The sequence below is a fragment of the Melospiza georgiana genome, chromosome 4, assembly GCF_028018845.1.
Source record: "Melospiza georgiana isolate bMelGeo1 chromosome 4, bMelGeo1.pri, whole genome shotgun sequence".
NCBI lineage: Eukaryota > Metazoa > Chordata > Aves > Passeriformes > Passerellidae > Melospiza > Melospiza georgiana.
In genome coordinates, this window is record NC_080433.1 from 65,451,487 (window position 1) to 65,573,382 (window position 121,896).

The 121,896-nt window shown below is 42.3% G+C and overlaps 2 protein-coding genes across 6 annotated transcripts; one reads left to right on the forward strand and one right to left on the reverse strand.

Moving 5' to 3' along the window:
* Positions 1-29,276: 29,276 nt before the first annotated feature.
* Positions 29,277-102,508, reverse strand: GRAMD4 (GRAM domain containing 4). 2 transcript variants are annotated; one of them, XM_058023201.1, is made up of 19 exons: positions 102,395-102,508; positions 78,427-78,637; positions 69,537-69,657; positions 56,095-56,215; positions 48,575-48,636; positions 46,517-46,649; positions 45,991-46,016; positions 44,090-44,181; positions 42,424-42,515; positions 41,460-41,508; positions 40,555-40,626; positions 39,185-39,228; positions 38,977-39,086; positions 37,626-37,780; positions 33,503-33,650; positions 32,954-33,047; positions 31,847-31,931; positions 30,078-30,146; positions 29,277-29,520 (listed from the first exon to the last, which is right to left on the reverse strand). In XM_058023201.1, the coding sequence occupies exons 1-19, from the start codon at positions 102,421-102,423 to the stop codon at positions 29,419-29,421; spliced, it is 1,815 nt and encodes a 604-aa protein (XP_057879184.1). In that variant the 5' UTR covers positions 102,424-102,508; the 3' UTR covers positions 29,277-29,418. The 2 variants fall into 2 exon arrangements, with proteins under 2 accessions (XP_057879184.1, XP_057879183.1); XM_058023200.1 differs by lacking the exon at positions 102,395-102,508 and adding an exon at positions 101,337-101,603.
* LOC131082945 (histone H2B 5-like) lies at positions 102,205-121,647 on the forward strand. 4 transcript variants are annotated; one of them, XM_058023204.1, is made up of 3 exons: positions 102,876-102,969; positions 104,778-104,937; positions 117,094-121,647. In XM_058023204.1, exon 3 carries the CDS (start codon positions 117,126-117,128, stop codon positions 117,504-117,506), a length of 381 nt encoding a protein of 126 aa, XP_057879187.1. In that variant the 5' UTR covers positions 102,876-102,969; positions 104,778-104,937; positions 117,094-117,125; the 3' UTR covers positions 117,507-121,647. The 4 variants fall into 4 exon arrangements, with proteins under 4 accessions (XP_057879189.1, XP_057879187.1, XP_057879185.1 ...); XM_058023206.1 differs by lacking the exons at positions 102,876-102,969; positions 104,778-104,937 and adding an exon at positions 102,205-102,286; XM_058023202.1 differs by lacking the exon at positions 104,778-104,937 and having other exon boundaries at positions 102,886-102,969.
* The last annotated feature ends 249 nt before the right edge of the window (positions 121,648-121,896 follow it).

A 121,896-nucleotide genomic window follows, 5' to 3' on the forward strand; every position in this document is an offset into this window, starting at 1 on the left:
ACATCATCCCTCATTTATGCCTGAAGGCACAAAATCCAGGTTGTCCTGGTGCATGGTCAGTGGCAGGTACCCAACTCACCAGCCACTCACTCCAAGCTGGAGCTGTGCTCAGGTTAATTCTCCTGACAAGTCTTAACTGTAATTTAAGTTCCCTACCAATTTAAGCTGAGCAATCTGTACTTCAGATCTCCTGAGCATTAATAAAACAGTTATGAGAAATTTCTGGATAAAAGGTTAAGCCCATAAAAATATGCAACTCCTTTACAAAAATAACTCCATCAGGTTTTCAGAGACTGAGGAGACAAAGGCACTAATTTCTGCATTTGAAATAACTTTGGGACTGTCACTTGTAGAGGTCACTGGAGTAGCCACACTTTGTGAATTGGCTGCCCTAAACTTTCCAAAAGCTGTCACTGCCCACTGGCTCTGCAGCAGTGTCAGTGCAGAACTTTCTATCTGACAGCCAAGGAAGCAGCTTGAGAGAACAGGAGACATTCCTGGCCCCCTCTTGGGGGATGTTCAGGACAGGACCTTCTCCCAGCAGGAGTGTCCCAGCTGGACAGGCCACGCTCAGCACCTGGGGATGGCCTGTGCAGAGCCACAAGGACAATCCCTCCGTTTCCACTGACCACTGCAGTGCCACCAATGGCACTGGGAGGTCCTTCAGGCCACATGAGGCATCTGAACCACTCCTGATGTCTTCTGCCAGCTGGGATGGCCCAGTTTATATCCCCTGTGACTGGGGGACCCCTGGGGCTGGCTCAGACACAGCCACCTGGCATTGCAGACAGTCTCAGTAGGGCAGAAGGAAGCTGTTCTTGTCTCTCTCCCCTCTCAGTGGGGAGAACCAAGGCTGCCAGTGTTATGGGGTGAACCCAATTAAACACAGTTAAAATATTCCACAGCCATTTAAGGGTAACTTTGTTATTACTGGCTCCCTTTTGGGTTGAGATTGTGAAAAGTTGATGTGTTAGCTGCACAGCAGATATACAAACCCAGGGGAGTCTGGAGACAACTTTGAAATTCTATTAAAACCTAGATCTTTTGCTTTAAAATACTATGAAAAATGTTTATGTAGTTCCTCAGGAGCTCAGAAATAATTTTAAAATAAATCAGCTTAAAATAAACCAAATAATTCCTTGTTATACGTGATACCATATTCATCCTCACATAAGCAGCTTTTCTCACTAAGCATTAGCCTGTATTTGTGTAGCAATTTTAGAAAGCCTGGCTTCTTTCTGTCTATCAGCCTTTAAAGCCTTTTCCACTGCAGTATTTGCTGGACAGTCAGGTAAATGCAAGGCAAGCATCCTTCTAGCTCATTACTGCTGATTACCCTGCCCTGGCTTGGCTTTTTTCTCTTTTTTCTCAGCTTGCTCTGCAGGTTTGGCCTTTTCTGGGAACTGCCATCATTCTACACAGCAGCACAGCAAAGGGAAGTTGCTTTAAAATGTTTTCTTTTGTGGGGGGAAAGGATGCTGTGCAGTGCTGCTCACAGTATGTGATACTCCAGAGGCACCTCTGGGTTGGCCTCAAAAGTGTAGAAAGGGTCTGTACTTAAAAGCATGCAAATTTACATCAAAATCTGTGCTGCTAAGGGTGCTGACAACCACTGCAACAAAACCCAGCATGGGGGGCTTCCTGCCTGTTTTACTCTTGGTCACATACTAAACCCCCTCTAAGCTCCAAGTGGTTTGTTTTAATTTTGATTTGACAGTTTGAGCAGTAGAGTGCTCCAAGCATAAGCATATACTGTGGGAGTAGAAGGGGCAATAATAGTACTTATCCTTTATGTACAGGCTTTTCATCTGCAGGTTTCAAAATCCTCTCCAAAAGGACATTACTGTCACTCTCTGTGTTCTCCTAAGAGGAGAAGGGACATGACCAAGTTCCCCAGTATGTCCCACCAGCCTCCCACAGCTGCCAGCTCTGTGCTGTCCTCCCCACCACTTGTTCTGGTGTGCTTGACCTCCACTGGGTTCCTCCTCATCACCTTCCTCCCCCAGGTGCCTACCAGAAAGGGATGGGAGAGGATGGGAGCAAACTCTCTGTGTTTGCTGGATGGTGCAGGTCAGGGGCTCTCTGCAGGCAAAGCATCATCCCAGCTTCTCAAGGTGGGCTGCCTGCAAAGCTGTTCCTCTCTCCTGCTGGTAAAAAAGGAAACAGTCAATTAGTGCAGTGTTGATAAAACACACCTCCAGGTTTGTTTGCCTTTTCTTATAAATGCATAATATGCATACTCAAAAGTAAGTCACAGGGGAAATAAATCCAGTTGCTTTTTTCTATATGGAGAGCAAGAAATACTCTCAGAACCCTCTTGCATTCATCCCTTCAGCAACTACATAAACTTGTGGGGTGTTGAAGCACTGCCAGGAGAGGGGCAGAGTATTGCAGTGAGTTTTGTACTGCCAGCAGCTCTTCCACACAGACAGATTCCTTAAAGGTGTTTCGAGGCAGTGAAAGGCTGGAGAGCTGATGCTTAAAAACATTTTAAGGTGAGCTGTGGTACTGAATAAGCAAGGAGCAGTGGGGAGCCCCTGGCAGCTGCAGCAGAATCTGGGCCTGTTCTTTACTGGACAAAACTGCATCTTCTGTGTTTGTCCTCGTGAGCTGAACAACACCAGCATTTCCATGGAGATGGAGGCATTGCGTATTGTTGGAGAAAGGATGTGAATTTTAAACAGAAATATGATAGATCTCCAAATGCTGCTCATGAGGCAAGGCACTGTTTTTATGCTAAAGAAGTATGTTTTGCAGCCCCCTGCCATGGGCATGGAGGGCTGACACTGTTAACTCCTTCAGTTCCAAACCCAATAGGCACCAGGACAGTGAAGAGTCTGTCACAGCTTAAAATCTGTTCAGAGATAGCAAAGTCCTTGTCTGTCTGAGCACTCAGCCCCACTTTTCCCATGATACACCATTTCCATGCCAGAGTGGCAGAAAGGGCTCCCCCTGCAACAAATGAGGAAACTTCAGTACTCTGGGGGAATGAGAGTCTAGGCTCAGCATCCTGAGGGATAAAACCACCAGCTTTTGGATTTGCAGAAGAATTTAATATGAATTAACCAAAAACCCCAAAAAACATACTCAACATATTCAAAATATTCTATGTCAGCTTTCCATTAACTGCCAGAAAACACAAGGGAAACATTATTCAAGCCAAACAAGTACTAGGGGCTCACATTTTTTCATTGTACATCTTCTTGTGACTTGACACTTAACTTAAACTGTGCTTGAAACCAGGAGAAAGCAGAGAAAGACCCATGAAGGTGACTTGGAAAGTGGTTTCACTTCTAGCTGAAGAAGCTCTCCTCACATAAAGGCCCTTTAAGCTTGCTTAGGAATGGGCAACCTCAGAAAATATGAAAAACAAGGTGCATTGTGCACCTGCAGAAAAAGTCTTGGCCACCACTGTGGAGGTGCAGCCTTGCAAAAGCCCTCACAGGAATGGGAGTGGAGCAGTCAGCCAGGAAAGTAATGGGAGGGATGCTTGGGAGACACACATGGAGGTGGCCAGCGCTACAGAAATCAGACAGAAGGCACCTGAGAGAAGCCAGATGGGAGCAGATGTGTTTGCTAACCCTGTGACAAGGAATTTAGCATGGTGGGAGGCAGGGAGAATCTCAGCTCCCAGATTCTCTGCTTCCCCAGGGCTCTGGCTGGGGAAAGGACCCTGTGCTGCCAGCGTCCTCCAGACCCACAGTTCTGCTGTCACACGGGACAGAGGGGTCCCCAAGGAACAGGCACTGCCATGAGCAGCAGCACCAGGAAAGACTACAGAGTCTGTCATTTATATGCAAAGAGCTGAATGCCTTGTGAATGTCATTATGAAATTACTTTAATTTATTTAGGATCAGAGATGGAGGGAGTGGAATGGGGAAGTAGGAACATAACCCCATGTGCTGCATTTCTGTCTATGGTAAGTAAAGAAACTCTACCCCAGCAATCTTCAGGGCTCAGCATCCTTTCATCTTGTCAGAGAGGCATGCCTGAAGCACTGACAGCCTTTCCTGAGCCCCAGGCCACAGCAGCTTTCCCAATCCACTCCTCAGGATGCCCAGCTGCATGGGTCTGTCCCCGTTTCCCCTGTCTGGATGCAGATGGAAAATCTCACTCCATTAATTGCATGGGGGTAGGTCAAATTCTTGTCTTTCATTGCTCTTCAGATGCTACATAAAAAGAAGCATTTTACATAATCTTGGTTAGACAAATGGCCCACTGAAGGCAATATTCATTAAAATTCCATATACATAAGAATCATTAAAACACAGAGCTGGCTTGTCCACACACACAATTTTTCTAGTGTTAAATCATGCAATTTTAGCACTTAATGATGTTAGGAAAAAAAAGTTAATATGGCCACAAACCACCAAAAAAACTACCACAGGCCTGAAATTCACAGTAAAACTATAGTTTGTTTGCTGGGTTAGGGTTTTTTGTGGGTTTTTTTTTTCAATCAACCCACAACGTCTGGAAACCACAGGCTGAAAATTTCTTATCATTGCTGTAAATAAAAACACTGTGTGGGAGAGAGAAAGTAGAAAACACCAGGCTGCTATTTGGCGTGAGACTTTTGGGAGAACAGGGATAAACCTGGCACAGGGCTGGGGGAACCTCCCTGGTCAAGCAGTGAGCCTTGTCCATTTCAGCAGGCATGTAACAGCCTTCATAAACTGACCTGGATCCACCTTAAAGTTATTAGGGTAAATGCATTTCCTCCAAGAGGACACTATGGTTCTTGTTCTTCTAATAGACTGGGACACTTCTGGTAATTTCCACCTTATGTTTATTAAAGACCAGTTTATAGCCCACATCTAAGCTTCCCTTCAGCTCAAATATCTCTGAGGACCTTTCCCTGAATATTGGATATATTCTCTCTCTTTCCATGTTTTCCTAGGCTAAACACAGCTGCCTCTGGAATGGCATCTTTCCCTTTCCACAGACATCCAAAACAATGGCTGGGGTTTGCAGCGTCCCTGCTGGACACTGCTGATCAGACCTGCATGTTTGCTGTCCAGAGGATGGGGATGGAATTGAAGGTGGTCTAGATGGTCAATCTTAAAAATGCAAAAGTAGCCTTGTGGCTTGAGGGTCTTTGATGCTGGAGGAAGACAATGATTTACCATCCAATTATATTGGCAAAAATAGTTAATTTCCCTGGTGATGTTCTCAAACACAGCCAAGGGAAAGCTTAAGAAGGACATCCAGCTTTGTGGCTGTGGCAGGATGGGCTGAAAGCACAGCTCTCTACCACCACTCATGGCTGTGGGCTCTCCCATCTCATGCCTCCCAGGCTGCTGATTAGCTTGGCCTTCGTGTGGGTGCATCCTTATACTCCATCCAAGTGAGATTTGGATGTGACAAAAGGATTCAACATAATGCAAGTTTCAGAGCAAGTGACAGGAGTACTAAACTCTAAGCAGAGCATAAACATACAAGGTTAGCATGATCAAAATGAAATTACCTTCTCCTTATTGTTTCTTTATAGACCACATATTGACCAGGAAAGTGAACTGCTTTCTGCAGCATGTCCAATTGACTTTGGGAAACTTCCTTAAATCAAATTGGAAATGTTTTGCGATTTCTCAAGAGAATAAATGAGAAATAAATAGCAAAACAGCATTTTGCTGAAGTGTCTAGTCACCAGTCATCATTAGATCTGACAGACAGAACAAGATGTTTGGAAAACTTATTGAATAGGGTCTGTTATCTTGCTATGTATCAAGGCTTTTATCGGACATATCTATGGTATTCTTTATATAAAAAGAACTCTGTTGCATTTGCAACAAAAATATGTTTATCCTAAGGACCTTGTTGTCTACAATGTTTTGTTGTTTCTGAGCCCTATACAATTTATTTCATGGCAATACAGCTCTCTGTTTTAATATTGCTGTGAAAAATCAGGAACGTTGCTGTTTATCTGGTGAAGGGCAGACAAAAATCTGCTCTTATTTACACTTGAATAAATCTAAAACAAGTGTTGACTTAAGCTGCTAATCTAGATACCCACTGCTGTACCAGAGGAGAAACTCCTCCACTGAATGCTCATTTTTTTCAATAATGGCTGTCCCTGCATGGCTGAGCCCAGGGTCCTGATGGATAATGTACAGAGATTTTGAAAAAGTCCTTTTTCTCCATCCTAGATCTTCAGCCTTTCTCTGACCCTGACTCCAGCCTTCCTCTGCTATGTTAGAGACTCAGAAACTTCAGAAACCTTTTCCCTGGACAGGAGCTCACAGGCCATGACCAAGGCACTTAAGCTCTTCTGGATTAATTATACTGAGCTCTTGGCATGCTCAAAGCTTTTCCAGACTTCAAATCATTCTTGCAGTATTTCAGTGTATCCTCTCCAATTTATCAGCATATTTTTTTAAACTGGGGCTCCAAGAAGTGGACAGTTTGTTCCAGTAAAGCTCTTGCTAATGCCTCAGAGTGGTAATTTCCCTTCCCACTTCTCATGAGTATTTCCTTCCCATGCAGCCATGGATTACTTTAGCACTTTAACCACTTGGCTAGCCTGGGAGCCCATCAGCAGCCAGCCATCCACAGTGAAAACACTTCCTGGCCACTGCTTGCTAAAATACAGCCCTAATCCTGTCATTGGTACCTGCATAAAATATTCCAGCTGTGCAGTTCCATCTCCAGCAACTCAGCCCACTGTTAAAATGTGTGTTACCCAAGGGAGCCTGAGCTGCTGTGACAATGGAGAGCTCTGGAGGGCTGCCCTTTGTCACTCTCCCCCACACAAACCTTCTGCAGTCAAGTCCACGGGGTGTATTTGCACCCTGGCTGCAGAGAATGATGAGAGCAGGACCATGAGCAGCACCTTGTGAAATCCCAGTGAGCACCTCCCCTGGGACACTGCTCTCAGATATAATTACCTTCTGAGGTCTGTTCATCAGCTGATTTCTGGGCCTTTTGGTAGGGATTTGTAATGCTTTATGTACAGAAATGCTGGCTTTTTTCAGCAGAATGTTATCCATTATCAAATGAAATGTCTTGCAGTGTCAAGCTTGGCAATGCTGTTTGCTTTTATCAGTCAAATGCATCTCAAAGAAAAGGCAATATCAAGTTCAACAGAAATACTGCTCTGTGCTCATTTGCCTATACATACAAAAAAAGCAATCAATCTGAAAAACCTTGGCAAATAAGGTCAAAAGAAAATATATTCAGTTATTTAAATTTTCAAAGAAAAATCTCTTGTTCATCCAGTTTGCAATGTACCTGAAAACAGAAAGGTTTTTTCTCCTTCCTGATATTCAGCAACTCCTATAAAGTCTGAGACAGCCAATTTCACTCTCAAGCCATTTAAAGCAGATGGATTGTAGCCATGCACAAAACTCTCTAATGAATAAGTAAAACTACAGTTACTTATTATATTATATAATAGTCATTTGTAAAGAACTGATCATTGAAGCAGCTGAAGTTTTCAGCTTCTCCCTGCCTTGCTTTATTTAATTGCCTTTGTCTGCCTGGGTTTTGCTGGGCATTTACTGCCATCCAGTGCTTCTCTGAGATATGACTCCACCATCCACTATTGAGAGCTAACACAAAGCAAGAGTATTTGGCTCTTAAGGCACTCACTGACCTCATTTGGAGAAGTGCTACAGGTATTTTACAGCAATGAGCCATGGCTGTGCTGCAGCAGTGCCTGAAATGCTGTACCTGACTGTGCTGGCAGCTTCATCCTGGTGGGACTGGGCTGCCAAGCCCTGCAGTCACACCCTGCCTGCCCCACATCCAAGGGGGCTGATTTGAGCTCCTGTTCCACAGCTGTCAAAGAGAAAATGTTTCATGATAAGAAATGTAAATAAAGGTTTGCTGTGTTTTTAAGATATTCATCTTCCATGATTTTTTTTTAATTCGCCGCATACAATTTGCTTTTGTGTTTTGTAGTCTGCAAGTACTCAGTGTTCACTGCTTCTGCTTGCCTGAGAGATAAAGCTCCATACTTGAAAAGCATTCATCTTACTGGTTTGCTGGTTTTTTGGGTTTTTTTGTTTTGGTTTTGTTTTATTTTTTGGACCAAACCCACACTTCATAAGAGCTGCTCATGTTTATGAAATGTGTAAGAAGGTTAAAAGAGTAAAGATTTTAATTATACAATATCTATTTTTTTCATATTTTCGTGAAATGTTGAAAGACATTCATAATGAACAATCCATGAAGCAAAACACCCAATGCTACTACAATATTATACTGCTTTTAATAAGACAGAATGTCTTAATTCCACAAGGAATAAACTGTGCCAGGCTTTGGAAAGGCCAAAACAATTACTTCAGATCTCATGGGGAGAGAGAGAGAGAAAGGACAGACCAAGTTCAACAAGTTTAGGGTAGTGAGGGAGGGAGTCAGACTCAACCTTGATCCTGACCAAGTTACTCAGACCATGGTTTGGAAGCTCTGTGCACACTTGTTTTGGTTGGTTAAGAGATACCTAAATAGTTTTATGTATCCAGCCATTGTATTTGTACCTGCTAGTGGCACTTCCCTTGCTGCAATAAGATAATGCATCGTGCTAAAAATGTACTTAGGATGAAATGTGTGTTTGTTTATTTAAACTGATTTCTGTTTTGCTTTGTATGGTGATTTAAGAAAGCCAAATTTGTAGTCTACAAATTAACCACTATTTTTATTGTGAGAGATCAAACACTGGAAAGACTGCCCTGAGGGGCTCTAGGGTGTCCACCCTTGGCTGACTGGACGTGGTCCTGAGCACCTTGCTGAGACTGGCCCTATTCTGAGCAGAGCATGGACTAGATGGTCTTCTGAGACGCTTCCAGCTTCAGCAAGTTGGTTTTGTGTGGTACAATGCATAGCTTTGTCCTGAAACAAAATGTTAGATAGACACAGGAAAAAGTTGTACACAACAATAAAATTATAACCAAACACTTTAATTATGGTCATGAGCTAACCACCTTTCACTTTCCAGTAAGATAATGAATCTCTAATGACACAGAAACTCATAATAGCATTCATAAATATCACACAAATAGATTTCCTACATATAAAAATGTTCAAGCACATGCTTAAGTATTGGAATAAGCCTACTGTGATCAGTACTCAGGTTTAGACTAAGCATGTGTTAGATGAACACACAAACTTTACATCTTTTAACACATTCATTGCTCTGGTATCTGTATTCCAGACCACAGAGCTGGGTAGTAAAGGGCAAAAGGAAAGTTATATGTACTAGAAGTTGATGTGTGTCCAGGTGAGATAGAAGTGAACTGGGAAAATGAGAGCCCAAAAAAGGAAAAAGCTGACCCAGAAAACACTTTGAGATACAACCATAATTTCCCCATGTAAAACTTCTAGCACAAGCAGCTGAGCTGCTCCACATATCCCAGCTGAGTTTGGCCTCAGAATGGAAACATAGGAAATTTTTTTCTTTTACAGCTGTGTTTAACCAGGAAAGTTGGCATATGGAAAGCCTCTCAGCTATGCTGATCCAGTTTTCCTGATCACCTTTCCTTGCCTGGCACAGCAGCCCAGTGGTCACCCCATCCCCAGGAGCACAGGTCTCAGGAGGCACCAAAGCCTTCATCTCCCCTTTCCATAAATCCCCCCTACATGTACACATCCATCCCCCAACTTTCCCCTTCTCCTTGAGTAGAATCAAAAAGCCTCCACAAAGCTCAATGGCACAATAGGAAAAGAGGTGGTGGGTTTAAACTAGAGGAGGATAGATTTAAACTACAAATAATGAAGAAATGTTCTATGATGAGAGTGGTGAAGCACTGGTACAGGTTTCCCAGAGGGGTGGTGGGAAGATATCATCCCTGGAGATACTCTAGGCCATGTTGGATGGGGCTCTGAGCAACTTGATCTAGTTGCAGGTGTCATTGCAGGAAGGTTGGACTAGATGGTATTTAAAGATCCCTTCCAGCCCAAATTAGTCCATGAATCTGTGATTCTCTGATGGGAACACTCAGATCACCACACACACCTGAGCAGAGATGCTGTGCTGCACCTGAATGTTCTTTCCTGAACTGCTGCCCCACTGCAGAAGGAGGCTATAAGGAACTGCTCAGTGCAGTGTTTCAGTATTGGATTTTGTGCTGCTGTGTTACATTTTATTTTAAGATAATAGTAACTAAAAATCTTTGCCTCAATTTATCTCTGAGATTTAATTTCAACTGAACTTTACAAAAATTATTTTCCTCTTTATCATTGTTTTTAATTCTGTGTTTCTTATATAGCTATGATTTGAAGAGGTTTAATTGGACTCACTTGGCTTTATAATAGATTCCAAATCCAAATACTTTTATACCCTTCAGATGCCTACACAGTGATGGCATGGAAATGCTGATCTAATGGATCAAAACTAAACCTGTCCCACAGACTCCCACCCTAATCTAAAGGCAAACACCAAAAATAATAAAAAAATTCAGCCAGGATTTTGCTGAAAATCTGTATAGGAGACTTGAACCCTGGGGGTGTGGGGGGATAGAGTGTAAGAAAATAAAGACAGTGCAGAAGGCAGTCTCACACCTGAGGAGTTGCAGCTGTACCAATCACCAAAGATTAGGAACAGGCTGCCCTTAATAGGCCACAGCTGTGCCCAGTAAGGATGAGGGATATAAAAGAGTGGGTTAGCTGGGTGAGGAGAGAGTTGGTTGGCTGTGCTGTGGAGAAGAAGGAGTCAGTGCTGTGGGGAGATGCCCATGGGAAATCACCAAGAAGGTACGGAACTTTTGGAAAAAGATAGTAACATGGGGGAGCAAACTGTCTTTTTTAATCTTTACTGGGAAACAAAACAACTTATTATTGAAGCTTTTATAATTACCTATTATGCCTTTAAAAAAATCTCAGACCCCAAGAAATTGTTTGAGTTTTGTGGTGCATAAGTATAGGAGTGAGTGTTGTTTGTTGGTCTCACTTTTTTAAAAGGAAAGTTAGTCTGATCCTATGGCTGGACCCACCAGCAGCTTTACCACCCATGTGAGCCCCTGTATATCAAAATAATGCTCTTAATTTTAGCCTGGCCACAGCTAAATGGGAGTGCTGAGATCCAAATAAGCTGTGATATTGCTTTACCCGTGGCTCTAAATGAAAAACTGCTAGTTTTAAAGTTTATTTTAAAGTCTTTATCTATTTTAAAACTTGTAACATACAGAATGCTGAAAGCATAACAAAACACAAAAAAAAAAAACAGGTTGGCTTTTGAAGTGTTGAAGGAATGGGTCTGTTTTCTCCAACAAGTGTCTTAAAATTGGTAACAGATGCTACTTTGCCCTTGTTGTCAGTGATAATTTTACAAGATCATTTCATCCTCCATTTCCTCAAAGTTTCATCTGACTAGGTGCCTGCATTGCCAGTGTCTCAGCTCCCTATTTCACCACGCCTTAGTCTGTTACTCATATTCTGAGGTTTGTCACAGTGTGTCACCTACCTGTTTTTATGCTTTACCCTTGACCTTCCAAACCTCCTGACCTGAAAATATTTAAAGGCTACAAGGCCATCCCATCAACATCCCTCCTGCGCTGCAAGGCTCAGTTTCTTCAGGAGAGCCTCATGACATTCAAAGTTTAATTTCTCTTTGGTTTATGATTTCTTCATGCTTTTAGAAACTCTGTGAATCATGTGAATGCCTCTCCTCACATTTTTAATTTTGTTTCTGGATCTGAAATGAGCATAAATATGTGATGGATGCTCCAGAGCCTTGGCAGACCTGAGCACTAAAACAAGTGAAGGAAAGGGAAAGAAAACTTGATTTGAGTTTAGCTGTGAAGAACATTTGCCTGATTGCACCCAGAAATCTCTTTAGTCATTTCACAGTGCCTGATTTGGCAGAAATCTCAGCAAACCTAAGACATCAATTGGGTCCTGTCTAATTTGAGAGCAATCTGGGAGTCAACACAGTTCTAAAGACAACACGGCACAGGTAAATGCACCACATAGAATGTGGTGGGGTGTTTGACTCTCAGTTTTCAAGATGGGAATTTGGTGCCATTACAAAAACGTTTGCAATGCTCCAGCAGGAGCTTTCTATCAAAAGAAGGCTTTGATTCAGCATTGCTGTGGGTAAATGATGGATGTAGTTACACCAAAGAGAGGATCCTCAGGCTCCCAGGCCTTCATGTGCTCCCAGGAGGCTGATGAGAATCCATAAGAAGCTGGGTTGAGAGAAAACAAAGTAGGTTGCTGTCTAATTGGCATTTCTTCCCCAGGATTTTTGTCTGTGAGTTAGCTAAGCCTGAAGATTAGTGTTACAGGGGAAAATGGGCACAAAGAGAATCTAAACTCATGGCCCCAAGGACTGCAGCTTCAGGAACGGGTATGAGATGTAGACTGCAGCTTGAAACCAAAACATCAAGATTGTTTCAAATGACATGGTGTTTTTGAACACTTTGTTCAGATTTTTATGTGTGCTCATCTGAATATTCCAACCTGCATCAGGCCAAGCAACAAATGTTGAAGAACTCATGTCCCCCCTGGGATATAAAACCTAATATGTACTTGGCAGTAGAAAACAAACAATCTGCGGTAGCTTAGAGGCTTAATTAAAGGGCAGCTATACCTGTGGCAAAAACTAGCAAACATTGAATTTTCAATGGTTTCTGTGAGCAATTCAAAGGAAAAAGAAACAACCAAAATTCAAACCTACTTGACAGTGTAAAGAGAAAAGTAATTCTGAAGAGCAGGTGGGCTTTGGGAACACAACCTTTACTGATGGAATCCTTGGAGATAAACACAACTTAGACAAGTGCTTAAGTGATGCACAGGATAGAAGAAGTTACCTTAACAAGATGTATTTTATAGAGCTGTGTGTTTTTACTACCAGCTTGCAACTAAGAACTCATGAAAAAGAGAAGTGCTTCTGAAATGGTGGAAACAAAATGTATTGCCACCTCTGGGTAGAACAGCCAAGGGATCTGAGGCAGTCCCTCAGCTCCTGCTGAGCAGGGATGCAGCTGAACACCACGTGGGAAATGCAGTGAAGCCCAGCAGAGATCACAGTGGCGGGGTTTTAAAGAAATTACACTAAAAGCTGCAGAGTTTAAGCTTCTTTTAAAGGAACATTTGCTGTGAACCTTTGAAGAAAGACCCTCGCTTGCTCTAAGCCTGGCTCACAAGTGAAATGAAAGCTGTCCTTGCAGTGCTATTCAGCTGTCCTCAATGCACTTTCCAGCAAGAAGCCATTAATAGCCTCCAACAGGAGAGCAGATGAACAGGAAACTGTTTCTGTGAAACTCTCCTCCTTGCTGCTGCTCTACAACACACTCTAAGGCTCATTCCATTTGTGTGAGTGGTTTCTAAACAGCCCACTTATTTAAAACTCCATTTTTGCTGGGCTAAATTTCCCTCCTATAAAGAGAGCTAGGGTGACATTTATGGTAGCGCCACAGCCAGAGACCCCTGCAAGTACAGAGCTCCTTCCTGCTGCATTCTGGCTCCACAGATGCATTACCGGGGAGAAAATGCAATAGCAAATCCTTTCAGTCTTGTTCATCTGTTAGTCAAACAGAGAGGGAAGCTGGTTAATTTGGTAACAGGAAGTCTTTCCTCACTGAAACATCACAGGCAATAAATAACCATTCAGTGGGTTTTTGTTTGTTCTCTTCATTGCTCTGTGACTCTGACAAAAGATAATCTATCTGGCATTACATTTAAATGAAGAAAAACACATATATATTCATTAATACAGAAATCATATGGGGAAAACTGAAGATATTTGCAAAGAAAGGTTGTAATGGAAAATAAAACACACACAATTTATAACTGACTTTAATCCTTTTTCCCCTTTCTTTTGGACAAGCTCATTACAGAAGGAGAACTGAATTTCTGCAGTAGCTGCCTTTGCTCACAGGCCTCTGATGAGCAATCAGCCCTGTGCACTGAAGCATGAACCCTATATGTGTACAGAAATTCATAGTTCAACAAATTCCCCAGATCAACTTGGAGATGGAATAACAACAGAATTAGATGTGTTATTAGAGATAGTGACCCAACACCTTCATTTTTCTCCTTTCATTTACCTTTCCATTTGCCTGCATCCAAAATGACAAGCTGAGTCTGCCTTCACTCAGTCCCTTCTGTGATGAATTGTTTGATGAAACAATTTCTGCAGGCCAAAAATATTATAGTTTTCTTTTTAATTTTGATGTTGATTTTCTTGTGTTGCTATTCACATGGAAGCCACAATGGATGGAGGAGATAAAGGAAAATGTCACATTGTGCAGGCTTGGAATTAAAATAAAGTTCTTGCATCACAGTTTTTTTCATGGAGCAAAATGCATTTCTTCTACTTTTCTAAGAGGGATTACTCAGTGAGTTCATCTTTGTCAGTAAAAGCAGCAACAAGTTTGGAGTGGAATAGGTTCAACAATTTTGGTATCTCTTGTTGTCTACAAAGTAAACTTGTTATCTAAATGTACTCCCTCCACATGAGCCTGCCACTGTGCCCCTGGCTATGGCAATTTCCAAATGGCAGCTCCAGAGCCTCTGTGGTGCCTGAGCCACTGCAATGGGCATCTTCATGACACCAACAATTTGGTTCATGGAGATGCCCATTGCAATCTGGTTTTGGGAGCCATAATCCTGATACCTCTGGCTCATCAGGGTCATCAGCAGCCTGCTGCAGTAGGCAGATACTGATATAAAATTATAAGGATATAATAAAGGTTCAGCATTTTTTGGGTACCTTTGCTCACCTTCGTCAAACCAAGTATTATATAAAAATAATACACGTACTCTATTATATGTGTATATGTATACAATAAGGAAAGGGTGGCAGTCTCAATTTTGGATTTACTTCAAGCACCTCTCATACAGAGGGTGGACCAAGGAGCAAGTGTTGCACTATCAAAGCATGGCTGGGCCTTGATGACACCAGTGTTTTTCAGAAACATGCTGCCCAGCTCCCAGCTTCTCAGAGCCTGTTTTTTGGAGAGGGACTTCTCCCCACACATCACATGCTGCCACAGGCTGTCAGCACTGTTTGTGAATCAACAAGTAACACAGTTACCCCCAGGTAAAGGGAAGAAGGTCACACAAAAATATCATAAAATCAATACCTCACTTTTTCTAAATTTAATTTAAGTTTATTTTACAATTCATTGTAGCTGGAATCGGTGGCAGCCAGGTGCTGAGACAAGAGTATTTCCTGTTGTGCCTCCTGCCATGGAAAGGCTGCTGTAAGCACCAGCCTCTTGTCTCTGAAATTGGAGTTCCATCACTTGTTGAGTCACTCAGGATATAACAAGTTCTACATTTCCAGAAGTGAAAAAGAATTTGGCCTTGAACAGCAGGTGATATTTTTGTATTTCAGCTTAAACTCTTTTCTTAACAAGGAAAGGAGAAGCTTTTAATTTTCTGGGAGCCTTATAAAAATAGTCACAGTAACTTTACTTTGATAACTCCTGTCTGTCATATCTGGGACTTCAGACTCCTCTTGCCTCATACAAGTGCTAAACCAAAGGAGCATCAGCGACACCAGCAGCACAGAGTCTGCCATTTCACCTATTTAATTATTCTATCTGAGCTCTTCCCCTCCTCTGCCAGCTGGCCAATATTTTTAAGATTTTCAGTCACTAAAATATCTTTTAGAGCGTATTTCATTAAGTGGGAGAATTTGGAGTCATACCCTTGACGTGTGACTTTAATGAGGACAAATATTTGATGACCCAGTGTGCAAGGGGGTGGCACTGCAGGGTAACCCTATCCCTGGATCGCACCTTGCCACTGGCCAAGGGGTGATGTCTGTCACCTGCCTCTGTCAACTGTGCCTCTCTGGCATGGCATCCAGGGTCCTCTGTCTCCACACAAGACCTGCCAGCTGGGTGGCAGCATGACTGCCTCTGAGGACCTGAGAACCCAAAAAGTTTGGGAACCAAGTTAACTTTGGATTTTCCTTCCCTGGTACCACCTCAGCAGGACCAGATCCCTCACAGAGCACAATTCTGATGTGACACCTGTGCTGGAGGATGCCCCTGAAGGTATTTTAATTAGTTCAGGCTAGCTTATTCTGCCATAGTGGTTCACAAAGGCCCCACAGCTTCATCATCTCAGAGCTCTGAGCTGGTGTCTTTGATAGCAGCTTGCATCAGATCTGTTTGCCATTAAATCATTAGCAGCCCATAAAAAATGAAAATAAATCAGGCTACTATTCCCCAGACTTTGGTCATTTCCTAATCTCATGGAACACATGAAAATAGCTATGCTAATGATATTGTTATGAATTTGGTTTTCTTGCTCATCATTACAATCTTAAAGTGGCTTAAATGGACTAGTAATCACCATAGCAACAAAGCAGCACTCAGGGGGACTACTATCAAGAGAATTTGATGTCTTAAAAGGGTATGTGGGGTTTTTTTACATCTTTTCAATGAAATCTGGAGGTTTTTTCTGACTTTGAACCAGATAACAGACCTGAAACAACCAGGAAGAAAATATGCACATTCTCATAATAGCACTGAATATCCCCAAATCTACACTTGTTATTTATTGATGCAAAGTTTAGGGGCCATGAATAGGGAAGCAAGTAGGAATTAGTCCACCAGGAAGGATTTAAGCATGTGTTGGGATAAAAAATGCATTCCAGTTGCAAAAAGACAGTGTTGTACCTGGGGAAGCAAATAACTGAGGTCTGCAGGAAGATCACAGTGTCTTGCTGTGCCTCAGCCTTCAGAGAGTTTTTTATAATAACCTTTCCTGCTTCTACCTCCTCCTTCCATTGCTAAACATTCAAAGACTCTTAAAATTACTTGTCACAGTATACAGCACAGTCTAACATGGTTACTTCAGTTGTTCCTTAGATACTGACAGCAACAGCTAATTATATTAGAGATGAGATATAATTTTTTTTTTAATGTTTGCTACTGCCTGGCTAAAAATGTTTAGATCAATAATGACATTATCTGTTGTCTCTTTCCTATCTTTGCCCATTTTCTGGAAGATATGATGTGTTACAGGAAAAAGCAAATTGAATCAGAGTTATAACAAAATTATTACTGTATTTTTTAAAAATATTGACTCAGATCTGCATATATGTCTGACAAACTATAGGAATTAAATACCAATATTGCCGGATGGAGCGTGCCTGGGCTCGTCTGGGCCTTGCTGCTTGACCAGAGACGGCCACTGTGGTGTTTCAGCTCAGAGCCACCTTTGGCTGGCTGGCTGCTGCAGCTGGGTGCTGGGGACAAGTGCAGGCATGCAGGAGCTCAGGTTTACCTCTGGCAGAAAGGATTCAAGGCGAGGTGAAGGAAAAGGAGTCGGGTTCTGCTGGAGGGTTTTGATCCAGAGCTTTATTCCTGGCACACAGGCCTCTGAATCCAGCAACAGCTCCAACAGAACTCCTGAACCCCGTGGTTGCTGTGTCTTTTAACCTTGGGGACAGGGGGAGGGAAGGGGTAGGGATCCCACCAGCCAGGTAAGGTGGGGGAGTCTCAGGGGACAAATGGCTCCTGGATGGCCCAATGTCCCCAGGGCTGAGAGGCATCTTGTGAACTTCGCCAATCACAGATGGCCTTGCTGGCCTACAGAGACTGACGGACAGCAGTCAGCAGGGGCAGGGGAGGGGAAGGGAGAGGTTATTGGCACACCTGGGGAAAGAACCGGGATGGCTGAGACAGGCTACTACATCACACTGCAACAAACCCTCTCAGTAAAAGCCCCTTCTGCGAAAATCAACCCACCGGCAGCTGAGGCTGGAGTGCTGGAATGTTCCATGCACCCTAAACCAGTGCATGGCAGCAGGACTGGATACAGGAAGGAAGCCAGAGGCCAGTTTCTGCTTGAGGAGATATTTACCCTTACCTTGTTTTGCTCTTCCTCCCCAGAATGCCTGACATCAGTAACCGGGCAATGTAGACAGCAGGTACAGGCAATACAGCTGCCTGTGTGCAGGCCTCATTTAGCAGCCTTAGGGAACAGGGTTTGCCATGCACAGCTCCCTCCAGCCCTGTAAAACCCAGTGGTGTCTGCTCAGGAGGGGCTGCCCCTTGGTGTGTCACAGAGCTCAGGAGCCACATCCTGCCAGCCAGAGCACCAGGGGTGCCCTGTGGGGCTCAGAGCCCAGGAGGGAGCTGTGGGTGAGGGAGGCTGGGAAGCAGTGGGGAGCTACCCCCAGCCACGCTGGCCAGCCCCTGGGGCAACAGAACTTGCACTCTTGAGGGTAAAGACATTTTCCAAGCTATTTTCCACCTGTTCTCCTTGTTGGAGCCTAAGGAACCAGCACATATCCAGCAGGAGCTGAAGCCTCTCCATCCCTCTCCTGCCTACATCTGCCAGACTCCTGTGTTTGGGGGTTGTGGGATAACATTCACTTCAGCCTTTAGTCTCCACCTTGGTACAAAACCTTTCCAGTATTGCAGAGCACTTGGATTAACAACATTGCTTCTTGTGACGGTGTTCACAGGGGTCCAAGGAAGAGGGAAGAGATGAGGATCTGACTCCATGTTTCAGAAGGCTTGATTTATTATTTTATGATATATATTATATTAAAACTATACTAAAAAAATAGAAGAAAGGATTTCATCAGAAGGCTAGCTAAGAATAGAAAAAGAAAGAACGATAACAAAAGCTTGTGTCTCGGATTGTCCAAGCCAGCTGACTGTGATTGGCCCTTAATTAGAAACAACCACATGAGTCCAATCACAGATGCACCTGTTGCATTCCACAGAAGCAGATAACCATTGTTAACATTTTGTTCTTGAGGCCTCTCAGCTTCTCAGGAGGAAAAATCCTAAGGAAAGGATTTTTCATAAAATATCATGGCTACAGCTTCTCTTCTTGGAATGGGCAGAGTTTTCTTCTTATAAAGGACTTAGGTGCCTGCCAAAACTTGCATCTCAATGCCACTGCAATCACTGGGCACAGGGACCTTCTCCAAGACCTGCACAGTCATCTGTAGCCAGATACTATTTTCACCTCATTGCTGATGTGCAAGTCGAACCTGCCAAGGAGATCTAAAGCAGCACACCGAACTCCAAGTTCCTTCCCTTCATTTTTAAATACTTGCAGAGGGAACCAGCCCAGGGCTCAGGGAGGATGTAGGCTGTCTTCAGCTATGAGCTGAATGGTCTCCACCAGGAGAGCTCACAAGAGAACACATTGTTAAAAATCCCACCCCAGAGGCCTCAGAGGTGCCCAGGTGAGCAATATTGTGGGTGATGGAGACCTCCAGCTTCAGCAGAGTGCAATCCTTGCGCCCCATGGGAATGAGCAGCTCTTCCCCATTCTGTGCCCAGAACATGTCACCCCACAGCTCAGCAGGCTCTGCATGTTGCCCACCACAGCAGACAACAGTGCCTCTGCTTATTAAAAACACAAAATTAGACAGACCACGATGTTGCTTTTACTGAAGAGAGCATCAAAACCAACATCTGATAAGTATGCTTCATTTCTCACAGGGGCTTCCCTTCAAATTGGTTAGAAACCTCATTCAGCAGCTGTATGTCACGAAAAAACTAGCAAAGGAAAAGGACGTTTAAATTACCTCAACCACATCAATATTAAGAGCAAATGGAGATCAAGGGTCCCCTGAGCCCAGACTGGCTTGGCATAGAAATCCCCCTGGCTCTGACAGCCACATTTCGGATCTGGAGGCTTAAGCCCCAAAAGGAGAGCCGGGGTAGTTCCTCCACTTCAGGAGCTATACAAACCAGTATGAAACCAGACAGAAAATTGATCTAATAGAAGAGGATAAAAGACATAGGACAGGGGAGACACTCCTCATAATGGTGTCCCTCTCTCTTCACCATGCCTGCTCTCAGGATTTTGACACAAGGAGAGTCTTCTCCTGTCAGGTGCTCAAGTCTTTGTTCATTGACTCATCCACCCCTGAGCAACCTGATGCAATCACCAAAATAACACTCCTGAAAGCAGGAGAAAAGTGTCTCTCATTAGGGCTTTCTTGGCAGTAACAAAGAAACCCAACACCATAACTCCTAAAAACAAGAACAAAAACTTAAAAAAAGCTGAAACCTGGCATCTATATTTTGGAAATATATTCCCCACCAAAAATGTTAGCAGCAAGGAAGATTAAAATACAGTGTTATAAAGTATTTCAGTCATAGAATAACATAAATAGCTTATAAAGTGTGATGTGTTTCCATGTGGGGCTAACAGATCAGGTTCCCAGGGCTGTCACAGGAACCCCTCAGCCTCAGCAGCACTGAGAGAAAAGCCAACCCAACATTCCCCACCCTGCTCTGGTGCTGGTGGGCTCCACAGCTCGGGCAGCTCATGCTTGCAAAAAGCAAGGGGACAAAATCATAAAGACAGAGATAAATACAGCAGATGCTGGGATCTCTGCAAGAATGCAGATCTGGGGGTGTTTAAATGCAAGGTAGAATTCTTTACAGGCTGAGGATATGGGGAGTAACAGGAGCAGGACATCCCCCATCTAATGTAAGTTAGTCCTATCTCGGTTTTAAAAATAGCAAGTGTTAGCAACTGTGTACACCTGCAAAATATTTATATTCAGGCATTTGTGGACTGGGATCTGGGAAGCCTGAGCTTTCTCCCAGTAGCCGCTGCTGCTGCTACAACCCACAGCACGTCTTACAACTTAAAGATGAGATTTTTTGCAAAGATACAGGATAGCATCAGGTTTTTTACATGGCTTAACAACCCAGTCCTGTATCTACCTGCATTTTATACCACTTCAGCAGTGCCACCACCCACCAAGCGACACAGTGGCACTCAGCCCCTGTGGGAGTGTGATGTGGCAGGAGGCAGCTTTGGGAGCTGCAGTGGGAAAGGATGGGCTGGTGGGCAGCAGGAGCAGGCTGGGTGGGGTTAAAGGTCTGGAAAAAAGAGGGCTAAGCTTTGCCAGTCTTCATGTGAATGTATCTGCTGTGCACAGAGAGGTTTTTTCAGTGCACACAGCTACATGTCCACAGGCATATGCAGAAAGAAGGTAAAACTGAAGAGTAACATGGGCTAAAAATGTAAATTAAATCAAAACCTTTTTAAATTTAAATTTAACATTGTCCAAGGTCCTTATTCATGGTTTTTAGAATGAAAACATGCCACACATCAGACAACATGCCCTCTGCTTCTTCTGCATGGAGGCTGTGAACAGCCATCCCCTCCTTGCTCCTGCTTCCAAGAGGGATGAGTCTAACCCAGCACAGCCCCTGAGACAACATGCTCAAACAAAAAAGCCCACGACCTCTCCTGGCTGTATTTCCTGCCTCCTCTCTACCCATCCCTGCTCTTATTGCAATGACCCCAAAAATTTGATGAGCAACAGCCACCCCTACACCTGGGTTTTTTTTTGTTTTTGCCAGCCCTATTTGAAGTTTTGAGGGAAGGAGCTGGGCAAAAGTCGGTGCTTGAAGGAAGTGGATTTAGCAGATTAAACACACCTCTAACAACAGCATTCCAACTTTTTAAATATTTGCACAATCAAATGCAGATTGCACACATGGACATTTTAGCTCAGTTTCTTTGCATTATCCTTTATTACTATATGCTTAGGATTAGCCCTTAACATTTATCCAAGTTATATTCAAAAGTTACCTCTGAAATCTGATGGACATTGCAAACCTGACAAGGGGAACACAGAGGTATTTGTATGTCAGATCCCTTATGGCCACCAAGACCATTTCTGGGCTGCAGATCCAGGGCAGCCTGTAACACCTCCTGTGCTTTCTGGAAAGGTGGATAATGCACTGCTCTTCTCACTGCTCTCATCCTGTGCTGGGCTCCTGCCCTTTCAGGAAGGTTTGGTGAGCCCCAGAATTGGCATAAGATAGGAAGCAGGAGGCAGGGAGCTCAGTTTGGCATGAAACCATAGGCATCTTAAAATGTTTGCTTGAGCAGAGCTCAGGTTTTTCAAGGTGTTTACCCAGCTGGACATGGAGCCTGGCACTCCTGTAGAAGCAAGTGTTGACAGGTTCCTGTCATCTCCCAGCCAGGAGATGCACAGTAAGTCTTCACTAAGCTGTCCACATTGTCAGGAATATAAAACAATAAAATTTCTCATAGAAATAAATCTTAATAGAAATAAAAAGTAGAAATAAATCTTAAGCAGGAGTTAATAAAGCAGCAAGTTTAAGATGTTTGCTGAGGTTTAGAGTATTTTGTGTTTATTTTCCCGAGAAGTCCCCAAATACAAATGGGATTTGCCACCTTGCATGATGACCATAATGGTCATATTTGAAAATGTTTGTATTACAGCAATGCAGTAAAGCTAGATTTTTAATATAGACATTCTTTATACACTCTTTGGCATATTTAAATGAAGAGTCTCAACATATTTATACAGCCTTGAAGACAGTATCTCCCCTTTTTCCAGAAGCCTTCCTGAACCCTGCTCAGCCACAGATGGTGTGAGGAGCACCCATAGTCATCACAAGTCCAGTTTTGGACTCAAAGCTGCCTCTCCCTCACATCCCATCTGTCTTCCCCTCACCATCTCAGCCCTGCATCACACAGGTGAAGTTCAGGGCTTAGCTGCGCTTTGCTTTCCTTGGAAAGTGCCCAGAGCCACTCATCTTGCAGAAGGATTTGAGCACAGACCCAGCTGCCCCCACTCCATGAGCTGTGCATCAGGGCTGCTATTTTGGTCAGTCACAGGGGTCAACACCCCAAGAGAGCAATGTGAAGTTCCCTCCATGAGCAGGAAAAGGGCTTTTTAAGGCATCTCCCCTGCCAGGAGAGTGCTGGGAGTAATGATGACATCCTGTGCAGCTTTGGAAACTTCTAGAGCATGTCCACTAACCAACACCAACACACTTCCTGCAGGCATCCCAAATGCAGGGCATGGCAAGAAAAACACATCTGAAACACAGGAAAGCCTTGCATTATGAGAGTAAAGAAAGGTAAATATAACATTCACACTCCATGAGAAATGTCCAATGGAGGCTGCTGTAAGCTCACACTCCAGGACCCATCAAGTTTTTTTCCCAAATAACATCTAGATAACATCTAGAAGATTTAATCCTTTTTACTTTTTTTTTTTTTTTTTTTCTTTTAAGGGCTTCTTTTCACCCCAAATACTTCTTGTATAGATCCCCTTTCTACAAATACATAACTTGCATGATGTTTTTAAGGATTGTTAAATTCAGAATCAACTCATGGCTCTTATTCCTGCTGTGTGCCTGGTTAGTATTTGTGACTGGCCAAAGACATTTCTGGGCAGGGGCAACATTTTTTCATGAAGCAAAACCAACACTGAATACAGTTGCTTTGTTCACAGACTTTATACCAGGAATCCTTCCCAAATACTCATCTGACATCTAAACAACCTAGGGAGAGAGGATTTGCAGAATTTCTTACTGACTTAGCCACAATGGGTTAAAGCCTCACACCCTGTGCTCAAAAGATTGGCATGGAGATGCCTCAGCAAGTAGCTTAGGCTCAAACATTCCTTCCCAAACACCATTTTACAGCAGGCAAAATCATCTATATCTACATTTGCTCCTCTGCAGATACATGTTTTGCTCAACCAATGCTTGTCCCTGTAAAACTGGCTTTTTCAAGAAGAGATTGTTTGCTTTAAAGAACTCACTCCACAAGTTAAAGAAGCATCTTCTTTCCCAGTCATGTAGATGATCAGGAGCAAAGACACGACAAATTAGCTTGAGGAAATGGAAGCCACTGAGTAATCCAAACCAGCAGATATAGCAATTTAGCTCCAATTTATACAAAATGGAAGATCTAAGAGGTGAAGGCAGCTTTAGTGAACTTGTGGCATGCTCACTGGGACATGGTCCATCAGTGTCTCTAAATAATCAGAACTGAAATAACAGTTATTTTTGTGAGAGGAAGAAAACTGGAACAATGCTGAAGGAGAAAAACAAAGGTCAGAGGAACCAGTGGAAAAGTTCTCAATTCAAAACTGTCACAGAAAAGGAGAAATTTGGGAAATTTAGGAATGAAAAAAGAGCAACTTTTATCAATATCTGGTGTGGAATAGGGAAGGATAGTGAAAAAGGAAAGCTGAAGGAAATCATTATCCATATGCAACTATATGTCACAGAAATTGGCAAAGATGGACGGAACTTCAGTAGAGAATACAAAAGCAGAAATTTTGGCTAATGCACATCTCAACTAGGCTTTGCAGCTTTCAAGGTAAAGTGCCAGCTATTTAAAGACAGAAAAAGGTATTTATCTATCCCTCATCTCTCTGCTTCCCAGTCAAAGCCAACTTGACTAAATACAGCATCAGTTCAAGCTAAATCTAGTATTAAAGACATGCTCATAACTACATCCTTCAGGCACTGCAATACGCCCACCTAACTTCTGGAGCATCCACAAATCAGTGAGGACACTGCTGCAAGGGACTTATCCCTTTGCAATATCCCAACCTCTCTAAGACAAAAAAATCAACTTTTTACATCTTCTGTATTTCTCATGTTTGAAATAAAAATATTCAAAAGTCTAAGATGAGCCAATAATTAATGCACTAAACACTTAGCCTAACCTAAAACTAAGGAGAGCAATTTAGTGAATCCAAGGATTCAGCAGAAGAACTCAGACTTAACTTGAAAATTACTTAAAAGTAACAGCAAAAAACCCCTCAGCTTCTCCAAACTGAAAGCTGAAACTACCCTTTATCATTACTCCAGGGCTGCCCAGGGCATGCCTTGCTCAGGTGCACTGAGTCACCGTGTGTGGGTGACACTGCAGAGTGTGGCTGGAAAGCCTTTCTGCAGCAGGAGCTGGAGTTACAGGGACAGCAGGTGAACAGCTCATTCAGCTCCATTCTGTCTTCCTTGGGCTGCTGCAGTGACCTTGGTACGACAAGCACTGTTTTCACACAGACCAAGTCCCCTCACTCATACCATGGTGTCTACAGCCGAAACCAGACTGCCAGGCTCCACACTTTGCTTCCACAAAGCCTCAGGCAGGTGGGATTGAATCCAGCCTTTGTGAGTACTGCTGCAGGTGCAACTCACCTTGTACAAACACTTAACAAAGAACACATTAAACCAGTACAAGAGGAAAGTTAAGCATTCTGTGAACAACTTAAGTATTGTCAGAACACTTAAAATACCAGCCCAAAACACCATTATACCACCAGCTGCATTGCTGCCACCAGGAGAAAACTAAACATTGAAATAAGGAGAGCAGCACACATTCACGAGTGCAGGATCCATCTCAGACTGATCTATTTCAGCTGAGCCAAACACTTGGAGCATTGTAGAGGCAAACAAATGGGCAGGGTGGCTGCTGTGAGCAGGGAGCTGAGGTGACACAGAGGCTGCAGAGCTGCTGCTGCTGAGCACCCTCCCGCACACCCCTGGGATGGAAAGGGTTTGTCCCTACCTCCAGTGCCCACCTGCAGCACAGTGGCGTGGAGCTCTGGCTGACAGGAGCTTGAACTCCTCCCAGCACTCTTGTGTCGTCCATGCCCTCCTGCAGTGGCATCACAGAAATCACTGCTTGCTATTCCATTCATTAAATTAACCATGTAACTACAAAGGGACTGATGTACTCACAGAAAATACTATCATACACACCAAAATATACATACGCTCTCCAATAAAGTAACAGAATTATTTTGAATAAAATTCCAGTTCCTTGGGCTTCAAAAGCAATGACACCCACCCGCCTCCCCCCAGAGATGGCTGTGAATCTGCAAAAAGCACTAATTTACTTTGTTCCAAGAAATCAGGTGTAGTTTTGATAGATAAATAACTGAAGTCTGCAAGAAGCATTAGCACAAAGCATTTTTAGGTTTATTTAAATAAAAATTATAATTTATACAAGACTTCTTAAACAAACAAGATTTTCTTAAAAAATGTACAGGGCAAATAATTTCATTATTTCAATTATTCATACAGTATAAGTCTTCTGTCGAACAAAAGTTACACTGATAATGAATTATTTACAATTTCAAAATATAGACTCAAACTTCAGACATAAAAATTTTAACATCCATTATATTTCAATGATTAGTAGAAATTAAACATCTGCCAAAATGTACAGAGTTCAATAAAAACTACCAATGTTTTCAAACAGGTTTAAGTAGCCAAAAATCAGGTACATCCTTTCATCTCTTCACAGTCGGGTAAAATTCCTTTTCTCTTTGTCTGCAGAATGAGGGTAGAGTTTTGCTGCTGGCATCCTGTGTGATGTTGCTACTAATAAATAGCTTGTTTCATTCAATCTTGCCTCAAAAAAGCTACAGTGCACAGAAAGGCATGATTTCATATTTCAGCTTGTTTCTCTTTTGAATTTAAATGGTCAGTGATAAAGAATTAGTCAGTTTTCATCTCCCTTTTTTATTGTCTTTAAAAGGGACTCAAACTAACCAATGAACTTCCAAAGAAGTTAAATCCAATTACACGTGAATGATCCAGACATCCACAGACACGAACAGAATTGCAAATATAAACAGCAGTCAGACAGACAGCATGACAAGAACATCACTTTCAGCTATTTAAAGCACTTTACATTAAGTGTTCCGACCCAGCCCGTTTCTGAAGGGCACCAGGCTGCACTGCAGAACCAAGCGGGAAGATTGGAATTTGAGGCGGGAGCTGCAGTGTGGTCACACAAGCCCAGGATACATTCACTCACTGCCCATCCCCTGCTGCCCTCCAGAGGGTGCAGCAGGAGAGAAAAGCCTCAGTGAACACCCAAAGGTCACCTCCAGTCTCTGAAACCAGGGACACCCCGGGAGGAGCAGCTGTGCAGCAGGGAAACCGGATAACCCAATGTAAAGTGAAATTTGCAAAGTATGTACACACATGTCTGTCAATTATATTACAGCTCTATTAAAAAAAAAAAAAAAACAAACAAAGAAATCCAGTCTGTTTTCTCTACACTAGAACCAATGTTGCATTGCAGTTTGCACTAGGTTTGCTGCTTTAAGGATTGCTAACTTTTAAGTTCACACTGTTAAAGCGTGGATTCATTCCAAACATCAGCACATCAGAGTTTATAAGACATTTCTAATTTCTTCACTCAGAAAATAAATTTTAAGAGCGTATTGTACACATGAGGCATTTCAGTCTGGGAAAAGGATAATGCTATCTTTTCTCCCTCTGGGAAGCCTAGGTGTGGTTCATTGTCCTGGCACCAGCAGTGTAGATCCTACAGCTCCTCCAGGAACCAGAATCTAGGAGAACCCTGGACACGAGGGTCACCAGTGAAGGGTGGAGGGGGAGGAGGTAATAAGTGCAAGTCAACTGATTTCCTACTGAAACTGCTGTTATGATCAGAGTGAAGGTATAAATTACACTTGAAAAATGATACAAAAATAAGAAAAAGAGCATGCTCTCTGTAAAAAATATAGTTTTCTGTTTCTTCAAAAAAAAAAAAAGGATAACCTTAAAACACATCCAAGGGATTTTCTTCTTAAGACAGAATGAATGAATCTGATTAAGATTTATATAACATTAAGCTATTTTAATGCCTATTTTTTAGCTGCACTTGCTATTCAAGGAAGATTCTAGAAAGAAAAGCCAAATTATAATATGTAGCAATTACAAAAAAGATATTAACTGATTTTAAAGTAGTTTTGATGAGAAAGATTTAAGATCAATAATTTTTTCTTAAACACAACCTAAATGTGTAAAGTTATGAAACCATAAACTGTCAAGCTACATCCACTTTAAATGGTGGCAAAATGGATTTCCCACCAGTTCACTTGTATTTGAAGTTTCCAGGCCCTGAGTTACAGCATACCAAAGGTGGTCTTAGAAATGCACCCATTTTTCAGGTCATGTACAGACATGTTCCAGTGCTACTCTAAAGTGAGAACTTGAAAACTGCATTTTAACCATTACAGTGGCTTCTCCCCCATTCCTGCTTACATTTCCACCCAGGGCATACCCCATCAGTGTTTCACTTTACAATACTCAAACAAATTACGATATTCAACACAATTGCTTCATATAAAATTTCTATTAAGTTCTCATATCCTACCTTTTCATGGCCAGACTAAAATAAGGTTTGTAGAGTTTGACCTCCACCTTCTTCATTACTCTTGTACTTATTGACAGACTTCAAGTTAAAACTGTGCTAAGAGTTAAACACCCTTTGGTGTTTGCTAACCCTCTCCCTCCTTCATTTTACCCCTTTCCTTACAAAGAAAGGAAATTCCTGTTTAAAAAAAAAAAAAAAGAGAAAAAATCCATGAAATTAAGTCTCATTTTACATAAGAATTCACATCTCCATTGCTTTTTTTTAGGGCCATTTATATAATGTCTGGAGACATCTATACTACTCAACTCAAAAGACATAGCAAAGGAAAAGACACTCAGGAAGGCTTGGCATAACTCCTACTGTGCTTTCATGAAAATGCAAATAAAACTCTAAACCTCTCAGATGGGTGCTATTATATAGAGTATAAAAGCTCTCTAATATTAAAGACAAAGGTCAACATGTGCTTTGCTGCTAGACAGGCCTGAGAGAGTTTAGAGGAGTGCAGCCTTCCTGTTTTACCTGGCAGTTGGGTTTAATTGTTATTAAAATTTAGTTCTGCAAGGGGGAAGACAGAAGCACACCAACGCTCCTCAAATTATGCTTTGAGAGAACTGGTGCTTTCAGTTGCTATATTATAGCATAATTTTATCACAAGGTAACTCAAGAAAAGAGCCAAATTAAAAAAGATCACATCTGAGTTTAGTTTAATCGTTCCCACCTCAACACAAAAAGCCTTCAAGTCTTTAATGCATTACATACAAACGCCTTGTACATGCAACATGTACAACAGCTGAGCCCTTCTAGGACAAGTACCTATAGAAATATATTTATAAGATGCCTAACATTTTAGGAACAACATTTTGGTGCCCTCTTTTATAAAAAGTATCTGCCTGCCTTCCATCCTCTTGCTTTGGTTAATGAGGAAAGGAAGATATAATTACAAACTTTCTCCTCCAATTTACTGTACATGTAATTTAAACATCTCTATGCAGGAAAAATTGAAGTTAACCAAACCAGTAAAACATCCTTCTGCAATGCAAAAATTAGCAAGGAGGAGTTACTTTAAATGCAGTTGTCCATATGGAAATACCAAGAAGCTAATACTTCCTTTGTGTTGCCATCAGTTTCAATAAAGGACCCAATTAAAAACTCCAAGCTGAAGAAGGTGACTTCAGGCTGCTGCAGTCATCATTCTCACATCTCAGGGAAAAACAACTAAGATAAAGGGACAAATGAATCCCTAGCGACATCAGTGGAGATAAAGGGATCAAACTGTTATATAGTCAGGTCTCCAAGCATCTTCCCAGCTTTTAATGTCAGTAAATAAACATTAAAAGTGCTTAATGTGCAAGGCTAATAGTGATGATAGCACTTTCACTGTTTTCATTTGGTTTTTTTGTCTTTTTTTACAAAAACCTTAAAAACAAACATGAAGGCATATATAAAATACACTTGGTTTATGTAACAGATAGAATATAAACCACCAGACAAGAAAAATTATTGCAAAGTAGATGAGGATGTTCATTTTTTCACTACCAAGTCATACAAGAAGGAAGTTTCCTTTAGTTCTTCCAAGATAAGACACTAGCTTTCAGTGCTGGATGATGCAGATGTGATTTTCATGTATTGGCTGAAAATTGCCTCAAAAGCCTCATCTCTGTGTACCATGGCACCAAACACCAAAGGCTAAATGACAGAAAAAAACACATCATGTCAGTCCACAAAGAAAAATAATTTCCTCTAGGTATATTTTTGTCAAGTCACTAGGAACAGATCAATTGTGGTAGAAATGCATTGATAAAGACTAAATAATCCTTTTGTCTATCAAATCCTTGACCACATGACATATTTTCTAATATTTTTCATTTCCTTAAAAACTTCATCTGAGGGCCAGGCTCTCCCACCTCAAAGCCTCCTTCCCCCCCATGGATGCTCTCAAGCCAACAGCTTTTTGTTTCAGACTGCATAGCAGACTGCATGCACCTGATGGAGGGTGCTGGGGAAAAGCTTTCTGAAGTGTTAGAGTAAAACACTCCAGATGCACTAGACCAAGCTGAATATTTAATACATCAAAATTCTGAAGACAAAAACACTTAATAATAGACAAGTGAATTTTTTAAAAAGAAAAAAAAACCAGCCACTGGCATAAGGGGGAAGAAAGAGCCTTTATGCTTGTGCTAACCAGAGGAGGAAAAGAAGGTAAGAAATCCAATACAGCAATACAGATACAGCCAGCTACTTACTTTCTGTGTAGATGGTGTTGATACAGCAATACCCATCCCTGATCCCGGGAGAACAGAGAGCACTTTATACTAAAAAAAGCAAAAAAAAAAAAAGCCACACACAAAGACATAAGACACCTTCTGTACTGAACAACTGCAAAATATGCTGCAGAGGTTACACAATCCATCACTGGCCTGTCCTCCCAACCATGACTAAGAGATCTCCAGTAAAAGCAGGATGAGGCCAGCTGCCATTCTCTGGAGCCCCATTCTCCTGGCCTTGCTGGGAACAGCCTCACTGGACAGCCAGGACCCTCCTCTCCCCTTGCTCCCAGGAGCTGCTGGCAGCATTCCCAGCCCCCCTGGGAGCATCAGTCCTGCCCGGCCCAGCGGGGAACGCCGGCAGGGCACACGTGAGAGGGGCCTGAGAGCATCACCCACAGCCTCCCCTGCAGGGGAGGGACATCCACCCACTCCTTGCAGCAACAGCAAGCAGACCAGAAAAGGCTTGTTTCAAAATTAGATAGAAAACAGGGTACCCCAGAGTCACAGCATCATTAAGGTTGAAAAAGAGCTCCCACCTTTGAACATCACCATGTCACCTAAACCATAGCACCCAGTGGCACACATGGATTGCTTGCTTGTTTTTTACAAAGTCCATAAAGATAAGAAGGAATACAGTTTGCTGAATTCAGAAGTATTCACAGGGAGAAAGTGACATTCAAGTCAGACCCAGGTTTCCCACCTCCAAATAAAACCACAGTACTTTTTTATGCTTGACTGCATGATCCCTGTCTCATTAAAAACACTACACAGATGCAAAAGAAACTTTATGGCAGTAAAGGCCTATTGAACAACAAAGTAAGTTGAAGCATAATGTTTGAAAGCCATTAATATGAATTATTAATTCCAGTAGGAATGTTCAATTTGAGCATAAGCTGTCTGCTTTACAGACATGTCAAAGAAATAGAAGGAATTAATTTGAAAATCTGGAGGTACTTATGCAGTAATAGACACCAGGCTGAGGTGCTTCTTTGCTCAACGTGATTTAATCTGTTGTACGGATGCAGCAGAAAGCAAGGGTGTCTGTGTTCAAGATAGGGTGAAGTTCAGAAAGGGTAACAAAAAGTGATGTTAAAGGCCACAGAGAGTGGTGCAAGGCACCAGTGAAGCCATTAGTAACCACAGGCTGATAAATCTCAACCAGAGAAAGGACAACACTGCCCTTGCTATGCTTCCAACCTTCCACTTCTTGCCTCTGTTACTGATGGGTCCCAACTAGATGAAATTCCAGCCCATCACAGTCTGGCTATTCTGATGATCTAAAAATTTAGATCATTATTTATCAATTTATTCTAATGATCTACATTTCTCCACTGACAACAATCCTGCCTCCCTCTAATGCATCTACTTTTAAGGTGGTGCATCTATCAATATCCACACTCAAACTGAAGTTAATAATACACAATTCCTGTTACCAATAGATCTTCTTAAGGCCTACACAGCTCTGGTCAACAATGGAGTTTGTAAGCAATATAACTTAAATTTTAAAAAAATTTGGGAGTGTAAGCGTTTAGTAAATTAGTTTGTCTTCATGCTTAGAGCAAGTTTGCTTGTGCTGAGTCTGAAAAAGCAGTTCTGTGAAACATTCATAAACAAAGGATTACATTTCACTTATACAAACTATCAGTGGCGTGCTTTTCCAAAATAACAAAAGCACAAATGCAAAACATGACTAGCTGAACAGAAAACCAGTTTTCTCCCCTATTTCCAACACCAACCAGACATACCTTCTGGATATCTGTTATGTCCGACAGCTTTATAACTTTATTTCTTTTTGATGAGCCAGATTTTGAGCTTTCAAAGCACAAGTAACTGAAAACAAGAAAAGAAAGTGTTCATTTTAATAGAGTGTTTTAAAATAAATTTCTCAAATATCTTCTTGTCTCTTCTGAAGTTTGAAATCTCACAAGTTAAAATAACTTTCAAAATAAAAAAAAGACGTTCAGTTAAGTTATGGCTTCTAATTTAGCACAAACATTTATAAATTCTAGCAGCTGGCTGGTGTGTCTGAAAGCCCAGAACATACAGTATGCATACACACAAGAATTCTTGTATTTATATCACTGCACCGAATGGTTAAACCTGACAAGCATTTTAAAGACACACAAGGGACATATATCCTTAAACAGTTGAAATACCAAATGTCAAAAGGCTTATATGTCTTTCACCATCCTGAAAGAAGATTAATGAGAAACACTATGTTAGTTTCATGTTATTGTGCTGCAGACAAAAGCTCAGATTTCTAAACACTGGAGAGCAGCTTCCATCACTAGGTGACACTGCATACAGATGAGCTTTACTTCCTTTCATTACCCTCCAAAGGAATTTCAGTGCACGACCCAAACAGTAATGACCATAGCTATTCAGTCCTGGGAGGCTGGGAGGTAAGCAAGGAAATTTTAAAAAACAACCACTCACCCATAAAAATTTGAATCTAAGGCTTATTTTTCGGTTTCCTTTTTTGTTGCTGTTATTTCAAGGAACCTACACATTCAGCTTGCTTGAAAAAAAGCCCAAACTAAGAATATTTGTCAAATAGCTGTTGATCACAATTTTCAATGTTCACTTAGGTTTTAGGTTTCTATTCTAATATCTATACAGTTAGTATGTTATCCACATCAAGAGCTGCAGCTTCTAACAGCTGTCTGTACAGAGCTACTTTGCATTCCTATAAAAGCCTTTCCAAGGCAAAATCTCATCTGCTAAGCACAGCCACACACCAGGCTCAGCTCTCCCTCTCCTATGATACTGCCTTGATGTTGCAAAGCCCCTTGAAATGGCATTTTTGTTTCAAAACATTATTAAAGGATCCTTTTTTTAATTCAAACACTCACTTTTCTGTGACATAGAGAACTCCATTCCTGATGTAGTCTGTGGGCATCTTCCGATCTCTGTTGATCAAGCAACAGCGCCAGCCATTTTCACACACTGAAAAAGGCATAACAAGAAATCTGACTTTAAGAAAATGAGACTGGCACTATCCCCAAGTCTCCTTATACAATAGAAAACACTGAATATTAAACTTTACATACTTAAAAGTGCTTAGAAAGAAAGGCCTAAGTCTTGTGTTCTAGACACCATAACATCTGTTTTAACACTTATTTTGAAAAAAAAAAAGAAAATAAAACCACCCACACAATTATTCCCTTTAACTTGATTACTGGATTTGCATAACCATAAAAGGAACACCAGGCTGTGCACTCTTTCCAAGAGCTGCAAGGGTATGGAATGAAAGAGACCACCTCCATTCATCCTAATTTAAAGCAAGACCTTTAAATCAAAAGCTTACACCTACACAATGCACAGAAAAGGAATTCAACTTTAAATTATCCTTGGCTTTTTACAAAATATTCTACTAATGTAGCCTTCCTGTGGCATCATACCTGGCAAAGGACGTTCATTCTCTGGCAGGTTAAAAACTTCATGGAAATTTCCTCTCTTGGTGGAATGAAAACGACTTGTGTCTTCATCTTTGCTTATTCCAGTGGGGGCACTTGAGCCCACATAACTCCTGGCAGTTGCTGTTTGAAGCTGCAGGAAAAGAAACATGATTCCAAAATCTGAGCAGCAACATTTAAGCTACACTCTCAAAAATAATTTAGCTAGCTACTCTTTCTAAAAAAAAAAATTAAAAATCTATAATGCAACAATTTTCACTAACTACTTCCATAAATTAACTTCAGACTAGTGCACTATGCTGCTGCTAGAGCACAAGCCTCTAATATGCTACCTGAACATAACCTTTCAAAGTGCTGCCCTTTGATGGACACACTTTGCTGGGGTGAAGCACATGGTGCTAAATGCACCTATCTTAAAATATAATTTTTCTACAGTAAAGGCTATGTCTCATTAGATACAGTTAGGTCACTGCAAACAGCTCCAATGATTGTAACTACTGGGATTACTAAGAGACAATATATTATCAGTACTTGGCTTGCTTTCAAGAGATAAACAAAGTATTACTGCACAAAAGAAGTTAGAAAGAAAAAAGAGAGGAAAAAAAGCCACACAGAACTGAGTGAGCTCATTATGAATAGAAATGCTGGAAATGAAAGGAAGTTTTCCACACTATGATCCATACCTTTTCATGCCCTGACAGCTAGCAGGAAAAGAAACAAACAACACAAATGTGACAGTGACAAAAGAAAAAAAGTGAAATCTATTTAACAGTATAATACACAGAATAAAACATGATCTGAGCGGCACTGCAAGACTTTGCTCACAAACCAAGAGACTACACACAATGAATGCAATTAAAAAAGAGTTACGAGTGATTAGAGCACACCAGTTCAATTTATTCAGGTTGCATTGGAAGCAGTGATCTTTTCTGTGCTTTGAAGTTGCACTGAATTTTGAGAGTGTTGACACATAAAACAAAATCTGAATGGTTGCTGGCATCCTTGGGAAGGAAAAAATGTACCATGGAGCTCCTAAAACCATACCTGAGTAAAATCTGCTTCTAACAGAGATTGAAAGTCACTGGGGACTGCTCTGGCAACAAGCCCTGCTTCTGGAAGGAGAGCAGGCAGGTTCTTTTGGACAGCTCTTCCATTCTCATCTTGGTGGGGCAGCACATGATTGCAGAGCTGGCACGAGTAGCTCTGCTCTGAGCCCTCCCATGCTCATGCAGTTAAACAAGTGGCAAACTGACAGCATGCCAGCCCAGGACTGAGCTCTGCTTCTGCACAGCCCCAGAGCTGCTGAGGGCCAGGCAGCCTTCAGCTGCTCTCTGTTACTCTGCACTAAACTGGCAGCACTCAACCCCTCACAGGATTTACACACTAAGGAAAGAAATCCAAAGCAAATGAAAACCTGTGAACTGCAATTGCTAACTAGAAATCAGACTGACAAAAGAGGCACAGCAGAGGGCATTTGCCCTCTTACCTGCTTAAAGGTACCTTTTTAGGGTACCTGTAATACAATGATGCCTCTGGGGAAAAAAGTGAAGTTAACATGGAAAGCAAATGGCTGACGGTAACTAAGATAATTTCTGAGGTGCTGACTCCCTGGAACCAAGAAAAATAAAAGCTTCTTCAACAATCTGTGTGCAACTAAAGATGAAAGAATTCTCTGAAGGCCTTCTTAGACAAGCTATTTGGCTGCACATGCACACAACCAGGTGAAGCACCATGGCCCAAAATATAAAAATTATCAAAGCAAGAGATCTAATGTTCTTTGTGCTGGAATAAGAACTATTTCTGCTCTCTGCTACACTGCTTCCTACCCACCTGCTATATAAAGAGATTTAAAAAATGAGAGTTTAAACTTCAGTACCATTACCATTACATCTGGTGGCTGAAAATATGAGTAGTTCTGCCCTTTCTAGTCCCAGCTAACACATGCAAATGTTTCCTCTTACCACTCAGGCTTGAGACAACCAATGGCCAATTACTAAGAGAAAATAATTTCCTTAAGCCTTAAAGCTAACTGTAAGTGATTGGATTTGTAATGCTGGGAGAGTCCTGATTGTCTAAAATATCACCAACAATCTGGAGGTATTCCTTTTCACTTGATCTGCCATCAGCTTTTGACATACAACCTTTACCCATCAGATACTGCTGTCAGGACTGCTCTCTAAGGACACAAGGTCAGAGTGGGACACAGGCAATTAATATTGCATTGTGTCTAAGTTTACTCTGCCTTGTACACTGTTGAATAATAAGAAGCCAAAGCAAATGCACACATGCTGGCACTACATGTTTTGGGCTCTGCCTTTCCTATGAAAAAAAAAATTAAAACTCTCTTTGGTTTTTACCTTTTAGTACAAAAATCTATTTTTCATACTATGAGGTTTGCAGAAATCTCTCAAGGGGTAAGAAAGTTTCTCTAAAATTACTGAGATGAAGTTCATGTTTTCAAAGGCATTTGGAAGCAGGTAATGCAGTCCTGCACATCCTTTCCAGGAAGAGGAGCCAAGGCCACTGAGCCAGACCTGGTAGTACAAAACCCCTGTCTCTACATGTAAAACTAAAACCACTAAGAATAGCCAAAAGGAATCATTATTCTCTAAGTTTATGGACTCAAGTTCAACAATTCAGAATCCTTCCACCTATGAGGCAGATTAGAGAGACTCAGCAATATGATGTCACAACTACCACAGTATGTAAAAGATAACCTGAAAGAGTGAGCTTTTAAGATAATTTTCTGCAAGTAAGAGAAATTCAGGCCATGGATGGCTTCATCCAAGTGCTTATTTACCCCTCTCATCCCTTGGAAAACAGGAACAGGAGACTCACTTTCTGTGAGAAACTGTCCTTGTCCACTTCCTTCTGAAATATTCAATTGTGCTGCAGTTATTTTACCATCCTATGCTCCACCATCCCCCAAGCCCCAGATTTCCTCTTAACAACTAAGGGTTAATTTCTTATTCCTTTTACTCTCCAGTTGTACACCCAGGCTGAATTACTGCTCAGTACTGTGCATTTCAGACAGTACTCAGAAACTCCACGAATGCAATTAGATACTGTGCTAAGAAGCATTAAGCAAATGCTAAAAGGGCATTAGACTCAAGGTTTAATACAACTATTTTAATTTTTAAACTAACAAACATTGACAAATCCAGGGATATGGAAAACCCTGACTCAGTTACCATGTCAGGCCCCAAAAGAATTTACCAAGATGCACAAAGCACAATACTTAGTGATTTAACTATGACATTTTTAAAAAAAGAAAATGTACTTCTGGAGTATGACATGAAGTCATTTGTCACCACTATGCAAAAAGGTCACTTAATACAAATAACCATGAGACATCATGTCTCATATGTAAACTACCTTACTACCTTTGTAAGTGATTATCCCATTAGAAAGCTAATATACTTTTAAAAAGGTAGTAAACTACCTTAATACCTCTATAAGTGATTATACTTACAATGGTAGTAAACTAATAATTTAAAACTATAAATAAATACACTACTATACTACTATAAAATAATAAAAACTAATTTCTAAATTAGAAAGCTAATATACTTTTAAAAAGGTAGTAAACTACCTTACTACCTTTGTAAGTGATTATCCCATTAGAAAGCCAATATACTATAATATTGCATATTATACTCAGGCCTTTATCTATTTTTTAACTGCACTTCATTTTGAATAAGTATGTAAATTTCCACTGAAAAGGGATGTCTAAGAATAGAGAAACTGGATACAAAAATACTGTACTTGACAACAGTATTACACACAATGTAGATTAAAAAAATTGGTATGAATATGGATGGTGTTCTATTTGTGTGTTCAGCTTCATGATTCACAGTATCTCCATACATACATACACATTTTTGATAATTGATTCCTTTCATACAAGAAACAGAATTCATACAAAAACTGTACATCTTGAAAATAATAAAAAAAAAAAACGGATATTACAATCAACTAACATTGATTGTAAGAATTTAATTAACCTTCTCTTTAATGTGCTCTAGTCACTGGAGAAAAGGAAAAGGGAGAAAGGGATCTGATTTTCAGAGGCTGAGAACACAGGGACAAAAAGATTCATTGCCCTTACCCGTCTCGACACTGTAGCATTAGATCTTTCTTTGAGCTGAGGATCTGTCAGGAGGCTTATCCAGATGATGTAAGGAGTGTCATACTTATCTCTTAGTCTGGGGCATCGTTTGAAGATAAAATCAATAAGGAAAAACTTGACTCCAGCATAGAGTCCTGAAAAAAAGGTCACTTCAGTTTGAATGCTGAAGAGGCATTAAGAACATCACTGTTTTGATCCTATTTTCAAAAGTTCACAAATGAAACAGAATTCTGTATATTTAGTCACAGTGTTAAAACCATTCTCCTAGGTTTACTATTTTGTTATTCTTCTTGCAACACCAGAAAACTATTTTTCTTTCCTTCCCATCCCCAGTTCCTTTAAATATTTACATAGCTACTATTATGCAGAAGAACATTTGAATAATTCAAACATATCTTCCTTATTACTAGAAGCATTCTGAAAACAGTATATACTACCAAAGCAAAAAACACACCAGAGCATTCAACTATGCAGCTCCTGCAAGAATTTTAATGGCAACAGAGGGCTCTCATGTACTACATAAACCTCTATCTTCCAGTCCCAACTCTTATCTTATACAAGTTATTTCTTTGCATTCTGCCATTCAATCTGGGCTTAAAATACTCTCTCAAAACTTTACTGAGTGCAGTTCAGATCTCCTAAGAGTCAAACAATTATTCTTCATGCATCTACATTTAATTGCTGCGTCAAGCAAACCTACATTTATGTTCAAGCTAACTAAATGTAATACTAATTTGATTACATCATTAGTTTAATGAGAAAAAATTAGAATTCTTAGTTCACAGTACAGGGCTTCATACCATAGCAAGGAGTCTCATGGTGTAGTGAGAACCCTTTTCTCCATTCCCAGCTGAGACTGAGTATCTGTAACAGACCCACTGTAGTCTGTTCATTTTGTCCAGCCCATCCTCCAAGTTTTACCAGTAATTCCACTAATACTTTTATTTTTTTCCTACATTGTCACTTTCATGCCTCCTGTGCCATGCCACGTATTTCATCTACGAGGATGAAGAAGCAAAAAACCCTCAACATACAGGATTTTCCAGAAGCCTTGGAGCTGACAGTCTGAGAAGTTCTGCTAACAGCTCATCATAGACTTCTCCTCTTCAAGAAGCAAAAGCATTATCCAGTCTTTTCCTATTATACACTGAGATGGTTTTCAAAATGGTCATGACAAATGATGCCAAGCACAATGAAAATACTTTAGAACACTGCATGATTTATTAATGTAGGTTTTCTCTCTTAAACTCTAAAATTCTCCCTCTAAAGATCATGTAAGCTTTGACCATTAAGTCTGGACTGTAAGAGGTGAATTATTTATTGTGTTTACCCAATGCAAGCCCAAGAATCCTGTAGGGCAAAAAGCAGGATGCAATAAAAGCTGCCCATAGAGCAATGTAGAGCTTCTGTGTTATTTCTGGCTGGACCCACATGAACAAGCTGAAAACAAAAAAGAAGCAAAATTTTATTACCAGTGTTACAGATATTGATCAAGTCTTGTTTTAAAAGGGAAGAAAATCTCACATCAGATAACTTACTTTTTAAATTTCTCCAGTATGTCTGCCATCTTGCCAAAAAGGTTCTGCACAAGAAGCAAGAAAATTAAAACTAAGTCCTGCATTGTTTTGGGGGTTTTTGTCCACATAATGAAAACAAACAGCTTTCTGACTGTGTTGGTAAGCAATTCCCAGAAGTGGCTTTTTTTAAACTAATTTTTAGCCATTTATGTACTTCACAACTTAGTAAATACAGAACAGAATAGCAATACATGATGACTTCCATCTCGTTTAACCTAGTTCTGTAACTTTTGTTTGATCCTTACAAGTGAAGAAACTATTTGATCCCACTGTCATGACTGGAAAGCTCTTACATTATTGCAAATATTTTAAATTAAGCTGTCAATCTAAGAGTAAAGAGCTTCTGTTAGTATGTAACAGAACTGAAGGTCTCTTCAGACATTCTGAGTACTGAAATTTCAGGAAGTGGTAAAAATGAATTCATCAAAAGGACTATTAGCTTCTTGGAAACACACCATTATCAGTTTTTATAATAAACCATTGGAGACAGCAGATTTCAACTAATTCCAACACATGGGGAGGCAACTGACCCCTGCTCAGGACTCAGGCCATACTCTCTGACCAATCCTTACAGTCAGAGCACCTGAAAATTTCACCTTCCCAATAAATTTCCGAAGTTGTTCATATGAACACAGGCACCAGCCCAGCAGGAGGGAGGAGCTGAGCAGCCACAGTCAGCAGGGAAGGTTCAATCCCTTCTGACAGCAGCACAGCACCCAGCAGGGCACAAGGCTGCAGCTCAGCTGCATGCTGCAGCCACTCAGCTGCCACCTCAGCCAGCTCCGGGGGCTGGGACAAAACTTCCCTTCAGCCTCACCAGCAGATTGCAAGGCTTGGAGAGGGTGGAGCTTTTTAAAACATGCTGTTTTAGAGATGAAGTGCAAACTGCTGAATTAACACAGCCAAACAGATCACAGCCTTCAGTTAAATATTAAAGGAACAGAGTCTCCTACATCAGTTTTATAACTAGCAGATTTGTGATATGGATCCACGCTCCAGTACATTTTGAAGATTCACCACCCAATCCACATTATCAGAAGCTTCTATGATACATAAGGTACAAAACTGTGAGAAGTTGCTTCTGTTCCCCTCCAGAGCTTGCTCAGAGCTGCAGTCAGGGAACCACAACCCATCCTCTAGAGCATCAAGCCATTTCAGAAACTCCAGGAATCTTACTGAGATCTCCACTGCTCACAGGTAAAGTTCCCTTTGCAGGAGAAGTATTTCCTCTTTAAGCATTGGTTTTCACATGCTGCCTAACAACCTCCTTTGACCACCTGGAGCATGAACCCCCTTGTTCCCAAGGAGGCAGCCAGAGAGCAGCACAGTACCTGAGCCTTCTGAGCCACATCCAGAACAAGCTGGAACTTCTCAGACACAGTCAGGTCCTCTTTTGGGGGCTCCTTAAGCAAGAAAGAGACAATCCAAGAAAGAGACAATTGATTTGCAACTCAGATAAAAGGTATTTTTACAGAACAAGGTGACTCCTCAACATTCTCAGCAATACTCATCTCACTTTTTATTGTCTCTACATTTACCATTTTCCTCCTTTGTTTCAGAGCCATTTTTTATGTCTTTCAGTGCTGGTTATTGTTAGTTTTCAATGCTTTGGGAGGCTCAGGGGAGACTTTATCCTTATCTACAACTATCTGAACGGAGGTTGTAATGAGGTGTGGGGTCAGTCTTCACTGCCAGGTAACAAGTGACAGACCAAGAGGAAATGGCCTCAAACTTTGCTAGGGGAGATGTAGATTGGCTATTCAGAAAAATTTGTTCATTAGAAGGGTTGCCAAGCCTTGAAACAGGCTGCCCAGGGAAGTGGAATCACTATCCCTGGAAGTATTACAGTGACACTTAGATCTGTCACTCAGGGACGTGTACCCAGACCCAGTGACGGGGCTGGCAATGCTGAGTTAACAGATGGACTTGATGTTCTTAAAGAAAACAGAATGCAAGACTTCTTGAAGACCCCACAGGACCTAATTTGGCCCAAGCTGACAAATTAAAATTCATTTCAGAAATGTGTTTTAAGTTTGGAATATTTTAGGGTGAAGCATGTGAACCCAAAAGTGCTGTTACTAAAGACTTTTAAATTACAAGAGAAAGAAAAAAAATGTAGTGTCTTCACTTGCAGCTTGCTCTTCCTTCCTTTCCAGCTACCCACACAAACACAGAGAAAGGTTTAAAGGTGCAATTTTTTCTGCAGGCATACAGGTGAAGTTGATCAAAGACCTACCATCTGTTCAGAAACTTCAGGCACAATGCTCCACTGTATCCTCCAACCCCTAGGAATGATGGAAATAGTTAGAGAGCAAGAACTCCATCCATCAACACCGCTTGTTTGTAAAAGGTTAAAAAGCAGTTTTCTGCAATAAGCACTTACGGCTTAAAAGCAAACAATATAATCCCCAAATTAACAAAGAACCCACAATATAACAGAAGCACAAGTGGCCAACAACAGCCAGCTTTAAAAACATTAGCTAAGTAGATACTAAACAGAATCACTACTTGTGGGTTTTACAACAAAACTTAATGGTGTGCATGGAGTAAAGGATTAGGAATATTTTCTCTTATTTTCTCATGCAAAGAAAATTACATCAACTTGTTCAGAAGCCTATTTGCTACCAGCAATTTCCAGGGAATACAATGTCAAACAAAATATCAATTAAGAAGTCAGAAAAGTAGTTTACAACATGAACATTAAGGTAATCTACACCATTTTAAGGTGCATTTAAAAAAAACAAACACCCAGACTTAATTTTTAGAAGAGATTGACTTTACAACTGGAAGATACTTTGGATAAAGTATTTCAAGAGCTATGGAAAAAGGCAAAACTGCCATTTTAGGCCTAGGTGAACATTCTCTGCTGGGAAAACCAGCAAGCTTCAGTATTGAAGGTGATGTTCTTCAAGTACTCTAAACATCACAGAATTAGAAATATTAGAATTTCAGTGTGCTGAGGGATTTCTCTGAGAGCATGCAACATTGTTTATGATAATCCAAGCCACAGGATACAAAGATAATTCCCAATAATAGTAAAAGATTATAGAAACTGAGCAATGACCCTTAGGGTATTTGGGTTTGATTTCCCTGTGTTATATGTAAGAAAAGGTAGCAGTTTATAACTCAGTGCAAGGATAATAAAACATCTTTTGAACAAAGCATTACTTAAGAGAGTAAGCTAGTATTTATGCAAATACCTGGCTATGAGGTAATTTAGGGATAACCTCAAAATTGCTAAAAATAAGAACATAGGAATGGCCCAGCCATGCCATACAGCATTGATGTAAATCTGCAGATTAAGAAGAAAAAACAAACAAAGAGAGATGTGGATTACAAACTGGGGTACAGTGAGTTACATGAAATACCACTTCCCACTGTGCTCTTGGGCTCAGAACCATGCAATTCATATTAAAAAAAATTAATACATTTTAGCCACTCTGTGATTGACAATGGCCCCACACTAAGGAATGCAAAACCAAAACTAAGAATGAACCAGATCTCCAGAGATGACACTTCACTAGTTCTCAGCTGCCTCAGAGATAGTACTGAGTATTTTCAACGCTACAATTACTTGATGGGCTAGCAGGGAAAAAAAAAAGAAAAGGAAAAAAAAAAAAAAAAAAAAAAGGTAAACCCTCAAGTCTGTGAATCTGCTACATGACCATGATATGGCCAGCAATGGCACAGAAGCCATGGTACAGAAGTGGAGTTACAGCAACTAGCCCCATACTGGGCAACAGGATAAACTCTCACTCTATTATTTCAGGTCCATTAAATCAAAAATTTTTACCAAGATGAAAAAGATTGCAGGAAAACAGGTTTTATTTTATGTAAAAAGTACAAATACAAAAAGCTTCAAAAGGTATTCTGTACCCAGCTTCTGAAAACAGAGACTACAGTCTCTGTGAGAGACCCTAGGGTTTTTACTGATAACCACAAAGTGAAACCTTGCTCTGGCTCCCAGGTACCAGAGCTTTCAAAAAAAAAAAAAAAAAAAACCAGCTCAAGTTTCTTCTTTCAGTTTTTATCTGAAATATGGGCTTACCAGGTGAGGCAAGAGAAAAACCAGCAGATATGGAGAAGGGACAGACAGAGGGCACTGGGAGGGAAGTCTCCTCCTCAATATTCATTCAGCTGTGCCATACAAAATAGCAGAAGGTCCATAACTTACAGGGAGTTACTATTTAACAAAAAGGTGTGTGATATTTTCACCACACAACTATTGCCAATTCCTTTGACAGAAATTAATTTCATATACACTATGACGAAAAGAATTTAGATCATTTCATTAACAATAGGAGGAAGGAAAACAAATCCAAACTCCACTAGATACTTATGTTTCTTTGCAGCATCCAAACCTCATAAGAGAAATGCTTGAACTTAGCTCACAGACCTGATGTTTGCACATTGATTCTTAATGAAATCAAGGCATTTTGCCTTTCCTCAGTATGATCCTATCAAATGGCAAAGAGCCCTGATGGGGACAATAGTTCCTCACCAAATGTAACCACTATCAGCATTTCAGTCCTAGACAAAAAGAAACTTTGCAGAGGCTGAAGTAATCATTGAATTACCAGGTCTGGGAGACTGGAAACAAGAAAGGCATGAACAACACCCAGACAGTTCTAAGTTATTTTAACAATTACAAAACTATGCTACAGGAGACCCAGGAAAACACAATTTAACTGGTTTTATATATAACAAACTGACCACTACTGTTATTTTGTGTCAAATGAAATTACATTTTTGATTTGACTTGAACTGTAGCACAACCCCTACTCAGATATGGCAGTTTCTAAGAATTTCAGCAAATAATGTATTTTTTCAAGTTCTTACTACTCCTGGAAGAGTAGGATAACTTACAATAAAGGCAATAGCAGAAGTGTAGATAGAATACCAGTCTAATAAGGCAGAAAGATTCTTCAAAAAATTTGTAACAGGTTTGGCACCTCTCTCTAAATGGAAGTTGAGAAAAAACGCAGTATTAGAATTAGCTGGGAGTGGTTAAATCACTTTTAAATTACAAACAATCAAATTAGAAAACTACAGGAATATTCATGACATGTAATGATAAAAAGGCTTATCCAAATGAAAAAAAAATTAAACCCACCAATGTAACTGAACAAATAAAGAATGCATTTCCAAAAAACGAAGTGTTATCCAAGACAAATATTACATCTCAACTCTTAAGTATAAACAAAGGAAAAAAAATCAACATCATTTATAAGGGTACCCTGATGCTAAAAGCAGCTTGTTCTCAGCCATGGTCACACCACCCCAAAGACCACTGTAAAGGTCAGTTTGTCTCACTGTAAAAAAATCTACATTAACCTGACTGAATTACAAGCCACCAAGGAACAACCCAGAATCACAGAATCATTTAGGTGGGAAAAGACCTTTTTGGTCATCACTGTATTTGACCATTAACCCAGCACTGCCAAATCCACCACTCAACCATGCCTCTACATGATTTTCTCTGCAGAGCCTTCCCACCCACCACTCCTGTCCAGGTTGGTGTCACTGCAAACTGACAGGGAGCACTCCATGCTGCTGGCCAGATCATTGATAAAGATACTGAACAGGACAGACCCCAGTACTGAGCCCTGGGGAGCACCACTTGTGACCAGGTGGGTGTAGCTCCATCCCCACCACTCTCTGGGCCTGCCCATCAGCCAGTTTTCTACCCAGCAAAGCGTACACCTGCCCAAGCCATGATCAGCCACTTCCTTCAGGGAATGCTGTGGGAAACAGCACCAAAGGCTTTACTGCAGCCAGGCAGACAACACCCAGAGCCCTTCCCTCCCCTGCTGCTGCTCCACCAGCTAGATTAAAGCCAGGCTGGATCTCCTGGCTGTGTCTCTGCAGGACTCTACCCATGGCTAGCCCTTTGCTGCTTGCCCTTCCTAAGCCAGGCAACCCAGCAGATGACTCCCTGACGCCAGTGTGCCACCCTGCAGGCTCTGCTCTGGCCATCACTGCACGGGAGACTGCCCCGCGTGGGAGAGGCCCACACACAGGCACACCCAGCCAGCAAGAGCAAGGGCAGCTCTTCCTCTGCTCCCTAAAACCCTCTAATCCTTTTCACTACTTGGCAAACCAGCTAGGGAACACAAGGAAACAGGAGAGGGCTGCTGCAAGGCCACCAAAGGTGCCTGTTGGACCACACCAGTTTTGCCTTTCGTGAGAAGAATGATGATACCTCCTGCACAGAGAGCCTCAGAAGCTCTCACTCTTGCAGTAGAACTCACAACTTGCCAAGCCTTTCTTCAAGAGAGCCTCTGACTTGCTGTCCCGGTTTGTTTGGCTTGAGACTGAGCAATCCCAAACACACTTCTTATGTGAAGTAATTAAGCAACTAGCACTGCATTTCCTTAAGCATCAGCAGCACAACCCAAGCAGCAGATGAAGAAGTGGATGGGCACACCCAAGGCACTGCAAGAGCTCATGGACTCAAGTGCTGCTTCCACTGCTCTGCTGCAGCTGCCTACACCAAGCCCATAAAGAAGATTAAGACTTGAAAGACTGGAAATCACTGGTGACAATAACAGTCTGGAGAGCTCTGAGTCAGCCTCCCTGGACAACAGGAATCTAGATTTTGTGGCTAACGTAGTGGAAGTTAGGAACCACCCAAAATTTGACTTTAATACTGTTTTTTAAAAGGCATTCTGAAGGCAATGCATGTACACCACTGACAACAAATCAAAAGTATTCTCCCAGATGAAACCAGAATAAACACAACAAATAAAATACTGCTAAGCACTTACTTAATCTTCTCATATTTTCAGTCAACCTGAAAAATAATAGATAAAAGCAATTTGTTAAAGAGACAACTAGTGAACACTTGTGTACATTTGATCCTTGAAACACTCTTCATACTTCTAAACTATAAGCCTTTATTCTGGCGTTTATTCTTGCCTATTCTTTATTATTTCTTGTTACAAAATGTGTTTCTACTAATACAGTCTACCTTGCATCAGACTGAAAACTGAAGTTTAAAAGCCCTCCAGCCTAACTAAGCCTTTGTTCACTGTTTCTGGGAGGCAAATGACAAAACCTGGTAAATAATACAAATCTTATTTTAATTTACACAGCAGATAAACTTAAAATCTCATGTTTTGTCCAAAGTAGTCAAAAAACTTTTGACGTAATTCTGTACTTTTGGTGTCATTATTTGTTATTGAAACAATTGCTGAAACCATACAAAAGGCTGGTTAAAAAGAAAAAAAAAGTGAGAAGAAAAGTAACTTGTAAAGGCACCAAGAATTTCTCAAAATGACATTAGGGATTTACCTTCTAGCACTAAGTGGCTCTTCTGTTTCCACTGTATTCTCTTCTGGCTGAAATCTGAAGTCCTCAATATACTCCCCAAATTTATCACAAAACCACTTATGGAGTCTTGAGGAGACTGTGTGAGAGCTCTTATCTATAAAAAAGAAGCACTAAGTATCAGGATAGTGCTAGAAGACACCTTTATCCAATGCCAGCCATTCCCACACACAGTGTTTGTTGGGAAGCACACTTTGCTCAGCTCCCCCATCCTTCACCAACACTCTTTGTGGAAACTTGCAATTTACTTGTGCCACTGCACAGGAACCCAGCTGCATTAAATTGGTAAAATAAAACTAAAAGTGATTCCTGCATTGCTCTTTGGACAGCACATGGAAGCATCTTATCACCCAAAGTACAAAGAGTAAAACATCCTAACAAACAGTAATTTTTAGCAAACACAGTAAAAACATTTTCTGGTTAAGAGACTTCTGTAAATGAAAGACTGATGTAAATCTCAGTGCTCCCTGTTGTGCTGAAGGGTCACCTTGAGAAAAGCAAGTGCAAAGCAAATCACTCCTGAGCAGAGAGCTGGAGAACACCCTGCAGCCACAGGGATCTGACAGGAAAGGGAGGTGGAAACATAAGCAAGATTCTGCTAGAGCCATTTTTACTTCCACTTTCCAACCACTGATAGTTCACAAAGATTGTGTGTGTGTGCCTTTATAGAGCAATACAAAAAACCCACCGAGTTTCTTTTTTTCTAAAGTCAGCCTTCAGAAATTATGCTGCATATACCACTTTCTATATATGGAATATTCAGTCATATTATTACCTGGGAAGTCTTACACAACAAAATAATGAAGTGATGCACACTTTCTGTATGTCAGTTTCAGGGGAAAAATAACATAATAAAGGGGTACATGGTAATAAAATCAGGCTAAAAGCCTTAAGGCACTGCAAGTGAGAACAAAACAATCACCTATAACACACAAAATTGTGGTCTAGAAGGAACAGACAGACTACTTGGAAACACAGCTCAATACAGCAATGTCACCAAGAGGATACTGGTCATAATTACTCCATGACCAAATTTAGTACAGAATTCCATTAAATTAATGTATGATTAAACAGAGACATGGGAGATTCATCAGCCAATTGCAACAGCCAAAAAGATGCATTTAAGCTCATGAGAAAAAGTCACTGGTGCTCAGAAAATAGAATCAAAAGTCACTGGTGCTCAGAAAATAGAATCAAACCATTTATTAATGATTGACAATGAAATATAGAAAAACAAGGAATCTAGTGACTGTTTACAGCTGGGACAACCCTTCTATTTGAGAATAAAAATATGAAGTAGCTTCCCACATGCTAATACTTCAGAAAATACTGAGAAAGAGATTTTGACAAGAGGGAAAAAATGTCAGGTTGTAGCTCTCAAAACAAAAAGCACTGACACTATGGAAGTACAGGAGGGGAAATTTCAGATTTAGTCCAAAGATTTAAAAGCCTAAATCTCAATCACAAGCTGTAGGAAGGGAAGTAAAAGTGTACTGAAAGATTAAGAATTTGACTGTTGCCTTAGTTGTTTCAGACATCAGTAGTACATTATTGAATTCATAATTAGCATCAGCTTGAGAAATGTATATGGCAGTGTAGGTGTCCAACAAATTAATAACTCTTATCTTACTCCTTCACTAGAATGTCTCTTCTTTTAGATAAAGGAAGTAGTAATATGATTAGTGGCATAACAGACCTTCTGCAATTGAGAACAAAACAGAACATTTTTTCTACGTATTACACCTGTTTTCTGCTAAGTCAAGGATCAGCAAGGCATGCCAGAATGGTGAAGTGAGCCAATAGCTTTCATTACATACCTAAAGGCTTTACAATACACAATAAATTCCTTGCTCATGTATGCTAAGTTAACTACAAAAAGTAAATGCAGAATCACATACAGAGAGAGAAGTTGCTTGAATTGTCATTTATAAAAAGCTTCTTCAGAAGCAAGATTTGATTTTCTAAGGATCTTAAAAAAATCCAACTGAACTAAAGTGCTGTTAGAGATCTGACCAAGCTCACCTGTTCCATTGGCCTGTGCCTGTGGCTTTGCAGGTTGCTGAGCTGCAGGCACCTCTTCTGCCCTACAAAGAAAACAGAAACAATGTGAAATGTTAAAGAGGGAGAATTTATTCCCTTTTAGGTAAAAGAAACACCAGAATCTCCACGATTTCCATAGCTGAGATTATACAATCATGAAAACCCAGCTTACACCCTTTCACAAGACTCAAAATATTCACTGCACTTCAGATCCTGGGAAATGCCACCCACTGTGAGGTGGGGTTTAGCCATTGCTGTCACCAACAGCTCCAATTCACCTTACAACTGCTCAACAATGTAGTATTAAATTTCTTGCATTATTTATGCCTTTGTGTGGTATATGCATTGCAATGCCTGCCAGGAAAATTCTTCAGAGCCACGACTCTTCCCACAGCAATAAATTAAAAGGGATTCTATATCACAAGTTGATAACCACAGCAGCAGAACAAAACCACAATTTAAGACACAAATCTTGAATCCTGCCACTGCTACTAGGGTCAAACAACTCCACAAGAGGAACAGGTGTTAGGAATGATTTAAAATGTTATGTTGTAAGCTCTCAAAATACACAGATCACAACCAATTTGAAAAATAACTTGAGAAATCAAAATAGCCCGAAAAACTGCAACAAATATGTTCTAAAAATATACATCAAGAAGCTGGCATCATTGGTCTCACCTTTCAAAATGACTCAAGAATATTCCCATCCATTAAAAGTGAACAGATTTTTTAAAACACAAATGCTTTTAGCATTCTGTACATGTGCAAGGCTTCAAGTTACATTTGTACACAGCCTCCAACTGCCAACCTGTGTTGAGAATACTTCAGGCTTCAGTCCCAAAGTCTTCATTCATCCATGCAGATAGCATACAGAAAGATTTTTCTATGGAAGCAAGAGCTTTGACAACATAACACCAGCCACAGCAAGCTTTGACAGGGAGTTGTATGATTGGAAAGATTACTTCTTGAAATAAAAGTGTCAGTTGTGCAATTTCATGATCACTCATTTATCAGGCAATGTAAGCATTTTCAAATGTTCCTTTAATCTTTTGCTCCTCAGAAAGAGAAACAAGTGAAACATGGTCAGGAAATGAAGAGCAAGAGGAGGGATCCCACTGCACTGGGCAGATTGCAGCAATACAGATGGACACACAGTCCTCTCTCCTGCTGTTCCTCTAGAAAGGATGTTAGGAAAAGATGTCACTATTGCCTGCACATGGAAAAGGTCATTACTGCTGCTCAACATGACCATACATCAATGAACATGATGGAGAAACTGCAGAACTTGTTACATCCCTTCCTTCCTAAGTATTCCCAATCCTTAATGAGTTTCCACATCCTTGTTAATTTCTAAAAAGAACATTTAGAAATAGTTTACTGATTTATGAATTACAGTTCGACATTTATTGGTGTTAATGAGCTAAAATCAATGGTTTTTGCTTTGAAAGACACTTGCTTTCATGATTCATCAGGACTTTTCCCCATGGCTTCTGTATTTGCAGCAGAAAGACTTTTGAAAGTCACCTGAAATGTCATCAGTTTATTTTCCTTAGCTAAACTTTAACTTTGGTTCCTGTGCCATTTTACCCCAGTTTCTATATAAGTCACAGGTTCCTCATCTAAAAAATCCTCCTATCCTTGCTTCTTCTCCCATACCCTTGCATCTCCTCCATTACCAGCTCTCAAAAGACAGACAGAAATAAACATGATCAAATTTGCACCAACTCTTATGCAGTGGTATCTTGTTTTCCTCCACCAGCCACACATCAGATGGTTACACCACATATTGAGCGTTTCAGCTGAAATCTGTCATTTGGGCTGTGTTTCACTGGAGCTGAAGCCACATTTAGGTGGAAAGGAGATGGTCATTAACAAGCCATTCCAGCTGTGTGGAGGCACTGGCTGGGGCGGTGTCACACCAGAACTCCCGGGACAGAGCCAAGATGAGATCCCAGCACTGTCAGCTGTCAGAGTCTCCAGGCTGGGTCTTCCTTTGACATGCTGGGATGTACTTTCAAAAGCAGCACAGCATCATTACTCCCCATGTTTCTTGGGCAAAAAAATCAAGAAAATCTCACCAAGAAGTAGCTCTGTACAGCAGCCTTACTGGGCTCCATCAGGAGCACATGACAGTTGGCTTTGGCCCTTCTTGGTGCTTTTGCTTCATTTCTCTGGCAATGTCTTACTTGCCATCTGCCTGTTACTTCTTCCCCATGAAGAACCTGACCTTTACAGTCATCAGGTTAATGACAGCTCATTACTGCACCTGCGAATCAGGTTATAATTAGCCACTTCAGACAGATCTGTGACAGGAAGCTCAGAATTCATTGTTTGGGCTTGCACACCTACTGGGAAGTTCAATTGTAAAATCAGGTCATGTTGAACCATGCAGTTCATCAAGACCACTGACAGAGGGAAGAAATTATCTTTCCAGGTTTCTGAACCACTCTTCATGCCAGAGATAATTTAGAGGACTGAAAAACATAAACAGTCCCCAGAACAACAGTGTGTTCCTATGTGGGCTTCCCAACAGCAGCCTGAACCTACAAAAACAAGCTGCATTAATTCCTCTTGGACACACTTTCCACCCAGAAAAAGGGTGTAACACCAACACATCCCCAACATGAAGCTAGGTCATCTTTATGCAACTAGAGATTGCAGCCATTTAAAGCACAGCTGTTTGAAACAGATAAGAGCAACCTCAGACAGTGGAGGAGACAAACACAAACTGTCTTTTTTGTTTATTTTAATATACTGAGGTCAGGGAAGCATCAATATTAATGAATATTAGAGCTGTGCATGACCAGGTCACATGTACCTCTGAAAAGCAACTAGCACACTCTGATGCAGTGTCCATTCAGTGCTGCCCCTCAGAACAGCACCCAAGTGTTATTTAATTATTTAGCTGCAAGCATAACACAAAAGTTAAGGGAACCTTGACACTGAAGACTATTTCCCTAAAATAAACATTTTTGTTTATGCATATGAGGCCCTGAATACAGCTGCAAGTTGAGATGTCTGTGAATCAACAGACTCCCCCAAAAAACTGGATGCAGAACCAGAATTGTTGGACACAAGAGGTGCAGTCCCTGCCATGATGTTCTCAGACATATTCAAAGCATATTCCCACAGGCTAACTCCAAGTTCACAAGCAACCTATCACCAGTTTTTCAATCACTGTTGCAAAAGACACTCAAGGCTGTTAATACTCTTCCTAATGCTCAAACCTGAATATGTGTGTACTTCCATCAAAAGCACGTTCCAACCTCATACATGCAAAACTAAGCAGATATTTTCTGAGCCTAGTTTAAAAATACCTTTCAGGTACGCATGGCTTCTTACCCTGAAGAGCTGTTAAAAAACCAAGTGATATAATTTTCATGTTTTCCATCTCCTTCGCATTAAAACACACCAAACATTTCAGAAGCCCTTGCTATTCTCATCTACAATGAAGGAATAGTGATTTATGCAGAAGCATTGTCTATTTGGTCCTTGTAAAAATAGTTCACAATGGTACTAATAACAAGGTGTGCTGCATAAGTCACAAGCTGCTGCTAAATGGTGTTGCAAAACTTTTTTATTTTTCTTTTCTGCGTGACTGTAGCTCACAATTTGCAAAATATGTCACTTACAGCTCACACTAACTATTCCAGATTATTTATGCATCATTCTGCTCACATGTCATAAGCTTCAGCTGCCATACCAAATGCTGGGATGTTCTGAACTGTATCTGTGGAAAACTTCAGCTGAGGCCACTGTATTTCTGAATAATCAGATACGCAAACAATAAACACCAATACAAAATAAAGCACCAAAAGTCCTCTTCTTCCACTCTACTCTCTTCCCTGTGCACAACTGTGGCCTCCAAAAAGGAAGCCCATGTTCTTCACTAGAAAAAAAAAATTAGATTTTGAACTTGCTTTCTCCTTGCCAAACTTTTTGTATCATGTTTTATATTGATACATGTATTATCTGCCTCACAAATACTTTCAAATACTGCAACTTTTAAAATAATTTCTTTCTTATACCACAGCACAGTTTGATTTTCATTAGCATCAGTTTACTTCTGCAAACAGAAAGAACAGTACCTGCAAACCCCAGCCCTCAATTAAGTACCACAAAGCTGCTCCCTCTCCTACCAGGGGACACATGAATCTCTATTTTAAAACTGCTAACAATAATCTTAGAAGCAGGGTGAATTTGACATAACCAGACAGAACTTGAGGCAGTTCCTTTGCTTAATAAAATTAAATTTCCATCAGGCCATATTTATTTATTAATAAATATTACTTTGCTTAACCAAATTAAATTTCCATCAGCCCATATTTAATTTCCAATTAAATATGGGCTATTACATATTTGACTATGTAAGCCAACATTTCCCCTATAGTCCTAATAAAAGTATTTTTAAATGTCCACAATGAGATGCAAAATATAGTAAGCAGTGAAGAATTTCACAAAATAAGCACAAGTTAAGCAAAAATTATGGACAAACAAATTGTTCTCCTCCTGGGTAGAAACCAAAAAAATTTCAGAGTCTTATTTTGTTGTCACCTTATGCATCCTGCCTGCCACAAAGAGGCTGAAATAGTAGTAAGAGCAGTTAGAGAAGCACTTCAGTAGAGAGGATAATTGGCTGAATGTAATCCCCAAGTGCAATACCCAAGCTGACAAGACTAATGCAATCCTTAGGGTATCTAAATAGCACTCAGGGAGCCATGTCATCCTCCTTAATTTAGCAATCTCACTCCTGCTAGAGGTTTGCTGCTGTTCACAACCCAACAAGGCACAGATGTTGACACAAATACTGATAAACAAAGACTGTCCATCTCTTCTCTGTAAAGCCTGTGCTGATAAGCTGCAGTGGGCCAGGTACGACTCTGAGTCAGCCTTATTATTGTGAAACAGAGTGGGATGATGAGTACCATTGTGAAGAAGAAGAGAGCTCCTCATCCTCCCCCAGGACTCACAGCCATGAGGAGATCCCTGTCCCCTTCTCTGTGCATGACCTGGAGTGCAGGCACAGCCCTTGGGACAAAGCTGGGCCAGATCTACAGACAAGCATATGGAATTTGCATCTCAAGCAACTTCTTCAAGGCAGCAAGTCACAGGTGAGAAATTATCCTTTCCTGAAGCATCAGTTTCACCTACCAAGAGCAGGGAACAGGGCTCAGTGCTCTGTACAGCTGTCACTGTGCCAGCTGATACTCTCAGCACACAACAAGCTCAAACTTCTCCTCCTCAGCTGTCCACTCTAACAGGCAGTGCCAGTCCAGACACACAGCCAGACCAGCACAGGCAATAAAAATGCACTCTCACATCCCAGCTGTAAGAGCAACTTTAAAATGTCACTCAGAAAAAGTCCAGATGAGAGCAGTCTGAGCCACCTTCCCACTGCACAGTTGTGGTGCTGGGTGGGAACCAGACTCCTCACAAGGACCTTGGAGAGCCCCTTCTAAGCTGACTTGGCAGCACAGGTCAAAGACTTCACATAGACCAACCCTGCACAAAACCAGTGATTTTGGAAAACCATCACTGTGAAATATTACCTGAAAAAATCCCACTGTAGTAGGTACTGAGAATAGAGGGAAGGCCTAATCTATCTTTTATCTAAAGCCTTGGTGCACCAACACTCTGAATACTGTTCAAACTCTTAAAACAGTTAAAGAATGGCAACTGAATTGATGAAGGGGATGGAGTACTCTTAAAGAGACTGGAAAAGCTGGAACTCTTTAGTCTGGAGACAATGTAAGAGAAGAAAGGACTCATTAAGGATGGCAAATAAACTGAATGCTGAACAGTAATTCACCATTTCTTACAATTTTGTAACTATGGGGTGCTTCTTGAAACCCCTATAAAGTCTGTTAAAAAGGAAAGCAAATAAAATGCTTCGTTAAGATGTAAGAGGGGACTTCTGCAATGCATTGTCTCCACAGTTTCCAGAAGAAGATAGCTCCAGCAATTAATAGTGTTAAATAAATTCATGGATAACAAGTCTGCCAAGAGAGACTGAAGTGAAAGACAGCAATGTACCTTCTGACAGCCTTAAATAAAGGGTATGTGTATGCTTACAATGAGTGGCTGGGGGAACAGGGGCTGTTTAGCCAGGAGAAAAGGAAGCTCAGGGGAGATCTCACTGCTGGCTACAGCTGCCTGAAAGGAGATTGTAGCTAGGTGGGGGTCAGCCTCTTCTCCCAGGTAACAGGCTATAGGAGAAGAAGAAATTACATCAAGTTGCACCAGGGAGTTTTAGACTTGGTATTAGGAAAAATTCCTTCACCAAAAGGGTTCTCAAGCACTGGAACAGGCTACCAAGGGATGTGGTTGAGTCAGGGTCCCTGGGGGTATTTAAGAGACATGTAGATGTGGCTCTGGACTGCATGGTTTAGTGGTGGCCCCAGCAGTGCTGGGTTAATGGCTGGACTTGATGGTCCTAAAGGTCTTTTCCAAACTAAATAATTCTATGATTCCATGGGAGCAGGAGGCAGACAACAGAAAGAAAGCAGGCCCACATGTTTCCTATAAATAGCTCCCACTTCCATTGCTGCCAGTGGATGTGGACTGGCCTGAGAGGGAAGGTATTTTTACACCTGAGTACAGAATGAAGTGGGAGGCTGGGAAGAATTTGCATGGCACTGGGAAATTGCATATCCAAGCAAAACATTTTGCCTGTCTGCTCTTGCTTGTCACCTCTAAGTAAGTGTCAGTGCTTAGCATGTGATCACCAACTCAGCCTGCACTGTGTCCTGTGACAGCACTGGGTGGTGAGACAGAGATCCTGCTCTCAGCCCAGGAATCTCAGCTCCTGCTGGGCAAGGTACAACAGGCAGCTACACACACAAGGGGTCTAAACAACCAGCCACAAGCAGCTGCTGTGGTCTGAAGATCTGTGTAGCTAAGCAGAGTAAGGAGAGACTACATCAAATGTGATACTTTGCATCATCAAAATGGATGTCCTTGAAATGGGCATGAAAGAACCTGAAAGGACCTAGAAGCATAGGGAGTGCTTCCATCTGTCACTGCAGTGGCCAGAAAAGCTCAAATTCCAGTTACTCACATGCTTTTAGGGCTTTGCTGTGGTGCTGGGACATCCTTGCTGCTGCTAGATTAAGAGTAACAAGGATTGGGCAGTCTGGAGAAGACACAGGTTTTGAGAAGGATAAGCATTTGCAATGGCATGGCAAAGGCTCTGGCATTCAGTGGCTCCAGGAAGGCAAGATCCCAGAGGGAGAGCATCAGAAGAGGTGAAATGAAAAATATCTCAACTAGAAAGTGTCATGGCACTTCTACAGCTACAGCAGCACTTATGGCCAAGTAACTTGTATGTACGTGGATGTTAATGATGTCATTTTACAGGACAACTTAGACAGCTGCTCTCTCTGTGACCAGTAATTTATTTTAAGAGCACCTGGGCTGGAAACATATGTTTTTACCAGCACTTCCCAGAGACAGACAGAGATCTCAAGTGGCTTTGAGCTCTACAGTGAAGATGTTTCTCTTACCTTGCTTTAAGTACTTCATTGACTCTTTGTTCTAGCTCTAATCTCCTCTGCCGCTCCTTTTCTAGCTCCTGCCTTAATGTTTCAGCGTTTGTTTCTTCTCTCAGCTTCCTGAGCTCCTCCTCTGTTAATTAAAGAAGAAGATAAAGATTTAGTTACCCTGAAGTATTTCTATACAAAATTTTAAAATCTAATTATGACAGATTCAGTGTGGGGGATTTTTTTAGCTGTGCTATACCACATATGTTCACCAGAAAAAAAAAAAAAACAACAAGTATTCAAGGGCTAGACAGACTTCATAAAAAGCACACAGCTGTATCAGGTACAAAATGTTTCATTACAATTGTTAAGCAAGGAGAAAAATAGCTCCAAAGTTTTCTTTTCAAGATGCAAAATAAGCCCTTGGTACAAGCTATCTTTACTTAAACATGACTTACTCTTCATTCCCCAAAGAAATAATCAGCAGGAAAGGCTGCCTATTGCTAAATGCAGTGATCATAACAACAACAAAAAAAGTATCTGTTTTCTTCCCTCATGTCTGTGGGTGGAAAAACACAAAACCATAAACTCAAAAGAAGTTATATGATGCCATATAAACCCATGCCTATCAGTTCCTGGCACTAGGTCAGAGGGTGCCTCTATGAGCCTCAGCACCTTATAATTGTAAGAAAGGGTTGTGAAACAAGAAACTAAGTTAAAATTTTTACACTTTTCCAAGGTTTTTGGGAAAATGTAAAAACTACTAACTTCCATGTAATAATTATATATATATAAATATACTCACATATTTACTTATACAAACACATACACACTCCCACAACATTTTTCACAAGAAGTTAGTATCAAGTATGTATAAGGCTTCTTTGTGGCTAATTAGCCTTGCTTTTTGTCACTGGCAGTGTCCTTGCTCATGACCTTATTTTACTCTAGAGCTAAAATGGGGTCACTATTACTGACAGCTTTTCCCAGCTAGGCATACACGAGACATGGCCAAAATAAGATTGGTAATCTCTCTCTTTTTTTTTTCCTTTTTCTTTTTAAACCAAAATTTACTTTACACTTTTTCTCTGGTATGATTTTTAAGCTCAATTACAACAATCAGTAGCAGAACAGCAGGTGTATTTCAAGTTTACACCAAACTAGAACAGAAACTACTTTCTACTTCCACTACCATTAGAAGCACAATGGGTTCAGGCTTTTTACATTGTTTTACAAGACTGGAACGCCATTTTATACCCTCCAGAGGGTTGTTACACAATGCCTTTTGTTTCTTCTCACATACTGCCTTCTAAATCTTTCATAGTCAGAGGATTTTGGTATGTGAGCCTCACTGACTCCAACCACCATGGTTCTTGAGAAGGTCTGAAGCCATAGTGCACATGTCCAGAGGAACTGATGCGCTCTCCATGCCCTGCAGCAAGCCCTGTGCAGGGTGTCCAACCTCTCCATCTGCTGATTGTCCTGCAGCAGAGCAGGAGCCTCAGAGCACAGAATTAGGAGAGATGGGAAGAAGACACATGAATCAAGGGGACAACACTATGGCTTCCACAGTAAGGCAACAACTGAGCTCCACCAAAAAGAAAGGAGCGCTGTTACCATCTCCCACTGAGAGATGGTGACCCTGGGAAGAAGAGCTGGAGCACAGAAACCACCACGTTATCCCCCAGAACTGAAACTGAGAACCCCCAAGGGTGGGGCAGGGCAGTGTCACTGGGGCAGAAGGTATTGTCTCCCCTGTCAGTAAATGGAAATGTCACTGGGGCAGAAGGTATTGTCTCTCTTGTCAATAAATGGAAATGTCACTGGGGCAGAAGGTATTGTCTCTCTTGTCAGTAAATGGAAATGTCACTGGGGCAGAAGGTATTGTCTCTCTTGTCAATAAATGGAAATGTCACTGGGGCAGAAGGTATTGTCTCCCCTGTCAATAAATGGAAATGGTATTGTCTCCCCTGTCAATAAATGGACAGATATGGATATAAGGGCAGACTTCTACATGGGGCTGTTGCTAATGACGCATCCACAAGGAATTTTAAATCCAACAAGAAAACTGAATTTGTAATTAATTTACCCAACTTTCAAGGGCTTGTTCCAGAACAAGAGCCTGCACACAGCTGAGGGGAAACATCTGTTGCACTTCAAATGCACTGGAGCTTGTGCAATATCATGAAGATATCACAGAAAGTTCCAAAGCTTGATAGAGACACTATCTTCTCAAGACCATTAAAGGGAAAAAAATTCTTCATTACGCATTTTTAGTTTGATTAAAGAGGAAGTGACTATGCATTTTGTGTACATAAAAAAACCACACACATTATAAATTAACTTCAATGTCCTTGAAAGTCAGATTTTCCAGCTTCCTTAATTCCAGCTGTTCTGACTGTGCTACATCTTGTACCAAAACAAAACCTCCAGAAATTGTATCTCTTGTCCTCCAAAGAGGACAAGCAGTGCCAAATATTCTTTATGGAAAGAGGCAGAGTTAAAGGGTGCACAGTGAAAGAGGCAGAACTCCTGTAAAACAAACAAAAGAAAATACAACATCCAATCCTTAAGGACTGTCATAGCTTCACATTTCAGAGCATTTCCTAACTTTCTCATACATGACTGCAATTCAAATCCACCTCATCAAGCCCTTAAAGCAGTACTTGTTGCTACTTTGGCAGCAGCGTGGTCTGGCACTGTAAAACCTTCGTGTTCAGTTAGTTAAATACTCCTGAGTCTGCTAAGCAACAGGAGCCACAGAGAGGGGAAGGGGGGGGAAGTTCTTCCTTGCTCTGTCCCCTGAAATAATCTACCATTTGGCCAAGCTGAACTGCACTTTTAAAGCAAATTTCTCTGTCCCTGAAGAGCCCTCCTGCAGAATGATGGAAGCTGGCTACAAAGAGCAGAGGTCACAGACCCCTGAGAAGAATACATAAGAATATTTCACCATGGTACCTATCCACTGAGTTTTGTAGATGAATACCCTCCATGATGCTGAGAATGGAGAGCTCCTTGGATTTCATCTTCAGTCAGCCAAATTTCAAACATCCTCTCCCCTCTGCACACACAAAAATGATAAAACATGAAACATCACGCTTCAAGGTTCCAGATTAATCAGTTTCCATAATTTCCTGCCCAGGCACATCCATCATGGCTCACTATCTCATCCAGGGCAAGAAACATTAAAATATTGCTGGGGGCTCAGTGCATGTCTTAGCTGGACACCCAGGTGAAGTGAGCAGCCATGAAGGTGACCTGGCTGGAGGGGGGAATTACTAAAAGAATAAAGTGTCTGCTGAAATACTGACAGAGAAAATGCTGCTATGCCTGGGAACTGGACCTGGGAACCAGAAGTATTGCTGAGAAGTGCAGCTGGCCTCTCTGAAATGCACAGCTTGGTACCCAGAAACCTGAGACACCCTGAGATACCATTGGGAAGCACAAAAACGAGGAAACACAACAGCCACTTATCATCTGAAAAGGTGAAAAGTAGCTCAAAAACAGGGAAAGCATCCTGGGGTAGTAAGACTTGGTAATTGCCATTGGCAATTACCTGCAGGAAAAAGAAACCAGTCTAGAAAAATAACTGGCATGAGAGAACAGAAAACATCATGTGTTGGCTGTTCTGGGTGAAATATAGAAATTAACAGCATCTATTGGCTGCTGAAGTGGTAATGTCCTACACTTCCTTATTTCTGTCTAATATGACTTAAATTTTTATCCAAAACAAAACTTCTCTCTCCAAGAATTTTGCATACTGCACAGACTTTTCCTTTCCTAAACAGGATGAACCCTTCACACAAACTTTCTAAGAGATCTTGAACCCTCACCCAGGACAGTTTCCTCCAACATCTGGGAAGGTCTGGCCCATTCTGACATCTGTCCAATAAGCTGGATACTGGTAATAATATAAACATTTGTAAATGTGCACATAAATAATCCATCATAATTCCATTTTCTGTGGTTTTACTGGAAAGCTTCATTAGTGAGAAGTTTGCAGTAGCCTGTAACAGTATACACATATTTGGTTGCTGCCATACTATTGATTGTTCCCAGGAATTTGTAATAGCTCAATATATATTTCTATAAATATATACACACACATATATATATTTGAGTTATAAATCATACATATAGTTGCTAGCCATGATTTTTGTCACAATATGTAATAAAGTAGAGAATTTAGAGTAAAAATCCTCCATGCCCTAGAAGCCTATGAAGTCAGTAATAACCTCTAAATACCTACACATTGGGTAACTCTAGGTTTTGATAGCAAGTGTGAGTCTGAAAAAAATGCTTTAGAAGCTCTCTAGCAAAGTCAACTCGTGTAGAAAAGCAGAACAATATCTGGATGCTACTGCTCTTTTAAAATGAGCTATAAAAGTCTGTCAGACAAGGCAACATTGGTGTTTCAATGACAGTAATCACTACACTTCTTATTGCACTGCAAACCCTAGGAGAATTGACCCCATAGTGAACACCATCATCAGTGATGTATCTCACAGGTTACCAAAAAAACTTACCCATTTCAGTTTTTCTACAGCATTTTATCCTCTATGAAATGTAATGGAAGTGTTGGAACTGAACTCTTAGGGTTTGACAACTGAAATTGAAAGACTTAGCATTTCAAAAAGCTTAGCTGATACCATGAAACTGCTACAAGACAGCAGCACCCAGTGTTTTGTTGCATCATCTTACAGCATCAGCCACTACAGCAAATGAAAAATTTCAGTTTGCTCCTCAGAATGCTCACCTGTAAGAAACGTTCTGATAAAAAGCACTTTAACACCCAAGTGTTTAGTATTCAGTATTTAGTTCTGGTGAGACTGAACAGAATGTGAGTAGTGTTTAGAAAAGAAGGATGGTACATCAGGCTAGCAAGGCGTGGCAGAATGTTGGATTTCTAAATCAAAACTGCTTGTGCAGTAAAGCGGATGTTTCCCCTAATCCCAGGATTGGAGGTAGATTAGGGAGCCTCCTCGTAGCTGTTTTATATAATACCATTTATTCCCAGACCTACAGGTATGCTGCAAAATCCCCCTCTGGGACAAAGTGACCAAAAATTTATTTCAGAGCAGAGCTAGAGACTGCCAATCACTGTTTCTAGCTACCTGAATTCAGTCTAGTGTTAGATCTAAGGAATTTAATCTGAGTTAAAAACTAGAAACAGCAAAAAGCATGTGTGGAACCCTGTTATATTTACATGGGGAAACACCAGTACTTAACAGGACAAAAATAACCCTTCTACATCTATGTTAATCATGGTAAATCTCCTTACAACCCTTTGAACATTGCTAGGGTTCATGCGTGTTATTTAATTGTTACTAAACACATTAAATCCCAACCACACACTTTCAATCTGGATCTCACCAGTTGTGCTGATGGAGCTAGACACTGGGAGCTGTCCCCAGGGCAGGCAGCTTCCACCCTTGCCAGACTCCCAAATCCTACAGAAAGCTAAGATGTTAACTTTGTCCCAAGGTAAACCCACTATATGACACTACTAACAAAAGGTCAGGAGTCTGAAAGCATCAGATATTTTTATCATCATAGACACTGAAGAGATTTTAGTCGTCACCATTAAAACCAGCAGCAAATGGCAGTGCTGTGAAAGCATGGAACAGCTCCATCACTTATGATAAAGCAAGGACAAACACAGAATATTGTCTGACCAACAAGCAGTGATGGACGAAGAACCTGCAATGGAATTCCCTGTATTTTCCTGCTTACACTTGCTCTGGAATTTACATACTCCTCTGAAGACATGGTCACAGTTCATAGCTGTAACTAGATAGAGCTTAACTGCGCATTATTTGTTCCTGTGCTTCTTCTAATCCATGATTCTCCTTCTCCAGGGCATATGTTTTTTCCATCAGTGACTTGAGCACCATGGAGACTGCCAAAGAACTTATCATAAATCTACCCAAAAGATTTCAGATAAAACATTACCTTTTGATCCCAGACACTGTGAGATATTCTACTTCTCTGCATGCCAAATGCTTGGCAAAGTGCTTACTAAAGCCATCACTCTAGCAGCTCCACTTCATTAATTCTCCTTTCTTCCTTGAGTCACCTCTTAAGGTCATGTCATCTTTCATGCTTGGATTTCTACACTTCACTTGGGAATCCCAAAACTCACTGCTTAGGAGGATTACTCTAAGGATTTTATGAAGAAGAACCTAAAAATATCCTTTGTCAAAATGGATACCAGTATTCTTGTTGTCCATAGCTCTTCCAGAGCTGAACAATAACTGGTTTGGAAGAACGCCTCTTTTTTGTTTGGTTTTTTTTTTGCATTTTTGAACACCTTGATTTGTCAATTTAATGGCTTTCCCTTGTGGTCAGGCCTCTTGCTTGTTTGCATGAATCTTTCATAGAGCAAAAAAAGATTTTCTAATAGGAATATTGGTGTCATAAAAAGCCAAAAGGCAGACAGAATCATTAAACATTAAGTATCTTTACTTAGTGCATATCCTTCCCTCCTCTCTGCCCATTTTATACAGGCATTTGGTAGAGTGGAGAAGTGAAATGCATAAATATAAACCCCACATTTTCAATATCACCTTTCTCCAGCTAAGTCTGCATGCATCAAAACAAAGAAGTGACCTGTCATATTTTCAGAGCCAGTCATGCCAATTTCCCTTTAAAAACTTTAACACAGCTTTGGCAGTTAAACAAAAGTTTTTTGCTTTGTTTTGTTTCCATCATTCCTTTGTGCTTCCCTTTGCTCTTCCAAAGACAGAGCTCCTGCCCCAGTACTCAGACTAAGCAGAGCTTTAGAGGACCAGATTTTGAGCCTCTTTGCATGTGCCTACAGGCCAGGGAGCAGTGTGCTCACAGGACTCCTGCTCTGCTGATAAGAAACAAGCCAACTCTGATCCAGAGACAGGGGAGGGAAGGGACAGTCTGAACCAGCATCCTCCCTCAGACAGTTAATATTCACTGGCACTCTTCTCCTCACCTGAGCAGCAGGAGTTTCATACAGAGCGATCTCTTTAATGTGATGAGGAAGATGGATTTACAAAACACATCATATTTTATAAAGTCTTCTTCCTCTGTGCAAGCTGTTCCAGCCTCCTCTCTCACCATTCCTGTCATGTCCTACTTGGAGTGGGTGAGGTTAGAAATAACTAAGATGCCATTGCTAAGGTTTGTACAAAATCATGATGCTGACTACCAATTAGTAACTTTACATTTAGTGCTTTCAGTGGAGCTTTTTTCATGTTGTAATAGACACAGACCTGGATCATTTCCCCTTCATTAGGGAAGGATTTTAAATTACACTTCCTGAAAACATAGCTTACTGATACAGACCCCCTTCTCAAAACATCAAGTGGAAAGTTTTCTATTGCTAGATACACTTAAAAGTTCAGCTTAAAAGCAATGAAAAATACTGCTCCTCTATGAATTTTCAGAAATTTCAGAGAATAAAAATGCCAGAAGTGTTGCAAAACCCACCTAAAATAAACAGAGCTGCAAAAATGTTGTCATTACTGCAGGAATGGTTTTCACTCTGTGGTTTTGGCAGAAGTGAAACAGTCTATAAATGTTGAAATAACGTCTGGCTTAGGAATAGCAGCAGGCTCTTCCAAGGCTTTTGTGTTACTAAGCTGAGCAGGGAAATGCAGGTTCCACATGGGGCTCCCAAAATCTCTGTCCCAGTTACACACAAGGGAGAGGCACAACAGTGCTGACCTTGCCCTGCCTGGGTTATCACACCATCTCTGCAATTAACGAAGCCAAGCTGGGCACCCAAAAAAAGGCAGAAATAGGCACAGCCCACACACATAACACAGTGTGTAGGTGGGATCTGCTCAAGGCTCCACAGCAGCTCCAACAATACATCCCTCTGAGCGCCGTGCTGCATTTTCTGTGGTCCATCAGCCTCATGAAAGGCAGTGTGACAATACAGGACCCTGCAGCATTTGGGCATCTTCACGTACAGCACCATCCCCTCCATCACCACGTGCATCCTTTGTGCAGTGACATGGGCAGACTGCACAAACCAGGCTCAGACCAATGATCAGCCTGCTGCTGGACTGGCACGGAGTCACATCCTGTCCCTCTGCCCTGGTCTCAGGAACCTCATGCTCTGGGAAGCCAAGCAGAGAGTGAGCAAAAGCCCAATCTGCCTCTTCTACCAGTCAGAGCAGAGTCCCTGAAGATGAGAAATGGAGATCTGAGTGCTCATTAGTCTGTATTGAGGCCTCCTGACCCTCAAACAACTGATCACAACTGCCTCTTCCAACAGCATTTCCAGGAAAATGAAGTCAGAGTTTTGGAGGGTTGTTTGTTTGTTTTTTGGGTTTTTTTTGCCCAGGAAAGCTAGAAATGAACTCAACATAATATTGAGTATGAGAACTCAATGTACACATTGAGTATCTTTGGGTATAAGCAAAACCTTTCCTACATCTCTTAAGAAACTTTCTGTAGTTTTTGAGAAGTCTCCCAATCAGAAGTCAGACCTAGAAAAACTTTAAATTTGTTAGGAAGCGAATGAGAGCAGCTCTAGTAAAGAGACAGCACTATAGCACAGCCTGGACTCATATATTTTTACTGTGTCACCTCTGGGTGCCCAGGATAAACATTAAAGATTTCCCAAAAGTCACCACAGGCAAACCAGTCTTCATCAGAGGAACTCTACCATCTCAAAAGAGACATGTAAATCTCCCAGGGATACATTCTTAGTGCTAAGGAGTCCAGGATTTTAAACTGAAAGAAAGGAAGTTTAGAGGAAGGACTAAAGGATGTGAGAAACCCAGGGTAAGCTCCAGTACCACAGCACCCTCAGCACTCACCAGCACACTTTATTTCACAGCCCTGGTGCAGCATCAGGATCACCTGGCCAAGGGCTGACCATGTAGCAAGGAATGGCCATTATGGCCCACAGCTGGGATTTGTGTCTCTCAGATAAACACCGAGCTGCTTATTCTCTTGCCAGGGTCTCCACCTGCTATGTAAACCAGCTCAAATCAGCTCTAGATTCTGCTTCAAGATTTCTGAACCTCAGGTTCAGACTACAGGCTGCTATATCAGTAAGAAAACAGCAAAACCAATGCAGTGAACCTATTCTTCTGCCCCTCTCTAGCTCTGCTACTGCAGCTGGTGTGACCCTCATATCAGGAGAAATTAAACAGAAGGTGTCCTGACACAGTTGGTAACTGGACTCTGGCCCAGCTTCACTGCACAAAATGACTGGGACTGTTTGAGGAGGTATTAGCATTTCTGCACACAACTGGACTTTCCAGCACAGGTCTTTTGCTGGTCAGCCCACACTTGGCCTCTGAGGTTTAACACTTTCTAACGTGCCAGTTCTGCCTGGGAATCATGTATGGTTTTCTAGAGCTCTATTTCCTTGAGGTCAGTATTCTTCTAGGTTGTTCTTAGAAAGAAGCATCAGGTCATTTATATCAGAAAGTGAAGTGTGAACCAGAGAAAATACTGTGGAGTTAGTCACATAAGTGGTTCAAAAAGGCACAAGGATGAACAGTGTGCCAGAGCAGAAATTTCAATGGGAAAGCAACATAATTCCAACTTCTTTTGTCATGTGGTATAAACATCATGACTGAGACCACTGATTTGGTGACACCTTAAAGTCTCCTGCCACAGACTGCTGTGTGGTGTGGAATGCACAAACCCTTGTGGGAGAGGATTCTATTTCCTTCTAGTACTCCTCATCCTCATGTGAGGTTCCTTTGATTTACCAGCTCATGACTAACCCTCTTCTCTAAGAGTCATCAGGTTTATTCACTCTCAGCTGGTGCTACCAACTCCTCTTTCCTGAGCTGCTGAATTCCACATTGCAAAAGGCCTGAACACCCTTGAATTAGAATTAGCTAATACTTCATGTAAACCACAGGATGCATGTGTGCTTACAAAGCACCTTGTGGCACCAGGACAAGAGCACTGATATCTCCAAAACTGCCCTCTATAAGCAGGCACAGGACATAACAGGAAGCAAGGTGTTTGCCTCAAACAAAAAAGATGCAAAAGCAGAAAGATTGTTTTGTTGGTTGTTTTGTCTTTCAAATGCAACAACAGCAGGTACAATTTTATTTTTTGTTAAGATACTAGGTTTTGAACTGGAAACACTAAAATCACTACTAATCTTAGCATATCAATCTAACTGCCCTGGGTCAGTAGTTGCCTTCCAAAACTGAGCCCTTAACTAGCCCAAGGCAGTGTTCACTTGTATTAAAAACTAGGTTATAATAACAGGAAGTCCTTTAGAAATAAATGATTCTGATTGTCCCAGCTCCAAGAAAAGCTTTTTCCAACCACATGCACTGGAAACTCCAGCAGACTAAGCCCTTTGCACTCTTCATTCAGCTGCTGTTCCAAGATTTCTTCTGAAGGAACCCACACCAGTACCACAAACTCAACAGGCACATTTTCAGCATTCCTATAATAAGGCTCAGAATGAGCCATTAGATCAAGAGATTAGGACCATTCCCACACAGACAGGAAAAGCAACTTTAGCCCCTTTAGCTGGGAGAATCAGATGATCCCTGCCCCTTGCTTAAGACATTATCCAAGATCCCCTTCTCTGCATGCCTCACCCTCCTGTCAATCCACAGCTTAAATCCCTTGCATTTCCAGACACATTTCATTTGCATTTACAGCTCTGCACATGCTAAGCAATTCCTCTCCATCTTCACATCTCTGGGTGTTTAGATTACCTCTTTGCTAAAGAAGACATTCATCTGGCATCTCAAATGTAGATATTTTCCTTAGAGACAACAGCTTCTCTCCATACCTACTTGCTCTGGATATCCCCAACAGCTCATAGAGGCCACAGTGAGGTTTGGGATGTGTTTCACTGAATGTGCTACTCAGCCAAAATGCACCCACTGCTGCTGCCTACTAACAGTTGAATGGAGTTTAGAGAAAAACTTTAGCACCTCAAATTACAGACCCACACTGACCTGCACCTGTGTAATGTATGTGTACATCATACATGAGATAGAGCTGAAAGGAAATTTCTCCTCCTTGAACCTCCTGCCTGATGACATCAATACAAATAAAAGTCAGAATCAAGCTGATAACAAGTAGAACCACAGCACATTAAAAAGCAAATGCATGAAACTTTATATATTTCCCTCACTAACTAGCAATTGCTTTGGTTTTTGCATGCCCAGCTGGAGGAAATGGAGTACGTGGACATGGCAAACAATATGCAAATTCACTATCATAGCAAGGTGTCCTTAAGGGATTCCATAGTTAAAAATAGTATGGGAATACTGCAGAGCAACTAGCCTTCCTAAAAACACCTACTGTATGGAAATACTGCAGAGCAACTAGCCTTCCTAAAAACACCTACTGCAGCAACAGGATTTAAAAAAAAATAATGGCCAGGCTTTCTTCCAAGGGCGAACTGAAGTGAACAAACTGCACATTTCAAGAATGTTTTTTTCTGCAGACCATTAACTAATGGTTAATTCCCAGTTTTGGGAAGAAAACAATAATGAAGCATTTCTAGTATCAAAAATCCCAAACCAACTCAAAAGAGAAGGAAAAAGGAAAAGTAAGAACTCAGGAGCCATACGCAAAAGCTGAACTCCATCTTCACTCCAACTGACAAACATGGTGACCTATTTCATCCCAAAATTTTGAACAGAAAGTGGCCAAATAAGGGATAAGCTGCATTTAACTTATTTCTCAACCAGTTTATGACTCTTACTCTTGTTTTTAAGGACAAAGGTACAAGCAATTTGTCAGTACAATGCTGTTATTACACCAACAGCTAACATCAGGCTGTGGTGAAGAGGTGAGGGCTGGAGACGCTCCTGGCTGACTCAAGGCACCCAGCTGAACCACCCCACTGGCCTGAACCCCCAAACATCTGCTCAAAGTTTATAGAAAGGGGTAAACTTTATCCTATTTATCCTTCCCTTGGAGTTCACTGCAAAGCTCTGTGCAAAGGAAAATTCAGCTGCAAGTAACAGTTGATCAGAAGGTTTTCAAATAACAGCAGGATCCTGAAGACTACCAATATTCACAATATTTAAACATTTAGTTACTGTAAGAACATTTAGTTCTTACAGTACCTAAATGTGTGCCCCATTTAGTTACTGTAAGAACATACTAAGAAGGAGAATGGATCAACCAGCCATGGAAGTGCCTGGGAGCTCTACCATGTTTTTACATCAAAAAGCACATCCCACTTCAAATCAGAAATCAGTTCTGCTAAGTCCTGCTGCTTCTGGTGTACATTAGATTGCATCAAGAAATCACAGGTGTCCAACCTAGCCTAAACACAGCTGTGTAACAGGGGCTTAAGCAAAGTATCTTTGGGGATGGAAGGAGTACATGGTAACTCTGTACCAAACAGTTAAATAAAATTCAAGTAAATCACTGAAACTAACATGGCAAGTCAAACAGATCTTTCAGTTTTTACTTGACATTCCAACCACGATACCTCTTCCAGGTATCAGTGGAAGCTGACATCAGCTTGTTATAAATTCCTGCCCAGTCTCCTTTATCAGGCCTCCCTCTTATACACATCAGGGGGAAAACATATCAAAGAAGTACTGCCAAGTGAAAAACAAGTCACAGAAAATTAATGACAAATCTTTGAGAACAAGCTGAAGATAAAAACCTAAGTCTTGTCATTGGATTATAGCCTAGAAATTGAACAGAATCTATAGTCTTGTTATTTCTACTCCTTAGAAAATATCTGACAAGCTTTGAAGACATAAAAACAAACCTCATACTCTGAAGTTCAAAACCAAAATATTAAAATGGCCATTTTGGGAAGTAACTGAGCAAGAATTCTCATGAGTTTATTAGAGAGATCTCTACTTGTATCAAGTTATTTTGTTTGCTGTTTTTCTGTTTTTAACTATCCTGTCTTAAAAATCAACAGTTCAGACCTGCTGAGATAAAATCCCCAAAATCTTGCAGCTTCCCCTCGCCATGAACGACAACTTTTTCTCATTATACAAACATATGTACACATATATAAGCATCAACCCCAAAAAAAGCACTTTAAAGCTCCAGACATTCTTCTCTGTATTTCCTACACCACTTACCAATAATACACATCATGTTAAGAGACACAAGTTTTAAGGTGCATTATTTGTTGAAACAGCTGCCACGATAATGAACTTGTCTCCCCTTCATAAATGTCTTCTTAGCAACTACTACTGGAAAGCAAAACACCTATTGCAGGCACATGAAGGTTGACTTAGTTCTAAGAGAACCTGCAGATGTCAACATCAAGACTTCATCTACGCAGCTTTTGTCACACAGTGAGTATGTTGTGAGGAATGTAATGAGGAAAAAAATACCCAAGTGACCCAGAAACCCTGGGAATGCTTTCAAGTTCTTCTTAGGGAAGCATAAACCCATGTGCTATCTGCACATCAGCACACCTCAAAATTCTGATGCCAACTCCTACTGTTAGAGAAACATTATTTCAGAAGTCCAAAGCTATTCCTCTCCACAGAGCATTTTATACTTACGTAAAAAGTGTTTTTCCAGTAAGGCTATTTCCAGGTGACCTTTGATCTCATTCAGTCTGTCAGACTCTGTTCTGTTAAAATCCTGGACTCCTGAAGCCATGATGGTGGTCCCTGGACCAGCCTATAAGAAAGCCAGAACATACTGAAAGTTCAGAAGCATTTTTTTTTGTGTGTGTGTGTGCGTGTCATTTAAATACATCAACTGATTTCTGGGGCAGTAAAGAAACAAGCATGTATTAACAACTCTACGTGCCTCTTTCAGCATCAGATTACCAAAATAAGCGAATGAAAGCTAATCAAATGTGAATTTACAGAACACACTTCTGCAAACCTTGGGAAGCCACAGAAAACAAGTATTTCCCACCACCACCCTCACCAGTTCTACTGCATCATCATTTAATCCCTTCTTCTGCTGACTGAAAGGCCATATTTATACTACTCCTCTCCTCTTCCCATAGAATGAATGGTCAATGCTACACGCTAAACATAACACAATTTAAACATAATCTTGACATAAAATCGTGAGGCCAGCAAAAGTAATAGTTTTCTAGATAATCACTGAGCTACTGGGAAACACATATTGTATATTTTAATATCTATCTATGGAATGTATAATTTTTAAGATCTCTCAGCAAGGAAGGGGCTTCCCACTCCCCCACAACAGTAACTCTCCCAGTTACTGCAGAAGGATGTTGTTGGTGCCCAGGAGCTCACTCTGGCAGGCCAGGAGAGCAGGAAATCAGAAGATTGCATGCCTCAACAGATTTTACCAGCATCCCTTGAATGAACTCAGCAGAATACTGAAAATACTGCAGAAAGCAGGAATTAAAAAGCAATTTGATTAGTTAGTGAGGCCACTGGCAATGTCCACCTCCATGAATTAAACACAGAAAAACCCCAGGCCACAGAGCAGAAGGCAGGTGATGCCTTCTTTCTCTCATCAAGTGGGCATTTTCAGACAGCAGGGAAAAGGGTAGGTGAGGGCATCTCCTGGGTAATGGTTGCCAAGTGCTTGTGTGCAGGCCCCACCAGGTATGAAAAATCTGTCTATGAGAATTGCAGGAGTTTCTCTAGCAGTTTATACTCAAAACCAAAGGGGTAGATTACAGAAACCTACCTCTCAAAAACAATCTCAAGACAAAAAAGGAATTTATTTACGTATTCTGACTATTTCCCACTCCTTGTCTGAACCCTGCAAACAAACAGGAACTGCATTCCTTTCAATCAAACATGGTTAAATGTATTCCTTGCATACATTTAACCATGACAGCTTAAATTACATACATATATAAATTCAAGTAATGTACAGAAGACATTAAATTCAGATATTTTCTATGTTTTAGGAAAGATGTGCAGAAAGCTTACTGACAGCAAAGTACTTTCACAATTGGGATTGATTTGTACTTTCAAGATAAAACAGTGTGGAAATAGCTATTAAACATCTGTTTTCTTGTTTGAAACTGAGTTTAAGAACAGATCCTGAGTTTAAGCCTCAGAATCTGTCTGTGCAGGCATATCAGCAATCTGTAGGCAGCCACTGCCCAGCATTCACCTAGCACCAGCTCCCCACCTGGGCTTGCTGAACACAGAGCCAAGCAGAGATGGATGCTATTTCCAGTCCCCCAAGCAGCACACCCACACACACTCTGCCAGTGCTGCTGGCCCTGACGAGGAGCCGGAGCTGTTAGCTCAGCAGCAGCCCTGGGCTACTTCCCATCTTGGAGCTGGCAGGAATCACAGCACGGCAGAGAGGGACAGGGCCCAGGGCAGCACTCACACCGGGAGCTGCAGCGCAGCATCCTTCTCGCCATGCCCACATTTCCCCACCACTGCTGCCTTCAGACAGGAGGTGCAGTGAGAGATGCCATCTGCAGCTGCTCCAGACACTGCAGAAGATTATCAGAGACTCTTTTCAGATGAGCACAGGATGCAAATTGACCTCTCTGTTGATCTCTTATCTACAGAGCTGGGCTGTATTTATTTTCACTGCAAGATTTAGTGCTATCACTTGCCAGACATTTGGAGAGCCCCAAGGAGGATGGTGTGGCTGAAGCTGAAAAGCAGCACCCTTACAACATGGGCAGGCACAAGGGAAGTGTTATTAAAATTCAGACTGCTGCCCAGGTGTTAATGCATGGCTTTCTGTACTGTACACCCACATCTAGCACATAGGGACAATCTCTGCTCCCAGCACGCACGATTTCACAGGGAGCTGTCTGAAGAAACAGTGCCACTGCTCAAATATTTTATTGATAAATAAATAAAATCACAAACAGGACAAAGAGAAAGGTGCTGTACTCAAAAGGAATGGGCCTGAACTGGGCATCAGCCCCGTGCTTAGACAGCAGGTGCTCCCCATCCCTGGTGAGGGGGGACAGGAAAAGAGAGGGGCTAGCAAGTACCTAAGCATATTCAAGTCCTCATCCTCACTGAAGGTACTCAAGATGTTTTACCCAAAGATGTGCTACATTTCAGAAATATGCCTAGAGAACCAGGTCTGCTTTTGCTTCTTCAGAGCTGTTGAGTGAATAATTGAAGCCCAGGATACCTTAAGTGTGCCTCTAAGGAAGAAGGAAAGAGCAAGAGGTGCACAGCACTGGGGAGAGTGATACCAGTTAACATGACTCATTCTTAGAGTTTCCAAATACGTTTATCTGCTAAAGCATTGGACCTAAGCAGCCTGACATCCACAGACAGATTAAAACTCAAAAGGTACACGTTTTTAAACTAGCAACAAAAGGTTAAAATGACCTTCTAACTTAGAGAGGAGAAAAAAAGAGAAAGAAAATCCACTGAGTTAAAACGTAAGGCTGCTCACTAGAATACTAGGAGCAAGATAATGTAACTAACATGTAATAATAATATGGCTTATTAAGATACACAGTGACACAAGTTTGGTGGTGCACTCAATTTCCAAAATTAACATCACCACAACATTTTATAAGTACCATTTAGAAACACACAGAAAAATTGAGGATGCCCAAGACAGTGATATAGAAAACATTTAAACAGATGTCTCTGTCACTGAAGCTTTTCCCCACACCAACACATCTAAGAAAACAAGAAATAATGCCTCTACATTTGCTGAAGGTCAACTGCTTGCCTCTGAATTCAAAAAAGTCCCTGTGTCTGAAGCTAGCATATCTGGCTCAATTCACAAGTTAACAAAATCCTTGTATTAATTCCAGTTTTATCTGGGTAAAGGTTTCTCCTCTCTGCTGCCTCTGTTTGACAGCTCTGGGACTCAGGCTGGATTACCTACACTGCCCTGTACAGATGTCCTTTCCAGTTTCTGACTCACAGTAAAAGCCTTGAAGGCTTCCACAGATTTCTGCTTTTCCTTCTGCCTCTCTAGCTGTGACAGTATTTGACACAAGAGCCCTCTTAAAAGGTTGGCAATCGTTATTACTTAGCCAAGACCATGAGAAGAAAGCAATGGTGCCTAGGAACACAGAAATGCCCGAGGTGAACACACAGACAGAGGGGTTAAAGGAACATTTCTGATGACAACAGACTGCCTGCAACCCATCAGCAGAGCTCAGGGCTGCTTGTCCAAGCCACATCCAGCTCCAGATCCAAAACCCGCATCTCCTCACAAAAGCATTTTTCAAGCCATCTGCAGTTCAGGCTTTTCATAGCAGCATTTCCCAGCCCTCCCTCTCCAAAACCCCTCCATGCTGCAAGCCCTGGGATTTTGTTCTGTGTGCTGCCACTGCTGCTGTACAGCCACAGAAAGGGTCCCAGTCACTTCCCAGCTAAATGGATCTGTCCTCTCCACTTGCAGCACAGCACCTCTTCAGTATCACACAGAAACAAACTGCCCAACTCTGTGCTTCTAATTTCCTTCCACAACATCATATGTATGTGGATGACTTTTGTCTAGGAATATCTCACAAAATGGTGAAGTTTCCTCGGAGAGGAGCAGCTCTCAAACAAGAAGGATGGGGAGCAGTGAGGACACAATATGCCAGTGCCAGGGGCAAAATCCTCCACTCAAGTCACTCCTCAGAGCCCAGAAAGTGGCTGGGACACAACACAGGGAAGAGATAGTTTAAAATAGAAATTTTTAACTTGCATTCATTTGAGGAAAAAAGAGAAGGGGAGAAATCTTCAGCAAAACAACAAACTACACAGCTTGTCTTGTGAAGTTCTAGCCTCCTGAGTTTTTTTCATCTGACACTTCATGTGCATTTACTCACTTCAAATTATGAAAGGGCTCCCCATGAATGATGCAATTACCTGCTGTAAGAAAAGGAAAACTCAACAACATTGCATAAGAATGAAAGCATCTGCATGAATAGTTAATTCTTAGTAGCTATTCATGGAAGCATACCCATACTGGCATGTTCCTAAACCACAGCTATATTCTACATAAATTTTTAAAAACCTACTGCTAAGCCAGGTTCAGAGGCTTTAACTTCTTAACTGTAATGTTTGCATCATGCTTTATGCCTTCCAATCCCCATAAATGAGATGACCAACAGAGCAGCACTTGAGGTTTTAATTGACATGTGTCAGGCAAAACCAAGCTATACTGCAAGAGCAATTAAAGTAATGTTTTCTGTACCACAATAACTCAGATTTAATCCTAGCACACTGGCAGGGAACTTGCATAAGTAGATTAGACTGCTTCCAGTACAATATGCCAGATACAAGAGAGCTTTACCAGCAATTCTCACTGCCAGGTTAGTGCCAGCTTACAGGTTTACAGGTTTAAACACAGTTTGTTCCTTCTCTGCTCCGTGAAGGGGATGTGATCTGTCTGCAACATGTTCATTCATACACCTGCATGTAGAACAGGATCTTGTCTCCCCTTCTGTACAAACAGGAAGGGTAGCACTGAATAAAGGGGACTTTAATTACTGAGCAAGCAACATTGCCTCAATTTCTAATGTCACAACAAATCACATGCTAATTGTTTTGGAATGGACCAGGTTCCTCCCTCTACCTATTTTGCAATTGTGGTGATTTTACAAAACAATGCAGAAAGAGCAGTGCTGCATGGAGTGTCTAATACCCTTGCCTTAAAAAATACCAAACAACCAGAAATCTAGGAAGCCATTCAAGAATTGAAAGAGATATTTAGCAGAGAGTTAAATTTGTTAACCAGTACTGCCATCTTGGCAATGATCTGATCACAGCATCCAAACACCCACAGGGACCTAAGAAAGCACCTCCTATTCAAGGCATATCTGGTAGCTGGGGCACTTAAATGAGAGGGGGAAACCCACACAAGCAAGCAGCCAGCCTGTAAGCTGAATCCAAACTAGTTCAAAAACTCTTTTTTCAACAAAAACTCTCAGAAACCACTGAGAATTCAAAGGAAAATATAAATCCTTCCACCTCCAGAGTCCCTGGACCAGGAGCTAGCTGAGTGCTTTACCCACGTTAGGATGTTTATTATTGAACTAAATAGGTACGGCTCAGTTTAAAGATAAAGAATAGGAAATGACCTTATCTGGCCATCCTTTCTGTCTTTTCACAGGGTATGAATTTTACATGTGTGACTTTAATAAGGCATGTGAAGTGCTGGGACTAAGTGCCACTGAGCAATCTGTGGCCTGGGACTGAGCATTCACTTCATTTGCTGCAAGTGCAACAGAGGATGCTGCTGCTCCTCCTGGCAGATGGTCAGGGCTCTGCAATCACAAGCTTTTATCACAAGGCTTTTTACTCTGCAACCTCCATTTGTATCAAGCTTTTGCACTCGTTTGTCAAGTTCAGATACATGCCTAAAGAAGAGGCACATTTTTAAGAGCACTGTAAACCCATGAAGGGTTCTTCACTCATAGATGCACTGTGCTGTTCTAATAGACAGAGATCTTTTCTTGATGCCTCCAAAATGAATAATACACCAGACAGGGGCAGGGGAGGGAAGCAGAGAGAGGCAGAGATGAAGTCTTTGTCTAGGGAATAGCTGACAGTGAAGATGCAGATAAGGGGACTAGGACCCTAGTTTTGGGTGCTTATGTTCAGTTCCAAGCCACCAGCCTTGCTCTTTCAAGACCATGAGTTCTGTACCCAGATTTCAATAGAAACCATGAAGGAACTGAAGTGGATCTACAGATACATTGTAGATCCCGTGTGAAAAGGATCCTACAGATCCTTTTCGATAGATGTGCTTTTGTTCCTTCTGATCTACAGGATCTACAGTAGATCTGTAGATCATGTAGATCAGAAGGAACAGAAGCACATCTATCTGAAAAGACATGTAGCCTAACTTCCATTTACACAGACGACTTGCATTGGTTTTTGTGCGCTTTCAACGGTTTCCCAAAGGTATTAAACAGGAAGAAACCAATAAGATTTGGTTTTCCCATGATCAGTGTAATACAAATATAATACTAAGTTGCTTACAAAGCCTATAAAAGAAAAACACCCTGCACAAGCAATTTAAGTTATGAGTTTTAGACACTGAATTAAAACCATTTCAGGCACAACTCAACTATAAAATCTCAATAAGAAACAGACAAATAATTCAGAATTGCACTGTTTACACAACCTCAGACACACTACTTTAATATTGATTTAAGTATATAAGCATTACTTTCTTTACTCTTGGCACCTCTGCAGCACAGGGGTTATTTCTTCTCCCTTCATTTGAGGGATGGGCAGCAGCACTGAGTGCACAGATGCCTGTGAGGGCCAACTGTTAATCTCCCAAAATTCCCATCTGAAATTTATCCCTTATACATCAGACCTTTTTCCTCATCCCAATTTGCTTATTTTGCTCATATCTGTAACACAGCCACTGCTCTTAGACTGTTCCAGCATCACCCTGGGTTTGGAGCTCCCAAACATCAGGAGCAGAGTGAAACAAGGTTGATGCCATTTCTGCTTCCCTCTCTTTCTTTCTCCCCAATTTTAAACAGCTGCCCTCAGCTGTATTCAAGGACTTGGACCCAAGGACCACAACAGCCTAGTGCAGAACGTAATAGCCAGAGAGCAAATGCTTCTCCAAGCTCCCTTCTCAGCACACAGAGCTCAACCTTTTGAGAAAACAGATACCATCACTGCAGATGTGCAGCTGATAAGGCTTTATTACTATTCAAAACTACAAGTTTACCTTGCTGTGCCCTCAGCTGCCCTCCATACCACCCAGGAGCTACTACTCCCCTGAAGAAATACAGAAAATAGTACCTGGAGTTTAAGGTAGATCTTTTTGTAGCCTCTAGCTCTGCCATCCAGACACTTCTGATTAAATACAAAAGGCATATGTACCAACACCAAACATAAAGCCTGAAGTTTAATGAAAATAAGCCAGTATTTACCTACAAAAAACTCACAAAATACCACATTGGAAGGACAGCATCAAAGATTAGTCCCAGTACTCACAATACTTACATCTTAACAAATGACAAATGTCACAGACATATTTTATGAAAAATCATTTCATTAGGATCTTTTCTCCTGAGAAGCTGAGAAGCTTCAGCTCCTCCATGTTTTGCTGCTTTGGAATGTGATTTGGAGAATTGTTTACCCAGCATGTGAAATTGTTTTTACCAGATGACCAATGACAGCCACCTGTGTCGAGGCTGTGAGCAGTCACAAGATTTTATTATCATTCCATTCCTTTCTACTCCTTGCTAGCCTTCTGATTAAACCCTTCTTCTATTATTTTCACATAGTTTTAATATATCCTTTTGTTTTAACAGAATATATATCATAAAATAATAAATCAGCCTTCTGAAACATGGAATCAAGATTCTCATCTCTTCCCACGCTGGAGTTACCTGCAAATTCCACATCCAGTGACCTCGAGTGAGGAACATTACCACAGATACATGTCTTCAGTAGAATAAGAGCAAAGGAATAGCATTTAACAGATTTCCTTGTCTGAGAAGCTTGAGGATTTCCATATAACAGACTTTATGTGACCAAAACATGCTCTGTCATTACCACCTGTTTGCTCCATGATCACAGGAAAAACATTCTGGCAGAAAAGCTCTCTATAAGCAGGACTGTGTGTAGTACCATGAAAGCCCACTTCAATTTAAAAAAGATAAGAGCTACAGAACTAGATACAAGCTGCCAGCCCCAAAGGAGATGCATAAGCATATACAGTTTAAAATCTTTTAGTTTACAGCTTCCTGTGAGCAAGCCCCTAGCCATGAGCCTTCAGACAACAGTCTGATTACATTTTGGGGATAAAAATTGCACAGGAAGCTTTCAAAGGGTGATAGAAGTTCTGAATTCCAATACAATTATATAGACAAATCTAAAGTAATACTGTGGCACTCCAAGCTCATGGATCTACAGCCATTTCTTAACACTTAAAGAAGGATTTTTTTTTTACTTTTTTAACAAATATTTAACTTTTCCTTAAGTAATGTCTTTGAAAAACGTAGGTGCGTTTTGGTGCTTCTGCTTATAAGCACCAAAACGTTTTAGCAGCCCCTTCACAGGTTTAAACCAGCTCTAACTGCATGGAAGCACTACTGGTTATAACACTGCAGTGGAGAAGGAGCTGGTGTGACCCTCTAACACCAATGAAGCAACCAGAAGTCTTATCCTTAAAGTCCTGGATAGTGTCATTTGAGCAGATCTGAGCTCCTCAGGATGAAAAGTTGCCTTTTCTCTTTCAAATGTTCATTAGTAATTCAACAAAACAAATAAAAAACAGAGAGCATCCAGAAGCACATCCAAAGTTAACAAACATGTCAGCTCACAATATCTAAAATTAGAAGTACGGACAGGGAACTGTAGTATTGAGAAATTAATTGATCTTCCCACAAAATGAAGGCCTAATACTGGAAAGTTACTTCCTAGCCCATAATCTTCAAGTTTTACAACCATTATATAAGGATAAAGAATTAGTAATTTCTGTTATTTTTCTGCCTGAAAAGTAAATAACATAATATAATATAATGATACTAATTTGAGTACTTACAGGGTCTCTCAACTCTTCATTATCTCGAGCAGACGTTCGAGGTATCTTCACTGGGATTTCATCTCCACATTCAGTGTCTGAAGCATTTGGAGACTCTGCTAAATCAAGGAACTCATCTCTCTTGTGACCTCTGAACCTTATTTTGTCCAACTTCTTTAGCATGTTCAGCACTGCACTTTTCTGCTTTACCTTAACATGACGGTTGGAGTCTCTGCAAGATCAAGAAATCAAGAGTATTTTAGAAAGCTTGCAATAAATCTAAAGACACACATTCTTATCACTAACTACTCCCAACCATCTTTCAAGTGCCTTCCTGCCACTTGAGGAAAAACATGCTTAGCTTCTTAACAGGAGTTTTTTCCACAGTGTAACAGATGCATGGTTTAGTTTGCAGTAGTTGATCATTTACCTTCTTCCCAGACTATCATGGCCCCTCTCTCCTGGCACTTTTTAAAGCAAGTCAGAATAGGCAGAAAGGAACAACCTGCACTCCAGAGAAAGATTAGGAAGTCAGTTCCTAACAGGTTACTAGAAACAAAAAAAAGTTTAGCTTGTAAGTCAATATTCTTCAATTTGTGATGCTTCTAATCAAAGACAGGAAAATCCACCAAGCTTCACAACCAAGTTTTAAATTCCCAGACAAACTAAAGCCAAAGAGTAAGGATGTTATCCTATCTCACTACGACCTCAGGCTAACAAAACAAAGTACTATGGGTTTACTGAAAAAAGCCACAGATCCAAGCAGAAGATTTCATGAAAAATTAGACAGCTGAAACAGACCATAAATCATATTCAAGCACACTGCCAAAATCCTTAAAATTACCACAACTGACAATCTTGTATACCCCTGAAATTACACTAGGAGAAGCATTTTGCTTTTTAAAAGACACCAGAAGAAACTTTAATTTATGTGCGTAAACTCATTGTAATGGCAGCTTTTCAAGACACTGCACTGTATAATGTCTGATTTAATCCAGACTTGCCAAACTGGTCCTATTCAAGAAATCACACTCTGTACCAAAGGTGCCAAGCTTCATCTTAAAAAAAAAAAAAAAGCCAAACCCAACAGTTAGTTCCTTGACCCTGTCACTCCTGCTCTGTCAGTTTATAACAAAACAGCCACAATTATCTCAGCACACAGAGATTCATCTGGAGGATGATGCCATGCTCTAGCAAATGGATTTTTAAAAACCTTTTTTGAGGCACTTGTTCCTGGTACTACCCTTTTGTCCTCTATGGTCAGCACTACCATCCTCTTCATTAGAAGTCATGCTTGGCTTCATGGCACATCATCCCAGACACTGGTGTGAGATGGAAGTACAAAGGTAAATTCAGACTCATGTCACTTCAGGAGTAAAATAGAGAGCAAAATGCAAAAACCTTTTGCTACCACAGCCTTTGTACCTAAGGCAATTCTCACCTCCTAGGACAAACCTCTTTTCAACAGAGCTCTTCAACTTTCCGTATGGATTTTCCACTTAACCTAACACTTTGGCATTGACTACTCACTCCAAGTTCAAACCAGATCATTCCCTTCAAATATGTCTTAGTTTGCACCTCTGCCAAAGTTTATTAGCACCTTTCAATTAAACACAGAAGTTTTAAACCAATACAAACCCCTTACAGTACAGCTGGCAAAAAAAACCCCACAAAATTCTTCCTTTATCAGCGATGCTTAAAGTTTCAACTCGTGTTTAATCTATCACTTATAGAGAAACACTTGTGGTAACTCACACCAAGGTTATTTTCTAAGAACAGCTTTACTTTGAAGTTCTTTTACTTGTCAGAGCTATGTTTAAAATAGAAACACTTCTTGCTCATTCATTGACTATTTGATGAAGAAACTTGTCAGCTATCACATCCAGAAATATCTCTAGGCCCTACTATTAATAGCAATTAGGGAACAAATGGTATGAGGGAAGTTTAAACCTCTGACAAGCACCAGTACCATTGTATGGTTCTCTCTCCCATCACAATGATCTCCATCTATGTTCAACCAGATTTACATACCGTGTAGGAGACCTACAGCAAAGCAGCTGTAAACCAAATCCTGTCTGCTCATCATCCATGCTGCCACTGCTAATGATACAGCATTATATACAGATATAATAATAAGGCATGGAAGAGTTATTCCTTTTCTGGAGTGGCTGGCAGCCCATAATGATGGAGGACAAGCATCCATCCCATGCCCTCTCTATCCCTCTCAGAAATGGAGCAGTGAGTGCAGATGAGCACTGCTGTCCTGGACAGAAACAGGAGTCCTCAGCATTGTCCTGTTACAAGCACATTTATCCATTGCTCCTCAAAGGACAGGGCTGGATCTGGACATGTTTTATAGCCTGGTATATCCAGTACTTTCACAGATGGTTCAAGATGAGAATTCAGCTTTCCTTCCCCTTAGCATAAATTTACATTCACTTGCACGCGTCAGAAATGAGAGGCATCAAAAACATCTTGAAACAAAGCAATCTCCAACCCTTTGAATGAAGACTGAAAAAAGCCACAAGGAAGTGAAGAGGCCCACTGGCATAACTGCCAGGGATGGGCATCATTTGGGGAAACTGAGGTCCTTTCTCATCCTGGGATGGCTCATGCGTTTCAGCCCAAGGTCACAGAATAACCTGGCCAGCAGGTCACCCATGAACACATTTATGGTATTTTTTACTCACAAAACTGATGACTTACCCCTATGTATGTTACCACCTAGCCTTTTAAAAATGCAAACCTTTCTTTAAATTACTCCACTGAATGAAGTCAGCATAAATTCTGATTGACAGGTATGTCATGAGGGTCAATATTTCTAAAGGATTATTCAGTAGGTTAACCATTAAAGGAGGACATAGTAAAGAACCACACTCCAAGCATTTCTGAAGTGCTTGAAGTACAAGAATCTGGTTTATAAAAATATCTTCTCAGTTAAAATTTAAAAATAATAAGATCATTTTGTCTAAAAATTGTTTTGCATGTACCAGGTTCCCAAATTACTTACAGTTACATTACATTAACCTAAGCAGAAATGTAAGCTTGCCAACAAGCTCCTATGAAAACTCATTATCTGGCCTCCAGCCAAATGTTGGATCTAAGACAGGCTTTTTATGTCAGCAGCCTGTTCCTGCAACCAGTAACTTTTTTTTATGCTGACATTTCAGCAGTTTCACTAGGAAAAAAAAATTCTTGGAGATTCTGTATTCCAACTGACTCGAGAGTCAAATTTAGGCAAGCTTGGGGAAGCTTTTGTAAAATGAAAGACCAGAATCTGATCTAGAATTAGATTTACTGTAAAATACAGCAACTAAGTATCAAAACACTCCTTTCACCATCATAGCTATTCATCCCTCACCTTCTCCCAGCTACCCATCCTGGACCCATCCCTGGGTGCCCAAACACCCATTCTGAGCCCAGCTGGCTCAGCTGTGAGTTTCTGGGTGTTTCTAGTAACTCCCCATATCCACCACATCAAAACCACCAAGCAACTCTCTGCATGTGAGGAGCTCAGAGTGCAAAGGCAGACCCACATCTCACTCTGCTTTCAAACTATTAACAAATATCATAACACTCTAATAAAAATACAAGTATTTTAACTCCATGCATTTTAAACACTGCCAAACATGCATTTCCCAACACTGCCACACATGTGACAGTAATCAAGTGAAACAGGTCTATTTTCTCCATGCTTAAAAAAACCTCCTAGCTAAAATAATCTTTAAAGATTTTCTTTTTAATTGTCATTAATATCTACCAGTCCTTCAAGACAGAAGCTTTATTCCTTTTAGAGAGGGCCAGGGAAGAGATGCCTTTATTTTGACCTAATATGTAAAACCCTCAAACAACTGTCAGACCTTTATTTCCAGTGAATATATCAGGACCCCAAAACAACACACATTCACATTCCAAATTTATACTAAGAACAGAAAAATCAAGTTTTCCCAAACTTCCACATGAAAATTGTAAGGAGATCTACAAGACATTTTTCAGCCTACGTTTATAGAGATGCTTCAGTAAGCAGACAAGGATTTCCAGGGAATATTGACAGCCACCCCTGCCATCTGGAGGGACTTGTTCATGAGATGTGTTCCCATGGACAACCCTCCCACCCCTTCCTGCCACTGCCACCCCATTTCTACTCCTGCATGAAGGAGGAAGAGGTTGGGATGCAGAGGGAACTCAACAAGTGCAGTGCCCAATGCACTGCTGCTGTCTGAAACCTGCCTCAACTCACCCCAGAGGCTCCTACAAGTAGTACACAGGTTTTGGTTTTCTGTCGTTGCATTTAGTTTTTACACAAGTGCAGTCTGTGGCCTGGTAGACCCAGCAGGGATTGAACAGCTAAATTTTCAAGTGCACTTTTCAGAGAAAGGGATCTGCTTCACAACAGAGGGTTCAGTCAGCTTTCCTTGGCTGTTAACAAAACAAAAACCTGCTACACAAAGTCAAACAGCATTGCCTCAGCAAGTGTTAGTCTGGAGCCTGAGGGAAAACAAACAAAGAAACCACTTAAAACATCATGGATGAATTTCATTCCAGGTCAAAAAGGCCCTACGAGATATGACACAGTACAGCAACCTTTAAAGCACCCCTGTTCCTTTTGCTAGAAAAATAGCTTTTCAGAAAGCTGAAGATGACCTGCAAATCTAGCATACCCCTAGTTCTCATTTCTACATTCCATCTCCTTCATATTGTCCTTTCATTCTCAAAATGCATTTCTGCAGAAGTCCAGTGTAACAGCCCTGGCATCCAAGAAAAGCCAGGCTGTGAGTGGATGAACAAATACAGACATTGTTGTCAACACCAGGACATTTTGGTCTTATCGTGAGGAAGGGATGTGCAAACTGAGGGAGTGGAAAGAATCAAGATTGTGTTTGGTATCCATTACTTCTACACTGAAATGTTTCTTAATAATATCCTGAGAGTTCACAGGAGAGCAGTAACACAGGACAAACTCAATCCACATGCACTGAAAATTAAGCTTGGTGTATTCTTTTCTAGACATGTTTAACTAAAACTGAAAGGAACAGTGAGTCTATCTAAGCCTAATACAGATTCAGAGTCCTCTGTATAATGTTCTGTGCAAAAAGTTCCCTCCTGCTACATGATTTCCCCCCCCCCAATATTTCATTTTAATGAATGGAATCTCATTTCAAGTCACTGTCCAAACATTTTGTACTTATTAATATTTAAGAAACTAACCAGAGAAAGATCAACTGCACTAGAGGACTCCTTGTCTGCTCAGCTTTTCACAGAATCAGAATGGGTCAGAGTGGAAGGAACCACAGTGGGTCATCTGGTCCGACATCCCTACTCTAGCAGGGTCATCCCAGAGCACAGGACAAAGGAAAAGGACACTTTCCTTCCCCCTGTGCACAGACTTCTCCCAAACAACTCTCCTCCAGGAGGCTCACAACTCTGAAGAAAGCCAAACTTCACCCACAGTTGTTCTTGAACAACAGGGAGTGCTTTTGTAAAGGGGAAGTTTGTGCTTTTCAAGAAAACTTTTCATTAAGCTTGCCTCAACAAAGATTTTAGCACACAGAAGGGGCACAACTCACACTCAACACGGCCCTTTCATGTCATGAACAGCTCCAACATGAGACTGAGCTCATCCAGGACAATGCAACATTTTGGGTTCTCAGTATAGGATGTCATCACTTGTCACTGGAAACCAAGACTGCAATACTTCAGGCCACATATTCAGTTGGATTGGCCAACAGCAGCTTACAAACACTCTCTGAAAATTACAAGCATTGCCCAAGTGCCCTCAATTTCTGACATCACAAACACGCAAACAAATCTTCCAGCTGAGCCCTCCCACACTCATCACAACAGGTTCATCCTGAAATAACACTCAGCGTCACAGGCTGGTCAAGTCTTCCTTGAATTACATCACCCTCGGCTTCAGGGCCACAACATACCCAGAACAAACTCCTTTCTGGTTTTGAGTAACATCTATTAAAAGCTCCTGACAGGGTCAGGATTCCTTAAAACTCTAGGAACAGACTAGACTAGACAGGGACAGACTATGGGGATGGACTCTGTGAGCTGTTTCTCTTCATAATAGATGAAATTATCAGGCTACCCTTGAAGAAGCATTATGCTTAGTAACTCAGGATTATTATGCCTGTGAGTTTGAAGGGAGACGACAAAAAAATCCCACCAGAATCACTTCCTGTTACACACTCCCAGCAGAAGCAACACTCAGTTAACACAGTTTGGAAACCAACAGGAAGTTGTGCTTTGGTGTTGAGACCTAAAACAGATGCAGCTATTAATTAAGCATCACCTCAAACAATTTATATTGTCCACTGGGAGGAGGAGGGGAGGAAGAAAAGAGTGGAAAGCTGTGTAACATCTTCCATGGTTTAATATGGGGTCTGGAGATGTAGTTCAACATACAGATCTCGACTGCCACTGCTGAGGTTGTCACAGCAACCATAATGCAGCTTCATGAATATGCATTATGGTAAAATCTATCTTTTTTTTCCCCAAAAGGGAGTAAAGTGTCATTCAGCTCACAACATGAAGCTCCCTGGGAGACAAATCAGGACTGCACAGTAAAAGTGACTTGTCTGCAAAACCTTCAGCTTGGCTGCTGCCAACAAAAGGGCTGGGGGAAGAGGGGAGACCCAGAAGAGGGTGGCTTGAGGCTGTAGGGATCTCTTCTGTACCTTCATCAGACAGTAATTCACATGTATCTGGCAAAAATGTTAAGGCAGACATTCCCAAAATGAGCTGCTGCAGACCTTGATCCCCCAAGCACCTGGGGACAGCCCTTCAGTCAGCCAGGCAGCAGCACCAGTGACCCTCCACAGAAGGACGGAGAAGGGGCAGCTGCTGCTCAGTATCCCAGACAGCTGAAAATGGGGCCCTTGACTTGACTACCACTGGAAAATTGTGGGTGGACAGTTCACCAAAAAAAAAAAAAAAAAAATCCCAAACCACACACTATCCAGGTCAAACCTCACTGTGTCAAGGAACAAAAGGCAGTAATTGTTTCCACTGAGTATCTGTGGGAGCTGTACTTTGTCCTTAACTCCCCATTTACCCTAACATTTCCTCTGCTAACAGAGAGCCACCATACACACTTCTTCTGTCTGGCATCATGAAACCTGTCTCTCCTTGTGAAACCTAAAATTAACAAGCTTTGTTAAATTAATTTGTCTGTAAATTGAGAATTTTAACTCCTGAACAGGAAGATGAAATTCATTCTTCCTCAGGACACCTGTGTGGGAGACAATAAAAGTGAGACACTGGTTATGCCACCAGAAGAGCTGCACAAAAAAGCCTTGCATGAAGACTTTGCCTGCAGAGAGGATCTCCAGCAGCATGCATGGACTGGAGGAGCCACCAGTTCAAGCCATGGCAGACAGCCTGTGAAAGGGTTAGCGTGTCGTGATAAAGGCTACTGCTGACATGAATTTCTTCCTTCCAGGTCACCCGCTGGGCCCTCCTTTCTCCCCTGCTGTGCTCCCATCCCAATCCCAGAGAGCCCAGCCAGGCCTGAAGCCCACGAGATCACAGGCTGACACCAAAGGGAGCAACCCCATTAATTTCTGCCACAGCCTTTATGTCATTTGATCACTCATGCAGTTTATCAGCTCATTGCTGAGCAACTAATTTTTGTGTTTGTTTTCTGGCAAGGTCAGTTTAATCAGAGCAGACAGGGAGGCAGTCTCACTCAGGGAAGCACAGACTATTGGAGATTCTGCTGCTCCCACACAGAAAACCTTTGTGGTGGTGGTGGGCAGAGGGAGAAAGCATCCTTTTACAGGAGCCACCTGCACTTAAATGAGGCTAAACTGCAAAGCCTCACCCTAAAGACAGTGTTCATGAAGCTGCCACAAGGCACATTTCAGAAATTGGACTCAAGAGCTTCATTCCCTACTCTGAAGGACAGGGAAGAGTTTGTCACAGCTTGGCACTGACAAAAGGCTTTTTTCGGCTTCCTTGCTCTGAATTTTGTCTACTAGTCAGGGAAGAGCTGAGGGTGAAGACAGGAAGATGAGCATCACCAGCTTAGCAAGAGCCTCTGCATAGAAGGCTCTGGCGGCTCAGAACTGGATGGGCTTCCAACAGGTAAGAAGTTGGGGCACACAGCAAGTGCTGCCCTCAGCAAGCACAGCTTCTGCCTATAAAAACAGAGACATGGGGGCGACAAATGGGGCAGAAGGACAGGACACAACTAACACAGGGTAAGACTGTCATCACTGCACTTATCTCTTCCTCCACTGTTCAAATGGAAACTCTAAGAAGTCTAACTTGACACAACACTCAGAATAATGCTGGTCTTTTGCAGTCTACTTTAAAATAAATATTTAAAGTTGGAAGTACATATACTGGCAAGAGCATCTTATGCAGACTAATAAGTTTATTAAGAAGGTAATCACTGATTGTTTATAAAAACTGTGAGCCCTGCCAGCCTTGAAGAATTTTGATTACATTCCTTCAATGTAAAAAAGAGCAAGTTATTGACACCTCTTTGATGCCAAGTTTTTCATCATCTCAACTGCATGTTCATCTTCAGAGGGTAACTACAGATAAATCAGAGAATGAAGGTACTGCTAAGAAAAAAAGACACTGTAGAAATGAGCTGCAACCCAAGCTTAAAAAAAGATTCTTTGAGAAAAGCATTCCAAGGTCTACACAGACTGGCTTGGTGCTAGCAGGTATTTCTTTGAGAGGACTCTCAGAAGCAATCGGGTGTCTGATCACAGCTCACTCAGCAGCCTGTGGAAACAGAGCAAAGGTACACAGCATTGTCTAGTTTTGAAGAATGTCTGTGCATTCCTTTTAGTTTGTTGTGTGTAAACACAAAGATGTACCCAAGTGAAGCAGACACGGCTCACAGCTAACAAGCACAGCCTGACCAATTTCCACCATGCACATACAGCCATGAGCACAGCTGAGGGCACAAGCCAGGGCTGAAGGGGAGCCTGCCCAGCCCTCACCACTCTGCCATGTGAGAAACACTTCCCTGAGCCACACTGCCAAGCCTCCTGTGCACTGGGATTTCGCTCGTGGCCGGGCCACACAGAAGGAATTACTGAAGCTAAGAGGCAAAAGACCACAGGCTGCAACTGCTGTGTCACACAGGCAGGGATAAAATTAACCCCCCAACTTTTCTGATGCTAAGGAACCACAGGCCCAGGTTCCCAAATACTTCCCAAACCACATATCTATCAGGGTACCTCACTGAGAACAAGGGCTAGAGTACAGCAAAATGGTCTATTCTGAGGGTCTTTCCTCAGTTTAGGGAGACAATTCAGTAGAAGCCAACACTAGAACTTTGTGAGTATCCAGTTAACATGAAAGCATCCAGATGCAAGTTTTCAGTGAAAGATTCCCAAGATGCATTAGTTTTGTGTACAACACTTGGTAATTTGTTTCTCCAAGTTTTAACTAACCTACTGCTGATCTGAGAATTCATTAACCTTCTGAAATGTGAATGTTGCAAAAAAGAAAATAAAATCAAGCATTTCACTTATGCTGACTACAAAAATCGAAAGACAGACACAACTGAGGAAAAGAACTGAGCATTTTACCAAACACCAGTAGCTCTCCAACTGCTATGCAGTTATAAAAATAATGTTAATGCATTAAAGATTTTTAACTTCTCCCTTTGTGGTTAATACAACATTGCAATTCCATGAAGAACTATAAAGACATAGCTAGCACATGCCAATTACAACCACCACTATAATTCAGAATATTTTCTTTCCTACTATATACTGGCCCTGAGCTTACAAAGAATGTGTATAATCTCCAAATCACAGACATTTCCATGCAAGCAGCAGAGCTGCTGCTCATTCTATTCCTTGTCACTTTATCCCAACAAATATCTGAAAATGCTTCTGAAGTTGGTGCTACAAGTACACAAGAGAGGGAAGAGGGGAAAAAAGTTAAAATACACCATGGATTACACAAGTTTGCACTATTATAATTACTCATCATGTCAACCTCTAAATGAAGGGGCATAATATATTGTGTAAAAACTTGCATAAATCATGTGTAAAAGGACAGGCACAACACACAAAAATGGGGTTTATCAGAGTAAGTTAAATGAAGAAGTAACACAGAAAGACCAAGTTTTATACAATAAGTCTGGCTTCAGGCATCAGCTTAATTTCTGGCACTGTCTGTACTACACAGCCACTTGTAAAAGCCATGTAAACTGTTCCTTGAAATCTTACCACAGAGTAAAAAAGCCAAGGTCAAGTTCCCACCAGACTGACAGCAGCTCTGCTGGAAAGCAGCACTCTGGAAAAGAGCCTCCTTCATTCCACCCACGCAGCTCGTCAAAGCACGAGAGAGAGATTTTACTCCACGTAGAAGAGTTAGGAAATAGCAGAGGAAGTTGTGTGACACAGGAAAGCACCGACTCTGGGCTCTAGTTATCACAGACCCCTCCTGCATTTCTTCTGACTGCAACCCTTTATTGCACTGCTGTTACATTTGCTGGGAAAAGAAAGAAATCACTGTACCCGAAATACGGGTTTGATATCTGAACTGCAATTACTTGTTTAAATAATTAACCTAGTGAAATGGCAGGCTCCAGATTGAAAAGCCCTGCTGCTCAAGGTAATCTTCCTTACAGGAGCAAACCTCTGTTCTCTCACATTCAAACTGCACCATTCCCACAGTAGCCAGAATATCTTCTCTTTGTCCCCATGCTTACAGTAGAAATCCTAAATATTTAAGAAACAAAACTCCCAGCTGGTGTAGCCATACCAGGGAGCAGAGGGTACACTTCTGTGAGAAACAAGATCCCTAAGGAATAGAACCACAATCCTGCAAGTTAACTCCTTTGTTCAGTAAACTGCTCAGGTCTTCTGCCATAACTGCAGATCTTTCATTTCTCATGTTGACTTTAACATGCTTTGGACAGCAAAACTCAGTAGAAATCTTTGCTATTAAATCTGATTCTTCCAAGAAGCAGCTGTTGTCTGGGATCTCCTCCACACTCTTTCCCAACAACCTCTACCTATAATATCAATGCTGTTCAAAAAGCCAATTTGGGTGATACCACTAACTGCTCTAAGAAGAGGACTGAGGATGGACACTGAGGATGGACACCAGTGCAGCCCAGGGAAAAGCTGCCATACACACTTAGCAGCAGTGAGAGTTCAACAGGCAATGCATGGAGAAGTATGAAGGTGAGGCTGAGCAAAGTACATCCCCTCACCCCACCAACAGTCACAGATGGGGACCATAGCCTATGAGGAAGTAGAATAACCTTGGAAACAATGATGGAGAAGTCAGGGAGGGAAAGAAAAAAAAAAAAAAAGAAGACATTACCCAAGTTTCCCATGCATTCTTGTGTTTTCTTACAAATTCTATTAGTTGACAAAACCTATTTTATTTTGCAAACAAAAACCAAAATAACTCATCACTCAAGACACTCAACACGGCTGGAAACAAGCTCCAGTCAGCAATCATAACACACTTATCTTCACACACAGGGCAGCTCAGCTCCCCACCTCCAGCAGCCTGGCACACACAGGCTGCCACAGGAACAGGGACAAAACATGGAGATGCATGGCCACATTCTATGAGCAATTCTGAGGCCTCCTTAAAGCAAGAATAGAGCCAAGAAAAACTAAATAAAAAATTCCATAATACCAAGGAAACACAGAAATTATGCTTTACATAAGTCTGTAAGGAAGATACAAAGCCTTTTCCTAACAATAAAACACAGAGCTGAGGTAATTACCATAAGCTTGCCCAGTTCATACTAATTTGGTCATATCTGTAAAAAATTTATAACATTTTAATGGTGTCTCTTATATTCTACTGTCTCTCTTATATTCTACTGTACTCATAACTGCAGATGACAAAAAGTTATGCACAGGAGTTCACAACTACTTTCTGAAGCTGCCTGAAACAACTGGGACAAGATTATCTTAGAGCAAGTCTTTAAATAAAGCAGGACATGTCAACAAACCAGCTCCACTTCTCTGCAAAGGGGGAGCCTGCTGTCAGCATCACCACCAAAGTGTACACATAGGCTAAGTGGCATTTCTCCCAAGAGAACCAGCTCCTCTCTTGAAACAGCAGTACTAGCTAGTTTTCCACCAGGTTTCAACATGATATGCACTGAACACATGGAAAAGGAAAAAAAAAAATCTCTGCCAGATTGGTCCATTTGATCCCAAACATGGGGTAGCACATGAATCCAATGGTGTGTGCACTTCATGGATCAGCTTTTTTAGTTTATTAACCAAGCCTGTAAAAGCACTCTAAATTACCATACTTTTTGCATCTCTATTATAAAAAAACCCCAGTACTTTCTTGTCTCAAAATGTCACAGCTACAACGCAAAGCCTGTCAGGCTGCTAAAATAATCCAAAGCCACTGACAGCAAATAGCAACCTGGCACATGTTGAGCCTTCAGACTCAAAATAGATTTAAATTAACACAAAGATAGAGGGAGAGAGTTTAGTAACAAAGTGAAGAAACCAAGGGAAAAGAAATAAGATTCGATCAGTCATCATTTCCATCAGCCCAAACAAGTCAAAAGGCAGCTAGAGGATGGCATTTACGTCTGCCTCTGAGGCTGGGACGAGGGCCAGAACTACACTCCTTGAGCTGACTTATTTATGCCATGCTGGCACTTGAGTTGGCAGCCATAAAGGTGCAGAGGTCAGAGTCCCTGAGGGGAGAGCCGTGGACGTGTGTCCTTCCAAGCAGAGTGTCTGGAGCCGTGGACGTGTGTCCTTCCAAGCAGTGTGTCTGGAGCCGGGAGCCACGGCCCTTGCAGTCACCATCAAACCTCTCCAGCTGCGCCTGTTTCAAAGCTGCCTCAGCCCACAGAGGAGATTTCTGGAGACATCCCACCTTTCTCCATCCAACCACTCCTACAAAATAGAGTGTATTTCCAAGCCAAAGCCAGAGAGAAGCCAGCGGCGCCTCACTTTAACACTGAGAGGCCAGGTCCCCAGCTGAAGGCCAGAGACCACCCACAGACCTCCAAAGACCGCATGAAAATTCTCTAAAGAATGTGGGGATGGATACAAATGAAGGCAGAGAGCAACATTTCTGGCACTTCTGTCAGTTTCTTAACTGAGATTTCTTACAGCTTTAACTTATTCCCAATTTCTTAAATAATAGTCCCATATTTAAATCTTAGAATTTTAAAACCTAAACCATAGATTTCACTTTTCAAGAAGGATCCCAAAAGCTGAATTACAAGTCAAGCTCAAATTCCTGCATAGGGATATCAAGTCTTTTGTTTATACTACACAAATGTTTTAACAGATACAGTCTCTCAAAGTCATGGAAACTTGCAATTCTGAGACTTTTTGCATTAATGTCAGAAGTATACTCAAGACTGCAGAATGTGATGGAACCACCAGTTAGTACTGAACTCCCACTAGCCTCTGACTTACTTACATGATTGGCATAAAAGTTAAAAAAAAAAAAAAGTATAAGCTACACTATTTTATTCTTGAATATACTGGGGATCTTCAGAGCAAAATATGCTCAAATGCAAATTACAAAACATCAAATTTGGTGAAGGGAAAGTAAAAGGAAAATGATCTCTTTGGATTTCTTTGTTGTAGACACCTGGAGCCTCCATCCAGCTGCAGGATCCAGGCAGACAGACTAAACTTGAGCAGGGACTTGGATGGCTGGAAATGGGATCTGCTCTAAACAACACCTTAGTCTTGGAAGAAGAGCTGATGAGTAACAGGGACTGGCTGTCTTTAGGGTGAAAAGAAAAGCTGTAAATACACAATGCAGGGATAGTTCATCTCCTATGGATACCCCTGCCAAACCATTCTATTTGTTGGATAGTACAAAAGCTTCAGAAACTAAATAGCACTTTTAATCAGGGACTGTTCTAGCTTTTAATTGCTGCACTCAACTTTGATGCCCCAGCACACCAGGGGCATCAGGCTTTTCAAAAGATCTATTGCAACAAGCAAAATAAAAACCTCCCCTTACTGAAACCCTTCCTTCAGAAGAGGGAGGCACACAACCCAGAGACATGAAAGCAAGTTTTTCCAAATTATAAGGCTATTTCCTAGTAAATGTGAAGGTTTCTGAGTGCCCAGGAGTCACAACTGGCACTGGGATCAGAAAGTTGGGTCTGATTTGTATAGAACCAGCACTAAGAACTTTGACCAAGAGCTCACATGTGTACAGAAAAGGAAGTCTTTGGATTTGGTATATAGTTAACAAACATACAGAAGAGGTCAGACCACTTCCTACTGGCATTCTTACACAAGAGTGCACACTGGACTACAATCACACTGCCAGTTATGACTACACTTTTCAAAACAACTTTTAAAGTAAAAGTTGAATCTACTAGTAAGTCCCTATTTAAAAATAAAAATAAGCTATTCCAGTTATCAACTCATAGGAAAGAAAAACTGCAAGCTTGTAGCTAATCTACCTCAAGATCTCGTGTCTGGTGCTTCCTCTGTGGTTCAGAACCATCAGCAGTGCATCTGTTTCCTAAACACAGTTTCCCATGTCTCATTTCACACAATGAGCAACCTGTGGTCGTTCAGCCATCCTCAAGGTCAAACCCTTCACTGTGTTTCCAGTAAGTATATGGGTCTTCAAATGACTTTTCTTCTGGCTTTTACAAGAATGCAGTATTAACCCACAGCAACTAAACTACTGCTTGATTAAGAAAGTTCTAGAAAACACCAGTCTGTGTAACTACCAACACCTAGTTCTGCTGGAGCTTTTGAAATGAGAAGTAGTAGTTAAAAACACCAAGGAAACAGACACTGGTTTTTGTGGCAGTCTATGTAGTGTTTTCAAAACTCATCTAACACAAATGTTCAACAGTTAAATGTGCACATGAAATATTCTGTTCAATGAATGAGGTCTGCTGTACTTTCATATTAGCTCTCAGATGTTATCATGAACTTTTAACCAGATGAGAAGAAAGCCTCCTTCAGGGTAAAACAAACAGCTGTAGTTTGCTTCAGACAATAAGGAATACAAACTGCATGGAAGGATTTTCCATGATTTAACTGTCACCAACAACAGACTAATGAGTCACAGACAACAGCTTAATACTTACAGCTTATTGCTAAAGAAAAAAATATTTATGCAATTTCAAAGTATTAACAAGAAAACAAAAAATGAGTTTTGAATAGATCCCTGTAGTGTCTCAGGTTAGCTGTAACAACCCAAGTGAAACTCAGAGTGGACACTGGACACAGCCAGGCTTGCACTGCACCAGGAAAACCAGAGTGAAAATGTCAGCCATTGTTTCCTACTCAAAATGCATATACTGTCCCTGTTCTCCTTTAACAGAGGACTGCAAGGGCCAGAGAGCTTCACCAAGCAAATTCAAACTGCTAACAAAGTCAGCTCCACATTCCTCCTGTAAAATATTCCAAGAAATGGTATTTGTGCTTCATTTATTTTCAAGAGGGATAAGTGATCCAGCATCAGAGGGAATCTTTGTTGGCAGAGCACTCAAACTGGGGAAGAATTGCTACTGGAACAAACAGGAAAGAAGCAAAAGTAGCTTTACAAAATGTGTATTTGCTGTAAAAATACTGCCTAATATAGTTTTCTGGGGAAGTCACAACTATTCCACCTTGGCTGGTTATTGCCATGACTGAAAGCAAAAAGAGCTGTTGAATGCATGTACAATCATCAGTCACATAAGCAACCCTGCCAAGGAGGGAAGACAAAGTTTCTCAAAATAGGCCGAGACCTTTCTTAAGTATCAAAAAGCTTTTGTTTTCAGAACATTTCTTCCAAATAGAAAAGGGCTTGCTTATTATTCCAGATAATCTGGAAGAGAACAGAGTTCTCATTTCTGCACTGTTTTGAAAACTCTTGACATTAGTTTGATTTACTGCAAGTTTCCAGGAAGCTCTTACATCTGAGGACAATCTGGCAAGCCCAGCACCTGCTAGCAGCTGTCAGTTCTCTGAAAGGGTCACCGAGCTCAGCCCCACTGTTCAAGGCTTTTGGGAAGGGCATTCCCACTGCACACCCACTGGGATCCCACAGGGCTTCTGGGACCATGCAGGCTTTTACACAACACCAAGTCACATTTTGTACCACATTTTGGTACAAAAAGTGACCTCAGACACTTGGAGGTGTCCTCTGGGTTACTTTGTAGATTAACTTTTAAAGGAGCGTGAGATATTGGATAAAAGCACTGCAGAAGTGCAAAGAATTATGAACTTAATCTAATTGTAATAACACCTGCAGGTGATTTAATGCTTTGAAAAGTTGGACTACACAAAGAATATATTCAGACAGATTGTCATTTTTCCTACTCCTTCCAAGAACATAACCCTTGCAGGGCATTGCAAGACTTAGTAGTCTTCAGATACGGTTTTTACTATTATCTGATGATCCCATCAGTCAAAGACACCCTAGTGCAAGTCCCATGAGGATTCTTTGGATGTTTTGCTGCCCCCAAGTTCCACACTTGACAGCTATCTTTGCTCCACACAAACAGGATGGCAGCTGCTGGGAATCAAACATCTCAGCTAAAGAAAGCAAGGTGCATGCAGGCAACTCCTTTGGCACTACTCCCTGTCTCACAAGGGAAAAGATGAGAGAGAAGATGAAGAAAGCTCCTAACACAAAAATGAGTTCAGAGATAGGATTGTGGATTACAGATCATCTTGCACTTGATTTCAATCAGGTAAAGGTCATGTTCATCAGGGGCCATGTAGCTGCAAGGCATATCACATTGAAGGTACACAGCATTTCATCTTTGGGTGCCTAAAATGCCCTTGTTTTTTCCTGTTCCAACCTGGTATCTCGTTGTAATACTTGTGCATTTCACAAAACACTCAGGAGCCCAGGCTATTGCTCCCTGCACTCCCAGAATGGGGTTACAGGTATTTTCAGACTGGGCTCTACTGCTAAGATCTCTAAGGCTCATATTGGACATCCCATTCTCTCCAGACAACGCAGAAAGCATAAACTCACCCATTTTCTGGGTTATCCCTGGAACAAAGGCTGACACTGGTAGTGGTCCCACTACTAGAGAAGTGTCATGGGAAGCAGCTTTACCCAAAGCACACAATCATACAGTTCCCTGGATTCTGATCTGGAGCAAACTACAGTAAATTACAGGGTTTAGACAGTCCTAATGTAAGGTGGGTCCCTGAAGCTTTACAGCTGCAGACATCACCTGGCTCTAAAAAACAACATGGAAAAAAAAGATATCCTCATCAGGCTTCTAACACAGCAGCAAGGACTACTCGAGTTGAAGTCCAAAAAATGCCAACATTTCAAGAGATCCTTCTCGAAACACCTCATGTCTCCCCACCCCTATGGCTGTGACACTCCTGAAAAACTGCTGACAGTTAGAAACCTGCACACCTCTGTGACACTTCCCCAGGAATTACAACACACTTCTGACCTTGAGAAGTGCAGCAAGGTATTTTAAAGCAGTTACTGTGCACACCTGGGAATGCAGAGAAGAGATCCAGAGAGAAAGAAAGAAAAACATGCAAACCATTTTCCGAATGCAGAAGGAATGTGGAGCCTCAGGTAGTAAAATACATAGTGAGAGGCTGGAGGACTTTTTTCTGAAGGTACCTCTAAAGCTAAAATTCTCTTAAGGAGTCAGCTTTTTCATACACATTTCTAACTTAAGAAGAGTTAGTTTTCAAAATTTAAGTTAATTATAAATTTTAGTTTATGAATTAAACCCCACCTTGAGAGCATCTAAAGATGCTTGTGTATCCTTCACTGAAAAACCTGGTACTAATTTTTGATCTCTGAATATTGGTCAGTTTCCAAACCAGTGAATTTGATCCGTTCTCTATGTCAGTAACCCTGATACCTGACATGAATATTGAAGGAACAAGTGGCTTTTACAACATGGTAAAATGCCAAGCATTGGTAATGCTAGACACCAATACAAACTGCTGATAGTCCTGTCAAGAGATCTGGTAAGACAGTTTTAGCAGCTGGAAACTAACTGCACTCAGTCATTAACTGCATGCATGAGGCCAGCCTGAAGGGTATGGTTTTGTTCTTTCCAATTAAGGTAAGTACAGACCTCTAATGTTGTGAAGTTACTTTTGGGGGGATACTAAGAAAATTTGAAAGGTGCCTATTAATCACTATATTTGGACACAGAGAAGGCAAGCAACTTCCAACTGCTTTTTCCACATGATTTTGCTATATTCTTTAAAAACCTTCAAAAGATCCTATCTTAACCAACCACACATATTAACATTAACAGGATGTAAATGTAATGTAAACCATCATATTTACTTAATGGTAAAGAAATTAGCATCCCCTCTCAAGGAGTTTGATGCAAAACCCACAGATAAAGTGATATTTTGTGCTTTTTGCCTTTTTCTTGTTCTTCTCTCTCCCTCCTGTCCATGACCAGCGCTAGCAGCATTACACCAACATCTTTATTCTCCACCTGGAAGTGTTCACCTAAAAATAGAAGCCCTGTTGACCTAAAAATAAAGCCCCTGTTTACAAATTCTGTACTAAACACCAACTACGGAATCACCCATTTACGCACACAGCATCCAAACTCGCCTGGGTTTGTCTAGAGACAGCTGCTCCCCTCCAGGCCCATCTCTGGGAGATGCAGCAATGCCCAAGTGCCCAGGGCTGGGCAGGGCAGCCCCAGCAGAGCACAAGGTGGCTGCTGGAGAGCCAAACCAGCCCACAGCAGGAATGTGCCCTCACTAATGCAAGCACACGTTCATTATAAGCTGCAATGAGCTCTGTTTCAGACAGGAGTCTGCATCAACACACCCCAAAAACACATGTCCCCATGTGACTCAGCATCCAATGGTTATGCTTATTAAGCATGTGCAGCCAGCAAGCCCAGTCATAAATCCCTTAATCACAGGTCAAAAGAGTTGTCAAGGCCTGCACTGATGGGATCAGCAAAATGCTGAAGTGTTTTAAACAAGGAACATTAGCTCCCATGGAAGGCAGAAGTACTCAGAGTGTACCCAGAGTGCAAATCATCAGTGATTTACAGCACCAAAGTGACCTCTTGGACCTGCATCCAAAAAAACAAAATGCACAATTTACTTTATAAGTTTCTTATTTTTAAAGCCCACTGAGAAACATGAGGCCACAACTGTAGCACTGTGCCCAGTTCTGAGGGCTCCAGCACAAGAGATACATGAACATACTGGAGATAGTCCAGCAAAGGGACTGGAGCATCTCTCCTGCGAGGAGAGGCTGGGAGGGCTGGGACTGTTCTGCTTGAAGAAGAAAAGGCTCATGGGGAGGATTTTACAAATGTAGATCAAAAGCTGAAGGGAGGGTGTAGAGGTGACAGAGCTGGGCCCTGCTCAGTGGTGCTGTGACAGAAGCACATCTAAGGGGCACAAACTGAAACAAAGTTCTCTCTGCACATCAGGGAACACTTTTTTTTTTACTGTGGGGGTGACTGAGAATTTGCACAGGCTATCCAGGAAGGTTGTGGAGTCTCCATCCTTGGAGACACTCAAAAGCCATCTAGACTTGTCCCTGAGCAACCTGCTTTAGCTGGCTCTGCTGGAGCCAAGGGTTGGATCAGGCGTCCCCAGAGGACCCTTCTAACCTCAGTCATTCCATGATGCTGCAAAACAAAAAGACTAATTTGCTTCAATTACTAATTCGCTTCAATTACTAGAGCAAGTTTAAAAAGAATACATCAAACTTCATCTAAAATGTATCTACAGGTGAAGTGCTCTTTATGCACCACCACAGAAAGCTTTCTGCATTAACCTGGCATTTATAGGAAGCTGCGACCAAACAGAATTTCAGTTTTTATTAAAATGCAAACTAGTTTTTAAACTTAGAGACAATTTTGAGTATACTCAAAGTACATTTAGAGAACACTTCCTGTGGGGTTTTTTCCTTATTAACACAGGCAAATATTAAACATATACAGCGGCCCAGGATGCAAATAGAAAGGATTTTTTCAAAGCAAACTGTGAATCTTTACTTTCCGTCACCCTCAGAAGCAAAAAATCTGCACTTCCAATCATTTAAGCACCTCTAACAATTGGGTCTTGTAAGCCATGGAATTAAATTTTCTGCTTCCAGAGCATGCACCAGGAGAAAGGATTGGGTATTCAAGAGAGAAGGGAAAACACAGCAAGAGTGCTCCCACCCACAAATACAGCATTTCTGATTTGCATCTGATAACTGCTCTTTCAGTTTAGTCAAGACAAGATTTACTTTGCAAATGAAACCATACTATTAAGGTGAAGAAAAACACCCAGAACCTACTCTCTCTGAAGACTGCAGAGCCTGTTAATATTTATGAAGTCTGAAGTAGCTTCAAAGACTCTTTACTTCATTTTCCTTATGTCATAACAAAAAGCAGCACTAAGTCATTAAATTTTAAGGGGACTTCACAACCAAACTCTAACTCTTTTAGTAAATTCTGACCTCTAGGAAAAGGTGTAATTTCTTTGGTTTGGAAGTGCATGTCCTATAGCAACGGCAACGAACACAAGGTGCAAAGAGGAAACTTGCAGGCTCAGTAACTTCGAAGACCAAAACAGATAAAAACCTCAAAGCACCCAACATCACAACTGAAGCACTGTATTTGTTGTCTGTATTTCTGTGCACAGATTATTACATGGATTAACCTGCCAGGTTACGGGCAGTGGGCAGAGAGGAAATCTGTTTAGAAAAACCCTGATTAAGCACTTACTGTCGAAAGCTTTCCCTCTGATCAAACTGTGTGTCATAAAAATAACACATTAGAGAAAGTGATCTCTCCTCCTAGCATGGAGGCTGCCATGCAGATATTCTTTAGCTGCAAAACTCTGTGTAGGAAAGAAACAGAACCAGCGTTACAGGATAATGCTAGGAAATTGTGTACTTTATTTGGGCCTGACATAGGTTTGGACAGGAGAGCCTCCAATTCAAGATGACAGAATTCTCTGTACATAATACTGGGGTATTTTACTTACAGCCAGGGCTTTCAAGACTTTGAAGTTAGAGAGCATCACTGCTAAGCCTGATAAATACTGGGGGTAAGAGAGGGAGGAAGGGACCACGACAAACCATTGAATAGCTACATAACTTTAACCCCAAAAAATCAGTGAGGTATATGTTGCCCTTGACTCAAGCCTTCCTGAACAGCATTTATTACCCAGACCTATAAAAAAGAAAGCATCAGGAAATGTGATCTATTACTCCTTAAATAAAAAATTATTCACTATAAAATTGTTAATGGGACCATATGTTATACAAAACACAGACTGGTGTTCAAGAGTCCCTATACATTTGGCGATGATACAGTCAAAAAATAAAATGTGAATTTTCAGCAGACAAAATAAGGAGAAATGGGATCTTTGTTATTCTTCCAACAGATCTGTCATCACTTTGGGGGTTAAACAGCTAATGCCTCTCCCTAGTTCTGAAGTATCTGTATTAAGGATTGAATACTCAAGCACCAAAATGATGCTGAAGACATACCACATATATGTAGTACTACATGTATGTACTTCATTTGTATCCACAGACAATGTTTCATACCCAGTACCTATACCTGACCTTTAACAGCAGCACTAATCACTTCTCAGACACTGAAAGCGTTCCCTTGCCAAAACAAAGTCTTCCAGCTGGGGTTTTTCCCCCCAGGTCTCAAACAACACTGAATCTCTCTGGCACATAACACTGCTCCAGCCATTCATTTGTATAATTAACTTCTATTCCTATAACCTTTCAGTATCACTCACAGAAAGAGAAGGGGTAGAGGCAGGGAAAAGTTTCTGCTGTAAATCACTGGGAATTAGATTCCAGCTGGAAGGACAGCAGGGCTGCGGTCAGCCCCCTGATTTTGCCTCCTCATTTGGGATCTCCTTCTACCAGTCTCTTTCAAAGCGGGTCCCATGAAAGAGCAGAGCCAGGATAGGCTTTTCCCAGCTGCTGCCTTAATTCCTCACCACCCGCCCAGGCACTGATGTGAGGTCACAAGGACACAGCGATGCTGGCAAGGCATCAGCAGGAGGTGAAAGCCTGGGCGATGCCTTCACCCAGAGCAGAAGCTCTACCATGCAGCAGGAGGTGAAAGCCTGGGCGATGCCTTCACCCAGAGCAGAAGCTGTACCATGCCAAGGAGTGGCACACACACATCCAAACAGCAGCAGCCAACCCCAGGCTGCTTGAGAGCCACCCCCTGGCCAAGGACATGCTGAGCACATCACATCTCAATCGTGCCACAGTTAAATGAGAAAAAAAAACAAAACCAAACCTATCAATCTGATACCTGAACTCAGGTTAGTCCCATCTACCACCGTCCGAAACCTGCTCTGAGAGCTTACCTGCAGAGCAGGATGCACGGCATGGCTCATTTCAGTTCACTCTGGCATCTCAGCCCAAAACCACCTTTATTAGGGCAGAGGGATGAGCCAAACATTCTTGTGGCAACCACATGAAAAATAGTGAACTATAACTCAGGCTTTCATGGAATTTTGCAAAATTCAGCGCCATAACAACATCGTTTTTGTATTTTATCAGTTTCAGAGCTAGCAGCTTAACGTCAGCTTCTGAAGAACACAGACTAGGACTAAAAAAAGCCTTCCCTTTCTGAAGAACTAGATGTGGTATTTGATAACTAAACATGGCATTAAAAAAGTAGTCAAGCTCACACTTCTAATTCTGTGGAATGAAATTATCTATCACATGTTAAAAGTAAAGGCAGAATACTGGCAGATAATGCAAAGCACAGGGACCTGAGCGCCCTACTTTATTAAATATTTCCTCTCCCCACTCGCATCTCAACCACCACTGGAAACGCGATACCGAGAACTTGTCCATCATTCATTCCATAATCACACAAGCTTAACAGTACCACATCTACTAATCTAAAATTCCTGAGCTGCAGCAACAAGGCAAGACACAAAAACACGACAAAAAGCCATCATTTCCATTTGCCCCATTTGTGCACATGATGACCACAGGAGCACACAGAAGACCACAAAATCTACGCATACCTATTGACCTGTCTGCAGGAGTCCAGGCTGACATCCTGAATTGCAAAACAGCCATTTACCAGGCCATCCTCTCTGTCTCCTCCCGAGTAAGCTCTCCAGCAGCATTCCTCTGCTTCTACTGCTCCACACCAAGAAGCATCCAGACACTGCATGCTCTGAGCAATCAGCACATTGCTGGCTGCTGTTTAACACGAACGTGTGCCCAGCCCTGAACTCGGCTAGGCACAGCCACCGCTCAGGAATCAAAGCTCACAGCAGAACCTGCATTCCCAGCTCTCATTGCTAAATCGGATGCCACCCAGCTGCCACCCCGGCCGGGGGCGGGAGGAGGCAAAGCAGGGTGTGACGCAGCTCCCGCTGCTGCTCCTCGCCAAGGGAGATCCCCGCACGCAGCCGGGGAACACCGCGCGCCCAGCCAAGGGCCGGGAGCGGCTCTGCCAGCCACCGCCGCCGGCAGCCACCACACGGCCCCGGGACAGCGGCTGGGGAGCCCGGGGAGCTCGGGCTGCGTGTGCACACAAGGATGTGACCTTTACCGGGCTCACCGCCGCCCCACGCGCTGTGTTTACTACAGCCGCTGCCTTCTGGCTGGTGGCGGCGATGCCACCGCCTGTCCCCGCAGCCCAGGGCGGCTCCTCCGTGCCGGAGGGGCGCAGGCAGGGGGCGAGGGCCCCTGCTCCGCCCGGGAAGCGGGGAGGGAGCAGCCGGATACCCTCTGTGCGCACGGGGACAGCCGTGCCGCAACCGCCCGGGCAGCCGGGCCACCGGCCGAGACCTCCGTTGGCTGCCCCGCAACCTCCCGGGCCGCCCCTTCCCCCCGGCCCCGGGAGAGCCGAACAAAAGAGAACGGAGGGACCAAAGGACAGCAACCCAAGGGTCCTCGTCCGGGGATGTCGAGAGACACCGCGCCCCGCTGTCCCAGGGAGGTGGCGCCGGGCTAGTAGGTAAAGGTATGGACACCCAAAAATAAAATTATTATTATTATTATTATTATTATTATTATTATTATTATTATTATTATTATTATTATTATGCCTCCGAGACAGCGAGGCACTCACCCTGCTCGGAAATCGGAGCAAACTCTCATTCACGCTCCCCGCCGTGCCCAGGCCGCCGGAGCCAGGCGACGCCCCGAGAGTCGCCGCTCTGTTGAGCGGGCCGGGCGCGGCCGGGGCCGGGCGCGCCCGCTCAGCCCGGACAAAGCGAGCGCGGCGCTGCTGCGGGCGAGGCGGCAGCAGGTGCCCGTCCGCCGCCGCGGCCGTGCCGAGCGCCCCGCGCAGCCGCCGCCGCCGCAGCGCCCGAGCCGCTCGCCGGGGCCGCGCTGCGCGCCCGCCCCGCCCCCGGCGGCCCCGCGGCGGGAGCCCGCAGAGGCGGGGGCGGGCGGAGCCGGCGGGCGGGCTATGGGCGGTGCGGCACGGCCCAGGCCGCAGCGGCGGCGCACAGCGAGGCGCCCCGCCGGTCGCAGCCCGGTCGGGACCGGAGGCGGGTCCCGGTCCCGCGGCCCACCCGGCGCGGCGGCCGCCGGATCTGCGCGGAGCGGCAGCGAGCAGCCCCCCGGCCCCGCCGCCCGCACCTGCCCCGCGCCACGCCGGCGCCTGGAGCTCGCCTGCGGAGGAGTCCAGACGCCCAGCAGGCAAGACCCTCCCCTGCGCTGGCTGCCTGCGGTGCGGCAGCGGTGGGCACCGCACGCCGCAGTGTCCGCAGCGGGGCTGCGCTGCCCGGCCGTGAGGGCTGCAGCACCGCCGTGCCGCGATGCGGTGTGCGGCCAGCGCTGCCCTGCCCTGCCCTGCCCTGCCCTGCCCTGCCTTGTGCTCGACCCTGAGCCCCGCGGAGTCGGGGCTTTGTCGTTCCCCGGGCTTGGCGAATGCATCGGAACGGTGTCAGCCTTGCCAGTGCTTTGCTGCCGTGGTGGGAGTCGTATCGCCGGAGCTCAGTGCGCTCCGGTTAACCGGGGCTGAAGGCGAAGCCGGGGCCGGGCACGGCCGTGGCGGGGCTGGGGCCGCAGCCGGCACTGGCTGACTGCAGTGGGGCAGCGGTGCCCACGGGCCGGGCTGGCCCTCGGCAGCCTCGCCGCACACATACCGGGGAGCCCGGGCCCCCGGGGAGGGAAAGGATTATCCTGTGTACAGACCCCCACTGTGTCAACACTCTGTGAGGTTGTTAATTATTTAGTGAGTGTGTAGGGCTGTGAACCATTGCTCATGCACTGTTTGTTGTGTTTTATGCTTGTGGTTAACCCTGATCTTTTTTCCATAGCTTAAAAAATGCAGGGAGTATACGCCGTAGGAAACCCTTTTTTTTCTCATTCCTCTCACCTCCAGTCTCACGGGTTTGGTGATGCAGGGGCTGCCCAACCGAGTGGCTGCTGTGCAGCATAAGCAATATTATATTATACAATTTTGTAATGATTTGTCTACCTCAGCATGCGCCTCTAGCGCAGTGGCGATGAGCCGGGGTTTGCTGCGCGGCGTCCTCCAGCGAGCCCCTGGAGAGGGTGGCCCTGTCTCCGGTGCTGGTCTCCAGCAGATTTGTCCCTTTGCAGGGTGGTGATCGATGGCACGTTCTGTGCTCACCAGCATCCTTGTATTTCACGTCATCTCGTGCCCTTTGCATGCGGGCTGTGTAACTCTTTCATTTTTTTGATATCAAGAATTTATGAATCAAAAGGTGGGGGAGTGTGGAGGCTGAGTCAGATCGTGAAAAAGGAAAGCCAAATGAGAGCGTGCAATTGCATATCACATTTACAAACATGGTTTCATTCATCTCCATATGTTGCTCCTGTTACTACTAATAAAGCTCTGGTTTCTCAGACTGGAGCTACCCTGGGAACACTGATCTTCCTGGCGTTTTTTCTCTATAGCCTCCATAGTATTTGTGTTACAGTATGTTATTTTCCTGATTATGTTTTCATTATATTGAACAGGTTAATATCAGAAAGAATTTGATAATATGAATGTACTTCCCACATACTCCCTCTTGTTCCTATTATTTGATGTTCAGGGGAGTGACAGTTTATTTACAGGCAGCAATTTCTTTCCCTCTCTACTGGGTAAATTAACTAATTATAATAACAAAAAAAAAGCTTTTTTTTCTGAGTTCTTACCCCTGTTTCCTTCTTCTTTCTTTCCTCATTTTACTAATGATAGCCAAATCCAGCATGGTGATTTTGGAGCTGCAGGAAATTTACCTTTATCTACTCAAAGATTTCTACAGAAGCTTCTATAGGCAAAGGGAGCCAGAGACAAAGGTCTACTTTAAGCAGAATGATGTCTGGGGTTTACTTCCCCAGCAGAGAGGTACAACTGTAGGGTGTACAGTAATTAATTTAATCCAGTGTTGAGAGAGAAGGAAGAATGATTGTATTGGGAAAGAGGTTTTTGTCAAGTATCAGATGTAAGATTTAAGCAGCAATTTCAATGACCTTTGTGATTTCTGTTTCAGACAAAAGGCAGCAACCTAGGACAAGGGTATCATTACCTTCTCCCAGCATTGTCCTTTGTTCTCCTTGGGTGTAGCCTGTCACTTCCTAGGGTTTGCCTCTGTCCCTTGTTGGGACAGCAGCACCTCTCACCCGTGACTCTCAGAAGTGCTGTGCTAGCAGGTGATTTATTTTTCCCCACTGCTCATTTCCCATCTCTGCTGTGCAAGGTCTTTTTTTCTTCATGTGGCCCTTCTTATGAGTTTCTCTTTCCTGTGTCTTATTTATACTTAAGTATTTCTACCTTACCAAACATTGTGCTCATTACTTTATCTTCCTCCTCTGGTTTTTTTCTCCACTCATTTCTTTTCTCTCATTTTTATTCCCTTTCATATATCTTCCTCTTACATCTCTTTTCCCCTCTGTGTCATTCTTTTTAAAGCCTCTCCTTCTCTCTCTGCTTTCTGACATCTCACTTCTGTCCACTGCCTAACTCTACCTTCCTCTTGACATTTCTTCTCCAAGCTATTGCTTTCGTCACTGTCCTTTTCCTCCCTTATATTTACATATATTTTACTTTAATATTATGTATATATATGTATACATATATTTCCACTCCACATTTTTCACTCTCCAGCTGAAAACAAGAAATTACTCATGCTGATAGTCTGATCCTATTTCATCTCTTTCTTAGCACCTGAAATACACTACTCCTGCCCATCCTCAACCATATGTATTGGGTAGACTGAAGAACTATGTGGAAAATGTTCCTAAATTCAGATGTGTACTTGAGAAAGCATCTTGCTCAGGCTGCACTGTGAACAAAGCAGATGTTGTGCTCCCACTGACATTATTAGAGGAGGACTTTAGGCCCCTTGAAGAAAGAACCTCAAGAACCTAATGACATTCTTTTTACGTTTCTCAATTTCAGGGGGGTTTTTGGTAAATAAAAAGACTTATATTTTAAGTGAGGGACTCTGCCATATCTTTGAGATATCCCTTGGATGCTGGACTGACCCAAAATAAGACCTCCCAAAACATTTTTCTTTCTTCCCCCCCAGTTGTTTTGTTTTATGCATTTGTTAAGCCAACATTGTGCAGCTGTTGGAAGAAATAGCTGCACAAAAGTGGCTTAACAAATGCAAAAATTGGAGAAATGCTTTCTCCTCAGCCGAGCTAAGCTCTTCCTCTGGAAAGGGTTCTGTGTGGGGTGAGACTGGGATTTCAGCTTGTCAGCTTCCCTTTTTTCTGAAGCCAGAGGGAGAGGAGAGAGCTGTGACTGCAGGATCATATGCATTGGGTGGGAGATGGAAGAATAGATGCATAACCCAAAAATGCTACATTAACCTCAGAGAGTGGGAGAAAAGTAGTTTAATAATTTTTTCCCTTGACTGTCACTGACTACAAACATCATCATTGAGGATTAAGGGCAATTGTTAGATTTTGCTATTTAGATAAGAGTCTTAGTTTTTAAAAATATAATATATTCTTTAAACTACTTTTTTCTGTGTTGTTCAAAGAGCTTACTACCAACTGGCTGGAATGAAAACAGCTCCATCCCACGGATTCCACCTCCGCTTTCTGGCAGCTTACCTGACTCATAAAGAGAGTGGGGGGGTTTTATGTGCCACCTACAGCAGCTCAACATTTTCCTTTGTGGTGAGACTTAATCACCACCCTTGTCATATTATTTCATCGACCTTCTTGGAGTAGGAATCCTTTACCTTTCAAACCAGCCTTAAAACTTCCTATAAAAATAGGGCGATGGTTTTTTCTGAATTTGGTGAAAGTGCCTAGGTGGTCCAATGCAGCAAGGTTTTCTGTGTTATTTTTTAAAAGATAATTTTACCTGAGGACCGTGGAAGAGAGAGTTTCCATTTGCAGAGGATGTATCTGTGACACAAGATGTGTCACTTGGAGAGTTGAAATCCATCAGCTGAAGGTAGAGGACCATCCCCCAGGTAATCTCTGCAGGTGGTGTGTGCTGAGGGGCAAACTGTGGGCTTTTAGCCACCATGGTCAAGGATGAGAGTGGGCAAAATTTGTCAGAGGCAGTGCCTGTATTAGAGTCAGGAAAGACAGACACGCCTGTGGGCACATCAGATCTCTCCTTATAACCTGTTTGTGTAACCTCTGTGACTGTCTCTTGTAGGGAGAGAGATCATATGAAGTAGACTGATATTTGTCAAGCAGAAAATACTGCTGAGAGAAGACTGCAAGGTCGAAATGAAAACAATAAATAAATATATAAATCAATAAATAAAACCAATAAATAAACACAAAGGTGGCAATGCAATAGGTAATGTGTACAGGAGGCAATGGAAGAAAGGGTAGGAGAACAGAACCACCCCATGTTGTTGGGAGTTACAAAGAGGACATGAGTTATGCTAGAAAGCTGGGACAGAAAGCATTTGACATTTTTTCTGAAGAAATTCTTGGAATGACATAGGGGAAGGGCAGAAAGGAAGGTATTCTGGAGCTCAGCACTTAGAGATAGAACCAAGTGTGAAGAGAGGCCAGGGAAGGCATTTGGTAAGAGTCTCCTCATTTCTCTGTCACAAAGGCAGGTAGAATCAAGGAACAGGAAGGAAGGGGGAACACTGAAAGGACTGAAGTGAACCATTGGTAAATATCAAAGAAAGAAGTGTAGGGAAGGGAAGCTGCTTGCAGGTTAACAGAAAGGCAAAAGTCCTCTTTAGTCCTCTGGAGGACCTGGAAATTGACTGCATGACAAGTGGGGTTCTACAGGATGGGATACAGAGAACATTCTGTCAGGAAGGAGCTGTCTGACCACACCTAATATAAATATAGGCTGTTTTCATTCTTGTTCTGTTTGTCTTAAAATGCACTGCAGGTGCAGCAGCTCTGCCCTGAAGATATGGAGGCTGCAGCTGTCCTGACCTTCCAGTACCACCCTCCTCCTTCTTGCAGGCCAGAATTAACCCCATATTATCTCCTCTCCTGCACTGGGAGTCCTCAGCCCAGCCCCAGTGATCCTCCTTATCGACTGCAGCTGCCTGATAACTGGGACACAGCTCAAGAAAAGGACTTGGCAGTCACCTGCAAAGATGTGCTTCTGGAAGCAGAGGCACTAATGAGCTCTGTGGAGGGAGTGTGCTGGGGAGGCACCAGCAGGGAGGGAGGAGAGCAAAGGGTGAGCACTTCATCTGAGGGAGGAACAGCTTGGGAGGCTGTTGGACTAAAGCAGTGGGAAAACTAAGGGCATGGAAAGCTCAGGAGAAAAGTGCATGTGGGAGGATGGAGCCAAGGATGGTTAAAAATAACAGTCTTGTACAGCTAGTATGGCACTCCACTGGTGTTTTAAACCTGCTGCCTTTCTGAGTTTTGAAAAGTGAGCTTTACATTTAATTGTTCTAATTGCTACTGACCATCCACGACCACTGCCATTTTGTCCAGCAGCCCCCATTTTCTTCACTGCTGCTCCAGTGGTTGCAACCAGGTCTTCAGCATATTGCTCTTTGCATCCTTGCCTGATGTAAATATTGGTGTATCTCCAGTTTTACCTTGACTTCTCTGGTAGGGAGATGGTGGTTTATAGCTTGCATCAGCACAGTGACTAGCACACTAAATTCATGCAATAATGATCTATCACAAATTAGAGGTAAATCAAAACACTATTCACAAGCAATTTGTACAGTGTGGAATTTGGGCATGGGCTAACTTGACAGCCATTTCTTTTAAAGTTTCTGGAGAGCTGCCAGTTTTCCAGCCCTGTGGCTGTTCAAAGTGCTGTGGTAGTCTCTTATGAATACCACATGTGAGGCAGGACCAAGTGGCACAGACCTGCTGGGGCTTTGAACCTCCTGGCACTTGGAATGGATGTGAGAAAAAGAAGGAAGGAACAATAAATAAAAGAATAAAGGAAAGAGAAGTACAAAGTGAAGGACATCTGTGCATTCTGATAACAATTCTTCAGTAGCACAGCACCATAAAAAATGTTGCCTGGGTAATGTAGAGCAGTTACTTGCTATGCTGGAGCCATTTCCTAGAATTTTTATAATATCAAGTTTTGTCTTTGAAATATGGAAGGAATGGATTTCTTTGTCTTTCTCTGCTCCTCCCTTGCCTTTATCCTCCCAGTTCCAAGTAAGGATGTAAGTGAGGTTCCCTTTCATCTCCAGTGTAAATTTATTCATGAACATTATAAAATTGTTTGTCAGTTCTTGTTTCAGAGTTTACTTCTACCTTCGACAACTCTTGTGTCTTTAGTGCTTGCCCCTGTCTGTTTCTGGAGAAAAGCCAGCTTGTCTCTTCAGGGGAGCTTTGCCAGACCTGGCTGTCCCAGCCCTGCTTCTCTCCTTCCATCTAACAGACTCTCCATTTTCCTGTTTCCTACAGAAGATGACCTCTAATGCTCAGAGGACTCTCTGCCTGTGGTAATGTGATCTGGTGGCAGCAGCAGAAAAAAGTGTCAGTAGTCTTGGATCGTGTTCCCAATCCGGTTATTGAATGATCTGGGGAAGGACATTTATCTTTGTTTGCCTGCAGGCTCCAGTAATAGTCACACATCTCTGTTTTACAGTAAAATTGCTTTTACCATGCCGAATTAATTATTAATACATACATTACAGTATTTTCAGTGTCCTGTAGAAATGAAATCAGATGCTGTGTCGCTTGCTGTCCTTTAGTTTGTGACATGGCGTGCAGTCCTTTTGGATATACCTGTCTGGTACCTGCTGTGTTTACAGTCTGTGTTCCCAGGCTTTACCACCATTATAAAACAGCTTTCACATATCCCTGACGTTTTTGATTGCATGCTTTCTGCTATTTTTTCTGAAACCATTTTCAGGACTTGCTGAAATGTGAGTAATGTAGCTGGGAAGGGCTGATTGAAGTGAGACTCATTTAGAAGGAATGTTGGTCATGATTGATTACAGCTGCACACATCATGCCCTTGCCTGACATTTCTCCCCATGTAGGGGGAGACTTGGTGGTGGTGAGGTCCAGGTCTGTTGAGCATACATGCCTTAGACCCATATAGATACCTTGAAGGTTGTTAAAAGATTTTGCTGGGTTTATTTTATCCATGACATTGAGAATATGTGATAAGTACACAGGTAGATCACTACATGGTGATGTACCAATCACATCACTCCTAAAACCCTTCATGACCTTGGCCTGGTCTTCAGCCTAATATGGGCACAAAGCTTTCCACTTCAGCATAGGTTTATGTCCAAATTATTGTTCTCAGTCAGTGTGGTTTGGCCAAAGTACACATTGTGGGGTACAATCCCAGCTTTTTGTTTCTTTTTGCTACCCCAGTTATCCATGGTGCTGGAACAGGGTTACAGGAGCCTGCCAAAGCCTGGCTGAGGGGTGGGCAGGAGGAGGAGGTGCTGCATGTGTCTGCACTGGTTCCCACATAACTCCTACCTTAACTCAGAGCAGCTCTCATTGCTTGGTGAAGCTTCTCCCTCGGCCACCCACTCTCTCCCTACGGCCTGCAGGTGTTGGGCTGTAGCTTCTCTCCTATTTTTGGCTGAATGGCTGAACTAGCACATTTTTAATGGATGCCTATTTCAGCACTTATGAAAATAGTCTAGAATTTTGATAATTCTCCATTACTCCATAAAATGCATAAAAATAGTTTGCTTAAATGTGATAGCAGTTCTTTAGGCTTATTGTCATTACTAGTTTAGAGACCATGGTTCCACTGAAGAAGGAGATACTTAGATATAGCAGCCTTAGTGAGGTTTTGCTCTCCTCCTTTTCCAGAGAAATTGAAATTATGTGGATAAAGAGCAAGTGATTTTAATTTTTGATACAGCACAGAGCAATTTGTTTCAAATCTGCAGTTTTTATTTTCAATAGCATAGGGTGCTATGGAATAAGTGGTATTACAGACCCCAGTCATCTCTGATTTTGGTTCTCTCACCCATCTCCACTAGACTGTACATTGCAAACCACCAAAAAGATAAAGTAGAGCTTGTGATGCTTGTGAGCAGTGGAGCTGCTGTGATGCCTTGCTCCTTCTGCCCAGCAGGATGGTCCCAGGTCAGTTGGGACAATCAGCTGTCCTTACATGGTGAGCAGGCTCTGCCTCCAGAGCAGTTTTGCTGAGTTAGTCTGAGGATGGGAGCTAAACCCTGCAGTTGGACACGGGGCTGCTGCTGACAGGCTGCTCCCAGTGGGTCCAGTTGAGTTCAAGAGGGACATGAAGGGAAAAGAAGGCTGTGGCTTGAGGAGAGGATTCATGGCAGAAGCAGAAAATCCTGATGATCCTAAAACTTGGGGAGGAAGCTCATGATGCATTTTATGTCTGAGGTTTTGAGTTATTGATAAAACATCAGGAAGGAAGTGAGCCTGCTTGTGTTCTCTGTTTGGCTTCCTGAGGATGGTTGTGATAACACAGAATCACTGAAGGGACCCACAAGGATCATCAAATCTAACTCCTGCAGGTTTCTCAGAAACCCTGACCTCTGTGGGAAAGCTGACTGGAGTGTAATTGTAGCAGGTGCTGTACCAACTGGGTGTATCCCACACACATTTAACAGGTATGGATCCATAGAAAACATAATTTTTCTTTTTGTATTTATTGGATACTTGCTCAAGCATGGGGATCAGGGCTATCCCAAAGCAAGTACACAATAAGTACTCTTACAAAGAGCAGATAATAAAGCTTTTTAAAGTACTCCTTTATTAACAGTAACAAAACCTTGATAAAATATGAGGTCGGATTTTTGTGAAGTAATGAGCCTTTTGAATTCCAGTGGAAATCAATGTCAGCTGTTGGTGCTAAACATCTCTAAACATTTCACATGTGCTTTCAGACCTGTGTTAAATCCCCACTGACTTCAGACACTCTTTAAATCAGCATAAGGACTACAGTATTTAGTCTCCCGACAGTCATTCTTCTTGCAACATTGTCTCTCTATTGCTCTACTTCACTCATGGGGTAAGATTTTGTTTTCTTTAAAATTTCAATGTATCTTCTCTGCAGAGAGCTCTGATGTAGGGCCCTGCTCCTTATTTTGTAGGTAATAATACAAAATCTCTGATTGAAACCTGTACAGCCTTGAGAATTACTTGCAACTTGGGCAGAAGGAGCACAAGAAATTACAGCTGTTACTGGTGATTAAACAGTAGAGAACTGTAGAGAACTCCCAAGCAATGGGTTAGCACAAGCAAGATAAGAATCAGTCAAAGAGCTCAGTGCTCTGTTCTGCTTGTATTTGTTCTAAAGAAATCTGAAAATCTACGTGAGCATCATGGGTCTGTGTCAGGCACTGAGTTTGTAGCATTTCTTTTTGTCAGTGAGTAGAGGTCATCTTCCATTTTAACCTGTAGTCACAGCCCTCTGTTCACTAGAAGACTGCATGTGTACATCCAATTTTGAAAGGTAGCCATTAAATGAAAACCTCACAGGAACAGAGATACAAAGTGCAGCAGAGCGTGTGGAACTGAGGATGGGGCCTTAGTGCTGTTACTGGATTACTTGGGAGGAAACCTGGCGTCTCAAAACTGTTTTCTGTACCCCTCCACCGTTGGAAGAAATCAGGCATTTCAGATTAGTTTACCTTATTCTAGGAATTTCTCCTCCTCCTTACTTCAAAGCAAATATTACCTCATCATCACATGCTAGACAACATACCAAGGGAAAAATTCTCTTCAGACCGAAATACAACTATCAGTTTTTGCACGAGGCAACATCACCAATGTCTCACAATGACTCATCATGCATCTGCTTTATACCTGAGGCAGAGCTTGCTACCAGATAATCACAAATATTGTTTGTTTTCCCAACTATGACTATATAATGACACCTGACAGATGAACAAGTTCTTGTATAATAGTAGATGGCCATGCATAATAAAAAGGAAGAGAATTTGCAGTTTGCAGAAATTCTCTTTTCCAATAACAGTCATTTGCTGACACATTGTAATTTGTAAGCTATATTTACCAGATCTCACAAGCATTTCAGAGCAGGTGAATCCATTAGAAAGCCTTTTCCTTTTGGTGGAAACATTCCCTAATTTTTTACCCTTTGTGTTTCAAAGAAAATGAAACAAAAAGCAGCAGCAAATTTCATTTGGTATTTCTTGGCATGCAGGAATAAAGCCAGGTATTCTTTCTTTTATACAGTAGGAGAAAATGAGGAAAGGGGCAATAATTGGACAGAATGGACAGAACATTCTTATTTACGGGGCAGAATCAGCAGATCAGCAACAGATCAGCAGGTATCTGTTGGTTCTAGGAAGGATTAAAGTAGAACATGAGAAGATTAACAAATATCAGAATTTCAGATGTCCAAATGATGAGAGCTTGAATTTTTTCCTACAAATATTTAATTTGTCACCAAAACCTCCTAAGAACAAAATGCAGATTCTAGAAATGTAACTTTTATGGTTGAATAGGAAATTACAAAAAGGGCATGAGGATATACAGTGAATGCCCCAGAAGTCATCATAGCAAGGACAGCTTTTAAAAAGAAAAAAAAAATTTAAAAAATCCAAGCGCTGTTTCCAGCCCTGCATGAGGAGAGGTCCAAAAGGGCAGCTCACAGCCCACCCACAGTTACCCATGCACACTGCTTGGCACTGCTCCTACAGACTCAGCAGCAAGGCCAAAAATGAACAAAAATCTTCCCTGCTTGTCTCTCCATTGATATATCAAGCCTGGGGAGAGGAGACAGCATCAGATTCCATGTGGGATTTCTCAGCAGGGCTCCTCTCCCATTTCAGATCTGAAAGACTGTGGTGATTTGTATCTTTGAATATGTTTTTCCGTTCACTTTCCCTTTAATGATGCTGAAGAAAGGAGTGTCAGCACAAAGGAAGATGTGTCTGTCACTGGCACTGCTCTGGTTTCTGGCAGCACCCAGGCTGCTGCTTGGAACTGGCTGGAAAAATTACTGTGCTTGGTTTTGTTGTTGGTTTTCTGAGGAAGGAGAAAACTGCCAGCACTGATAACAGATTTAACTCAGAGCATACAAAGCCATAAAGAAAAAAATGTTCCCAGAGATTTTTCTCAAAGACCTAAAACTTTCCAAATGTGCTGCTTGAAAATGCCTCCTCATGCATGGCCATACCCTGCATCCCAGAGACCTCAGTGGCCTGGACCTGGAGGTGAACACCATCTCTTCTTAGGAATCCATGCAGGAATCTCAGGCTGCAGTATCCCATGGGAGATGTCAGTCAAGGGAACACAGCTCATAAAGTGTTCATAAAGTTCTACCCAGTTTCAGTCTCCAAGTGTCACAGAATGGATGAGGTTGGAGGTGCCTCTGGCAGACATCTAGTCCTGTCCATGCTCAGAGCAGGGGCAGCCACTGTGGGTTTCCCAGAGCTGTGTCCAGTTTAATTTTGAATATCTCAAAAGATGAAGATCCTACAACCTCTCTGAGCAGCCTGCACCCAATGCTTGGTCTATCTCAGAGTAGAAAAGTCAGTCATGCTGACAACACTTCCAAAATAAAAACCAATAATTATTAACCTCTTCAGGTTCTCCGGGTTCTCTCTCAAACTCTCTCCCTCTTTTATTTTTTTTTTCCCTTAAGGAAACAAAGATATGCAACTATTTTTATAACAAGAAACCGTTCTTTTGAAGGTCACTTTTTGTTTTCCTCAACAAACTGTCCACAAGGACACTTTGGGAATAATCCCACTAGTTCTGTACTTATACCAGAGCAGCACCTGCTGTGGGTTGCACTGCACTGTTGACAGAAGGATTGGTGATACTGTTGACCATTATTAACATTATTTATTTAGCACCTGGCAAATGCACTCAGGCTCTGCCTGCTAGGCACTGCCCAAATAAACCACAAAGAACACAACCTGTTTTCAAAGAAGGTCTTATTTACCTGTTAAACAGTCAGCTGCAAAGAAATGGATGGAGGGAAGCACAAGCTTTTGTGCTGATCTCTGAACTTCAGCATCATTGCTTCCCCCATTGCAGCCATGCATGGGAGGGGAGTGAGATCTGGGCTGTGCTACCCAAGGGTGTTGGCTGATCAAATGGATGGAGATGTCCTGTAGATGTGACCAGTTCTGGAGCCCTGTGAAATCACTGTGGTGCCTGTTGGGTTCTCTATTCCTTCTTTTAAAGCTGCAGTAGAAGTGCACTTAAGAATTAATACTTATTTTAGAAGGACATACTTTTCAAAATGCTTAAGAAATATCTATTTGCATTTTTCAGTTGTGGTGTTTTTCAGTCAGGAAATGAGCTCAAAAGAAAAAGAAGCAAGTGCACAGTTATTTCTTCCTGTAGAAAAATCATTTTCCATTGAAAAGGCATATTTTCAAGTCTACAAACAGGGGATTTCTTTTCCCAAGACTGTTTCCCAAACAGATAAGAAAAGGAAGAAAACTTGTGATTTCACCAGAGGAAGAAAATGTTGTGTTTAAGTGGCCAGGTGTCAGTTCTGAAAGGTGTCCAGAACTTTTGCGGCAGTCCAGCACTTGCCATTCCAAATGCCACCCCTGGGAAGAATGCCAGAAAAAATTAAGGACATGAGGTGGCAGAGTCAGAAACTTGTCACATGAAAATCACATCTTTGGAGAAGGAACTGCTCTTCTGGAGCAGATACCCATTTCTAAGGACACTGCTGTCTTTGGCTTCCAGACAGGAGAGTGTTTGGGAGGGCTGTGGTGGAGATCTCTCTTCCCCACTCCACAGCATCCCAGGCTGCCCTTGCAGCTGGGCACAGCCCTGCCTGGGAATAGCCCAGCTGGGCACAGCCCTGCCTGCAGTGCCAGTGCTGGCCCTGGACAGGGGCTGCCAGAGCAGAGCCCAGCCCTGGTGCTCGCTGCAGGTGGGAGACAGCCCCACACAGGCTGGTTTGGAGCCGTGGAGGGAATTTGGAAGCAGGAGCTGGTGCCCATGGAGGTGTGGGTGGGCACATCAATCCAGCCTCAGGATCAAAGGTGTCTCCTCCCACAGAGAGCAGCTGGGAACTTGGTCTGGGCTTGTTTGCAGCAGTGCTGCTGCATCTGGCTGTGATGCAGATGGAGAAATCAGACATCCACTCACTCTCTCCCAAGGAGGAGAGGCAGGGCTGAGCATGCAGCCATTGCCTTGGCACAGGCACTGTTTAGGTCCTTCTCTGATACTCAGAGTGTGCAGACCATATGTTACATCCCAGCTTTCTCTCTTCTGTTTACTTCTATCCATTTCCCATGTGCCAGCAGCCCTGAAGCTCTTTTTTCTCTACCAGTCTCTCTTGGCCAGCAGACTGTAATTCCTAGGCCATCTTCAAAGGAGATGCAGAGCAATAAAATCCAAGCCCTGGGGTGATGCTGTAAGCTCATCCTCCAGCAAAACCTGGAGCAGCCTTGTCTTTCAAGGGAACATTTGAAGTGTTCTCGGAAACACAAAACCATTTATCAGGTTGCAACACAGTTATTATTCCCCTTGGCCCATGAAGTAAAGCCCATGTAAATTTGTAGTGTAGGGGAGGCACGCAGTTTTTTCATGGGTTTACATACTGGGTTTTTGTTACTGCACTTTGGATGAGAGCAGTCAGCTGCAGGTCATGGCTCTGCACATTGTGACCTAATGAAGAAAAACTCAGAGGGAGGATCAGGCATCTTGGCCAGCAAAGGCTTGCTCTCTTGAAAGCAAAAAGCATCAAATAACAGGAAATAATTTTTTCCATCAACATGTACCCTGAAAGCACTTTGCTTTTTGATTCCTATCCACATTTCTGTTTCTCAGCCAGGTGATTCCTGCCACCTCCTCTAGGCTTTTCTACTCTCTGGTATTTTTGATAGCAAATGTGAATATTCATACATTCCTGTAGCTCAGCCAGCTAGCTTAAAAGTGTATTATTTTTTATATTTCACTGGGAAACATGGTGTCAAACAATAGCCACAGAAATGCAAGCACCCTTAAAGTAAAATTCTATCTTCATGCAAATAAAAAGGGTTTATTGGAGATTGTAAACCACATAAAATAATTTTGACCAGTCTCATGTGCCTGCAGTGATACCTTGCAACAGTCTTGGGCCCATTCCAGCAAGATTTGATTTAATCCATGCTGCAGTTAGTGCTTTCTTTGGAACTGCAGGTTCTCAGAAAGATATTCAGGCTCCATCTCATATTTACTGAGCAGATGCCAATTCGGCTTGTGTTCAGAGATGTTGATAAGGCCAGTGTTGTAGGTATTTAAACAAAAACAACAAAAAGCCATACACAACCCAGAGAAATTCTTGCTGGCAGTTCAGAAATGCTGGCAGTTCAGAAATGCTCTTGCAAGGTCATGGGGTGTTTGTCTCAGATTCTGAGCTGTTACGTGCCTCCAACTCAGACTCTCTCATCTTGCAGTTCAATTATTCTGTAGAAGGTCAAAAAATAATTATAATTTTTTTATTTTCTCTCCAAGCATCTCCAAGACACTGCAAAAGGTCTCTCAGGATGCCAGAGCCAGCGAAGTCAACCTCAGCCCCCAAAAAGGGCTCCAAGAAGGCCGTGACAAAGACGCAGAAGAAGGGCGACAAGAAGCGCCACAAAAGCAGGAAGGAGAGCTACTCCATCTACGTGTACAAGGTGCTGAAGCAGGTGCACCCTGACACGGGCATCTCCTCCAAGGCCATGGGCATCATGAACTCCTTCGTGAACGACATCTTTGAGCGCATCGCCGGCGAGGCCTCGCGCCTGGCGCACTACAACAAGCGCTCCACCATCACCTCGCGCGAGATCCAGACGGCCGTGCGCCTGCTGCTGCCCGGCGAGCTGGCCAAGCACGCCGTGTCCGAGGGCACCAAGGCTGTCACCAAGTACACCAGCTCCAAGTAGCTCTGTGTGTGTCCCCTCTGCAGCGGCACCATCGAGCGCAGGGCCCTCCACGCCAGCACGGGCAGGCAGCCGTGGTGAACGGTCACAGCTATTGTCCACAGCAATCTGCAACTGGGGATGGGCACGGGAAGCTGCCCAGAGGAGGAGGAGACAGTGATCTGGATATCAACTGGTTTCCATCATCTGCTCAGGATGTGGGAAGGATCTGCCGAGGCTGGCAGTGGAGGCCCCTGCTTTTACATCTCATTCAAAGAACTGACCAGCCATGGTTTATCCAGTCTCCTCTGTGCTTGGCAAACATTCCTGTTTGGCACTGGGAGGGGGGACTGGCAGCAGCAACACAGAGACACCCTCACTGAAGTCTTCCTGTTTGACTGCTTTCTCACAGTCATCTGGTATGGGTACTGAGGAGTCAGCATCCTCTCCCTCAGAGCCTGAATCCCTCCTGCTGTGCAGTGCCTCAGCCCATCCCGTGCTGGCAGAAGTGGCATCAGCAGCTCCCAGGCACATATTGATTCAACAGCTATCTGTGCTTGACAGCCTGTTTTAAAGAGCAAGCCTGGCAGGCAGGCAGATGCCCACGTTGATAGCAAGCACTAATCCTCCTCCTTGCTCCTGATGGATGAGCCATGGAGCAGGATGAGAGTGCTGGAGCTGCCCACTGCCTCCCACCTTGTGCTGAGGTGGAGGGATGGACAAGGTGGGATGTTGGGAGTGGGCCTCTGTCTTTCCTGGCTGCTGCTTTGCCTGCCTTAGGACTTGCTTTGGCATGCAAGACATTGCTAATTCTGCTGCTTTTCAGAGACTTTTCCTGCCTTGATGCTGCCTGGGTGTTCCCTTCCACCATAAGTGTGGGCAAGATGGGATGGTGCCCGTGGGGGTCCCCTCTCCTGTGAGCAATAGGGTGGTGCAGGACAAACAGCACAGATGTTGTGGGCAGGGACTGAGGATTTGGGAAGTATCTGGTGTGGGAGCACAGGTGGTGAGTGCATTTTGAGGGGTGGGAGGAAGCTGGATCCCCTCAGAGATCACTGCAGGCAGCTCGCCTGGCCCTGCCCTCCCTAATTCATTCAGCAGTTAGAAAGCAAAAGCAAAATTGGGGGCTGGGTGGATATATAGGGACACTTACCTGCATCCCAGATATTTAAAAGATTAAATAGTTTTAAACTACTTCAAATACTCCCCATATCTTTTCAAAGTCCACAGTAAGGTGAGCAATAATAAAATCATGATAAAGCCATAGAGGTTAAGGGAGGAATGTCTTGGTTACAGGTTTATCTTGCCCAGACTGCTGGATAGCAGAAGGGCCTGTGTAGAACTGGTGTGAAGTTGAAGCTTCCTACTCAAACCACAAAATTAGCCAACATTAAAAAAAATCAAAGCCTCTGGTAGGCAGTAACATTCAAACAAAAAATATTCATGTCTAAAATAACAACAGCTTTCTGCACTTACTCTGTAAATAAAAGGAGAGCAAGGAGATAGGATCCAGAACTAAGTTCTGATTCTCCCTAAGCTTCAGGACCTTGCTTTTAATTAAAAGGTAAATTCATATCCCAAAATAGCAGCCATGCAGTACATTTCTATCTTTCCCCTGCCTTTATCTCTATCCTGTTTCTTTACACTTTGAGAGTGATTGGGACCTTTGGCAAATTTATGTTGCTTTTGGAGCTGTAGGGCTCTGCAGCTCCAGAAGATTCTCATTGCAGTCATTTTTCCAGCTGGTCTGAGGCATAGCCCTGCTCAGAAGGCTGGGAGCAGCCTGGGGTCTCTGTGCAAGAGTGAAGGTCAGTTTGTTTGTGGGCTGCTCACACACCCCTGCTTTGGGTGTCAGCACCCCACACTTGGGAGGGGGCCAGGGGCCACATCTCCCAGGATCACCTCCCACACTCTGCTCAGTGCTACCACACAGCTGTGTCTCATAGCCTGGTGCTGACAGCTCTCAGAAAGAACCAAACCCATCTCCCTGGGTGCCAGCACCCACAAGGAGCAGCTGCCAGCAACAGCCCCTGTATTCAGTGCCAGTGGCATTGGTAACCTGGGCTTCTTGGCCAGGACACTGTGCAGGTGACAGCTCAGTACTCCCTTTTGTTTGCAATCCAACAGTCAGAATCAGATACCAAAGATGAGCATGTACCTGCAGTGGCCCCAGAGCCACCACCCTTGACACCTGTGCCACAAGAATCCGGGCAGTGGATGATGCACCAGGGGCACTGTTGGGAGTGAAGGGCTGGGTGGTATTGCTGGAGCTTTCTTCTTCTGTCCCTGTGAGCTGCAGGTCAGAATTCATCCCTGTGAGGAGCTCTCTTGAAGGCAGGAATTCAGAGTGGAATGAGCCCTCTCCAGTCCAAGCAGTGTGTTTGAGCCAGGACACATCTCCTAGGATCACCTGGCATAGCCTCTAAACTCTCACTATTTGAGCAGAGTCCCACTTGAGTCTCCACAGGCTGCAAGAAATCAAGAAAATAAAATGAGGGTTTGGCCCTCCAGGGTCTCCTGGGCAGCTCAGGAATGAGGTTGCGCACTCAGATGGGAGCTGCTCACTCCATACTCAGAGTACTGGTCCCATTTTCTTCTGCCACTGTTGTCATTCTCCATTTTTGGAGATTGTTTCAGAGAGGAGAACCAGTGATTTAAATATACAAAATACTTGAAGGCTTAAAGAAAACTTTTATATTGTCTAAAGCCAAATGACTGAGGCTGATCATGTCCATGCATTTATACTTTAGGTTGTCCTTTTATGCATCATTTGCTCTTCACTGTCCATTTGTATTTTTTTTCACTCACTCCTGACAATGTGAAGCACAGGATTGAAGAACTGATCCATGTTAAAACAAACTTTTTTTTTTTTCCTTTCTTTTAAGCTTTCTGTGTTTCGTGTTCTGGTGGCTGCTCTGTTCTGTCATACATTTGTGCCAGCAAAGGGAAGGGATGATCCAGGAAGGGCAAGGCTGGTATTAGCTAGGACTGACACAGAAAGCATTTGGGAAGTTAATGTACAGGACACCATCCACACATCCAAATGGGAAATAGTTTGCATGCGATAAGCTTCGGCTGAGCCTTAATATTAGAGGCAACAGAAGGTGGTCTAAAAGTTCAAGGATTGATTGTCCTGTAAGTAGTCTGAGGTGTGCCATATTTCACAGTTTCCTGGTAAGGAGATTTGCTGCAGAAGATGGATTCTGCACTACAGGATCAGTGCTTTTAAAGAATACATATTTCCAGGTCTGCAATTGAGAAAATGTTTTAAAAGTGAAGAGAATATACTGAGCCCCACTATCCCTACCTGATCCCCTCTGCAGTCCCAAAAGCATCTCTGGGCCATGCCTGTGTTTTGCCAACTAAAGTAAATCAACTACAGATTGAAAGTTGGAAAGGAAGATGAAAAAGGTAATACAGCCTTGATACTAACCTCATATTAACCCCAAGGATATCACTGTAATTTTGTTTTCATGTACAATTTAAAAGAGAAAACAAACTGCTATAGATCTTCTGATTTTCAACCCTGCTTCCCCACAAGGACCTGAAGTCCATCTGCCTTTCACAGCAGAGTTCAGCCTGTAGAGGAGCTGAGTGTGGAGGCTTGCTCCTGCTCAGGACTACAGGTTTTTACTCAAGCTTGGGGAAAATGAGCAAAAAGCAGTGTGGAGGATGAGTGCCTGTCCTGGGCACAGCTGTGTGCCCCACAAGGGACACTGAAGAGTCCTGCCCAGTGGGGCTGTGTGGCCTGTGCACCCTTCACTCTGGTGAGAGGCAGCCCCAAGTCCTGCCACCCCTGGAGCAGAGTTTGGCATGGCCTCTGCATAGCCCTGAGCTTCTGTTCCATCACAGCATGTCCTGAGGGTTTACATCCAGACCAAATTGTTTGCAGGCAAAGGAAGAATGGGAACTGAATAATAAAAATCACTTAGTGACAGAATTTGGAGAGTTTCCTGGGACCACCACCTGGGGAGCAATCTTTCATGCTTACTCCATGCATAGTATCTCTTGGGCTTATGTACACAGAGTTTTTCTGACAGTAAGTGTTACATCAAGTATGATCCATGTTAAATTGCTGCTGGGTTATGACTTTAGTGCTAATTACCTGCTTTCTGTTAAGTGTCTAAATAAAATGTAACTTCCATCCTGTTGGAAGTCAATGGTACCCAGCTGTTGGGGTGTCTTTGCTTCTGCCTTATCACTAGTGTTCCCCAAGCCCTGCATTTCTCCCTCTCCATGATATTTCCTCCAGGCCTGGGGTGACAGCAGCCACCCTTCCAGCAGAGATGGAGCACAGACAGCTGATCTGGCAGAGGGTCAGTCAAAAACCAGAGGAGCCCCTCACTGAAGGGATGTCACAGGCTGCCACTGGAGTCCTCATGGGCTGTCACTCAACCCAAACATGAGTGCAACA

Excerpts from the sequence above, each read along its gene's own strand:
- GRAMD4 (XM_058023200.1), bottom strand. The coding sequence starts at position 101,488 with ATGCAGTGTCTGGATGCTTCTTGGTGTGGAGCAGTAGAAGCAGAGGAA. Across the intron at positions 46,650-48,574 it reads GGCACAGGCCAATGGAACAG|ATAAGAGCTCTCACACAGTC; the intron begins GTGAGCTTGGTC and ends TCTTTTTTATAG. Across the intron at positions 31,932-32,953 it reads GTTCTCTATGTCACAGAAAA|TTACTTGTGCTTTGAAAGCT; the intron begins GTGAGTGTTTGA and ends TCTTGTTTTCAG.
- LOC131082945 (XM_058023206.1), top strand. The coding sequence starts at position 117,126 with ATGCCAGAGCCAGCGAAGTCAACCTCAGCCCCCAAAAAGGGCTCCAAG.